A 119,146-nucleotide genomic window follows, 5' to 3' on the forward strand; every position below is an offset into this window, starting at 1 on the left:
ACTATAGAAAAAAAACACAGTAGTTAACTGGCAGCAATTGAAAAGTAACTTACTGTGCTTTTTCTAAAGTAAGTTACTTGTCAATTGCTGCCAGTTAATTACTGTGAATTTCACAATATGTTTTTTACAGTGCATACATACGCATATATATACATTTGACAGATGGTTTTATCCAAAAGCAATACAGTGCATTACATTATATACATTATATCAGTATCTGTGTTTACTGGGATTAAACCCACAACCTTGTGTGCTGCTAATGCAATGCTCTAACACTAAGCTACAGTAACACAGCCACGGCTCAATACTTTCTTTCAAGCTTTGCATGCTGTGTTTTATTATTATAGTACAATGAATCAGTCAACCAGAGTGCCTTCAAAAAATGATGCATGATGTTTTTTCCTTGTCTGAAAAGACAAAACCCAGAACAGTCGTTGCAGCAAAAAGAGTTTAGTCAAGCAGACGCAGAACTGCAGGAAAGCCAGAAGTTGAGATGAATGTGAAGTTTAGATGTCTATCGTAGCAATTTTGCACTTGTAAGGTCTTTTTTATTAACAATAGCTCATGCTGTTTTAACATCATTGTGTAAAGCAGCTTGTACAAATATTCACAGTCTTCAATCTTGGTGCACTGCCACTGACCCCATTTATTAAATGTGTCATTCGTGTTGATTTAGTGTTCAAAAAATAAAGGGGTGAACACACAATGTGTTAAATCAACACAAAGTGTGTCCAATAATAACACAGAGATGTTTCAAGTTAAGGACATTAAATGTAATACCACCTGAGACCTCAAGGGTCCCTGGATCCCCTGAAGACCCATGCTATACTACAGCTTTATATAACTAAATGTTATATTTACTCTATATAAATAAATCATGTTTTATTATTCAGGAACAGATATCGCTGCAATTATCTCTAACAGACAGATAAGGTTTAGATGTCAAAACAGCATCTGTGCAAAACAGACTGCACTGTAAAAAAATAAAAAATCCTTAAGAAACGATAAAAAATAGTGTAGGGCCACTGCACTGCAGACTGTAGTTCCAACCCTAATTAAACAGACCTGAAAAATCAAATTAAAGTCTTCAGTATTACTTGGAAATGAAATTCAGGTGTGTTTGATTTGGGTTGGAACTAAACTCTGCAGGACAGTGGCCCTCCATGACCCAGGGTTCCCCACTCCTGGTTTATAACATAACACTGAGTAATGTAATCGCAGCCGAAAGTGTAAAGTGATATATTAGAGTGTACTATTAAATCTAGAATATTATTCTGTTCATTAGAATTTAGAAATATAAGGATGTTCCTCACAGCAGTCAGTTACGTCACATGAGGTATCTGTCTTTGTTATCGGGGTATTTTTATGAGTACGAGTACAAGTACATGAGCTTGGTATCGGGCCCAATACCGATACTGGATCCCTAGTTATTTGCGATGTAATGTAAAATAGCACAAGAGCTTGTTAATAAAAGAGACCTTACAAGTGCAATAATGCTCTGATAGACACCTAAAACCATCTCGAATCTGTCTTTTAGTTTCAGTTCTTAACCATCAATTAATATTTTTCCATTCTGTGTTTGATATGTGTGTGTTTATGTTTCTTTGCAGAAACAGCATTTGTGTGTCTTACTGTTGATCCTGCTCTGATACTGATGATAGTGGGGGTCCTGATGTTCTTCATCACTTTCTGTGACTGCCTGGGATCTCTGAGAGAAAACATCTGCTTACTGCAGACGGTCAGTATTTCAGTAAACAGAATTTAGCAGAATCCCTGATGCTGTTTTAGTACATTTGGAATTGATTACAGGAATGTTGTTTATGTTATTTAATTCTTTATCAAAAGGAAATTTCTAATAGATGTTTAATTTGTTTGCTTGTTCTCCTGCAGTTCTGCATCTGCTTGACTAAACTCTTTCTGCTGCATTTAGTGGTTGGTGTTTTGGGTTTTGTCATTTCAGACAAGGTAAAAAACATCATGATTCCGTTTTGAACAGATTGTTTGATACATGTAATGTACTAATAATAAAACACAGCAAGTCTCTGTATACCATTAGCCACATTAAAAACTTTTTAACAGCTCGAAACATAGTATTGACTTGTGTTTCTGTAGATTTGTTGTATAGAGCATTGTGTTAGCAGCGCACAATGTCATGGATTTGATCCCAGGAAACACACATAATTTATATATTGTAATGCACTAAGTTCCTTATAAAAGGGACTGTCAAATGTATAAATAAATGTAAATGTACTTCACAAACATCAATTTTGTCATGGTAGTATAACATTTTATTGTACTATTAAATGAACGTGTTTTTGTTAAAGGTTTGTAGGGATAATTATATCATTTAAAGATACTGAACCTGACAATTTTAGATTAATTGCGCCCTCTACTGTCTGTTACATGTTAGTGCATTTAATAATGCACCAGACCTGACTCATGATAATTAGGTAAACATTGATTTTTCTCATCAAGCCACTTCTATCCGTTATTAATAGATGAGACACAAAGAAATATCAGAATTTTTAGAAATTTAGAAAAGATTCGTCCACTACAGGCACAAATTTTTGAACTCTTTTGAGGAGACTGAAGGGTTTCATTATAAGAGCCTGCAGGTTCCTGTTATTGCTCACACTAAATACTTGACACATTTTCTGGATGCATTCTAGTAAAGAGACTGAGAAATTATTAAGTAGACATTGGTCACACAATCTCAAGTTTCTTGAAGGGGAATGACGGAAGAGTAAACTGGTTAAATACTCAGGGGGGCAAGATTAATCTGTGCTTTATAAACAATTTTAAAATCAACTCTAAATAAGACGAGAAGCCAGCGTTAGCCTGATAAGATGGGAGTAATCGACTCATGTTTGCGTGTGAGAAGTTTAGCCGCTGAGTTTTGAACCAGTTGCAGTCGATGGATAGATGATTGGGAGACACAATAATAAAGTGTCAAAATATTGTTACATCTATGACTAAGATTTTGAAAAAATTCATTTAGATTGTTTTCCGTTTAGAGGCAGTTCGTTTCAAGTCGCGCTCAACTTTATTTTAAATCTAGTTGCGCTACAAGCGCACTCAAATATACGCGCGTCTGAAACAAAACTCGTTTCACAGACGATCACTTTGAAAAGCGAAAGAAAACAGTGCGTCCTGTGTTTCCATTTTTTTAATGCAAGAACTCTTCCAATAAGTGGTCTGGACTCGAAATACAATCAACTTCGGCATAAACAGCTGTGACAAATCGCACCCGCAAATTACTCGAGTGGGGCTGGATAAGTACTGGCAGCCTAGGGACAGCAACGTTCAACCCGGTGGCATGACAACACAGGTCCTCTTGGCCAAAAAAACAGACCGGCCAACTGGGAATTCTCCCATTTCTCCCTATGGCCAATCCGGGCCTGGATGTGACCATGATTTTCTCACAAATGTGATCATGCAATCCAATCAGCAGATAGTCCTTCTCCAGCAAACAGATTGAGTTTATTTGTTTAAATATGGCACAAAATTCACTCCATATTGCGTGCATCAAGTTTGCATGTAATATATGCAAGTTATTCACAATTGTACGTGTAAACATTACTAACTTAAGATGTATTGGTATAAATTTCACATTAGTATGCACAGATTAGGTATTTGGTTGAACATCCTGTATAGTATACATGTATATGCGAGTGTTTATATGCTTTTATATATGCATTCATAAGGTGAAGTATGATTTTCTAGCCACGTGGCCACTCAAAAAAAATAAACAGTTTGTGCTAATGCTCATAAAAAAAATGATTTTTAGTAAAACAGGACATCTGAACATTGCTACATATATAATAGCGTGATTCCCCCTGTAGGAGGTCTGATGAGCGCTGCTCTCATGTAATAGGCTTGTTTGACTTGATGCAATTAGAACACAAAAACATCAGTACATAAGTGCACGAAAACAGAAGAGGAAATTAAGATATTGATCTCTGTATTAGTAAGTCAGGTGTTGGCATAGAGACAGAGCGCCGCGCGTCATAACCTGAAAACCACGCCCACCGGGGGGGAAAACAATCCAACCGTCTCCATTGACTTTGTATTGCGAGAGGCTCAGGCTGCCTCCTTGTCATTTCTGGCTTATAACAAAAACAGAATAATGCCTAAAAACTGCTGTGTGACAGTATGTACAGCTTACAAGCCAAAGAACCCAGAAATAAGTTTTTATAAGCTGTCGAGCCGTAAAACCCAGCTTTTAAGGAGAATAAAGTGGATCGCCGACTACGTTTCCCCCTATTGGACGCAGGTCTACTAATAGTATTACTATGAAAAGTTGCCTGTTTCCATTTTTGTGTCTTTAAACGCTCGTTTTTGGGGTCGACAGCTTATAAAAACTTATTTACAGATTAAAATTAAAAACAGAATAATACATAAAAGCTGCTGTGTGACAAGGTGTACAGCTAAAAAGCCAAAAAACCCAGAAATAAGTTTTTTTTAAGCAGTCGACCTGCATAAAACGAGCGTTTAAAGAAACAAAAGTGGAAACAGGCAACTTTTCATAGTACTTCTATTAGTAGAACTGCGTCCACTAGGGGGAAACGTAGTCGGCGATCCACTTTATTCTCCTTAAAAGCTGGGTTTTACGGCTCGACAACTTATAAAAACTTATTTCTGGGTTCTTTGGCTTGTTAGCTGTACATATTGTCACACAGCAGCTTTTAGGCATTATTCTGTTTTTTGTTAGAAGCCAGAAATGACAAGGAGGCAGCCTCTCGCAATACAAAGTCAATGGAGACGGTTGGATTGTTTCCCCCCCGGTGGGCGTGGTTTTCAAATTTGCATATCGGCGCTCTGTCTCTATGGTTGATGTTCTAGTTAATTCTAAAAGATGGCTACAGAATCAGATCTTTTCACAACAGGCAGATCAACAGAAGACACTTGATAGAGCTTTCGGTCCCCTTTTGAGATAACATTGTATGGTCAGAAAATTATACCACAGCGTACCCTAGGTTTTTGTGAGATGCCACCACTGATGGGTAAACATAAGACTACAATAACCAAGAGAAATGGTCCAAAACAAGAAATATACAAAACACTTCCATATGTGGGGTGGGGTGGGGTGGGGTGGGGTGGGGTGGGCTGGGCAGGTCAGGGACACATAAAAAAAAAGTTACTCCACATTTGACAATTTGCTTTAAAGTATTTCCCAGTAAGTTTAGTTTCTAGTTAAGAGGAGAAAAAGGTAGATCAGTGTACTTGTAAACCAGAATGACTTGAATCATGATCTCAAACTTTGTGCGTCTCATGACATGAAAGGCACCAAATCTAGAAATTAGTTTTAGCATGTTTCTTAGTTACATTTTTCGATCCATCTCTGCAGTTTTATATTGGATTTAATTTGAATTTTTATCCTGAAGTGATGTTGTAGAAAACCCTAGTGAAAGCAAGTTTAAACAGACTAACAAGTATGATACATAGTCCAGACGCAAAATTGTTTTTGATTGTTTTAATGTAAAACATTGAAACCGATAGATTTTTCACGATCTCAGAGGTTTGGCACAAATGTAGCTCATTTCGGATGAACACTGCCCATCATTCCAGCAACGGTTTTCTGAGGGATAAGAAAAAAAAAAGTACAGTTACGGTTGTCGTTTGATATTAGATCAGTAATGAAAGTGCATTCAGACCCCTGATACTATGAATTGTCAGCTGTAAGGACTTTAAACATGTGCATGTTCCCAAATAATGTCCCATCAATTTAAATTAAGTGGATAAGTTAAATGTAGAAACATTTCAGCAATCAAAAAAAAAAAAAAGCTAAATTTCAAGTGTTGTTGCAAAAGGTTTAAAATTGAGGCAGGTGTGCTGGAGTTAAAATATGCAGGTGCCCTCTAGGAACAACGTTGGATACCCATTGTCTAAATACTTGGAGGAAAACTGACAAATGTCAAAACAATTTTAAATTTCTATTTTTACCTTTTCGTTATGGGTACATTAGTGATATAATAACGAATTCAAACAATTGTACAATCAGGATGCAACCTAACAAAATTGACAAATAAAAGGGATGACCATAGTGAATGCTCTGCACATAACATTGACAACTACACCAACCCAGTGCTTCCCAATCCTGGTCTCTGGGCACCCCCTCCCAGAAAGTTTTAGATGTCTCCTTATTTAAAACACTAGATTCAACGTATCAGCCTTATTCAAAAATGGTAAACACGTCTCCTTAAGAAGCTGAATTAAATAAGATGTTAACTAAGGAGACATCTAAAACTTTCTGGGAGGGGGTGCCCAGAAACCAGGATTGGGAAGCACTGGCCCATTTCATACTAAATTCTATAAAATATTAAGATGGTAAAATGATGAGATTCGTTCTTACTGCCAAAGTTTATCACGAGGCAGTTCTCAGGGTTACCCTGATAATTGTTAGGTTCTCCAGAGCACCAGCTGGTAAAGTCAAACTGAGATCCATCAGACCACAGCCATTGGCCATCCTAATGAGTGAGGAGAGACAGTAGAGTTTACAAATGCTGCATTGACACTCCAATATATTTTAGTATATCATTTATATTGTAACAATATAAGTTATGGGATCTATAAAAACAAAGGTTTCATTTTAAAGCATTAATTTCAGACTAGCCAGACAATTAGCATTTCAGAGCAAATTGACTTACAATTTCACCATCATGACCACCAACCCAAGCAGATGTGGTAGCAGACACAAGACTCAGGAGAAAGTTGTGTTCCACTGTATTGCGCATAGATGCAAGATTTGCATCAACAGATTGACAGTTTTTCTAAAGAGACAGAAAGAATTTAATTGAAAATCTATACAGTTCTCTTGGATCATGACAGGACATTGGGTATCATTGAACAATTTCTAAATAACAGTACCTCAGCGGTGGCCCAGTTAACTGACTGAGAGAAGAATTTGTAGCATTGCACACCAAAAGGGGTCCATCCATATGGGCAGTCTTCTTCAGCTACACAAGGAATAAAATTTGTAATAAATCACATTATCAGTTTTATTTTTTGATGTAGAAGTTTTTAAATGTTACTCAATACATAAAGTTAGTCCAAAGTTTTTTTTATTGCCATTTAAACTGGAATGTTGCGTGTAGGGTCTTGGTTACCTGGTGCACTCTCAACAGAAAATACCAAGAAAAGAAGCACAAGAGCTCTCATGACTGCCATGATGAATCTGAAAATGAATTAAGAGGAAAAGTGACACATCTGCACTCAAATAGACACTGTTGAAGGTAATGCTACAAAAACTCACCTTTTTGGCAAAATCCTCACTTTCAGATTTTAAGATTGTGTGATGTCAAAGAGGAGTCCTATGCGTGATCAAGAACAAAGCCAACACAACAACTGACAGATAAAAATTGCAAACACAATGGTATTTATACACATGCTAATCAAGGGAAACAAGAAACACCTGAAACAATTAGGGTGGGAAACAGGTGCGGTGTTTGGGTAGGCTATGGCAGAGTATGGCACTTGCCACCTTGGCATTTAAACAAAACAGAAGAAATTAGTGATGGCCAAATGAAGCGTTTCGAAGCATTATTGCTTTCCAATACAATTGTGTTGAAATGGTTCATTACTCGAAGTCTCAATCAAACAGAAAATGCACAGCAACATCTGCTGGTGAAGTAAATGTAATGCAACAAAGCTTACAACCATAAAATGTAAGTAGGCTAATGTTACCACCCCATTTATTTTTACAGTCTATGTTTCAAACCCTTTTATGTAGTAGTTGAATTTCACAGATACTAATGAATTACATGTGTTCACATTGATAATAAAACATTGATCATACAAATCAGCTGCTACTAGAAGTTAAACAGACAAAATTCTAAGCAGAAGCATTAAATTGCTGCATCATTTTTAAAGAAATATGCTTCATGGTTTAGGTACTTTAATAACTCCGTTTTGTTTGCTGTTTGACTTTAAATATAAACTTTTTTAACTTGACTATTTTGATATTCAAGGTGTCCAAAAGAGTCTGCACCGCTCAAGTTCTGAAAGTTCTGAACTGTTCTGAAATGACGTTGATACACAGAACAAAGCCAAGTTTATTTTTACAATACATTACAATAATTTCAAATTACCTGCATTATGTGCTGCACTGTCTTTGCATGCGGTTCAGCTAAGTACAGTAAACTGCTGTGTCTTGAAAGTTGTTCATCATATAGGGTAGGCTTCTTCGACTTCATGCATCGCTGCAAGAACTGACAATCAGATGATATCAAAGTACCGCGAGAACGATTAGAGAAATCATACAGAGGAGTCTGCATATCAAGTTCTCGCAGTACTTTGATGTCAACCGCCTGCCATTCTTGTGGCCCAGCATAAAGTCGAACTCACCTTATAACTTTGTCTATTGCTGTCAGTAGTGATTGATGGACTGGCGCACATGGATTTAGCATTGATGGAGGCCCACCTCCAAGCCCGAGGCCCTAGGCATTTGCCTACTCTGCCTATAGGTAGCGCTTGCCCGTACCGTGCCACACATCGAGAAAATTTACATTAGGCGTGGCTTTATTGATTGTATTGTGAAATAGTAAAGTCTTCTTTCTTACTGTTTTACACATTTGTTGATGATAAGGAGAACAAAACAACTGCTTATGATATTTATTTACTGTTGCTTATTTATTGTTTAATAAAAATGTGTATTATTTTTAAATAAAAGATATAGCAATAATTTTTTATTTGTTTATTTTCAAAAAGTAGAAAATAGCTGACAACAAGAAGTAACAAAAGTGTATAAACGTAAATCTTTGGTGTTTACGGTCATTCAGCTGATTCCAGTTACGCGTTCGTCTCCCGTTGCATCATGGGAAATATAAGTGAGCGAGTCTTGCCCATGCTCGAGTAAGATACATTACTGCAAAAGTAATATTTGTTTTGTGAATAAATTAAAAATCTTATTTATTTTTGGTTTATATTTGGTTAACTCATGTTGTCATGACAACACCTGGCTGTGGGTGGATTGTTACAGTATAACTTAAAGGGACATTCCACTTTTTTATGCTCATTTTCCAGTTCCCCTAGAGTTTAACATTTGATTCGTACCGTTATGGAATCTATTCAGCTGTATTCCGGGTCTGGCGCTACCATTTTAGCATAGCTTAGCGCTAAAAAAACAGTTTTAATATTTTTCCTATTTAAAACTTGACACTTTTGTAGTTACATCTTGTACTAAGACCAACAGAAAATTAAACTTTGCGATTTTGTACGCTGTAACTACCTTCACGGCATATTAGGGGCCATTCGCATGTAATGCAAGTGTCACACAGTGTTGTGGTTTAATATCGGCTCGGGTCCAGACAGGCTAGCTATTGCGGCATTAGTAAATTACCCAGACGAGTTATGTGAATGCTTTGTTCCGTACAAGCTAACTATTGCAGGATAAGTATATTTTCTAGACAAATTATGTGAATGCTTTGTTTTGAGTTTAGACTTAAAGTGATCGACTGCGTATTATTCTCAGACATCAGATGGCAAACCATTCCAGAGCTTAGGGGCCAAGTAGGAAAAGGATCTACCAACTTTAGATACTCTAGGTGATAATTAAAAAGACCAGAATTTTGCAGTGTTTGTGATGGATTGTATGCTGATAGTAATTCCTTAAGATATGAGGGTGCTAGGCCATTTAAGGCTTTATGGGTGATTAGTAATTTTTAAATGGATGCGATATTTAAAGGAACAGTATGTAAGAAATTTCTCAATCATAAAATGGTCCTTTTATGTCACTAGACATCAAGAAATCATTTTCAAATACTTATATATCACTGACCACAGTGGTCTGACCAGGATATTGTCATTTAAAAAGTGTTGCAGCCCTCAACTGATGTTTATGTTGTCATGTTGTGTATTGGCCACCAGTTGTGTGATTGCAGTTCCAGTTTTAGCCACAAGTTTTGTGATTGCAATACCAGTTTTGGCCATAATCCTACATACTGTTCCTTTAACTGGTAGCCAGTGTATAGATGCCAAAATTGGGCTTATGTGGTCATACTTTGAGTAAGCACTCTTGCAGAGACATTTTGAACTAGCCAAAGCTTGTTTACGTGATTTGCATGGCATCCCCAAGTAACAATAGTCTATAGGTCATAAAAGCGTGGATAAGCTTCTCTGCATCTGATGCAGACAGCATATGGCGTATTTGAGATATTTCTAAGATGGAAGAATGCCGTGCTATCTCCTATAGTTTTATACAGCATTTAATTTTAATCTTGAAGGGACTTTAGAAAAACCCTAGTGAAAATATGACAGCAAGTTTAAACTGAAACAAACCGGCTAACAAGTATGATCAGATATTAGTGCCATAACATTTACTTCAACATAGTCCAGACAATAAATTGTTTTTGATTGAAACAGATTTATTTAACACGATCTCAGAGGTTTGGCACAAATGTAGCTCATTTCGGATGAACACTGCCCATCATTCCAACAACTGTTATCTGTGGGATAAGAAAAAATTAAATCAGTACAGTTACAGCTGTAGTTCGATATCAGATCAGTAATGAAAGTGCACTCAGGAAGTATTCAGACCCCTGATACTGTATGCATTGTCAACTGTAAGGACTTTAAACAGGTGTCCGTGTTCCCAAATAATATCCCATCAATTTAAAATTAGCACAGGTGTAGAAACATTTCAGCAACTATCAAGAGAAACAGGAGGCAGAGCTAAATTTCAACTGTTGCAAAAGGTTTAAAAAAAAAAATAGAGGCGGGTACCCTATGGGAACAACGTTGGAGACCCACAGTCGAAACTTACAAATGGTAAGACATTACATTTCCGGTTTTTACCTTTTCGTTTTGAGGTTGATGATATAATGAATTCAAACCTTTGTACAATCAAAATTTTCAAATAAAGAAGGTATCAAAACCTTAAACTAGTCCATTTCATAGTAAATGCTATAAAATATTAAGACCGTAAAAAAGATGGGATTCATTCTTACTGGTAAAGTTTATCTGTAGGCAGTTCTCAGGGTTACCCTGATAATTGTTAGGTTCTCCAGAGCACCAGCTGGTAAAGTTAAACTGAGATGCATCAGACCACAGCCATTGGCCATCCTAATGAGTGAGGAGAGTCAGAAAGAGTTTACTAATAATGCATTGACACTCAAATATATCATTTATATTGGAACAAAAAAAAGTTATTGTATCTATGGAAACAAAAAAAAAACTTTTAAACCTTAAATTCAGACTAGCCAGGCAATATCAGCATTTCAGAGCAATTTGACTTACAATTTCACCATCATGGCCACCAACCCAAGCAGATGTGGTAGCAGGCACAATCAGATTCAGGAGAAAGTTGTGTTCATCTGTATTGTGCACAGATGCAAGATTTGCATCAACAGATTGACAGTTTTTCTAAAGAGACAGAAAGAACTTTATTGAAAATCTAATCAGTTTCTCTTGGATCATGACAGGACATTGAGTATCATTGAACAATTTCTGAATAACTGAAAAACAGTACCTCAGCGGTGGCCCAGTTAACGGACTGAGAGAAGAATTTGTAGCATTTCATACCAAAATGTGTCCATCCATATGGGCAGTTTTCTTCAACTATACACAGAATAAAATGAGTAATATAAAGTCACATTATCAGTTTTATGTTTCTGTGTAAAGGGTTTTTAATGTTGCTCAAGTTATCCTTTCACATAACTTTACTCTCGAAAGTTTACGATGGCAATATAATCTGAAATATTGGTTGTAGGGTCTTGGTTACAGTGGCGCCCCCAAGGGGCGCCCCCCCATAAAAGTCACTGGCCCCCCCAGTGGCCCCCCCCAAACAGAATGAGTTTTTTTTTTTAGATTTTTATATTTAAATAATAGTAGTAATATGTATTCATTAAAATGTACACTAAAAGCACTATGTAAAAAAATAATATGCATTTGTATAATGTGTTAAATAGAATACGATCATAACCCATCCACTCACCTTTACCTGCAAAGTATTGAACAACCCCAGCTACTGTTCTCCTTGTTGCTCCTGTTCAGCCATTGAATGCATTACAGAAGAAATTCACAAACTAGTAAGTAAAACTCAGTTAATTATAGGTTATATAAAGCATATTGTTCCAAGCTTAATCACTGTCAGGGTTTAAATTGGGCTGGGGCACCAGACGTCATGCCTATTCAAACTGACCCTCGGTTTTTGAGCCAACTGGATTTTTCATGCAACCTCAAAATCACAGAAGCATCCATTAATTTGTTACTTGTCTTTTAATCTGTTTAATATGCGCAATATAATCATTTCTGTGCTGCATCCTTGTCACTTTTCGGAGATTTTCGCCGTTTTGATCATGTTAAATTTCTTTGTTCTGGCGTCATCAGCGTCTGAGAGCGCTCACGAGCTTTGCTGTTTCCTTTGACTTTCTGAGGAATTAAAACGTCTAAGAAACACTCACATCATTTCCAAACCCCAGGACGGTAATGTGCAGTTAACCTCCTCTGTGTAGTTTAAAATGTGACCGTCTCGACGTTATACTAGTAGAGATTTCTAGATTCATCTTCTTGGTGCAACGGCAAAGTTCGCCAGAGTTCACGGGCACGGGGGCGCAGAATCACACGCTCACATACGAGGTAAGGTGGCATTTTATCTAAACATTTTTTTAAATCGTTATTAAACATTAAAACCAACCACGTGGCTATAGCTTATGTCATTTTCGTTGTTTATATACTTTATGGATTTAAAATTTCATTAATTTCATAGGATAATGCAGTTGTTTTGCAAAATGCATTGACACAATTAAAGTCATTAAACAAAACGTAAATAAAGAAAACATGCCGTTTCAGATGTAAATATGATGCCAATATTATTCCGATTGAATAGTATTTGATATAAAAGTTAGTCAACACATTTATTTTGGAGGTTTTTGCATGAAAGCATGGGGCGCTCAGATTGTTAGAAATGTAAGTGCCAAAAGACTGAAGAATCTGTCGCACTGTGCCCCCTTAAAAAAAAAAAGGGTGCATGACGCCCCTGCCCGGCACATAGCCTGAAGGTCTCGCTCTACTCTTGCCAGTGTACCTGCTGCGCTTGTGCACTCGCTGCCTGCGGTGCCGCGAAGGGAATAATGGGTTTCCATTCATTATGGGGCATACTCACCAAACGAAAGTTCAACGATTCGCGCGAGTAGATTACATACAAAGTCAATGCAAAGACGCAATCAGACAGACGCGTCCTTGCAAGGGGGGATGCGAATGACGCGAATTGGGCTGCGCAATTGCCGAAAACACGCGCTTTTCCCTTCAAACGCGTCTTTGTGAGAGAGAGCGAGAGAGCGCGAGCGAGAGCGCGAGGTAAGATTGGTGCCCACGTCGAGAAAACTTAAGACTAGAGACGTGTTAAGGACTAAAGTATGTCACTCATTTAATTAGAGTATGTTAACTAACACATTGTATAGTTTAATAAAATAATGTATTTTAAATACACAATTCAAACGGTTGTCTCTAGTAAATCATATACTAGTAATAAATAAGAATAACTACACTCCAAGTAGCATTAAAAGCAAAGGGAAAACTGTTGCCCATAAGATTCAGGCATAATACATTTTTTAATTGTGCCACCCTAAGATTTGTGCTGGCCCCTTTGTGCCCCCCCATGAAAACAATCCTGGGGGCGCCACTGCTTGGTTACCTGTACTCTCAACAGAAAAGACCAAGAAAAGAATTAGAGCTCTCATGACTGCCATGATGAATCTGAAAATGAATTAACAGAAAAGTGACACATCTGCACTCATATGTACACTGCTGAAGTTAATGTTACAAAAACTCACCTTTTAGTAAAAAGTTTTGCTTTCAGAATTTAAGAAACAAAACAAAGCAAAGCCAATACAATAACCGACAGAGAAAAATGACGAGCACAATGGTATTTATACACATGCTAATCAAAGGAAACAAGAAACACCTGAGACAATTAGGGTGGAGAAGAGGTGCTGCATTTGGGTAGGCTATGGCAAAGTATGGCACTTGCCACCCAGGCATTTAAACAAAACAGAAGAAATTAGTGATGGCCAAATGAAACGTCTCGAAGCATTATTGCTTTCCGATACAATCGTGTCAAATATAATATATTACTCGAAGTTTCATTCAAATAGAAAATGCACAGCACCATCTGCTGGTGAAGTAAATGTAATGAACTTGAAATGCAAGTAGGCTGAGCTTTGACACGATGTTCATGGTTTCTTTTTACAATCCATGTTTCAAACCCATTTATGTAGTAGGTGAATTTCACAGATACTGATGAATAACATGTGTTCACGTTGATAATAAAACATTGAGCATGAGATCTGTTTGATTTTTCAAGGTGTTGGGTAATGTTGCAGATGGCAACTGGGTAGAGTGGAGGAGAGTATTCATTAAATGCTGTGATTTTTATTCAAACATATAATTTTATAATAATTATAATGGCTAAACATTTGGTGACAGGAAAATATATTCTTTTTTGTACACTTTCACCAGCATCGGAGAATATTCCGTCGCATGGAACAGATGCTGGAGTACACAAAAACAGTTAAGAAAGCTTCTCCATGGTTTGACTTCACTTGTATGAAAAATAAAGCCGGCAAGTTTCAAACCTGTAAACGGTATCAAAGCAGTCGTGTGGTTCACTAATTAGTAGCCGAGAAAACATCATCGGGCTGGGAGAGGTCCACTGATGAACTGTTTCAAAAAGTTCATTAAAATCCCTATTAAGAAGCCCAGACTGCTCTTTCCGAATATCATTCTTTCCCACATGTATGATAATCCAACTGACAGACTTATGTTTCATTAGAATGTTCCACAGTTCCTTGTTAACATCAAAAACCGTTGCGTGCTTGGCTCGGCCGCTGCCTGTATGTTATTGAGCACAGGGCCGGTGCTATTTGGAGGCCCTAGGCAAAATTTCTGTTAATTTGGAGGCCCCTCACACCTCTCTTTTCAGAATAATGTGAGTGTCATAAAGTGTATTTCCTAGTCTAATCATTTAAGCAATACAGTTATCAAACATGTTTTTAGCCTATTGCTTTTCTTTTTTTATCAAGTTTATCAACCAATGGATTAAATTTGTGTTAAAATGTAATTAGAAATTATACAAAACTGTTTCACCGTTTTAGGGTTAACACAGGATGACAGTTTTGCTTTCTTAAAAGAGTCAAATTAAAAAAAGACAACACTACATTGCAAAAACCCTAACCCTAAAAACCTACAGATGAACACCTCCAAGACATTATTTCAGTAAATGAGCATCATTATCTTTTATTGTTTTGTTATTTTAGCTGGGTGTAGATGGTTTCAGCAGTGACAATATAAACACGCGGCTTTCGTGGTCATTACGTAGCTTCTGGTAAACTCTAAAAGATGGCTACAGAATCAGATCTCGTCACAAGAGACAGATTAACAGAAGACACTTAGAGCGTTCGGTCCCCTTTTGGGATAACATTGTATGGTCAGAAAATTATACCATAGCGTACCCTAGGTTTTTGTGAGATGCCACCACTGATGGGTAAACATAAGACTACAATAACCAAGAGAAATGGTCCAAAACAAGAAATATACAAAACACTTCCATATGTGGGGTGGACAGGTCAGGGAGACATAAATGACATTGTCAAATGTGGAGTAACATTTTTGTAATTTGCTTTGAAGTATTTCCCAGTAAGTTCAGTTTCTAGTTAAGATGAGAAAAGGGTAGATCAGTGTACTTGTAAACCAGAATGATTTGACTCTGGATCTCAAACTTTGTGCATCTCATGACATGAGAGAAAGGCACTAAATCTATCAATTAGTTTTACCATGTTTCTTAGTTACATTTTACGATCCATCTCTGCAGTTTTATATTGATTTCATTTGAATTTTTATCCTGAAGTGACTTTGTAGAAAACCCTAGTGAAAGCAAGTTTAAACAGACTAACAAGTATGATACATAGTCCAGACGCAAAATTGTTTTTGATTGTTTTAATGTAAAACATTGAAACCGATAGATTTTTCACGATCTCAGAGGTTTGGCACAAATGTAGCTCATTTCGGATGAACACTGCCCATCATTCCAGCAACGGTTTTCTGAGGGATAAGAAAAAAAAAAAAGTACAGTTACGGTTGTCGTTTGATATTAGAGCAGTAATGAAAGTGCATTCAGAAAGCATTCAGACCCCTGATACTATATGAATTGTTAGATGTAATGATTTTAAACAGGTGTGCATGTTCCCAAATAATATCCCATCAATTTAAATTAAGCACAAGTGGATAAGTTAAATTTAGAAACACTTCAGCAATCAACAAAAGAGAGGCAGAGCTAAATTTCAAGTGTTGTTGCAAAAGGTTTAAAATTGAGGCAGGTGTGCTGGAGTTCAAATATGCAGGTGCCCTCCAGGAACAACGTTGGATACCCATTGTCTAAATACTTGGAGGACAACTGACAAATGTTAAAACAATTTTCAATTTCTATTTTTACCTTTTCGTTATGGGTACATTAGTGATATAATAACGAATTCAAACAATTGTACAGTCAGGCTGCAACCTAACAAAATTGACAAATGAAAGGGATCTGACCATAGTGAATGCTCTGCACATAACAAGGACAACTACACCAACCCAGTGCTTCCCAATCCTGGTCTCTGGGCACCCCCTCCTAGAAAGTTTTAGATGTCTCCTTATTTAAAACACCCGATTCAACGTATCAGCCTTATTCAAAAATGGTAAACACGTCTCCTTAAGAAGCTGAATTAAATCAGATGTTAACGAAGGAGACATCGAAAACTTTCTGGGAGGGTGTGCCCAGAAACCAGGATTGGGAAGCACTGGCCCATTTCATACTAAATGCTATAAAATATTAAGATGGTAAAATGATGGGATTCGTTCTTACTGCCAAAGTTTATCACGAGGCAGTTCTCAGGGTTACCCTGATAATTGTTAGGTTCTCCAGAGCACCAGCTGGTAAAGTCAAACTGAGATCCATCAGACCACAGCCATTGTCCATCCTAATGAGTGAGGAGAGACAGTAGAGTTTACAAATGCTGCATTGACACTACAATATATTTTAGTATATCATTTATATTGTAACAATATAAGTTATGGGATCTATAAAAACAAAGGTTTCATTTTAAAGCATTAATTTCAGACTAGCCAGACAATTAGCATTTCAGAGCAAATTGACTTACAATTTCACCATCATGACCACCAACCCAAGCAGATGTGGTAGCAGACACAAGACTCAGGAGAAAGTTGTGTTCCACTGTATTGCGCATAGATGCAAGATTTGCATCAACAGATTGACAGTTTTTCTAAAGAGACAGAAAGAATTTAATTGAAAATCTATACAGTTCTCTTGGATCATGACAGGACATTGGGTATCATTGAACAATTTCTGAATAACAGTACCTCAGCGGTGGCCCAGTTAACTGACTGAGAGAAGAATTTGTAGCATTGCACACCAAAAGGTGTCCATCCATATGGGCAGTCTTCTTCAGCTACACAAAGAATAAAATTAGTAATAAATCACATTATCAGTTTTATTTTTCGGTGTAGAAGTTTTTAAATGTTACTCAATACATAAAGTTAGTCCAAAGTTTTTTTATTGCCATTTAATCTGGAATGTTGCGTGTAGGGTCTTGGTCACCTGGTGCACTCTCAACAGAAAAGACCAAGAAAAGCAGCACAAGAGCTCTCATGACTGCCATGATGAATCTGAAAATGAATTAACAGGAAAAGTGACACATCTGCACTCAAATAGACACTGTTGAAGGTAATGCTACAAAAACTCACCTTTTTGTCAAAATCCTCACTTTCAGATTTTAAGATTGTGTGATGTCAAAGAGGAGTCCTATGCGTGATCAAGAACAAAACCAACACAACAACTGACAGATAAAAATTGCAAACACAATGGTATTTATACACATGCTAATCAAGGTAAACAAGAAACACCTGAAACAATTAGGGTGGGAAACAGGTGCGGTGTTTGGGTAGGCTATGGCAGAGTATGGCACTTGCCACCTTGGCATTTAAACAAAACAGAAGAAATTTGTGATGGCCAAATGAAGCGTTTTAAAGCATTATTGCTTTCCAATACAATTGTGTTGAAATGGTTCATTACTCGAAGTTTCATTCAAACAGAAAATGCACAGCAACATCTGCTGGTGAAGTAAATGTAATGCAACAAAGCTTACAACCATAAAATGTAAGTAGGCTAATGTTACCACCCCATTTAGGCAGTCAGAGCTTTGACACGGTGTTCATGGTTTCTTTTTACAGTCTATGTTTCAAACCCTTTCATGTAGTAGTTGAATTTCACAGATACTAATGAATTACATGTGTTCACATTGATAATAAAACATTGAGCATACAAATCAGCTGCTACTAGAAGTTAAACAGACAAAATTCTAAGCAGAAGCATTAAATTCCTGCATCATTTTTAAAAAAATATGCTTCATGGTTTAGGTACTTTAATAACTCCGTTTTGTTTGCTGTTTGAATTTAAATATAAACTTTTTTAACTTGACTATTTTGATATTCAAGGTGTCCAAAAGAGTCTGCACCGCTCAAGTTTGAACTGTTCTGAAATGACGTTGATACACAGAACAAAGCCAAGTTTATTTTTACAGTACATTACAATCATTTCAAATTACCTGCATTATGTGCTGCACTGTCTTTGCATGCGGTTCAGCTAAGTACAGTAAACTGCTGTGTCTTGAAAGTTGTTCATCATATAGGGTAGGCTTCTTCGACTTCATGCATCGCTGCAAGAACTGACAATCGGATGATATCAAAGTACCGCGAGAGCGATTAGAGAAATCATACAGATGAGTCTGCATATCAAGTTCTCGCAGTACTTTGATGTCAACCGCCTGCCATTCTTGCGGCCCAGCATAAAGTCGAACTCACCTTATAACTTTGTCTATTGCTGTCAGTAGTGATTGATGGACTGGCGCACATGGATTTAGCATTTATGGAGGCCCACCTCCAAGCCCGAGGCCCTAGGCATTTGTCTACTCTGCCTATAGGTAGCGCTTGCCCGTACCGTGTCACACATCGAGAAAATGTACATTAGGCGTGGCTTTATTGATTGTACTGTGAAATGGTAAAGTCTTCTTTCTTACTGTTTTTCACAATTGTTATGTTTGTTGTATAAGTTGATGATAAGGAAAACAAAACAACTGCTTATGATATTTATTTATTTACTGTTGTTTATTTATTGTTTAATAAAAATGTGTATTATTTTTAAATAAAAGATATAGCAATAATTTTTTATTTGTTTATTTTCAAAAAGTAGAAAATAGCTGACAAGAAGAAGTAACAAAAGTGTATAAACGTAAATCTTTGGTGTTTATGGTCATTCAGCTGATTCCAGTTACGCGTTCGTCTCCCGTTGCATCATGGGAAATATAAGTGAGCGAGTCTTGCCCATGCTCGAGTAAGATACATTACTGCAAAAGTAATATTTGTTTTGTGAATAAATTAAAAATCTTATTTATTTTTGGTTTATATTTGGTTAACTCATGTTGTCATGACAACACCTGGCTGTGGGTGGATTGTTACAGTATAACTTAAAGGGACATTCCACTTTTTTATGCTCATTTTCCAGTTCCCCTAGAGTTTAACATTTGATTCGTACCGTTATGGAATCTATTCAGCTGATCTCCGGGTCTGGCGCTACCATTTTAGCATAGCTTAGAATAGCGCTAAAAAAAAAACAAAGTTTTAATATTTTTCCTATTTAAAACTTGACACTTTTGTAGTTACATCTTGTACTAAGACCAACAGAAAATTAAAAGTTGCGATTTGTACGCTGTAACTACCTTCACGGCATATTAGGGGCCATTCGCATGTAATGCAAGTGTCACACAGTGTTGTGGTTTAATATCGGCTCGGGTCCAGACAGGCTAGCTATTGCGGCATTAGTAAATTACCCAGACGAGTTATGTGAATGCTTTGTTCCGTACAAGCTAACTATTGCAGGATAAGTATATTTTCTAGACAAATTATGTGAATGCTTTGTTTTGAGTTTAGACTTAAAGTGATCGACTGCGTATTATTCTCAGACATCAGATGGCAAACCATTCCAGAGCTTAGGGGCCAAGTAGGAAAAGGATCTACCAACTTTAGATACTCTAGGTGATAATTAAAAAGACCAGAATTTTGCAGTGTTTGTGATGGATTGTATGCTGATAGTAATTCCTTAAGATATGAGGGTGCTAGGCCATTTAAGGCTTTATGGGTGATTAGTAATTTTTAAATGGATGCGATATTTAAAGGAACAGTATGTAAGAAATTTCTCAATCATAAAATGGTCCTTTTATGTCACTAGACATCAAGAAATCATTTTCAAATACTTATATCACTGACCACAGTGGTCTGACCAGGATATTGTCATTTAAAAAGTGTTGCAGCCCTCAACTGATGTTTATGTTGTCATGTTGTGTATTGGCCACCAGTTGTGTGATTGCAGTTCCAGTTTTAGCCACAAGTTTTGTGATTGCAATACCAGTTTTGGCCATAATCCTACATACTGTTCCTTTAACTGGTAGCCAGTGTATAGATGCCAAAATTGGGCTTATGTGGTCATACTTTGAGTAAGCACTCTTGCAGAGACATTTTGAACTAGCCAAAGCTTGTTTACGTGATTTGCATGGCATCCCCAAGTAACAATAGTCTATAGGTCATAAAAGCGTGGATAAGCTTCTCTGCATCTGATGCAGACAGCATATGGCGTATTTGAGATATTTCTAAGATGGAAGAATGCCGTGCAATCTCCTATAGTTTTATACGGCATTTAATTTTAATCTTGAAGTGACTTTAGAAAAACCCTAGTGAAAATATGACAGCAAGTTTAAACTGAAACAAACCGGCTAACAAGTATGATCAGATATTAGTGCCATAACATTTACTTCAACATAGTCCAGACAATAAATTTTTTTGATTGAAACAGATTTATTTAACACGATCTCAGAGGTTTGGCACAAATGTAGCTCATTTCGGATGAACACTGCCCATCATTCCAACAACTGTTATCTGTGGGATAAGAAAAAATTAAATCAGTACAGTTACAGCTGTAGTTCGATATCAGATCAGTAATGAAAGTGCACTCAGGAAGTATTCAGACCCCTGCTACTGTATGCATTGTCAACTGTAAGGACTTTAAACAGGTGTCCGTGTTCCCAAATAATATCCCATCAATTTAAAATTAGCACAGGTGGATACGAGGTGTAGAAACATTTCAGCAACTATCAAGAGAAACAGGAGGCAGAGCTAAATTTCAACTGTTGCAAAAGGTTTAAAAAAAAATAGAGGCGGGTACCCTATGGGAACAACGTTGGAGACCCACAGTCGAAACTTACAAATGTTAAGACATTACATTTCCGGTTTTTACCCTTTCGTTTTGAGGTTGATGATATAATGAATTCAAACCTTTGTACAATCAAAATTTTCAAATAAAAAGGTATCAAAACCTTAAACTAGTCCATTTCATAGTAAATGCTATAAAATATTAAGACCGTAAAAAAGATGGGATTCATTCTTACTGGTAAAGTTTATCTGTAGGCAGTTCTCAGGGTTACCCTGATAATTGTTAGGTTCTCCAGAGCACCAGCTGGTAAAGTTAAACTGAGATGCATCAGACCACAGCCATTGGCCATCCTAATGAGTGAGGAGAGACAGAAAGAGTTTACTAATAATGCATTGACACTCAAATATATCATTTATATTGTAACAAAAAAAAGTTATTGTATCTATGGAAACAAAAAAAAATTTTTTTTAAACCTTAAATTCAGACTAGCCAGGCAATATCAGCATTTCAGAGCAAAATGACTTACAATTTCACCATCATGGCCACCAACCCAAGCAGATGTGGTAGCAGGCACAATCAGATTCAGGAGAAAGTTGTGTTCATCTGTATTGTGCACAGATGCAAGATTCGCGTCAACAGATTGACAGTTTTTCTAAAGAGACAGAAAGAACTTTATTGAAAATCTAATCAGTTTCTCTTGGATCATGACAGGACATTGAGTATCATTGAACAATTTCTGAATAACTCAATAACAGTACCTCAGCGGTGGTCCAGTTAACTGACTGAGAGAAGAATTTGTAGCATTTCATACCAAAATGTGTCCATCCATATGGGCAGTTTTCTTCAACTACACACAGAATAAAATGAGTAATATAAAGTCACATTATCAGTTTTAGGTTTCTGTGTAAAGGGTTTTAAATGTTGCTCAAGTAATCCGTTCACATAACTTTACTCTCGAAAGTTTACGATGGCAATATAATCTGAAATATTGGTTGTAGGGTCTTGTTACAGTTGCGCCCCCAAGGGGGGGGGGTGGGGGCGGCGGGGCCGCCCCCCCCCCCCTCCCATAAAAGTCACTGCCCCCCCCAAACAGAATGAGTTTTTTTGAGATTTTTATATTTAAATAATAGTAGTAATATGTATTCATTAAAATGTACACTAAAAGCACTATGTAAAAAAATAATATGCATTTGTATAATGTGTTAAATAGAATACGATCATAACCCATCCACTCACCTTTACCCGCAAAGTCTCGAGAACGCCCAGCTACTCCTCTAAATGTCGATCCTGTTCAGCCATTGAATGCATTACAGAAGAAACTCAAACTAGTAAGTAAAACTCAGTTAATTATAGGTTATATAAAGCATATTGTTCCAAGCTTAATCACTGTCAGGGTTTAAATTGGGCTGGGGCACCAGAGACGTCATGCCCATTCAAACTGACCCTCGGTTTTTGAGCCAACTGGATTTTTCATGCAACCTCAAAATCATAGAAGCATCCATTAATTTGTTACTTGGCTTTTAATCTGTTTAATATGCGCAATATAATCATTTCTGTGCTGCATCCTTGTCACTTTTCGGAGATTTTCGCCGTTTTGATCATGTTAAATTTCTTTGTTCTGGCGTCATCGGCCTCTGAGAGCGCTCACGAGCTTTGCTGTTGCCTTTGGCTTTCTGATGAATTAAAACGTCTAAGAAACACTCACAACATTTCCAAACCCCAGGACGGTAATGTGCAGTTAACCTCCTCTGTGTAGTTTAAAATGTGACCGTCTCGACGTTATATTAGTAGAGATTTCTAGATTCATCTTCTTGGTGCAACGGCAAAGTTCGCCAGAGTTCACGGGCATGGGGGCGCAGAATCACACATGCTCACATACGAGGTAACATTTAATGCAAAAGTCCGTTCCTCTAATAATTTTATCTGAACATATTTTTTTAAATCGTTATTAAACATTAAAACCAATCACGTGGCTATAGCTTATGTCATTTTCGTTGTTTATATACTTTATGGATTTAAAATTACATTAATTTCATAGGATAATGCAGTTGTTTTGCAAAATGCATTGACACAATTAAAGTCATTAAACAAAACGTAAATAAACAAAACGTGCCGTTTCAGATGTAAATATGATGCCAATATTATTCCGATTGAATAGTATTTGATATAAAAGTTAGTCAACACATTTATTTTGGAGGTTTTTGCATGAAAGCATGGGGCGCTCAGATTGTTAGAAATGTAAGTGTCATGGAAAAGACTGAAGAATCTGTCGCACTGTGCCCCCTTAAAAAAAAAAATGGTGCATGACGCCCCTGCCCGGCACATAGCCTGAAGGTCTCGCTCTACTCTTGCCAGTGTACCTGCTGCGCTTGTGCACTCGCTGCCTGCGGTGCCGCGAAGGGAATAATGTGTTTCCATTCATTATGGGGCATACTCACCAAACGCAAGTTCAACGATTTGCGCGAGTAGATTACATACAAAGTCAATGCAAAGACGCAATCAGACAGACGCGTCCTTGCAAGGGGGGGATGCGAATGACGCGAATTGGGCTGCGCAATTGCCGAAAACACGCGCTTTTCCCTTCAAACGCGTCTTTGTGAGAGAGCGGTGGAAGATTGGTGCCCACGTCGAGAAAACTTAAGACTAGAGACGTGTTAAGGACTAAAGTATGTCACTCATTTAATTAGAGTATGTTAACTGGATAACACACCCTAAGATTTGTGCTGGCCCCTTTGTGCCCCCCCATGAAAACAATCCTGGGGGCGCCACTGCTTGGTTACCTGATGCACTCTCAACAGAAAAGACCAAGAAAAGAATTAGAGCTCTCATGACTGCCATGATGAATCTGAAAATGAATTAACAGAAAAGTGACACATCTGCACTCATATGTACACTGCTGCTGAAGTTAATGTTACAAAAACTCACCTTTTAGTAAAAAGTTTTGCTTTCAGAATTTAAGAAACAAAACAAAGCCAAGCCAATACAATAACCGACAGAGAAAAATGACGAGCACAATGGTATTTATACACATGCTAATCAAAGGAAACAAGAAACACCTGAGACAATTAGGGGGGAGAAGAGGTGCTGCATTTGGGTAGGCTATGGCAGAGTATGGCACTTGCCACCCTGGCATTTAAACAAAACAGAAGAAATTAGTGATGGCCAAATGAAACGTCTCGAAGCATTATTGCTTTCCGATACAATCGTGTCAAATATAGTATATTACTCGAAGTTTCATTCAAATAGAAAATGCACAGCACCATCTGCTGGTGAAGTAAATGTAATGAACTTGAAATGCAAGTAGGCTGAGCTTTGACACGATGTTCATGGTTTCTTTTTACAATCCATGTTTCAAACCCATTTATGTAGTAGGTGAATTTCACAGATACTGATGAATTACATGTGTTCACGTTGATAATAAAACATTGAGCATGAGATCTGTTTGATTTTTCAAGGTGATGTGTAATGTGGCAGAGGGCAACTGGGTAGAGTGGAGGAGAGTATTCATTAAATGCTGTGATTTTTATTCAAACATATAATTTTATAATAATTATAATGGCTATACATTTGGTGACAGGAAAATATATTCTTTTTTGTACACTTTCACCAGCATTGGAGAATATTCCGTCGCATGGAACAGATGCTGGAGTACACAAAAACAGTTTAGAAAGCTTCTCCATGGTTTGACTTCACTTGTATGAAAAATAAAGCCGGCAAGTTTCAAACCTGTAAACGGTATCAAAGCAGTCGTGTGGTTCACTAATTAGTAGCCGAGAAAACATCATCGGGCTGGGAGAGGTCCACTGATGAACTGTTTCAAAAAGTTCATTAAAATCCCTATTAAGAAGCCCAGACTGCTCTTTCCGAATATCATTCTTTCCCACATGTATGATAATCCAACTGACAGACTTATGTTTCATTAGAATGTTCCACAGTTCCTTGTTAACATCAAAAACCGTTGCGTGCTTGGCTCGGCCGCTGCCTGTATGTTATTGAGCACAGGGCCGGTGCTATTTGGAGGCCCTAGGCAAAATTTCTGTTAATTTGGAGGCCCCTCACACCTCTCTTTTCAGAATAATGTGAGTGTCATAAAGTGTATTTCCTAGTCTAATCATTTAAGCAATACAGTTATCAAACATATTTTTAGCCTATTGCTTTTCTTTTTTTATCAAGTTTATCAACCAATGGATTAAATTTATGTTAAAATGTAATTAGAAATTATACAAAACTGTTTCACCGTTTTAGGGTTAACACAGGATGACAGTTTTGCTTTCTTAAAAGAGTCAAATTAAAAAAAGACAACACTACATTGCAAAAACCCTAACCCTAAAAACCTACAGATGAACACCTCCAAGACATTATTTCAGTAAATGAGCATCATTATCTTTTATTGTTTTGTTATTTTAGCTGGGTATAGACGTGCCCTCGATGAAACCGTCTATAGACACACACATAGATTCCGGCAAATCATTGGCATTGTGAATGAACAAATCAAACGATCCCTGAAAAATCCCGGGTGCATTTTCTGTGTATTTTCCGTAATTCTGTGTGAAAAGGGCCGCGTGGTTTATTTACATGTTGCTGCTGATTGGACTGCAGTTCCGACACACCCATCAAAGAATAGTAAACGTATCTCAAACTCCGTTGCACAGCGGTGCACACCGTTTCCAGGAAACATGACGTTCAACCCGGAAACCGCAGCAAACCGTTTTGAACCAGGAATGTATTGCCTGTTGGACGGCCTAGTGATGGGAGAAACAAAGCTTTTCGGAGCTTCAAATCAATTGAACCAATTGCTTTGGAAATGCATTCAGTTTTTCAAAGCGTTCGAAACACCACACATGCTGGCGACACCACTGGTCAAAATAATGTAAAAGTACTTTTTACAAAATAATAGCAGGATTTTTCTACATTTTAGTTAGATTTTTAGTTTTATTTAGACAAAACAAATCATTAAAACTACTACCCTTTCAATGATGCACATTTTTGTCATAAAATCTGTCTAGAAACAAAAAGTAGACAAAATGATAGTGTTATTAGTTAGAAGGATGAATGTTTTATGAAATTGCATAAAAAACTGACCAAGTTCACTTAACCATATTTGACACTGGTCATTTATGACCAACTTCCCCTAGTGGTGAATTGAAACTTTTCGAAACAGTTATGACATAATGAAGCATCGTTTGCTAAAATCATGTGACTTGAAAGATTCGTAAAGGTTTCCAAGCCTCAAGAAGTACTTCGAAAGCGACCATCACTAGACCGGCCTGGTCCTGCTAGGTTTTTGAACCATATCCTATTTTCTTGTCAAACCAACACTCTGGCCTTTAAAAGCATTGCTTAAGACAGAAAATGTCAACATTGCATTTAAGCAGGTATTACTAACTTTTAGGTTAAGTCTATGTTGTTTTCTCTGATTTAAAATAATACATAACTGCCTCCCTGATTGAATAATAAGCTTTTAATGAGTCCATTGCCACCTTTGTGGTTCCCTTCTCCTTTAAAAAATTATCATCATCCTTGTGCCTAACAACAATAAACCCTCTTGCCCAAATGACCATCGTCCAGGACTTCAGTTGCCCTCACGTCAATAGTCATAAAGGTCTTGGGCCCCAATATCTCCGTAGTACTGTTCTGTTGTTTTGTTTTGTTTTATATTGTATTTAATTTGATGATTAATTTTTTGACTCCATAATTCACACAATTTGCTTTATAAATGCTTTTATTGATTGGAGACGTTTTCAGAAAGGTTCAGTAAGATACTTAGTTTTAAAAATAAGATCAGAAAAATGTATAGGCATGTAGTACAATAGTACTTTTAAAACAGATTGATTTTTCATGATCCCAGAGGTTTGCCACAAATGTAGCTCAGTTTGGTTGAACAGGGCGCATCATTCCAGGAATGGCTAGCTGTGCGATAAGATGAAAATAAAATCAGTACTGATCATTACCGGTGTAGTTTGAATTTAAAAAAATCATAAATCAGCAACGATCAAGAAGCATCTGCAAAATTTCAAGTGTTGTTGCAAAGGGTCTTAAAACTTAAATGTAACCATGATATTTAAGTTTTTCTTCTTAATAAATTTACAGACATTTCTTAAATTCTGTTTTCACTTTGTCATTATGGAATACTGAGTGTAGATTAATGACATAACAACACTGAAAAAGTAAAATATAGATTTTTTTAAAAAATAAATAGACTATTTAATACTAAATGCTATAAATAAATCTTAAGATTGAAAATAAAAACAATAAAGACATTCTTACTAGTATAGTTTATCTCCAGGCAGTGCTCTGTACCACCTTTATTGTTAGGTTCTCTAGGGCACCAGTGTGTAAAGTCAAATTGAGATCCATCAGACCACAGCCATTGTCCTTCCTAATGAGAGTCAGTAAAAAGAGTTTACTAATATATTCACACTCCATTATTGATATAATTCAGTCATTTGATAACTAAAAATAAGTTATTGTAGAAAAAAATCAGTTTTATATTAAACGCATTCATTTCGGACCATATCAGCATTTCAGAGCAAAATGATTTACCATTTCAGCATCATGACCACCAATCCAAGCACGTGTGTCAGCAGGCACAATCAGACTCAGGAGGAATTTGTTTTCCATTGTATTGCGCACAGATGCAAGATTTGCATCAATAGATTGACAGTTTTTCTAAGAAGAGAGATTCTTTTATTGACAATATAAAATCTAATCGGTTTAGTTTAGATCATGACTAGACACAGCGTATTCTTGAACAATGTCTACATTTCTGAATAACAATACCTCAGCTGTGGCCCAGTCAACCGAATGAAAGAAGAATTTGTAGCATTTCATACCAAAATGTGTCCATCCATCTGAACAGTTTTCTTCAGCTAGAATAAAATATTAGGAACATAAAGTTGTATATTACATTATCAGTTTTATGTTTATGCTTTAAATGTTGTGTCTGTTCTCCTTTTACATAGTGTTACACTCCTTCAAAGTTTAATGGAAAACACAATTCTATATGGGAATCTGTAATATTGGTTGCAGGGTTTGGTAAATCTTGTAAACGCCTTGGTTACCTGCTGCATTCCTAAAAGAAAAGACCAAGAAAAGAAGCACAAGAGCTCTCATGACTGCCATGATGAATCTGAAAATGAATTAACAGGAAAAGTGACACATCTGCACTCGTACACTGCTGAAGTTAATGTTATAAAAACTTACCAAACCTTTGCTTTTAGGACTTCAGTGTAGATTATGTGATGGTAAATGAGGAGTCCTTTCTTTTATACTTTACTTTAGTGGGAGGGATTTAATATCACACGGTGTTTGAAGATAAGAGAGGTAAATCTGACGTGAACATTCAGGAATTGTATTGCAGTCTGATTGATATACAGACAGACAGATCTTTTGCCCAAAATGTGTGTTTTTGCATGGCATTTTTTTTTTCAAAATTACATTTATAATTTTTTATGTGTTGATAACCAGCCAACATACCTTTGTATAATCATGTGAATGATTAACTAAACATTACAACTAAATACCGAAAAAGTGTGTTACTGAAAACACATTTCCCAACTGTTCCTAACTAATTAAAAAGTTTTTAAATGGCAAAAATAAATCATTATCATTTCACAGAATAAACTTAAGTAAATCCAAAAATAGTCTATTGTCCGAATAAAACAAATGTATCTGTAATTTAAAGTTGAAGCAGTTTTAACTTCTTTAAAATGACTTGCATAACTATTTGTCACAAAAAAAAAACATCAAACTAGATTAAAAATGCAAAGTGCTCACATGTGAACTAAACATTGTGTTCAAGAGATATTGTTTGACAATTAAAGGGATTTTCCCAATTGTACTACACTCTAAAAACAAACGGTGCTATATAGCACCCAAAGTGGTTCTTTGCTCGTAATCATAGAAGAACCATTTTTAGTGCCATATAGCACCGGTGAAGCACCTGTAAAGCACCTGTGTAGAACCATATAGGGGCCATATAGCACCACATATGGTTCTACATAGCACTATATGGTTCTACACGGGTGCTTCACTGGTGCTTCACCGGTGCTATATGGCACTAAAAATGGTTCTTCTATGGTTACGAGCAAAGTACCACTTTGGGTGCTATATAGCACCGTTTGTTTTTAGAGTGAATTTGTCACAGAGATGCAAGAACCTACAACATTTGTAAAATGAAATAAGAGTTTTTGTATATGAATTATACCCTTTTGTGAGCCAGTGCTGGCATGTAACCTACTGTATGCTGTACTTTACTGTAACGACCCCCTAGCCTTTAGCTTGTCACAGTTATTACTGTGCAAAAATGTATGTTAACAAATACCTTCTAACCATTATAGGTTTTGAAGACGCGTGGGAACCCTGGAAGAGTACACAGGTGTTCTTAATATCAACAACTTATCAAAGCATACGTGACTTATTAAGGTAAAACCTACATTCATTTTACTAGCAAATAGACCACAGGTTCACATATTCATTTAATCACTTCTTTTCACCCTACAGTCACAAATTTAAAGACTTAAGAAATTGTTTGCATTTCAGAAAGTTTTTTAAAACATTGACTTGTCGAGCGTTTGTCTTTAATATGTGCTAATAATATACAGTGTGAGATCAGCTATAGGTCATGTCTAGGAAAAGCCTTGATTAAACATAAATAAAACTATTAAAGGTAGGTTTCAAAGAAATAACATATTGCCAGATATGTATAAACTATGGTGTTTTTTCCAGTAAGGTTATAGCTAGCCTACATTAGCTTGATAAATAGTCACATTATGTGATAAAGAGTGTTTTTATTGTTTACCATTCAAAAACTATTTAAAAATTGTTAAAAATAAAAAACTAAATTTGTTTGGGGATATATGCTTTCAGCTAAGTTTGTGTCTAATTGTTATCTACACCAAAGAAACAAAAACTATTGTACCTGCATTTATAGCACACTAGACTAAACTACTGGTATTACCCAACGAGCTACATCGTGCCCCAGCTAAATTAATTACTAAAACTAAAGTAAAACAAAATAGTTTACTAACAAAATCTTAATGAAACTAACTAAAACTAATGTGAAATGAATAGCACATTTGAAAATAATACTAAAATAAAAACCAATTCAAAACTAAATAGTGTAAATGAAATTTACTGCTATTAAACTTGCCATAGATTTTTGCATACGCATTGCATACTATCAAATACAAACACTGGTTAAAAAATAGCCAATACAACAAAAAGGAATAACAACAAATCTAGCATGAAGAGTGCATACATAGTCTGTTGTTTACATCAGATTTCGCATGAACGTCTTATCGCCTACAATCTGAGGACTGTTTGCGTCGTAACACACTGTATATAAGATTACACTTTAGGTTCCAATAAACAAGCGTTTAAATTTTGTTCTTAAAAGTAGGCGGTAGTATAATCCATAATATCCAAATAGGGCTGTTATTTCCGTGAGACATGATAACAGCATAGAGGGTATCAGCGAAGTGACTGCTCTGTGCTCTCTAGCTAGTGATAATTAAACTTTATTTAATTTTTGCTCCATGTCCTCTTAGGGTCTCCATAACATTTTAAGGCAACACTTACTTTTTAAGTTGAACAAACAAATATTTTTTTACAATGAAAAAATCTAGACAACGGAAAAAAAAGAAATTCTTGCTGAAGGTAAAACCAAGACCTCAATTTTTTTACACAGAAGGATTCTGTATCATTTTGAATAAGAAAATGAACACCATTTTTATTTTATTTTTAAAATAAAATGTTGTTGTCTCCCTTAATTCTATTTACTCAATAGTGTTGTGCAATTCAAAGGAAAAGCAATGTTGGGGCAGGGGGGCATCAGACTTTGCTTAGGGCCCCCAAAATGCTAAACACGCCTCATCTAAAACTTTGTCGAGTTCTTCTTTGATTCTTTTCTTCTTTTATGCATCTAAAGTGCAGTTGATACAACTTGGTAAAAAAAGTGTTACCAATTGAAGTGACTTTTTTTAGATCAAACTTTTACAATGTATTGTATATTAAAATAAAATTCATATTCACTTATGTTAGTGTATTTTGCCTTGTTTGTAAGATAATTTTGTCAAATAAACACCTTAACTGAGTTTAGAGTACTCCAAATATTATAAAAAAAAATATTTATATATACTGATCATATATTTATATTTCACTAATATTATACAAATATAACCACGAACCACAATTTTGATGGCTATAATTGCAATGTACAATGTAAAGTAAATTAGTCAATATTATAAACAGTACTTTCTCTTATTTACACCGCTATTTAGAATCGAAATGTCACCTACTTTAATGTTTAAAGAAACAAGAATAACTTAATACTTATATATCCTCAAAAATGTATTCTTTCATATTTGTTTTGCATGCTAGATGAAAGAGGAAAAAAATCTAATCAAAAAGCAGGTTAAAATATCAGATCAGACATCAGGACAGCAATGAGGGAAGCATAAATGTATGTTTTTACTGTAGGCTGGCATTGGTTGTTTTGCCCCAGTATGCGGGGGATGGGAGAGCACAGAAGTTTTTGTTATCCCGCACCCCTCCTCCCTCTACCAGAGACAGGACAAAACCGATTCTTGTGTGAGTCAAGACGTCTATAACACGACTGAATTTCAGGTCAGTTGCGTCTGATGCGCAGATGAGTTTTGACAACATTTCTCTCACTTCGCTTCGGCTTTAAACTGGCGGGACGGGGGCGCGCTTGAGGGGAAGGAGCGCGCAGTCCCGGGATCATGTTACAATCCCAGACTTTTCAAGGGAAGTTTTTTTCTCTCCACCAGAAAAGTGGGGGATGGTTAACGATGGTGGATTTCTTCAAACTTTTCATGAGTAGAAAAACGCAACGGTAAATAGTTTCATAAAAACTGATACAAACGTAGCCTGTGCGCGTTTTATGGACAATGATGAGCTTTTTAGTAACACGCGGGCAAGAAAGAAAACATAAGAAACTTTGGAACAGGCATTTCTTTTAACGAAAAAAAAAATGTCCGATCAGGAATCTAGGGAATCTTCGCACTTAGGCAACTTTGCATGTATTTGAAAGCGTTGTGCGCGTAACGCGCGGCTGGAGAAAGTTTATTTAAAACCGTTTGATGAAACATTGTTACATTGTCGCGTCTCCAAGATGTCCTCCAAACGCCTGTGCTCCATTGTTGGAGGCTTTTGGATGCTTTGGACCTCAATGGCCGCCCAGGCCGTCATCTTACACCCAAACGAAACGATATTCAACGACTTTTGTAAGAAAACGACAACTTGCGAAGTGCTGAAATACAATACGTGCCTGGGTTCTCCTTTGCCTTATACTCACACTTCTCTGATTCTGGCTGAAGACTCAGAAACTCAGGAGGAAGCCTTTGAGAAATTGGCCATGTGGTCTGGTGAGTTTGTAATATAAATTAAAAACGTAATTCAAAGTTAAATTGTGTTGACACTTTGCAGGTCCCCGTTTGGAAGGTAATGTTATTATTTTAGTTTTAAACAGTTTCAAATGTTTGTTTGGTTACTGTTTTCCATTGCATAATAATGCATATTTAATATATGCAAATATAACTTTCATCCATGATGTGACCTTTACATCTGTTATAATGGAAGTCACCCTGCTCTTAATTTTCACAAGTACCTCATAATGGCCAATCCATCCTTTTCCTCTAACATTCACACCTAATCTACAAGTGTTTACTGTAATCTTCCTAAAAGGCCATTTCCATGAACAATTTCCCATGCATATAAAAATGCTCAGTGGGCTATGCAGTATTGCACATTTATACATATATGTTATAACATTATAAGTAACGAAAGTCACCTTTGCTACATATTATTCTGCCAATTTATCATGGCATTATCATAAGGAGCCAACCAATATACGTTACATTTTTATGCATTAGGCAGATATACCGTTATACCGTAATTAACTGCTGCTATCTCCAAATCTCTTGTGCCCAGGGCTGAGAAATGCTCCTCGCTGCTGGGCTGTGATTCAGCCATTGCTGTGTGCCGTTTACATGCCGAAGTGTGAAAACGGAAAGGTGGAATTGCCCAGCCAACACCTGTGCCAGGCTACACGCACTCCTTGCAGCATCGTTGAGCAGGAACGAGGCTGGCCTAACTTTCTCAAGTGTGAAAACAACGACAAATTTCCTAAAGGTTGCCAGGTATGGAGTAATAACCATCAGAAAATCATTTTTTTTAAATGCACTTTAAAGTATAGAATTTGTGTGACTTTTTCACTTTCAGAATGAGGTTCAGAAGATCAAGTTCAATACGTCAGGACAGTGTGAGGCTCCTTTGGTTAAAACTGAAATCCAAGCCAGCTGGTACAAGGATGTGGAGGGTTGTGGGATTCAGTGTAACAATCCCCTGTTTACAGAGGATGAGCACTCGGACATGCACAGCTACATCGCCATGTTTGGCTCCATCACTCTTCTGTGCACTTTCTTTACTCTGGTAGGTGAAGATAAGACAAGGTAGGGAGGGTTTTAGTGGTCCTCGGGCTCGTGGACCACCATCAGATGTGATTATCTGATGCATTTTTAATTTATTTTTTATTAAAAAAGCACTTTCACAATCTGGCAAGCTTTAATCTGATTGGCCGACCATACACAATTTTTGGGAGTAAGAGCATGCATGGTTTTGTTTTGGTTTGCGTAGAGAAAAAAAAAATTGTTTATTTGCTACTAGGTGGACAAAATGTGAATAGAAATTGATATTATTCCTAATGAGCATCAAAGTTTTGTTTCAGTCATTGGCTTAACATTGATTTCAATCTTTGACGTGTTTTTATTAAGTGAATATTAAATATATCAAGGTTATATTTTCACAAAATTTTCTTAAGATGATTTTATGTAGAAAACATTAAATCACAAAAAGTGACTTTAGTTGGCATGTTCTCAAATTATTTGTGATTCTCAGAAATCAAAAGTGACTGAAAGGTAAAAGGGATTTTTCTTTTCCAAATCTAGATTTTTTTCTCTCATGAGCATTTCTTTACCAGAGTATAATACTACTGTATATGCATAAGTTAACAGATTAACTAAGGATGTAAAGACAGACCGGTTAAGATAATCACATTCCCTAGCTCAGCAATGTGTGTGCAGTATTTTTTACACAGAAGTTGTGCAAGTTTGTGCTGCAGTTATTCATTTCGCATCTCATTCCTACTCCCAATTTCCCACAGGCCACGTTTCTTGCCGACTGGAAGAATTCCAACCGTTACCCTGCTGTCATCCTCTTTTACGTCAATGCTTGTTTTTTTATCGGAAGCATTGGATGGCTCGCTCAGTTCATGGACGGAGCTCGCAAAGAGATTGTGTGCAAAAGTGACGACACCATGCGGCTTGGAGAGCCATCGTAAGTATGAGGCCAATGGAAAATTCACCTTTAAGAAGAACAGATTACAGTTAATTTTTAATATCACAAATAAGCATAAATGAAAAAAACAGATTTATAATTGTTTTTACTTTTTCCATGTCTTTTTTCCAGGTCCACCGAGACGTTATCATGTGTGATTATATTCGTCATCGTGTATTATTCTCTCATGTCCGGGGTCATCTGGTTTGTTATGCTCACCTACGCCTGGCACACATCTTTCAAAGCCCTTGGCACCACCCACCAGCCCTTATCTGGAAGAACTTCCTATTTCCACCTTGTCACTTGGTCTATTCCTTTCATACTGACTGTAGCCATTCTGGCCATTGCAGAGGTGAGGTGGCTTAAAGCAATTTTACCATGTCGTTTAACTTTGTGAAAGTGCCGTTTCTCATCTCTCTGCATATTGTACTGTTTTGTAGGTGGACGGAGATTCGGTTAGTGGTATTTGCTTTGTCGGCTATAAGAACTATAGATACCGCGCTGGGTTCGTTCTGGCTCCCATTGGTGTGGTACTCGTTGTTGGTGGCTATTTCTTAATACGGGGTAAGAGAGATAAGAGAGATTGTAAACGGTATGAAGAAAGTTACATAAGCATATTTGTCAGTGTGGATTGATCATGTCACTTTGTTTTCCAGGGGTTATGACGTTGTTCTCTATTAAGAGTAACCATCCAGGGCTACTGAGTGAAAAAGCTGCTAGTAAAATCAATGAGACTATGCTGAGACTTGGTAAGCTTTGATACTTCTTTTCATGAAATATAAACAGTGTATTTATTGATTTGTTTATTTAAACCAAATATAATATAAACATTATATAGAATACATTATTAAAACCTATACACATCTAGTTTAAAAAGAAAAAATTTTTGTCTGGTGAATTATATTATAGCTGTAAAATGAAAATGTATCAAACATACTTTAAAGGCGGGGTGCATGATTTTTGAAAAACACTTTGGAAAAGAGATTCGGGTCGAGTACCAAAACACACTTGTAGCCAATCAGCATTAAGGGACATGTCTACTAACCTTCATCGTTTCCTGGGTTGCGTATGTGGGTCTATCAAAAGAAGGTCCATATTCAATTGGGGTAGGGGCATGTTTGTGATTTCAAATGTCAACAATGGCGCTCAGAGATCATGCATCCCATCTTTAATTTCTTTAGTAATTACTTTTTATAGGTTGAACATACAGGACAAAATTTGCTTCGGATAGATATTATCCCTAGTTTGCACTGTAGGGCTGCACAACATTGAAAGAAATGCGATAACTTATAATGCGATACATGTGATACAATAATGATTTAAATTAAAAATAATTCAAATAATAATAAAATATATTTTAAAAACTGAAAGGGGGGCAACGATTAATCACAATTAATCGCATACAAAATAAGAGCATTTTTGCATTTTATATATATATATATATATATATATATATATATATATATATATATATATATATATATATATATATACAAGCTTATATATTATGCAAAAACTCACTCACACACACTATTTTGTATGCGATTAATTGTGATTAATCGTTGCCCAACACTTAAAGCATCACTCTCTCTGTCTCTCCAGTCTCTCTGCTACCTGCATCGACCTAAAAATCTGACTTTGCATAACTTTTTGATGTATTAAAATCATTTAGTTATGGTATGTGTATTGCAATATTCCCATTTTTCAGTCTTTTCATTGTACCTTGCTGCCCTATTGTGTAGGATTATCGAATGCAAAGAATACTTGTGGCAATTATTTGATCTTTATTTGATTTGAAGAGATTGTTCACCCAAAAATAAAAAATCTGTTATCATTACCCTCAAGAAGATTTTTTTTTCAATTTTTACAAAGCAGATTGGGGCACCATTGACTTACACAGTAGGAAATAATAATACTATGAAAGTCAATGGTGCCCCAGATATGTCTATCTTCATTTGTGTTCAGCAGAACAAATAAATATATACAGTTTGTAACAACTTGTGATTGAGTAAATGATGATTTTTTAAATTTTGTGGTTAACTATCCCTTTAAGATTCGTGAAATTTTCATTTTAAGATCTGTATGTATGGTTATATGTAATGGTCTCTCTCTGTTTTCAGGTATATTTGGATTCTTGGCCTTTGGTTTTGTTTTAATCACGTTCGGCTGCCATTTCTATGACTTCTTCAACCAGGCTGAGTGGGAAAAAAGCTTCAGGGAATATGTACTGTGAGTCTCATCTTATGCAACTTATCCACAACTAAAAGATATGTCAACAATTGTCATTTGGAGTAGTAAAATTAACAGTTTCTGATGTCTAACCTAAATAGTTTTTTGGTTGTCGTTTTCGATACAGATGTGAAGCAAACGTCACCATAGCTCATCAGACGAACAAGCCCATCCCAGAGTGTGCCATCAAGAACAGGCCAAGCTTGCTGGTAGAGAAGATCAACCTCTTCTCAATGTTCGGCACAGGCATCGCCATGAGCACGTGGGTTTGGACGAAAGCCACCATCCTTATCTGGAAACGTACCTGGTGCAGGTAGGTAACCAAAATGTATTTGATTTAATTGTAATATAGATTGAATTAAGCGTAATACAATTTTTTCTTTCAATCTAAGAATCATTGGACGTAGTGATGATGAGCCCAAACGCATCAAGAAGAGCAAAATGATCGCCAAAGCGTTCTCAAAGCGAAAAGAACTGCAGAAGGATCCAGAAAAAGAGCTGTCCTTCAGCATGCACACCGTCTCTCATGAGGGACCTGTGGGTAAGCAGTGCACCTCCTCCTACACGGCCACTCAATGGATGTAAGAGTTCCCATGGTTGTGGTAAACTTGGAAATACCAGAGTTTAACATTTGCAGCTATGGAAAATTTATGGAATTGGGATAGTTGGAAATCATGGAAGTGTCATATAAAGGAATGCTTGACTGAAAAATATTTAATTGGCTTGGATGAGGTGTAGAAGGATCAATGAAACTGGACACAGAATAAATACATTTATTTTTAGTGTTTAATCTCTGTTTTCAGACATAAATAACATTTGACTTTTTAACCTTTTTGAACAGCTGGTATCAACTTTGACCTCAATGAGCCGTCAATAGAAATGTCTTCTGCATGGGCCCAACATGTGACAAAGATAGTGGCTAGAAGAGGTGCAATCTTACCACAGGACATCTCGGTGACGCCCACCGGTACACCTGGTTAGTATCTACAGAAATTTAGATTTGTTATTAAATAAAAAATTAATTTGTGCATGTTTTTGTCATTTTCTGTGCTTGTTTTACAGTGTAAATAAATTCAAGTATAACCTAACCAAAATGAATGTAAAAAAGTCCTTTCAAAAATAAATTATTAAATTATTTTGATGAGTTAATCAAAAACATTCAACTTACCGATCACATCACTTTAAAAAAATATATTTTTAGAATTTATTAAACATAATCAAATTATACTGTGCTCTTATTGGAAAGCATAATCATATTACCCAAAATATTGAATAAACAGAGTTTTATGAATGGATGGCATTCCGATTCCCTGGAATTCTGCTGCTGCAAATTCCATGTTGGACAGACATTTGTATGCTTTAATATAACATATTTCTCCATACAGTTCCGCCTCCCGAGGAGAGAAACAAACTGTGGCTGGTCGAAGCAGAAATTTCTCCCGAAATGATTAAAAGAAAGAAGAAAAAGAAAAAGCGTAGAAAGGAGGAACGACCAGTGGGTCCTGCAGAGGACGAAAGGAACCCTACCTACCACAGACGAGAATTTGGTAACAGCGCTGTACCGCGTCTTCCAAAGTTGCCAGGTCACCGCAGCCTGGTGGCAAACCTGTGGGAGCAACAGCAGCGACGACAGCACGAAGAACAAGATGTGCTTCCAGGGGCCTTCCCAGAATACCGACCTTCCTGTCCTATTCCCTACCAGGAGAGATACGGTGGACTAGGATACCATTCCTCCAACCTATGCAACAAACCCTCCAGCCTTCCTATTGCCAATCCCTTGACACTTAGAAATAGCATGCAAGATGACTCGGATCGCTTCCAGCAATCATCATGGCAACCTAAGGGTTTTTTCCGCCACACTGGGCCGGAGACTTCTGTGATGAATATTGGCAGGACTGCTGTCGTGCCACGTGGAGAGGGCAGGCGGACCGTTCCAATACACTCAAGAACCAATCTTATGGAGGCTGAGCTAATGGATGCAGATTCAGATTTTTAAATGCTTCGAGATGTTAGTACTCATAAAGGTGCTGGATGCTAGGATTTACATGCCAAACAATAACGTACGTGGAGCAGATTGGGGTATAGCCTAAATTTTCGAAAGGATATACTATTAAACGCAGACAATAGACTACAATCAACTATGATTTGGATTTAACAGTGGGCTTTTGTACAATTTCATGTGTGCAAATTCACAGTTTTGTTTGCTATCTGGGCTTTTATGGCAGGTGTGCCATGGGGCTTCAATGCAAGAATGCCTCGCAATTTATTGATCTTGGGTTAAAGAGGAATAATTTCTGCTCCTAAACATATAGTCCCACCCCAAACTCACGCCATTGGTTGAGCCAGTGTTGCTGTTTTTTTTTTTTCTGTTAAGGACGCTTGGTTTTACGAAAAACAGGAGCTTTCTTATCATTCGTTTTGCTCAATGAAGACGGACTACAGTAGGAGCCAACAGAAAAGAAGCAGTCCACATGCTTAAAGGCGGGGTGCATGACTTTTGAAAAACACTTTGGAGTCGGGCCGACTACCAAAACACACTTGTAGCCAATCAGCAGTGAGGGGCATGTCTACTAACTGACATCATTGCCTGGGTTGCGTATGTGTGGGGCGGGTCTATCAAAGAAGGTCCAGATTCTATTAGGATGGGGCGTGTTTGTTTAGGTGATTTCAAATGCAAACATTGGCTTTCAGAGATCATGCACCCCGCCTTTAAAGCCAGAGAATGGTCAATTTTTAAGTATGACACAATTTTCATCATCAGAAGAGTGGACGCGTACTGTGCGTACACCACCAGATTTTTTTAACCCTGCGTACATTGCATTGGTCGCACATCATGCGTGTACAGGGGAATGCATTATGTAGTCCAGGAGATTCATTGTATTTTGTCTGCGTACACATCCGAGTCAAATAAACGATGCTTTGAAAGGCTGTTTGTTTGACCGTTCGTGTACGTTCATGACTTTGCGTACGCGTAATAAACAGACTATACTCCGAGGTTTACTGTACCTGTTTTAAAAGCTGCCACAGCTTTCCAGACCGAAAGAAAGGGAACTGACAAATGTGGTACTTTGTTAGGGGAAAAGAGTTTATTAAAAGTTATTATTTGTTATATTGCCTGGTGCAATCACGAACAAGTCCACCTCTTTCATTCAAAGAGTAAGAGAAAACACAGGGCATTGTTTTTAGTCAAAATATGATATGAGTTGATTGTATGGTAGCTAAAAATGCCAGCGGTTACTTGAGATTACATTTACATTTATTACTGTACAGCGCTCTTAAAATACTATTTTTGTACTTTGTTTTTCCACAATTTTTTATATTATGTCACATTGTAAATACTTATTTTAGTAACTCACTCCCTTTGGAGTGATTTCAGAAAAGTTTTGGAAAAGTTACGTATTTGGAATGGAATGGAACCCTTACAATGGTTAATATAGTTAATACCCCCAAAAACACACAATGCAAGTTGGTTATTAAGTTAATTGAACCGACTATTTTAAGTGTTTGACTCGTATGAAGTTGAAATAACTTATAAACCAGTTGTAATTATTTAACTTAATTTGTTAAGTTGAAGTAAAACAAAAGCTTATGTTGATATGAGTTTATTTTTTTACAGTGTAGTTACTACAAAATGATCATGGTTCTGCTAAAAAAAAAAAACTGGTAAAAACATAGTTTTGTCAATGGTAAATAATACCCCCCCACCAAAAAAAGACATTTAATAAAAAAAAAATATTTTACTTTGTGTGCAGTTGGTTTGAGGTGAAGTTCATTGACACTTTTATTATTTTTATTTTAAAAACTTTGCTTTGATCTGTGTTAGTATCAATGGCAGTATTAACAAAACTGCAGCTGTGCCGCATTTTATCGACAAACTGAAGCTTTCCTTCAAGAATGTATTTAATGAAAATGTTTGTGCTATTTGCGATAATTCATCCAATCACTGTTGCTTTTGTTTACTTATAATAGTGAGTTTGCTTTATCAAGAGCTACAAGTACAAACACAAGTCATTTTACATTACATTACATTACATACTCTCTTGTGTCAGTATTTTTGCGTGTTTGTGTAGATCTTCCTCTGTGGGTCTCATTTCAATGTATATATTGTAGTTCGGACACACAATGAAATAATATTTTTATGCACCATGTACCCTTGAAGCTTTGCCACCTAAAATGAGTTTTATCATGTTTTCAATTTCATGTCACCATGAGAATATTTTTTTTTTGTGTATAAAAACACAGTTCATCTCCACACCACATAAGGCGATGTTTATTTTAAAACGGTATTAAGATCTAAGGTATAGAGACAAGTCTTAACGTTTGATCAATATAGCTGTCAGTGTTTTTAAAAAAGTGGTCATATTTTGTAAGTAGTTTATACAAATAAACACAAAAATTATTGTATTGTGTCTGCGTTGCTGTTTATTCTCAAGACAAAAATAAATGATGTAATTATGAGATACTGCTAGGATTCTATCGTTTCTAAAAGAACAATGGAAAACATAACAGATTTTCTAATGGATTTAATGATTAAATTGGGAATTGTATTGGTTATAATGGAAATTGTATATACCATAACGGTTTCAGTGGGTTTTCACTGGTAATCTTTGGTTTGGCAGATGGGAACCAATATAACACCATTAAATCTACAGGAATAAGAACCAAAAGACACTACATAAGGATTTTGCAGGCTAATGGTTTTATTGGTAAACAGCTGATGGTTCCTAGTGGTATTTTAACCCCTTAACTGGCGATGTCCAGTGAGCAAGACAACCGAGTGTACTTCAATATTTTGCATGTAAATTTTAATCTATCACAACAAACTATATATCATTGGAAAGGTCTAAAAATTTAGTTTTTTATTTCAAAACCAATAATGCAGGGACAGTAATTTATTAATTTGTGACTTTTAATTTGTAATTTGAGGATGCAGCAAACCGTTGACACCTAGTGGCCGTTGTTGGTAAAAAACACAAAAAGTGTAACACAAACCTCATTTTTTTTGTGTGATTATTTTATGTATAAAATATAAACTTTATTGCATTATTTGTATTTATTACAATAAATGTAAATTGCTATAAAAAAAATTTATTTAATATTTTTACATCCAGACACTAGGCTTCTAGACCAAAAAAAATAAGTGATATTAATTTGAAGATGTGCATCACCTTTTCACCTTCTCCCCCCAACTCAAAAAGGGCTGCACCAGTTGAGGGGTTAAAAGAAAACCAAACCATTAGAATTTGTATTTTTTTGTCACCAGGAAACTGACAAACAGATTCAATGTATGATTAAAAAAGTATATATGCTTGAAATATTATAAAGGCTATTTATTATTTATTTATATGCATATATCTATTATTTGACTGCGGAGGATGTAAAAGCTAAAATCAAAGCACGTAATTAGCCAGTTGTTAGTGACAGTGCGCGTTCCCGCAAGTGTCGGCGGCGCGCACGGGCAGTGGAGATGAACTCATGGTAGCGCAGCGCGCGGCTGCAGTACAGATGATGGCTCACCCCAAACACACAATGTCCGCGGATGTGGAGAGTCGTCGGAGAAGATCCACTGAGGGCTCAGGTTAAAATTATATTTACACCAGTAAAACTCATTTAACCTTTACTTACATTTGCTTTGATGGGGGCTGCGTTGATTTTATTTTTGTTTGCTTGTTTTTGGATTGTTTCGATGGGCGCCATCCTAAACTATTTTAAATGCATGCTAAACGTAATATCAATCAATCATTTTATTGGTAGTTGACAATGTGATTTTAGCAAAGGCCTAGAGTCTAAGTAGAAACTGTGATGAGTTTAAATTGTACCTGAACTTAGGAGATGTCGCACACCTGTGAAGAGAGATTGATTTATTTCACCTGTTCTTCTAGTTAGTTCCCTTACCAACAAGGTAAGTAGGGCTGCACGATATGTCGAAACCCAGTGGAAATATTACAATATTCAATTGTTTTAATACGTCAAAAGGTTATGAGGTAGCACACAAATGAGTGTTTGTGTGTGCTGACGCGTGAAAGATGATGCGTTTGTTATATAATTTTCAGTTTTAAACATATTACTAAGTTCAAATTGATTTTTACAAACGTAAAGGACTGTCCTATCGCATATCGTTTATCGCATCATTTAGCAAGTTATCACGTATCGCATTTTCTTCAATATCGTGAAGTCCTACAACACAACCATTATTCCTAAAGTAAGCACAAAAGACATAGGTTAACTTAATTCTTGTTTATTTAAACGCACTTTAATCTGTTTATTTAATCTGTCACCAATTTATGAAAAAAATATCCAGTTTAATTAAGCTATTTGACATTTACTTGAAAAGTTTTAGGGCATTTATTGACATTAAAATAAAATTTTTGGTTATTTTTGGAGATTATGTGATAGTTTTGGTTTCATTGTGGGTATAAGTTCAACTTTTAATTTATTTCAATATATTTATTTTTTATTGTACTCATGGCTTAATGAGTAAACTGGGCTTTTTGTGTTAAAATAATATGCAACATCTGCTTATTATTATTATTATTATTATTATTATTATTATTATTATTATTATTACTAGTGCTGGGCAAAGATTAATTGCGATTAATCACATTCAAAATAAAAGTGCATTTTTGCATAATATATTCATGTGTACTGTGTGCAAATATTATGTATATAATACATATATACACATCAGAAATGTTTTATTTATATATCAATTTTTTAAATATAGAAAATATACAAATAAATAAATAAATATGTTTTTAAAATACATACATGAATGTGTGTTTATTTATATATACATAAAAATGACACGTACTCCTATATTATGCTAAAAATTACTTTTATTTTGTATGTGATTAATCGTGATTCTTTGCCCAGTACATCATACTGTGTTTTATTTTTCTTATTACTATGGGTCTTTGTAAAATCTTATGGCATGATATGCATTCAGAATGTGATCAGACACAGTGTTTTCATGTGACGTGATCAGGAGTCTTGTGTTAGTTCTGCACTGGTTGGTTGGGTCTTGACCACAATCCTTAAATGACCATGCGAAACTTCTAAATCTAATGATATGAGTGTTTTGTATGTTTAGAGCCCATTTGGGACTATGACCCTAGGGGCCGCCGCTGTAGCTCCCAATGCGACCGACTGTGTGTGGCTGGTGCTTATCTTGAGATCCCGGATACCCCATCTCCCTGTACCTCACAGTATTTAGGACATTACACTCCAAAATGCCTTTCTGCCCACAGTAAGAATTTATCCTAGTCTATCCACTTTTGATGAGAACTTGCATGAGAAATGTTAAACCACATTTAACGCTATTAAAACCAATGTTGGGTTTGTCTACCTAATATTAAACCATCAAACATTTTTTTTTGTAGTGTATAGAAAGTTTTTTTATCTTTTCAGGGCATTCGCGGTGCCCTGATGACGTCTGGCAGGAAGCGAGCATCAGGACCACCATCCGAGCGGAAAACGAGGTGGAGGCGCACAAACTCGCCAACAACTACAAGGTGTGTCAATGTGACTGCTGATAAAATATTCCTCTCTGCATTAGCAGCCAGGGTTGCTCAAATAAGTTATTTGGTTGTTTGTATGGCAGTTTGGTTTCAGAAAATGGAAGAGTCATGTGACTGAGCGGCCCATCGAGGATCGATCAGATGTGGTTAAGGAACTTTATTCTGAGCTCAACTACATCAAACATCACACAGGTTAGGAAGAATCAATCGGAAAGTAAGATACAGTCTGCACAGAAAACATTAGGTATACGCATTATGTTTAAATACAATAAAGAGTTATACAGGGTTCCCACAGATCATGGAATTTTAAAAGGTCTATTAAAGACATTGAGGGGTGGTTATCCGGACAGGGATTATCTTAACACAGGACTAGGCCTTAGTTTAATTAGTAAATATAACTAGTTTTAACGAACATGCCTTACTAAAAACATTAGTTGTGTGCGGTCTGTTTGTTAGAAGGAGGCCCAGCAAGCAATAGCCGCCATTTCACTGTCAAGGTTAACTGTAGAACGGATATAAGTAATTTCTAGCCAAAATAAAATTGAATTTGGTTACATGTCGTTTTTGCCAAAATAACTTGCGGGATGATATTCCATCATGTAAGCAAAGTCAACAGTAATTACAAGTTGTTTGCTTTCATTTATTTTAATTTATTTTAGGGCTATAGTTAGACATCTATTCAATTTTTATTGACAGCCCAAATTTGGCCCTGTTAGACATCTTTTTAAACCAAAATTTCTGTATGTGTAAGTATGTGTCTTTCTGTTTTGCTTATAGGTTCACTGGTCACTTTTGGGAATGTAGTGTATGTGTTGCTATTTGGCTGGTGGCTCTCTTTATTTTATTTATTGGTCAGTCTAGTGATGTTTTGCTCCATTGCCGGGATCCCATATGGTATGTTCGATATATTTAAGGATTTATTGTTATAGTTTCATTATTACCCCATTTCAAGTTTGATGAATCTCATGCTGTGTAATAGGAAAACTATGCCTGCAGTTGTCAGGTTACTTCTTATGGCCGTTTGGAAAGGCATTGAGAAAGGTATGTTTTTTGAAGCACGTTTCATTTGAATCCCACAAGCCTAAATTCATTTCCAAATCGGTTATCTTCATGCCATAATTGATTTCGACTATACCATGAATCCATTTACAGAGAAGCTTATGTGAAATGTGACTTCATGGGTTATGAATCTTTCCTCCTGTTCTTTAGAGCATCAATATCTTGAGGAAATGTTGTATGAAATTCCCGCACTGCGAGGCCATTCCGGAGGAGGTGGATGAGGTTAAGGAGTCCTTGCGGGAGAAGGAGACTACGCCTTTGCTGCCCTCCGCTCCTGCCATCACCACAGAAATCCCTGTGACTGCTCTTCCTCCCACAAAGCGGATACGTTATTGGGTGAGGCCGCCAGTTTGAAAGAATTTTTACTAGATGCTTTTAGCAATTTTTGCTAATATTTTTATATTTTGCTTAAAGGCTTGTTGAAAAATCATATTTATGTGTGAACTGAATCTTTAAAGGTCCCATATTATGGTTTGGACACAAATGTGTGTGAACATAATCACCATACATAAAAAAGTGTACCCATTTTTCCATTTTTATCCTCCTTGAACCAGAGCAATCTCATTAGACAAGCCATTTAGATTCTCTTGTTAATGTGACATCACACTGATAAAGCCCCTAAGTTTATGTGTCGTATTCTTAGTGTCGGTTAAGCACTTATGTTTGGCTGGTGCTGGGATACCCGCTGCTGGTTGTGGTTCATTCCCTGGCCATCTTCATCTCCTGGATGATAGTTTTCACCATCCCTGTGGCAAAGATGAATGTCAGGACAGTGAGCACCATCTTGCTTATGCCACCCGAAGAGGTCATAGTTCACACAGTGAAAAAGGTGAGCACTGCACGTTTTGTACGTTTACGTTATCTGACACTGAGATTGGTTTATAGATCACTTTGCCATAAAACTGATGATTTGAAATTGGGTGTTTTTAAAAAGGGATACATACGAATTGTACAAGCTGAATGTCATTATAAATTAAACTGATGTGTGTGTTTCTCAATTGTTTGGATTGTCTTAACATCTCTCAAATTTATCTTTGGGTTATAATACAGAAACCATGACCTTAAAGGAATATTCAATTTTCTTAAAAGAAAAATCCAGATAATTTACTCACCACCATGTCATCCAAAATGTTGATGTCTTTCTTTGTTCAGTCCAGAAGAAATTATGTTTTTTGAGGAAAACATTGCAGGATTTTTCTCATTTTAATGGACTTTAATAGAGCCCAACATTTAATACTTAACTCAACACTTAACAGTTTTTTCAACGGAGTTTAAAAGGACTATAAACGATCCCAAACGAGGCATAAGGGTCTTATTTAGAAATACGATTGTCATTTTTGACAAGAAAAATAAAAAATATGTACTTTTAAACCACAACTTTTCGTGTAGGTCCGGTCCAGCGCGACCTAACGTAAATGCGTAGTGACGTAGGGAGGTCACGTGTTACATATATAAAACGCACATTTGCGGACCATTGTAAACAATAAACTGACACAAAGACATTAATTAGTATCAGTTGACATACAACAACGTAGGAACGGTCCTCTTTCAAGACGCTTGTAAACACTGGGGCGGAGTTTCGCGTTCGTCCTCTGTGACCTCTTGACGTGATGACGTATTGCGTGGGGTCAGCTGGCGCATCACGACCAGATCTACATGATGAGAAGTTGTGGTTTAAAAGTGTATATTTGTTATTTTTATTGTCAAAAATGACAATCGTTTCGCTAGATAAGACCCTTATGCCTCGTTTGGGATCATTTATAGTTCTTTGAAACTCCGTTGAAAAAAACTTTAAGTGTTGAGTTAAGTATTAAATGTTGGGGTCTATTAAAGTCCCTTTTCCTCAGAAAACATAATTTCTTCTCGACTGAACAAAGAAAGACATCAACATTTTGGATGACATGGTGGTGAGTAAATTATCTGGATTTTTATTTTAAGAAAATGGAGTAATCCTTTAAGCTTATTTGGTTTATAACTCTATTCTCAGACCATTTAGGTACAGATATGTATACATTTGGTACTTTTAAGGTGACCACTTTTGTATCTTTTTTTCTGAGAGAGTAGGTTTGACATTATATGCAAAGATTTTTGGGTTAATTTAATGTTTGATCTTCTCTTCTTTTTTTTTTAGCCACAAGGCTGTGAGACCAGAGTTTTGCTCTGTTGTTATAACGCTTTCAACTGGTATTACTACAAATACACTGTGGATGGAATCAATGTGTTTGCTGTCAGTATCCTTTATAACAGGCCCAATTTTTTACTAGTTGCCGATATACATTTCCAATATGAGAAATGGTTTGTAAATCTGTAAGCTTTATTCTAGAGTCAGATGTCTCAGGCTGGATATATAAGATAAAGGTACAGTATGTGATTTTAGTGGCATCTAGCGGAGGTTGCAACCAGCCTCCCTTTTGAATCGCAATGAGAAGCTACGGTAGCTGCCACAGAACTGAGACCACTTAGGGACAAAACGAGCTCTGTAGTTTTCCGTTTAGGGCTACTGTAGAAACATGGCGACGCAAAATGCCCACTTCCATGTAAGGGGACCCATGGTGTATTTAGATAAAAACAGCTCATTCTGAGGTAATAAAAACAATTCGGTTCATTATCTAAGGTCTTTATACACCACTGATAATATAGTTATGTATATTATATTGCATTTCTGTCAAGAGATTCTTCTTAATGTTACACAGTGCACCTTTAACCTAACAATTGTGTTTGTCCACTTTTTACCCAACCATGGTTTAAACCCAATCATTTATTTTCGAGATTAGCTGTATGTGTCTGTTAAACTCTTTAAAACCCTTCATTCAGACCTGCTGCCGTTGGTCGTCATCACTATGGTGATTGGCTATGTGGACAGAGAGAATATTTTTGTGAGCTCTGAAGTGAAGTTTGCCACATCCGTGAGCTCCATTATACCATTGTCTTACTACATCGGAATGGGGATAGCAAGGTAACGATAATAATCCATATTTTAAGCAATAATAGCTTGTTTGGGAAGTAATGTCGTTTTAGATGCACATTTAGCTTGCATCACCTATGGATACTTGAATATTATGTACTTCAAAGAAAAATGCATTATATTGTTTGGTTTGAAGATTTGTGGACAAAATGTTAAATGCTCTCCCAATTGTAGGTTGATTCGGATAAAAGCGTCTGCTAAATAAATAATTCTTGTCATTTAAATTGTTTTCAGACTCATGTTTGGGTTCAGTAATTGTACTTTAATGGCAATGAAAAGGTTGATAGTTGGTCATTAAAGGGAACATATCAAGAAAATCTGACTTTTTCCATGTTAATTGGGCCCCCAATACTTCTATCAATCTAGAAAATGTTAGTAACTTGGTTTTGGTAAACCATTCTCTGCAAGCAAGTGAAAAAAAATAGGTAATTGAAATTTGGCTCCCCTTGTGATGTCAGAAGGGGATCTTATTATAATAATACCACCCCTAAATCTGCACTATCCAACCACAACACTGCTATTTAGTGCAGAGATCAGCTTATTTGCTTTTAAAAGGACACCCAAAACAGCAAATTTTTGCTCACACCTACAAAGTGACAATTTTAACATGCTATAATAAATTATCTATATGGTATTTTGAGCTAAAACTTCACATACGTACTCTGAGGACAGCAAATATTTATTTGACAACTTGAGTCTTGTGAAACGTCCCCTTTAAAATGCCTTATTTTCACAATGTCATTTCAGACAAATTTGTCTTTCACTGCAAAACCCTCTAAGAGCATGCAAGCTTTTTTTTGGACAAGACATACTAAACAGTTGCAAAACCCCAAAATGCAACTAAAAACATTGCATATGATCAATTCAGAATTCAAAAGATAAAAATGAAGAAACTGATCCACACACTAGGGGGTGCTAGATTTTATGTAGTTATTTACATTGATCGTGATAATTTTGTACCTTTGTATCACAATATAAAAAATTTTAATACTACCGTGTCGTCTTTAGTATTTCAGCACAGAGTAACTTCGCCGTGGGAGCGGTTGTAAACGCCACGTTCGGCTCGATCACAGAGATGGCTTTTTACATAACGGCTTTGCTGCAGGGCCAGCGTGCAGGCAGCAAATGTTACGCTGAGATTGTGAAATCTGCTCTCACCGGCACCTTGCTGGGCTGCATCCTCTTCATACCTGTGAGCGCAACCGTGTGTGTGTGTGTGTGTGTGTGTGTGTGTTACACGTGACATGTCTGTTAAAAGTCCCAAACATGATAAAATGAACCTAACCTCAGTTATATTCTCTCTTTATTTATTTTGCCTGTGATCGGTGAGTGCTTTTTAGGGGATCTGTATGATCATCGGTGGGTGTAAGCACAGAGAACAGAGATTTAACAGCAGGTCGGCCGGCGTCAGCTCAGCTCTGCTCTTCATTTCTGTGGGAGGTAAGAAGGTTTGATATTCACCCATAATTCTGTCATCATTTACTCAAAAACTAAAGTTTTTCCTTCCTATGTCCGATTACAGGCGTTTTTGCCCCCACGCTGTTTTCAAAGGCTTATGGAAACTTTATATGTGAAGGCTGCAGCAACTCTCCTAACAACACCAATAAGCCTTTCATATGCAACAATTGCCATTATGATCTGGTATGTTGAAACGAGATATTTTTAAGTATTTATGGATTGATTCAAATCACAATAATTGAATTGTGCACGTCCACACTGTCAAAATATGGCCAAAATATGTACCCCAGCTGTCACTGGGACCTGTACCCTTTCAAAACACATGCACTTTGCAACTAAAGATTTCAAATTGATACTTCAAAGATGCATATAGGTATCTCAAATGTATACATATCTGTACCTAATGATGCATATTAGGATCTTTTAAAAAGGTACAGCCCCAGTGACCATTTTTCTAACAGTGTACAATTTGATTTTCCACAGAGTGAAAACAATCGACCTCTTTTCTTGAGCCATATCGAGTGAGTAATAAAAAAAACAAACGTGAAAATGTTTAAAAGCAAACTTTTTTAAGCAAATAAAGTGCTGTGTGTTTTTTAGGCCTTTAGTTTACACCGTGTCTGTCCTGTTACCTGCGGCATATCTCATCGGTCTGATCTTCACCTTGAAAACTCATTCGCACATTTATGACATCCACATCAGCGATGACCATTGTCATGGTGTGTGTTTGCGAGAGTTTCATTTTTAGACATTATGCATGTATTGTTAAACACATAAAAGATGCAGATTCGATGCTTTGGATTTTCTGTTTGTGTGTCAGTAATAAGCGATCACGGTGCGGTGGTCCATTGGTCTAGAATGAGAGCTCTGGTCGTCCTCATACTGGCTACAGTGATGATGTCAGCTTGTGCCGATCTCACCACTGAGAACATCAAACCCATCATTTCAAACTCCAGTGTCTCGCAGGTACTAAATCGTATATATTCGCACATTGCATGTACTATCCTGAACATTATATCACCTTCGTATACACTCTTCATATACAACCGTTTACTTCATTTTGTCTTGTCCAAAGAATTAGATTTTTTTTAAGTGGAGGTTTTTGCCAAAAAAGCATGCATGCACTAAAGCCGCCTTTCCACTGCACACGACATACGGAAACGACAGTCGGAGTTCTCCCCCTAGTGGCAGTCGTAATGAAGTTTCAGTTTAATCGTATATGGGAAGAGAAGCTCATTCCAGTGCAAAAGGCTTAATTCTTATGTTTACCATGGTGGAATAAATAAATGAACGCAAATAAATAAAAACAATAAACAGCTATGCATATATGACAAAGATTGCCAATATTTTTTGGAGAGAACATATAAAGACAAGATTAAAATAATAACGTACACAAATTAAATTAATAATGTATCACTTATCAGTAATCAAGTGTTTTTTTTAAGGAATCAAGTGTTTATAATAAAGTTAAACCAAAAGGATGAATCATTTTCACCTCACACACAGTTTGTGATTGGAATACAATGAAATACATAACTTCTGGTCGGCATATCGCATGCGGTTTAGTCGCACAAGTTTAAATTTTTTTACCGATCCAACGCTCAAAACGGATCCGATATTTGCGCATCCGCAGATGGTCGGCACCTCACGCAACCCCTTTGCGACTCCACATAGGAAATTAATGACTTCCGGTTTATCGGCCGTCGTTTGTCATGTGCTGTGGAAAGGCGGCTTAAGAGGGTTTTGCAGCAAAAGACAGTCAAATTTATTAAAGGTGCAATTTGTAAGATATTTGCAGTGAAATGTCCAAAAACCACTAGGCCAGTGTTATATATTTTGTCCAGCTGATTACTATCAATATCTGTAATGTTTTCAACTACTTGTAAATCATGAGAAAATTTCCATTCAAAACATTGACACGGGGCAGTGCAGTCTCCTGTCAATGACGTTAATATCCATGTGACCCTTTGTCACCGCCTTTACTGACGTAAACGACATGACAACAGTGGTCGAGCTCGAACAAATAAAATGGCGGCCAAGGAATCAGCTGGAGCACAAATTTAGTGAAAATAAACGTATATTTTCACTTTTTAAGCATTTTAATTGCATTTCTAGCGAGAAATTAGTATTGTAGTTTTCAAATATGTGATTAGTTATCACAAAGGCGCTCTCTGTTTATATTTCAAACACGCTGCCTTTGAAGTGCGTCGGAAAGCCTTTCTCTGAGCGGCCTTCAGGCCTCCGAGGCCGAAGTCATTTCCTCATGAGGCAGCGAGGCAACAAGTCCTCACTGCCTTGACTTTTCGGACGCAGTGAGCCAGTGTTGTGGACAAATGCGGAACTATGCGATAGCGCCTGTCGGGCTACGCGCTTGCTTATGAACTTATGGATATCTCTGTACCGTCTGCCGCTGGTTGTGTCAGCTCCTGTAAGCGTACGGGCCAATCAAACGACCCAAGAAGAGTTTGGAACAAAACGAGGGAGGATCAATTTGTTGCATTATCTGGATGGAGAGAGCTTCACCACAACATTTAACTAGACCGAGATTCTGATCCTGCTTGTGTTTTACGCGATGGGTGAGTTGTTTTGATTCGTAACCCTTCAAAAAACGTATGCTATTATATTGATCACAACATTAGTGTGTAGATTGTAATCAGCGCGTCTTCCCGCGGACGATATGCACATCAAAAGGTATTGTACAGCAATATAAATGGTCATTTTAAGACACTTCACAATAAGATTTGTACTGTCAATACATTATGTCAAAAATCATTGTAGATTGTAAGTTGAAAACTTAATTCTGTGCTGTGTTTACCATCGAATTTGGACTAATACTGTAATATCAATATGACTAACAATTTCGTTTTGAACATCACATATAAACTTACATAATGAAATAAACGATGTCATCAAACGCAACATTTATAAGACTTGATTACCTTACGTGATTTCTTGTTCGCGTCTGATTGATGGCCATCAGTGGTTGAGTTAAAGACTACAAATCCCATAATTCCACGCTGCTTCAGAGCGTCAGTAAACAACATCATTGTTATTGTTTGATCTGGCGCCATCTAGCGGCGAAAATTATACAAACTGCATCTTTAAGTACCAGAGAAATGACTAAAGTGAAAATAACTCATTTTAATTACTGACTAATAACCTTTTCATCGCCATTAATGTGAAATTACTGAACCTAAATACGAGCCTGATTAAAAAAATGCTTATTTACAGGGAAACATGTCAGATACTTCATATCTAAACCTAAGCTGGGTTGATGTTATGCAACCATAGGTTGAACCCAGCAACATTTTTAAGATGTATTTACACCTATACATCTCTCATGAGACATTATTTTAGATTTATTTAGATTTCACCTAAAATCTAAGATGTGCGTTATCTTTTTGCAGTATTTTATTGGAGTTACCGTCCTAGCCATGGTTCCTGAGCTTCCTGAGATTGTCAATGGGATCCAGTTTGCTCTTCAGAACAACATCAGTCTCAGGTTAAAAACTATTTAATGTTAAAACTGCATTAAAGGGCACCTATGGTCCGATTCACGATTTTACATTTCCTTTGGTGTGTAAGTGTGTGTTAGTACATGTTAAAGAATAATTTCGGTATTTTACACTTTGAGTCTCATTTCTGGTTTGTTTTGGATGAACTACAGTGATGGACACTGAAATTTTGACAATGGGTCGTGTCTTGACTTTTTGACTTGTTTAGAAACTCTTGGCTGCTTCAGAATGGAAATTAATGACCATGCACAAACATGTCACTTAACGTTCATTTTCAAAACTGTGCTACTCACCGAGTGGTTTGTGGTGTTCGTTGATGATTAAAAACAAGTTGTGTAGCGAAATACAGTTTCTGTCATGTTTTATTTGGCATTTAGTAAAATTCCATCGACTTCTCTTGGAAGACTCATTGCTCGCTGATATATCACTCTGCCGCCGGGAAACAGAAAAGGGTCTTTTTACATGTGGTTGTAGTTTTTTCGCTCGGTTTCTCTCAGAAGAAATTTTTCCCATATTTGATGGCTCAGTGACCAGCTTTTGGTTTGAAGTTGAGCTCGATTGTGACTGTCTATACGCTAGACACCGAGCTTACTTGTATGGCAAAGTGTTTGTCGCCATCAAGTGGTCAGGAGTGTGCTAACGCTTCAGACTCCTATATAGAGCGGAAGTATATACGCGGTTGTGAGGTATCTGAAAAAATAGTTCCACTATAGCAAATAACACGGATTAAAATCATACATTGCACCAATATATTTGTTTTTAATCAACAAACACCACGAACCACTCGGTGAGTAGTACAGTTTTGAAAATGAACGTTAAGTGTTGTTTTAATGACATGTTTGTGCATGGTCATTGACTTCCATTCTGAAGCAGTCAAGAGACGCTTCTAAACGAGTCAAAAACTCAAGACACGACCCATTGTCAAAATGTCTGTGTCCATCACTGTAGTTCATCCAAAACAAACCAGAAATGAGACTCAAAGTGTTAAAGACCGGAATTTTCCTTTAACGATATGCAAAAAGTACAAACCCCAAGGTAAACGATGACGTGAGTTATCGTCTCCAATGTAAATCTCTTTTCTTGGACTACAACAAACACATGGATTGTAGGCAACAGTTCACTTCCTGGGATTGGTGATTTAGACAAGACCGACATTATCATAATTCCTCCCGCTTCGGACTCAGCCTGTAAGTTAACTCCTGTTAGAATTGCATTGTGACTGAATCTTTCAAACATGGTAACAAGCGTTACATTTCTGGCTGACATTGGATGTATTCAGGCCAATCACAATGTACAGATTAGCTGGCCAATCAAAAACACAGAGCTTTTCAAATCCGTGCATTTTAGGAAGAGAGTGAAATCTGGAGTTACAAAAATGTACTTTATGCTGAAAATAATGTGTTTTTGAACCATAAACCACGCAAACACATTGTATTACACCACATACACAAAATAACGTTGTTTTAGCAATGAAATAGGTGCTCTTTAACATACATCACTGTTTCTAATGTGCAATCTCTGTCTATAATGTTGTTGTTGTTTTTTGTTATCTAGTCTGGAAGTGGGAAGTTGTATTGCGGTTCAAGTGTGCATGCTGCAAATACCATTATTGATCTTGTTCAATGCTTTTTTTGTAAGTAAAACTTAATATTTGAACATCAAATGCTTATGCATGGTTCAGATTATGCCTGATATCATTGTTTCTTTCCTCAAGGATGTTGGATTTGTCCTCATATTCAGTGATTTACACCTGTGGGCGAGCATCTTCAGCGTTATCTTGGTCAACTACATATTTATGGATGGAAAGTGTGACTACTTCCAGGGTAGGTCTTATTAGTACTGTTTTTAAAGTATAGTGATAAAAGAAACCAGGACATTATGGGTGAGTAAATCCTAATGAATTTGCATGTTGTTGCTCCTTGTACACAACAATACTTGCGTATTATTGAAGAGCTCAGATGCAAAGCCACTAAATACCACCCCCATCAAAAATGAGAACGATTATACGTTCATCAAATACTTTAGCTTCAAATCTGTTTAATCCCGGCCTCAGGCCATTCAGAAAATCAGTTTGCTGGCAGAATCCTTTAAATACCACAATGATTTTTTTACGCAGTGCCCAGATAAAAAAAATCCCTGGTTTACGGAATAAATTAATATTCCGTAAACAGTTAATAGTTTGTCTTTTTCTTTGCATGTACTTAGAGGGTTTTGCAGAAAAAGAGTCAAATTTGTTAAATACCAGTGAAATGACTAAAGTGACATTTGTGAAAACAAGGCATTTCAATATCTGACTAATAACCTTTTCATTTGCTATTAAAGTGAAATTATTGAACCTAAACATAAGAGCCTGATGCGCATCTACAAGAAAACATGTCAGACGCACTTAGAGGGTTTTGCATCTATAATAGTATACTTTTGCTTTGAAAACCTTTGTGTCATCCTGTCTAAAATGTTTTTTATGTCCTTGTACAGGCACGGCTCTGGTGGTTGTTTACCTCATTCTCCTGGCCTTGTACTTTTTTGCACCTGCTCCCCTCGGCTGCTGAGAAATGAGTTTTTCCTATTTTATTGTTGTTGTTATGTCTCTAATTCGTACTTGTGTACATGTTTGTCTTACAACATTGTTTTTCCAGCACATTAAATGCTCTTATATGTAATCCTGATTACATTGGAGCTAGAAGTAATTTCACTATATGTATAAAACATTTTTTACTGACATACAAAAAAAAAAAAAATGGATGTATACTAATAAAACTTTTGTATCCCTTTCATAATTCTTTCTTGATGTTGAGAAACACCAGAACACATCCACCAGTTTGAACACTTTTATTAATCTTTCAACAAAACAAACACAACGAGTAATAGGTACCTGGTGAGTACCTTGCATGTCCAGGGAGACCCCTTGTCCAAAAACACAATGAAATATAGCGTCTCAATGCAGACGGTATAGAAATGATTCAGTTGTCATGGTCTGCACATTGCCTGTATGACAAGCACCTTTTGACTCATGCAAACAAGAATCCAGTCATGCATAAAATGGCAGAAAGTAGATGGGCAGGCACATGTATGTGACCTTGCTCTAAGCCAGGCTTATTTCTGAAACAAAAGCTGCATCTAGCTGTATCAGGGTGTTGTATAGCAATTATGAATCCTTAAGCTTTTTGATTACTACATCAATGCCTAATAATGAAGTGACAAATAGGTAATGCATCAATTCTGATTTCAAAATGATGTATCTGGCATTTAAACCAGCGCTGTTATGAATACTTGGATGTAACAGGTCAGCGTAGTACAAAGATGCTTGGCTACATTATTGCTAATCGATAGGAAGGTTACCTTTCCCGTAATCTGTACAGATATACACAAAGCCCAAATGATTTGCAATATTATTAGCGTTGTGCCGACTCTTTTCTATAAATTGTAGATTTATCAAGTGCTAAGAAAGCTCTACATAAGTGCGCACCTTTTTGTGGTTTCTGTAAATTCGGCTCATCTATCATTTAAATTAAAATAATAAAGTGCGATTAGCAAGGCTTCGTGTCAATATTAAATTTAGCACATTATCAGATCTTGCTCGTAAAGGCACTAGATCAATTAAAACGAGTGTCTGCCGTTGATGATGATCCAAATGTAGATTTGGATAAGGGATGAAGAGTTTAAAGAAAATAAGTAAATTTTATTATTTCAGTAAAAGCATTAAAAGGAAATTAAAGAGCACCTTTGTTCACAGTGATGCAGGGATTGGTTTACAAAATTCGGGTGACAAAAATATGGAAACAGCTCTGCTTTGATATTGTAAAACATTACTTGGTACATCCGTGGTTGTTCCTCATATGCAGACGTTTCTGCAAATCTAATAAAAAGGAATCGTGTCCAACTAAAAAAAAAAAAACTTGACATTAGCATACAAGACTGCAACGACAAACTCTGCTATCAAAAGCTAAAACATTCAAGTCTTCAACACTGATTTGCACCATAAATAAGTAAAACCTAAAACTCAATCCCAGGCATCAACAGTTCTGCATAACCAATCAGTAGTGAACAGAGTAATTGAAGCGAATGAACTTCAATTACATCACTGCTAATTTAAATATTCGTGCTGTGGCGATTCATAAAACTTAAATAATTCTTTGACAGAAAATTAGAGAATTAAGATAAATCAGTAAAAACAACTCGTCGTGCCCCCCATACAGCTACTGAAGGCCAATAAATAACAATATTACAATCTCAAGACAAAAAAAAATAGGTCACTGACCCATAGTGTTTGAGAAATCGTTTTCTCTACTGAATATTTATGTTTTGTTTTTCAAATAATTAAAAGGTGCATATGCAAAAAACAAAAAAACTCAAAAGGCATCCTATAGTTTTTGGTTTTAAGGCGGGCTGTGTTAGGACACCTGTAGAAAAGCAATGGGGTCCCTCTGAATCATTTGTGTTCTTCGCGTTGTCCTGCCCGTGATCGGCTTCAAAATAAAAAAAATGGTTCACAAACTACACGCATACAATCAGTCTCTCATCTTCATTTCAAACGTTCAATGAGTTCCTGGGTAAGGCCCAAATTTAGCAGCTGTATTGGAGTAAGTTGGGCCAGGTGTGGAAAGGCTTTAAGCAGACGATCCCAGCACAGCTCCAGCAGGCTGGGCACCACCAGCCAGATCTTAAACAAAGAACCAGTCCGCTTGTTCTCGTGGATGTTAACAACGCCACCGTGAATGTACATGCAGCCGGCCTGAAATAAAAGATGGTTTTAATATTGAGCGAATGAAATACAAATTGGTGCTGGAGGGTGAACTGACCGGAGTAACAGCAGCACAGTGAAAATACGCCGGTTCGGGCATCACCGCAGGTAGTTTATTCCACTGAAACGTCTGCAGGTTGATCTTCCACAGGTCGTCAAGTATTACTTCACCATTATAACCGCCACATATAAATACATCTGCCACAAAGAAACAATGAGGGTGGGTACAAAACTTTAATATCTATGTGAGCAACATTAATAACCACTTACCATTTTTAATCTGCACACAACTATGACATCGCCGGGGGGCGGGGTATCCTGAAGGACAAAATTGTTGTATTGTTTAATAATGAAAGTGGCATGTTGAATGTCAAAACGTTTTAAATGAGAATTGCGTTACCTATTCTTTCTTGAGGTTTCGTTGCGATTTCCTCCCAGGAATTTGTTTCGAGGTTATATGCGTGTATCTGATACAGCAAATGAAACGGAGCGATTACAATAAAACTAGAAGAAAGTTGTTCCCCTTAACTACATTAAAAACGGCCTCAACTACAAACACATGTATGCCATAATAAATTAACACTAGGATTGGCTATATTATTGTAAAGTTATAAACAGTACAAATGTATAAGTTTCAATAAATATGGAGGCTGCCATTTTGTTTACATCAAGATACATGACGTCAAACATTTGTAATCGAAACCAGTTTCTATTAAAGGGATAGTTTGGCCAAAAATGATATTAAACCCATGATTTACTCACCCCCAAGCTGTCCGAGTTGCATATGTCCATCGTTTTTCAGACAAACACATTTTCGGATATTTTATAAAATGTTTTAGATCTTTCAGTTGATTAAATGTAATGTTACTGGGTCCACAACCCTTCAAGTCCAAAAAAGTGCGTCAATCCTTCACAAATTAAATCCAAACGGCTCCAGGATGATAAATAAAGGTCTTCTGAGGGTAATCCGCGCGGTGTTGTTGTAGAAATATCCATATTTAAAACTTTATTAACGAAAATAAATACCTTCCGGTAGCGTCGCCATCTTAGACTCCTCTGTATTCAGTAGAGAGTATTAGCGTAGTGTACGCACTTTTCTTAGTGACGTATGACAAATTCTGAGGGCGGGGGCACAGCAGCAGCAGAGTAACCTCCGTAGGCTGCGTAAGCTCTCATCCTAAGATCCTAAGATGGCGGCGCTACCGGAAGGTATTTATTTTGGTTAATAAAGTTTTAAATGGATATTTCTACAACAACACCGCGCGGATTACCCTCAGAAGACCTTTATTTATCATCCTGGAGCCGTTTGGATTTAATTTGTGAAGGATGGACGCACTTTTTTTGGACTTGAAGGTCGTGGACTATGGGTGGACCCCGTAACATTACATTTAATCAACTGAAAGATCTAAAACATTTTATAAAATATCCGAAAATGTGTTTGTCTGAAAAACGATGGACATATGCAACTCGGACAGCTTGGGGGTGAGTAAATCATGGGTTTAATATCATTTTTGGCCGAACTATCCCTTTAACCCTAAACTAGGGTAAACAAATCTTCAATCAGTCGATTGTAAAAAAACGTAAAATGTTAAATAATGCCATTAAAAATACAAGAACATCAATGTCTTCTGTTCTGCCCTTTTAATATGAATTGGAGAGTAAAATACATGATGAACAAAACAGAAAACATACAAATGAAAAAGTTGACCAAAATAATGACGGGCATTAAGAAAGTGGGAGTGGGGAGTAAAATATTCTCACATCACAAATCTATAGATACTATAGTATTTAGTTAATATAGTAAAACATTATTCGACAACCATTACACGTCGACCCAGAATGCATTATGCCAAAAAACATAAATGGCGGCCTCCACAGTTAAAAATTTATATATTACATGTTGTCTAATAAAAATATATTTAATTCGTTTCTGTCAGTAGATTTTAGTAAAAGAAAGCAAATATCAAAGCATACAAGTCTTCATAATCGAGGTTAACCTTAAAGAGGGGCATGTATATTTAAGTAAACGCTGCCTAAACTGGTCACGTGTGGAGCCTTGTACCTTGTCTAATGGGTAGGAAGTCCAGGAGGTTCCACCACCAAGAATATATATCCTCTGTCCATCATGAGCTATCTCATGTCTATATCTATTGGAAACATATCAGCATGCATTTTAACACACCAGCCAGTAGGTGGCAGATTGCAGCAGCAACATAATGTGTGACTCGTGCTGGCAAAATAAGTTGGAATGCGCACAGTTTAATTTTGAGCCACAGGCTACAGAAAGTATAAATATCAATGTTTTCGAAATACAGGTTTACTGGTTTTTATACAAATAAGTACATTAAGCCTTCATCTAGCAATCCCAATGCTCCAAATAGTCATTAAACATCTAAAATGATCTTTATTTAGACTTCTGATAGGTTTACAGTCCTTAATGCTAATACAAAAATGCATGTCCATCCACATGCACATGACATTTTGGTTTTGGTTTTAAAACATGCAGGAATTAGAAAATAAAGTGCACGACTTGATTTTGTTAAAATTATTATTGAGAGTGAAAAAACTCAAAAACGATCTTCCTTGCGCTGACTGACAGATACGAAGCGTGGACCCCTATATACACAAAATTAGAGTTTTAAAAAATCTGTTTTTACAAGAATTTATGCAGATATAATCAGTTATTTCTAAAGTGAATGTTTAATTATTGGGGAAAAATATCTGATGTGTAACATTATATTAGATCCTTTTATTACAGTAGATCCTAAAGCTGTCTGTCTCAATGTCAATCAAACAATAAAGAAAGAAAAAAATAAGTTGAACATATATTTTTCCTATAGATATTGTTTTTGACTTTGTGCCAAATATATATGTTTTAAAGCTCACGTAACACACGCTGTTTCTGCATTTCTGATGTTAATCTGGAGTACCTATAGAGTAGAATGACATCCTTTATATCTCCGAAGAGTCTTTAGTTTAATCAGATTTATAAAAGAAAGATTAGCTTTACAGAATCTTTCCGATAACGTAGGAAAAAATGAAGAAGGAGGAGTTATATCGCGGGAGGAGCGAGTACGAGTCATGCAACACTATACAACACTGTTAACTTATGATTCACTACATGTTTGTGTCATTTATATAATATGCACGCACCTATTTCCAACCTAAGACAGAAGTCTTACTTACAGCGTGCAACTCGTGACCCGGTTGGGAAAATCCAGTGCATCAAACACACAAGCAAAACTCCGCTGCTACCCCGGATAATAAACTATATCCATTGTTTTCAGAAGGCTGGCTTTCTTCTCCTTACATCCAAAAACACACTTCATCTTTTGTGCCATTGTTGAGTTTTGAAATTAAACAAAGCGGTGTCGCGTGATAAGATGTTTGCAAGTTCTAGCGTCTCCCGCTGATTGACGGGTGGGCGCGGTTTTCTGGGGGAAGTGCCCATATAAAGAAGTGATACGTATAAAAACCACTGAAACATCAGCTGGACCTGTACTCGAAAAAAACTTTCCGAAACTTGTACGAACCCTGGCGAAGTGCATTCGGCGAGGAAATATTCTGTAACACGCCCAACTGCTTTTTTGACACTTTGCCTACATTTAGCATGAGAAAACAACTCTATAACTGTGTTAATAAGTCAGAATGCTTGAAATATCATTGAACCCCCCTTTAAGGTATGGAAACAGTGATTTTTTAACTTCTCTCAAAATTAACTTTGCTGACTTTATCAACTTCAAACAGTTGTAGCTCTGCCATTTTTTGTCAGATTCCAACAAATCAAACATTGTTTTAAAGTTTTTTTTTAATATAGAATGTTAAAATATAAATAACTAATTTTTGAAATTTTGCTCATTCCGACTTATTTTGCCATCACATTTCACAAATATAATTCATATAAAAATAAATCTTGTTGAAACACACTCTTAAATTTTTAATATAAACCAATGGTGTTTATGTAGGCTGTTTATATCATTTATCCTTTATGGTAAGCACTGAACCACAAAGCGGTCACTCACCGTTCCTCAGGTAGATCATCTGGAGGATTGTTAGGTTTTAGGTGAATCCACTCGCGTGTCGTCAAATCCAGTCTGTGGAGATCTGTGCTGTAAATGTAGCCCGTTGTACCTCCAAACACGTACAAAAAGCCGTTGATTATGGCCATCGCCTGAAGATCACAAATGTATGTTATAAAATATGTTCACATCAAATTTTTTACATAATCAAGCTGTCAATGCGTTCTACCTGTCCATATATTCGATTAGGTTTCTTTCCCCTGCAGTTGAGAAGGGACCATCGTTTGTATTTAACGTTGCATACGTGAACGTCGTTTCCGTTGTTTTCACCGAACGGTATTCCGGTCCCACCGAACACAAGCAGGTTGTTTCCATGCAAAACAGCTGTGTGACGTACACAGAAGATAGTTAGGATAGTTTAAATAACATTGCTTCCTGGAAACAGATGTGTGGCTTTAAAACAAACGGTTTAGTAAGGCGATACTTGCACATGTGATTCCCATTCACATTCCCATTTCTCCAACATAAGTCTTTGGTTTAATGTCATTTATTTGTTCTTGCTCAAAACTGTAACTGGTCATAAACATTTTATGTTTAACCAACGGCTACAGAAATCTGGATTTTGGGCTAATGAGAGGCGTTTTGCATTCATGTTAGGATGGCAAACTCAATAAATTATTCAATCACATCTGGTAAGGACAAAATGTACATAAAATGCCATTCATTTATATAGTGTAAACAATTTCAAATAACCTGACATGGATGCCAGTTCGGTGGGCATGAAACCCTCTGTGCGGATTTGTTGCCACGTCCCAGTGGCAAAGTGGAACCTCCACAGCTCTCTGAAGAGTGGATAATCTTCATTTTCTGAACCTCCCGATTCATCGTAGTCAGGGTTGTATCCTCCAAACACATAAAGGTTGGTGTTGTCTGCTACACAGCGATGGCCGCTTCGGGCCGGAGGGGCTCTGTGACCTACGGAGACAGACGGCAGTCTGTTGATGATGAGACAATAATGATACACAACCGGAGACCTCAGTTAGGAGTTAGAAGGGATGATCCTTATTGCGTTAGCTTGTCTTTTGAAAGGAAGGCAAGTTCAGGGAAAGTTAGATCCAAATCGCTGCTGAAACAATTTGGAAAGTCAGCACAATAATTAGCATTAATGCACCTGGCTATTAAGGCACTTTTGAGTTAGTTTTCCATCACTCACCTGTAAAATCAAATAGAAACCATATCATTAGCTCACGTTGAAGACAGGAAATATTACATTTTTTATATATATTTCAAGACAACACCCATCTTGAGGTCAGTTTATTAAATGAATAAATCTATTATTACAGCACGTGCAAACTAGCAGCCTCGCCCTTGCAAATAACCTGGCACTGGATTTGCCTTAAAACCCGGATGCTACACCTGAGTGGGAACATTGCAGGAATGATCTAACAAAGAGGGGAGACATCAAAACTGACACACAAATAAATAAAATAAAAGCAACCAGGTTCACACATTCTTCACCCACAACCGGATGAAAACTTTGGTCCTTTTTGAGCACCTAAGCCATCCTGCCCCAGCTTTGCCACATTGAAAGCTTAGCAGAAAGAGCCCAGGAGAAAGAGCGGTGTTTTTTTGCACCACATTGAAGAAAAAGAGTTTTGGAGACGGGAAAATAGCAGCAAGGAGGGTGTGCAATGTCAAAATTGTCCCCACAGAGTTGAGGTTCTAAATTTGTGGGTTCTTTTTGGTTTTTAAGGTTCAGTTAAAGCCTATTACCCACCTTCTCTTAAAAACCTGTAAGGGATCCGTAGACTGGGGCAGGGTTGGCCCAGGATTCTTCGAGCTTGTAGCCAGCAAACTCTCTTCTTAGAGCCTGTTACCACAATTACCGCAGTCAGACAAACAAAATAACAACAACAAAAGGACAATGGCAAAATTAAAAGGAATACACAAACACGGGACAAACACCATGACTGTCACTGAAGGATGCAAAGGGTCAACAAAGAGGTTTCGCAAATAATGAAGCCTAAGGTGAGGTGGCACAAAGCTCCTGAATCTCCGTGACTCCATATGCACTGCAGCACATCTTTTCATCAAAGATTAAATCACAATTTTCAAGGAACAGCCACAGAAAACATGTTTCTTTTTAAAGACCCATTTAATTCCCATAACAGCCATAATCTGCCCCAGATCTACTTGCTTTTGGAAATACCACTCAGTCATGGCAATGTCATTTAAAGGTGCACTGTGTAACTTTTAGAAGGATCTCTTGACCGAAAGGCCATATAATATACATACATAACTATATTATCAGTGGTGTATAAAGACCTTACATAATGAACGGTATTGTTTTTATTACCTTACAATGAGAAGTTTCTATCTACATACACTGCGGGTCACCTTACATGGAAGTCGCCATTTTGCACAGATATGGTACTACAGTAGCCCTAAAAAGACAAACTGCTCTCGACTACGTTGCCTCTGGCCTGTAGCGGCTATCGTAGCTTTTCTTTGCGTCTCGAGGGGTGAGCTGTGGACTAGAGGGTGACACGGGAGTGGATTTTCAAACGTCTCCCATCCCACTCCCACAAAAAAATCTTGTCCTGTCCCAATCCCACGAAAAAACATCCAATCCCGTTCCGATCCCAGAAGAATGACTCCTATTTCCTCCCACTCCCGTGTTGTTGTTTACCGGAATCTGTCAGTTACAGTACAAAAATACAGTAAAGATAATCCGCGGCATTCCTGAAAAAATGTCAGCCTCTACTGTGGACTGAGTCGTTGGTTGCAATTCACAATCTCACCGATAGATGCCGATAAAAATCTACACAGTGGACCTTCAATGAAAACAATTGTTCATGTAAAAAAGGCCCTGACAGAGTAAGAAACTCAATGCAGACTGAAGAATAAAGTAAAGACAAGAAAGCAGAGTTGCAAGGTACAATTTTAAGCTGCTTTTGTTATTCATCACAACACAAAAGCAAAAGGTGTTTGATTACAAACATGATTTTAAAACTGGGCTCTTAAAATAAAACCACCACTGCCTAAGACAAAATAAAGATTGTTATTTTGTTACACACACCAAATAAACTAAATAAGTATTAGTCTTTGTGCAAACATTAAAGGTGCAGTGTGTAACGTTTAGAAGCATCTAATGACAGAAATGCAATATAATATACATAACTATATTATCAGTGGTATATAAAGTCCTTACATAATGAACTGTTATGTGTTTATTACCTTAGAATGAGCCGTTTTTATCTCCATACACAGCGGGTCCCCTTACATGGAAGACGCCATTTTGTGCTGCCATGTTTCTACAGTAGCCCTAAACGGACAAACTACTGTGGCACGCGTTTTGTCACTACTGTATTTTGTCTTAGACAACAACATGTTTGTCCTGTGGTTACTACTGTAGCTTCTCTATGCAGTTCGGTGAACGGTGGACTAAACAGTTGGATGCAATTCACAATCTCACAGCTAGATGCTGCTGAAATCTACACACTGCACCTTTAAAGTTCAGTTGCTTTGAAGAACAAAATCATAACTCGTATCTCAGATGATGCCTCATTTAGATCTATAATTACATACTGTGCAAAAGTAATGTACTAAAGTGTACATCCTTCCAAATAACTCCTTACTTAATAGTCAAAAAGAAAAATATAAACATTAAGTCCTTTAAAACACAAATTTGGCGTCTGCTAAAGGCATGCAAACAAACTAAAAGCCATGTCAGCAGATATCACTGGTTGATAAAACACGGTTGCATGAGCCAGATTCATATTTTAAATTATGCAAAACATCATCTGAGAGCTCTGTTAAAGTTGTATACAATGAATGTAATACATTTGTTTGTTTTTCTATAACTGTTAAAATATGAAGTTGTTAGCTAACGCTGTGGCATTCAGAGCCGACGTTAAGTTTACATGAGAAATGCATTGCATGACCCTTTTTTTAAGGAGAAAATGTACTTTAAAATATCAGAAAATGAGTCGCCTGTGTGTGTGCACTGCACAAACATCCTGTTATTAACCAATCTTCTGTGTGTAATCTCCTTTAAAATACAACAGTCACACAAAACAGGCTGTTGGGGATTTCCTATCAATGTGATGTCACATTGATTACACCCCACCCAAGACAGCTTACAGACTCCGCCTTATGAGTGCTTAGTTCAACCTTCTGCCAGAGACACATGTCCTGATGTAATTCAAAGCACATGTGTAAGCGCACTACCCAATACTTTGCATACAGGGAGGGGAACAAAGCTTTCTTGGCATTTAAAGAGACACACACAAAAACAGCACATTTTTCATTGCAGCCACAAATGGCCATGTTTAACTCTTTCCCCGCCAGCGTTTTTTAAAAAAAGTTGCGAGTTATCTCATCAATGGCGGCAAAAGAGTTAACAACGTATAATGAAAGCTCTGTGATGTATTTTAAGCTAAACCTTTACAGATACATTCTGGGGATACCGGAGACTATTTTTACATTGCTAAAAACACCTACGTTAGCTCCCTTTAAAACATTTCTAGCCCATGTCTTAATTCTATACCGTTTATTAAGAATATTATTTTAGATCAATAGTAAATGTGAATCTTTTAAACGTATAAACAGCGTTCAATCCAACTCTATACACAAACAAGAAGGAGGAAACAGCTGCAAGCTAAAATGTGGGTGGTGTGAATATCATTAGTGTGACATATCAGGCAACTTTCCTTGGAAAAATAGTTATGATGGGCTGGGCGATATTCATCTTGGTCATTTTGGAATGAATGGCGATATACTTAATATCTGTATTTTCGGCAAAGTGGAATAAAGGCTTACACGCATTTCAAACTCTCAAGTGACAGGTTCCAATTCACCTTTATTAAAACCACTTATGTTGAAAATAAAATTCAACGACATTTCATTCATCCCTGTTTGAAAATATACAGCTGCACAATATGCAAGACTGTACGTCTGACCTCGGTTTACATTTCTGACAAAGCTTTTGTTACAAAGGAGGGTCGTCAGACCATACCGAAATAAACCAAATTGTCTCATCCTGTATCCTACATCCAGAAAAAATAGCGATACATTACCAAATTTCAATATACCTCCCAGCCCTACTATGTAGACAGAGGAATGCTGCATGTGTGTAAAAGAGCAAGGCTTCCAACACAACATGCAGTTGACTTTCAGTACAAGTGCAGGGCTTCTTATCCTTTTTTTAGGTGCTAATCTATAAAACTTTAATATTTCAAATCAATAGGCAAGTAAAATATACACTTACGAAGAACTACAGACTGCAATTCTCTTATGCATTTTACTGGTGGCATGCATCTCAAATAATTTAGACACAAGCCTATCATAAATCAGCTCAATATTACAACCCCTGGCAAAAAGTATGGAATCATCCCTCTCAGATGATGTTCATTCAAATGTTTAATTGTGTAGAAAAAAAAACAAGTACATATATGCCACAAAATAATTTTCACTCAACAATCCAAACTTCTAACTGTACAAAACACTTTAAAAAAACACAAAGAAAGATAACTATAGTCAATTACAACTGTTTTTACAGATCAAACAGAGGAAAAAAATATGGAATCACACAAATCTGAGGAAAATTATATGGAATCAGCATGCACTTTGCATTTCTAAAACAAACACCTGTATCTGATTACAACTGCTAATTAGTCTGCAGTTAAAAAAAGAGTGCTTGCACACATTAGTGATGTGTTGAACCAAGCTGATTGACATAACTCATGGCTCCAACACAAGAGATGTCAGTTGAAACAAAGGAGAGGATTATCAAACTTCTGAAAGAAGGTAAATCTTCACGGAATGTTGCAAAAGATGTTGGTTGTTCCCAGTCAGCTGTGTCTAAAATCTGGACCAAGTACAAATCAAATGGAAAGGTTGTAAAAGGGAAGCGTACTGGTAGACCAAGAAAGACATCAAAGCGCCAAGACAGAAAACTTAAAGCAATATGCTGTGAAAACAGAAAATGCACAACAAAACAAATGAGGAACAAATGGGCAGAAAGTGGAGTCAATGTCTGTGACCGGACTGTAAGAAATCGCCTAAAAGAAATGGGATTTACATACAGAAAAGCCAAACGAAAACCATCATTAACATCTAAACAGAAAAAAACAAGGTTTCAGTGGGCTAAAGAAAGACAATCTTGGACTGTGGATGACTGGATGAGAGTTATATTCAGTGATGAATCAAGAATCTGCATTGGGCAGGGTGATGATGCTGGAACTTTTGTTTGGTGTCGTTCCAATGAAATTTATAAAGACAACTGCCTGAAGAAAACATGCAAATTTCCACAATCATTAATGATATGGGGTTGTATGTCAGGTAAAGGAATGGGAGAGATGACAGTCATTACATCTCCTATAAATGCACAAGTTTATGTTGAGATTTTGGACACTTTTCTTATTCCATCAATTGAAAGGATGTTTGGTGATGGTAGCATCATTTTTCAGGATGATAATGCATCGTGCCATAGGGCAAAATCTGTGAAAACATTCCTACAGGAAAGACATATAATGTCAATGGCATGGCCTGCAAATAGTCCAGACCTCAATCCAATTGAAAATCTGTGGTGGAAATTAAAGAAAATGGTCCACGAAAAGGCTCCAACCTGCAAAGCTGATCTGGCAACTGCAATAAGACAAAGCTGGAGACAGATAGATGAAGTATACTGTTTGTCATTAGTTAAATCCATGCCTCAGAGAATTCAAGCTGTTATAAAAGCCAGAGGTGGTGCAACAAAGTACTAGTAGTGTTTTTATTTGGTGATTCCATATAATTTTCCTCAGATTTGTGTGATTCCATATTTTTTTCCTCTGTTTGATCTGTAAAAACAGTTGTAATTGACTATAATTATCTTTCTTTGTTTTTTTTTTAAGTGTTTTATACAGCCAGAAGTTTGGATTGTTGAGTAAAAATTGTTTTGTGGCATATATGTACTTGGTTTTTTTTCTACACAATTAAACATTTGAATGAACATCATCTGAGAGGGATGATTCCATACTTTTTGCCAGGGGTTGTACTTCTAACCATATGCAATTCATTGGTATTATAATATTTGATTTTTGTGCAACAACCACAATTACCAACAAGACCAATAACCAAAATAAAAAAAACAAATAAATAAAAGCAGAAATAAACAGATTGAAAAAAAATATTTCATTTATAGTCATTTAAGTTTGACAGCTGTTGTTTTACATGCCATTTTAGTTGTCAAGTTCAGATAAGCTAGCAGTTTCAGTGCCTAAAAAGAAAACCCCCATCACTAACATCACCTGGCAACAATAACACACACTTGCATGTTGTATATAACATACATAAATATTTAATATACCTTAACTTCAAAAGTTTGTTAACAAAACAAGCGCTTAGCAACTTAGCAAAACGGCTAACGCTAGATGCTAACAGCGCGAGAGACGCAAATGACAAACTGACCGTACAAAATATCAACACAAAAATACGTAAGTCTGGACGAGCATTTTAAAGAAGTGTTGTTATTTTTGTTTTTAATCTGAGATCTTAGTCGAGTCTCCACTGACCTGCAGCTCTTAGCGGGGGCCTTCCAGTTAGCCGCTCAAACTGGTTGAGTATGTCCAGACTGTGCGCTTCTTCTGCGGCAGACATCTCTCTAAAACTCACGCGCTGCGTCCACTATACACACTCAGAATCAGCGGGACTTCCTTCAACCGACAGAAGCGTAAAACTGAGCATAACTCAGCCCATTATCGTCGGAAACAGACGTTTAAATTTAATAAATTGATCTGACCGGGAAGGCTTTGTAATTAATGTGAAGGCAGAAACATCGATGAAAACCTCCAAGATGGCCACAAAAAAAACACAAGCTATGAAAATAATAAGACATAATTAGACGTATACTTCAAAATAAAAGTCTTCATACTCTAAAGCAAACTAATAATGTAGCCTATAAAACCTAAAATAATAATTATTAAAATGTTGTAATTGACTGATTCATTTGTATGAAACACTTCAAATGTTCCATAACAATCATATGAAACATATAAATTGTGATCTATAGGTCCATTGTATAAAAAAATATTTAAAAAGACCATTAATTTACTCGTGTGCCTTTTCTCAAATAGGTCTATTTGTTTTGTCCAGGCATATATATCTAAGAAAGCAGTTGTTAAAAGTAAAATATTTTTCTGATGCACAGTACAAAGTCAGTTTTTTATTGACAGAGCAGGCTACATAATCCATTATTTGAGAGATTTTCATGATAATAATGATTGGTGTAGGTTCTGCTCCCGGTCTAGCCCACCATACTATTACAAAAAGGCTTTCGCCTAATAGGTTTACATAAATGCTTACATAAATATCCTTAATACAAGTCTCCTTGAAGACTTAAAAGGCTATAGCTGTGTCCCAATTCAGGGGCTGCGACCTTCTAAGAACGTATTTTAAGACCGATTGCGTCACAGCAGCGCGACTTCAGGCTGGTAAGGCCGTCCCAATTCGAAGGATGCTTAGAACGAAGCCTCAAAATGCGTCCTCATTTCTCCGCGCTGTTAAGGATAGAACGAATGGATCCTTAACAGCCGAGGATATCCCAAGATTCATTGCGCGGCTGCAACGGCAGCTGGATATTCTAAAATAAACAATTAAAACCTTCATTAAATAAAAGTGTGTATTTATCAAAAAAAGTTTGTCACTGTTTTAGTATTATAAGTTATGTTTTGTGTTAATATTATTATTTTTATGATGCATATATTTCTAAGGTTGATTAATTTAATTTAATATACTGTTGAATAGTTTAATCTACATCAACGTGTCATATTTTCTAAACTAAATTAATATTTTTCTGATTTCATATTTATTTTAATAAGTCAGAAACGTTTCCGCTATGTCCTGCTGACAGGCGCAGCAGGTGACGCCAATTATGGGTCGTCCGAAGGTTAGACCGTCTCATTTCAGTTCTCTTCGCGGATTTCTGAGGCTGCCACCTTGAAAGACCGAGTGCTCATATTTAAGGTCGCATGCTTAGAAGGTCGCAGCCCCTGAATTGGGACACAGCTTATCTGTTAGTGCACCTATGTGCTATCACACTGAAACATTCTGACAAACCATTCATAACTCCCATGTTTATAAACTGCATGAGAGGGTACATTTTCTGGTTGAGATCTATTTGCCTACATTAATGTGATATTAATGTTAAAAACTGTTGTTTAATCGGTTAAATTTAAAGGTCATTTGCACAAAAATTTGTACAAATTATTTTACATGGTAAGTTACCTGCTGGAAAAGCAATACATAATGGTTTTCATCAGCTGTTCACCATTAAAGGGGACATTTCACAAGATGTAAAATAAATCTTTGGTGTCCCCATAGTGCGTATGTGAAGTTCTAGCTCAAAATACCATATAGATAATTTATTATTGCATGTTAAAATTGCCAATTTGAAGATGTGAGCGAAAATGTGCCATTTGGGGTCCTTTTAAATGCAAATAAGCTGATCTCTTCACTAAATGGGTAGGCTGTTATCCCCTTCTGACATCACAAGGCGAGCCAAATTACCTATTTTCTCACATGCCTAAAAAGAATGGTTTACCAAAACTAAGTTGCTGGATTTCTCTTTTTTACATTTTCTAGGTTAACAAAAGCAATAGGGCTATAACATGAAATAGCACTTAAACATAAAAAAGTCAGAATTTCAAGATATGTCCCCTTTAAAAACCAAAAATAAAATTTAGTAAGATTAAATGGTTTCCTTTCACCAGATAACATCCCAGCGACAGAAGCCATCACATTAGAAAGAGATCATATTATGCAATACCATATAGCCATTAAAATACCTTTTTTGTTTCTGTTTTTTTTTCAGCGGGGTACTTTATGTCATAGTCAATACAATAAAACTGTCAAAATGTATAAATAAATATAAATATATATATATATATATATATTAAAACAACTTTTAGCAATTTGTAATGTGGCAGTTTTTGTAAGGGAGGGGCGGAACTGTGTAAAAATGTTGATCATTCATATCTTCCAGCGGGAGGTTTTAGCGACACACACCGAACATGGCGGCGCTCGGCAGCCGTGCAAATCGGCCAGAAAATGGTGAAAAACAAAACAAATCTCCTCTCGTTTCACCTTTAAAAGTACGAGAACTTCTCAACGAAGGGGTCGCCTCGGAAGATAGCGTGTTACAGTGGTAAGAGCTTTTTCATAGTAAATCAGAAGTTGTGAAGAAGTCAACATTGGTAAAGCAAGGTAGGGGCGGTGAACAATCCAGCTTGCGGAGTTGGCTAGAACCTACTAAACGATCTGCAAATGTTCGTGCATTATTTGAAACTGCTTATATGTTCAGATTACTATTATTTGTTAGGTAAAATATTTATTAAAACACTATTGATTTGCATACATCTCACATTACCACATCTACATCATAAGATGCAGGTTTTGATGGTTTCCCTTCTGCATAATTGTGTGACATGTTTCTCACTTGGCTATGCACACCAAACAGGAGAACACTTGTAAAGCTATTTCCTAAAAATTGAATTAGCCTTTTTGCTCGGAACATTGTCAGCCTTGCCCTTGATTAATATTCACATTCCTTTCCATATTTCAGTTCACAGCAGGATCCAAACACATTGTCTCCAAATGGCCTTGGCAAAGCTCCTTGTGAGGCAGCGAACAAAGAAGCATTTTTCTTCAGAGTAGAGTCATACTCAATATCCTTTCAGAGGCCCTTGCTTCAAAAATACCCAAAGCTGGACTTCTCTCTTTTTAATTTGAGTGCCTGGTGAAGATTAATAGAAAAACATCTGCCTCCAGTTTGACAGACAAGGCCTAGACTAAAACACATGTTTGAGCTTTGCAGCTAACTTGCACTGACAGATCTCAAAATATACTATTGATTTTTCTCAAGATACACACCAGTAACGTATTTTAGGCATGTTTATAAAAGATGCGTAAACAAATTTTAGATCTTAATTAAACTACCCATCCAGCATTTCAACATTGAATTAACGTCAAGGACAAGGTTGAATCAACATTAAATTACCTTTTGATTTTGCAAATTGAATCAACATTAATATCGCAACATTGTTTCAACGTTTCACTATCAACATGGGTGAAATAAGGTCTTTGCGTCAACGGCAAATGAACGTTGAAATATGCATTGATTTTGATAATTGAATCAACATCGATATCGCGTTTAGCATTATCCACTGTTTCAACGTTATATTAATGTTGAAAAAACAACTGACATTATTTCAACCAAATTTTTACGTTGAAAGTCGGTCATGTGCCTGCTGGGTAAAGCCTAGTCCTGGTTTTAGCTAAGCTTTGTGTGTGAAACCAGGCCCTGGATTGCAGAATAAGTGCAAACGGTCATGGGTTCGATCCCCATTGAACACGCATATTGATAAAATGTGTACTTTGTAATGCACTTTGGATTAAAGCATCTGACAACAGTATGAATGAATGAAAACTCCCATAAATAGATTACTGCATTGTTAATGCATAGTCAACATTTTTTGGTATCGATTCTTATACATTTACATATTTAAATCCTTAACAAGAGCACTGTCTGAAATGGGCTGGAAAGCCTCGCATCCTCTCGCCGCTCAGATGTGCACGATACGGCTGGATCAATGTAGACTGTGACATGTTGAAGTGTTCAAGTTGCCAGGCTTTCCTCTGTGCAACCATCCAGCCAACACTGGACTTCCAGAAATGTGAGTTTTATACAGTCTTGCGCAGCGTGTTTGGTTTGGATCTGCTACTATTCCCAGCTGTCTCTTTGTAATGATTTCAGACGAAGGACGGATTTCGGAGTTGTTAGAGCAACTTCAAACGCAACATGAGAAATTCTGTTCTTGGCCGGATTTTCCATGTCCAGGTATTGTGTGAGGTTCACCAGCACTTTCTGACTGCCTTCCATGTCCATGTGTCTTCTTAATCTGACATAGTCTTTTGTTTTTTGTAGATCGTTTCTGGATGGTTCCTATTAATGAACCTACAGTTCTTCTTAGTGCCTTCATAGAGCGTTTCAAGAGTGCTTGTCCTCTGGAACAACAGCTGCCTGCTATGAAGCCAGAGCAGCTCAAAGCTATGGTATGATGTTTTTCCTTATTCCCCCTAATGTTCAAGAATCATTCATTTTATATACTTGACTACTTCTGTAACAAATATTTGAATATTCGATAATAATCAGTAATATTCGATAATGAAACTAAGGTTCATCAAATGTCATTATCGATAAATGTGGGCTGTGACGTTGCTTGCCCACCTCTTTACTGCAACAGCGCACGCTGCTGGGTTATAAAGTCTGACGCACTGCTCCAAACATAGTTAAAAGTCTTAAAACTTGTATTAGACAAATATTTTTTTTTTTAACAAACGTTGCCCTATTTACCTCTGCCATTGTCCTGTCAATTATCTTGTATCATGTAACTCCCATTCCTCTGCGCGGCTGGTGCTGTTGTGATGGGGCAGACGACTCTGGGCCGGATCCGTGTCTGCGAGGGAAGTGATGTCACAGGCCACACTAAGCAATAATAAACTTAGTTTAACACTATATTATGAATCCAATTTTATTGTGTTTCAATTACCATGATTTTATGTGCATTTTGAAGTTTTGCATAAGAAACGAGTGATGGAAATGTCAAAATGTGGAAAGAAGTTTTTACGCTTGCTTGAGGTGGTTTTTGACTTGTGTGAAAAGGAATAAATGCAAATAATGGAAGATGGAAACGCATTTGCCGAAGAAATTCTTACTTCGCGAACATTAAACCCACATCTAGCTTTTTTCGCTGATGTTGTTTTTACCATATATGGAGCTCAACGTTGTGGTAATGAGACTAAACCTTGCCCTTTTTACCTCCGCCATCGCCTTGTCAATTATCTCTGTCTCGCATCATCATGTAACTCCCATGCTTCTGTGCAGCTTGTGCTGTTGCAATGGAACAGATGACTCTGGGCCGGATCCGCACCAGAGCTGCTGACTGCAGATCCGGTGCAGAGTCGTCTGCTGTCTGCAGGGCAAGTGATGTCACAGACCAAACTAATCTATAATGAACTTTGTTAAAAACTATTTCAATTATCCAATATCATCATGTTTCCATCACCATGATTTTATGTGCATTTCGATGGAGTGATGAAAATGCCAGATTTCGAATAAAAATCCCTTAATTAGCAAAACTCGCTTGAGTTTTGACTTTTACAACAAAGAGTTAATGTGAATAATGGGAGATGGAAATGCATTTGCCGAATAAATTCTGACGTAGCGAATATTAATCCCATGGACTGACCATCTAGCTTTTTTCGCTGTTGTTGTCTTTACCATATATGTCGTCTTAATACCCTTGCTGTTAGTGCCTGCATCAAAAAGACTATATTTCTTCTTCTGTGCACAGCATTTAGTTTGGCAATTACAAGCTGCACTGCTAGTAAATTTATAACTTGCCAAATCGTAACTAAATGCAGTCCTCTCTCCATTTTCTAAGCAACTTAATGGAAATGCACCTAATTTGCATTTATTTGTTTTTTTCTTTTTGCAAATGTTAAAAAGATTCACTTCACATTTGAATGGAAATCCAGCTTATTATAAGCTTATCGCTTTTGAGTTAGTTTGGTGGCTCAATCTGAATGTTTTTCTTAATCAGACCTTGACTGAAGATGTTATAAGTGTCCTTCTGCAGCTGATTGAAGATGAGCAGGTGAAGCAGGGAGGTTCTCCATCTAAAGTTGCTTCAGATCCTCTTTCTGTACAAGTGGCAGCATGCATTGTAGCCCTTTGTGGTTGGACAGCCAGGTAAACATCCAACCGATGACCTTTAACCATGATAGTTTGTAATGTATTGGTTTTGTTAGCAAAACTTTGCAGAACAATGAGCGATCCGGTGTGGCAAGCATCAAATATCTTTATCTCTTTGCCGTTCTGTTTTGTTCTTTAGCCCAGCACTTCACGCTATGAATCTGCCCATCCTTACCTGTTCATATTGCATGAGAAAGGTAGGGCTGTGGAACTTCTTTCAGATGGATAGCGTTTTGGGAGAGGGTGAAAACCCTCCGCAGTCCCCCACATCTTCGCTGACTTCATCTCACAGTGCAGCTGGTGAGAAGGGGACACCCACCTCTCCGTCGCAATCTCCCACGCCATGTCGCATGAAGCTGCGAAGTCAGGACTCTCTGCGGTTTGAACAGGTTAGTTTTGGTTAATTTTCATTTAATGCGGCTAATTATGATTGATAATTACATTTAATAAACTTGTAGGTTGCAATTTTAAAACCAAAAACCTTATTAAATGTGTTACTGTAAGCCATTTATATGTGTCTATTGATTGTTTTGGACTGTCTTTTTGAATATAGGGAGAGAACACCTCATCACCCCTGTTTGCCCGCACCAGAACCAGGGAGTCGCCTGTCCCTCAAGATGAGTTACCCAGCCCTCTACCCAGGGGCAAAAGGCCAATGACCCGAAGCAGGGGTCAAGGAGAGAATCCCACAGCTGATGTGCCTTCTAGCCCACAGCGAAAATCGAAACGTCCTCGCCTCTCCTCTTCTAGTGGCCCAGTAAGGACAAAATGTGTTAATTAATTCTTAAGTAGTACTAAAACAATTTTTGTGAATTGCCCTTGGAATAAACCATGATTACATCAAGATTAAAGGCTTTTTCAAGATTAGAGACCAAATGATGAGACCATTAGGTTTTCTGTAGTCAACAATGATAATCGAATGTTTACATATTGAATCTTATTGTGAAATGATTATTAATCTGTGCACATTGTTCCAAGGTCTTTTTTTTACATTTTATCACAATGTAACTTGATCTGATTCTGAAGATACTTCCCTTTTGACATATGTCATCAAATAAGCCTTACTTTTTGATCCCTTTAAGCCATATAGAGAGACTGTGTCATCAATTTATGATGACTAAAATTAAAGACTGATTTTTTTATACATCAATTTTCATTTATATACTTCTGCATCGTTGTCCGTGTCAACATGCAGACGCTAATAAGCAGTGTCAGGGCAAAGCTAATAAAGAAGCAGCTTGTTGTCTACATTGTTGGAGAAGCATCAGCAGTGATGGCGTCAAATAGACAGCAACTTTTGTTAATGAATATCGCCTCTGAACTTGTTTCATCTATGTTTTTACAGTCACAATTGGAAAACCGTTTGATGAAACACGATGCTATACACTCACCAAAAGGGTTATTAGGAACACCTGTTCAATTTCTCATTAATGCAATTATCTAATCAACCAATAACATGGCAGTTGCTTCAATGCGTTTATGGGTCCTGGTCAAGACAATCTCCTGAACTCCAAACTGAATGTCAGAATGGGAAAGAAAGGTGATTTAAGCTATTTTGAGCATGGCATGGTTGTTAGTGCCAGACGGACCAATCTGAGTATTTCACAATCTGCCCAGTTACTGGGATTTTCACGCACAACCATTTCTAGGGTTTACAAAGAATGGTGTGAAAAGGGAAAAACATCCAGTATGCGGCAGTCCTGTGGGCGAAAATTGCCTTGTTGATGCTAGAGGTCAGAGGAGAATGGGCCGACTGATTCAAGTTGATAGAAGAGCAACGTTGACTGAAATAACCACTCGTTACAACCGAGGTATGCAGCAAAGCATTTGTGAAGCTACAACACGCACAACCTTGAGGCGGATAGGCTACAACAGCAGAAGACCCCACCGGGTACCACTCATTTCCACTACAAATAAGAAAAAGAGGCTACAATTTGCACAAGCTCACCAAAATTGGACAGTTGAAGACCGGAAAAGTGTTACCTGGTCTAATGAGTCTCGATTTCTGTTGAGACATTCAGAAGGTAGAGTCAGAATTTGGTGTAAACAGAATGAGAACATGGATCCATCATGCCTTGTTACCACTGTGCAGGCTGGTGGTGTAATGGTGTGGGGGATGTTTTCTTGGCACACTTTAAGCCCTTTAGTGCCAATTGGGCATCGTTTAAATGCCACGGCCTACTTGAGCATTGTTTCTGACCATGTCCATCCCTTTATGACCACCATGTATCCATCCTCTGATGGCTACTTCCAGCAGGGTAATGCACCATGTCACAAAGCTCGAATCATTTCAAACTGGTTTCTTAAACATGACAATGAGTTCACTGTACTAAAATGGCCCCCACAGTCACCAGATCTCAACCCAATAGAGCATCTTTGGGATGTGGTGGAACGGGGGGTTCGTCCCCTGGATGTGCATCCCACAAATCTCCATTTGAGGGACAGGTTATAAAAAACCAATCGCAGTGCTTGCTGTCCATGTAAAATGTAAATGTTTTTATATTTTTGGGAAGTTGCATGTTAGGCTACAAGTGTAGGGTACACGTCTATGCTTAAGCTACAGCGTACACTCAACCTTGAAAAAAAAAAAAAAAATTACGAATAAATTGGGCTTTAATCACACTCTTTTTTTTTTTTTTCGTTTTTTTTTTGGTTTGAATTTTGTTTCACTACAATAAAGTCAAATATGGATGTAAAATAGTCACTTTTTTGTGCAGGAATTTAAGATAAGAGATTTTATTGTTGTTTTATTGCAGGAAGGGCCCTTGCACAGGAATGTTTTTGACCCAATAGCACAACACAGAGATTGGTGTCCTTGGGTGTGTGTTGAACAAGAGCAGGAAAATCTAGATGGCTCTTCTTTGGTTGGATCCGAGGCAGAACTCCCTCAACCTGGGTGGAAAGCTGCACTGAATCTCTTCTTATCCATGAAAAGGAGCATCAGCCCAATAGGAACCATTCCATCTCAGGTGAACCAAATTCAGCATTATAAAACTTTGTCTTTTAATATTTTGTGCTGTCCACATGAGTAAGAAGTCTTAGACTACAAATTATGTATCTCTATCCAAGCAAATTCTGGCTAAACAAACAATTTTTAGTTTTTGGTGCTAACCTCTTTTTTCATTTCCAGGGCCCACATGACAAATCGAAAAAAGTGTTCTCCATATTCCGACAATGGCAAGTATCCTACCCACCCCAGTAGGTTTTGGTTTGGAAACAGAACTGGGAAGCTCTAGTCATGTTGTTCTAGTGGTACACTGTCTTTCAGGATGACGGTAGTTGCAGAATGTTTCTCGATCTGGTCGAGCCTTGTTTACAGAATTTGGTTTGGTTGTGAAAGAGACTGAAAATCAACACGGATCAAGCGACCTATGTTGACAGAACTTGTTTTGGAGTATAAAAGACTAAAGAGTTCTTCTGAGAAGTTGTAACCTTATCACACTGTTTTGACTTTGGGCCTGGCCATGTGGTGATATCAGTATGCTCTATAGTCTGCGGTCATCAAAAGACCAGGGACTGACACTCTTTATGTCACATGGATTGCCAAATAGTCCTCGCCTTTTTTTCTTGGCATGTTTTATAGACCTGTCCTAAATTTAGGCAAGCTTAAGTTAACTCCTAGATTTACACTGGAAGACATGCTAGTTGTATCATTGCTGGACATTTTTCAGATTGTTGTTTAGCTAAAGAAAATCCACAGATTGCTGATATTTCTGTTTGTGTTTTTTTTAATATGTGTAGAATAATGACTGTCATAAATGTGAATGGGCTCTGAACAACATTTTATTCTTCTCTCTTTGTTTTTCACACTCTTAAATGCAAATGGTCGATAATATAGATATGTCATAATTTTAAAAGCAATGTAAAGAGTTTGGTTTGAGTGTCCTCCCTTTTTTGCCACCTGTATAATGCATGTACATTTGAGTTCATCTCTATTACAAAATGTAATAAACATACTCCCTTTGGTGGTTTTCACAAAGTCATCTTGCCATGCTTGTTTTAAAGGTACTCATTTGTTTTTTAAATCTTTGATGTAACGCAAGCATGCCTAAATGCATTTTTATTCAATTTAATAAAAGGATAGAAGAAATTTCTTTTTTAGACACATTTTGTACCTACAAATGGTCAATAAACTAGAAACGTGGTTACTTTTAAAATGTGCATTAACGCACAACAACGTTCATGACAGACAGAAAAGTACTGTAATAACTAAAAGGGCTGCGCTTCAACAATTTAAAAGACTACAGATTTGAGCAGTCCGCTGCATATGACGTAACTCAAAAGACCGCATAGGAGGAGGGGGACACCTTTCGGCGCGTTTTCATGACGTCACACGCGGAGGGATAGATAGCTGTGAGGGAGCACTGTGTGCAGGCAGAGGAGGACTACCAGTACAATACGTTGCGGACAGAAAGTGGAGGGCGAAAAATAACTCAAGAACCGACAGATCGCCGTACGCCAATGTTCAAAAATATACAGTTTCGATAGAGGCCGAAGGTTCGAGAATCAGACGCAGAAGATTTGAGCTTTGGTCATCTGAAAAAGGAGAATATAAAGATGTCGTCTCCAAGTCCGGGCAAAAGACGAATGGACACAGACGTGGTGAAACTGTATCCTTTAAAATATAAACAACACCAGTACTGTAAGCCGTAGCTCACAAACAACTTAGGTGTTGATGACAATCGTATAAAACCGTATTTCATACTGTCTTTAAACTGTCCTGTGTGTTCGCGTGCTGTGAAAAACAGTTGTCAAAGCCATTAAAATCGTTTATTGGATGGTGATCAGCTTTGACAACAAAAGTGTTTTGATGGTTGTCAGTGCGGCCAGCAACAAAGCCAAGAATTTCAGGCGTTCATTTATCAAATAACACAACTCTAGCTAAAATCAGACTTTTCTCGATCGGATTTGTACGTTGTCTGTGTTCAAAGGCAGAAATGTTGAAGGATTATTTATAGCTGATATATTGCACTGTGTCCTCTTGAGTGTTTTTCTCGTCGCTTTTGCTCTGTCAGAGACACATTAACACTTGACATCCGCTGGATTTAAATGGACATTTCTACAGATGGCATTCAAATGTCTCTATTTACATAACATCTGAGAAAATCTGACATGTTTTCGATTCAAGTGCTACTGTTAAAGCATTTGGCCTGCTAGCGAGTTAGCACATAACAGCCAGTTATTTATTTATTTTTTTCATTGTTTTTGTTCCCGAGTATTGATCAAAATAGACACACGTATGTCCGTGTGTGTCGTTTTCACGGATAGATCGATACAAAACGAAATAATTATGATCTGCATGTACAGATTGTTGATTAAAACAGACACAGTAAAGACGACGCTCATAATCCAGCAAAGCACTTGAAATAATAATAACAGCTCAGAAATGACACAAACTTAACATTTCGTGTCATTTCACAATCCTTAAATGTATTATATTGACGTCTGTGCTAATGTTTTTCTGTCTGCATCGAGTATCCATCTTGTTTTTCTGGCTTTTGTTAAGGGCGAATGTTCTCGTTTGGGGGTTAAACGCCTTGACAGGAAATTTATTTTCTCTCTTATGATTTTAAAGCTTTTGACACGAGGACAGGGGAAGTTAAGTTGTTGATACAGTTGCCGGGGTGTGGATGTTTGACTCAGTGTCACCACAGTCCACAATTCCTTTAGTTTACATGTCACGATTGACAGACAACAAAAGTTTTTGTCGAGTTGTTTTTCGTCCACTTTCGTGGCAAAAACGGCATGACTATTATGTGTGCAACCATGCCTTTATTCGTTGTGTGGTTTGGCTGTGCTGTCAGTGTTTTTGTTGGGCTATTTTTGTCTAACTCCTGTTTTTTCCTTTTTTTAAACTGAGAGCTCGAGTTTTTCACGTTTGGTTGATCATTCATGAAGTGCAGTGGTTGTGTTTGACAAAAGAGAGCATAGATTTGTTTGCTATTAAGATTTGTAAAGTTTCGTATTTTCGCAACTTTCTCAGTATATTTATATTTCATGCCGATTATTTATAATTTTTGCATGATTATGTCCCTATAAAATGTATTGTTAAACTTGTGAAACTTAAAATAATGAAAGGCTCTGGGGATGTTATGTTTTTGTCTTCAGCAGTAGGAACTAGCCTTTTGATTGGCCGGTCTGTTACTACCCGGAAACTGCAAGTGGGCGGGACTTAACTGTTGAATGACAGTTTTCCTTGTTGAAGATCGGGACTTGGGGTGGAGGGGTGTAGGTTAAAGGTGAAAAGTTTGTTTTACTAAAACAGCTGATAATTTTTCAAGCAGGTGCAATGAGTTTGCCTATAAGGTTCCTTTCATAGCAATTAAAGGAAGTTAGGTGGAGTAATGCGCAGACATGTACACACAGATAAATACTGTAATGATGTCATTATGGCTTCCTGTTATATTTTGGATGCCCACAAACCTTTCACTGGGAAAACATGACCACAGTAATTGTCCAGATACCAACATTAAAATATTTTTCTGTACCAGATGTTTTTATTGTACAGCATTTGTTGGGGGATGTGTTTGTAATTTTTTCAGTTTTTTTATTTTTATTAAAGTAGGAAATGAGTCATTTGTATGTGCAGTTCTCTAATAAGTGTTGACAAGGGGTGGTTTCAAAACATTGCTCTGTTTGTCTGAGCATCTTGATCATCAAACTGATGACATAAGTTTTGGGCAGGACTGCCTGATGCAGATGAGAGGTGTGTTTAAGAAACCTTATTTTAGAAAACGGCCTTATTTTGCCATTTTATTCAGTGACGCGCACGCAAGTGGCGCAGAATTGACAGTTTGCCTTTAAGTAATTTTAATCATGCAAAGATTTGCAAAGGGTGTCTGCGACAGGAACGAGTTCACTAATTTTCTGTTATTATTGCAAAACGCATGCAAAGAAGCCCACCCTCCCCCAAAATGCACAGGAACATCCATGAGAAAGCTCAACTTGAATACCCCTACCTCCCTAAGTGGAGACCGACAGGCACATGACAACTGGGAACAGGTTTCCAGAGTTCCTCCTGTTGCCTTGGGCAAGTGTTTTCCAGGCCTGCTGAATGTTTTAACCATCATTGTGATGCACGCGCATTGGTTTGGTTTTAAATTCGTGAGTCACTGCTGTATTCACCCTTTGACTTCTATGTGTAACCAAAACCTGAAATTCATACCACCTTATAAAGGACTCGAAAGGCAGTAGGACCAGTTAGGCAGTGTTGCGCTGATCGGACACTGCGATTCACGCTCTCTAATTTGCTACAGGCATCAGAGGGTTGCTTATCTGGAGCATGCTCGACTGGGAGTTCACAAAACGAATGTCAGAATGACCTCGTAGTGCCGAGCTCCCTTAAGCACTTCCTAAACTTGAGAGAAAAAGATGATGACCCGTCTTTGACATTGCCAGATAGCTCTCATACGTGTTGAAACAGGTCAGAGCTGGCTGTTAGCATGCAGTAGCATAATGTCAATATGTTGTGTAACATCTGTTGCACTTCACATTTCGTCTGTTCGTTGTGGGATGTGGGTCTTCTGAATTAATTTATCCGAAACCCAAATGCCTCCTGATTTAATCAGGGGAGACTGAGCTCCTGCTGGATCTTATCTTGTGTTTCTGTTCTCTTACTTTGCCAAGCCGTGTTTTGATCTAATTAGCTTGACCGAATGGAACAGAAGTGCTAATTTCATACTGATTTCATTGGCTTTGATGAACATTTGCGAGTGTAATGATTTCTCTTCGGGAAATCTTTAGCAATCAGTCAGGTGTACAATTTCACTGAGCTCCCTAAAGTTTAACTTATCTTGTTTGCCCTGTGTTTCACAATTTTCATTTTGACCTTCACAGATTTGAATGGGGTCCATTAGGGTGTGTTCACAATTGGCAAATTGAAAATGATTAAAATTAACTCTGGCTCAATTCGATTTGGTTTAAGTAAGTGTGGCACGGACCGAAACCACTGAAGGTGGGTCCCGGCTAGGGATGGGACGATTACCGGTTTCACAATTAACTATGATAAAGTGTCCTGGTGGTTTATAATTTAATTATCATTACAACCGTGTTTGATTATTGTGATTTTGAAAACTCGCCGTAAGTCCTGTCCAGCCAGAATCAGTTTAATGCAGGCGCGCACATGCAACATAGTTATTTGGACAAGAAGACATTTATGGGATAATGTATTGTTTTCATTCATGGTAAACTTATTAGACAGATTTATTTATTTATTTACCAATAATTTCAGGGACATGAAATATTAAATTGTGATTTTCAAAAATAAAACATTTTGATAACTGTGATAACTTTGGTCATTATCATCATAATTTGACATTTTCATACTGCCCCACCACTAGTCTCGTCCCACTTCCAAACTTATTCTGGTGCGATTTGACTAAAACGTAAGCACAACACAGACCAAAGACATCTAAATGAAGAGGAAGTGATAAGATGCAACCCCCAAAAATCACACAATTTGTTAGCATGGAAAAACTGTTTATTATATCTTCCTTTTTACATATAACGAAGGAATTCCTGGTGCTGTTTCGACTCGTTTAAACATTTTATAAGCTCTTTGAACGTGTTTAGCTTGGCACACAGCATAGTTTGGGATAGTCAAAATTCAAAATCGCAGAATACATGTCAGAAAAGCTGACCAATCAGGTTTTAGCCTTTAGTCCGGAGTATAGTTTGTTTATTTATGTAAATGTGTACATGCGTGCACGGTTGAACGCACAGCTGCGCAAAACATAGTTTATTTGGCTCTTACGGGTTGTGCAACACCAATACGCCTGGAGGACACCGATTGCCAGCCGTTTTTTTTTTCAGCTGAGCGCCAGCTTTCTTCAGCCGAGCGCTTTGGTAGCTGTAATACTCGAGCTGTGAGCCGGTTGGTTGCTGTGATACTTATCCCGCCCCTCCTCCACTGTGTTTGGACGGCCGTGTGAGAACTGACTTTGACGAGCGGAGCTTTTCACCCAAAGTTGAATTTCTTTCAACGCACAGCGCCAAGCGCAGAAAAACCGCAGAGCACCGTTTTTTAGCGCGAAAAAACGCTAGCTGCTGGCTTATTTGAAAAACGCTGAGTTTCCATTGAAATCGATTGAAAACATGTGCCGGCCGTGGGCCGTGGGCCGTGTGCCCACGGCCTTGTGTGCAATTACTAAATTGCACACAAGGCTTAGATGGAGGATCACTGTCTGCACTCCCATTGGTGGAGGCAGAATTTGTCACTGATAATTTGCATAAAATTAAATTGAGGCTATGTGAAGCATTCTTGTGGCTCAGTTGGTAGAGCATTGCTTTTGCAAAACAATGGTCATGAGTTTGATCGCAGGGAGCACAAATACTGATATAAAATATAAAGATTAAATGCACACTTGCTTTAAATTGAACCATGTGGCGAATAAATAAATATAATTGTACTTACACCTTTTTTTCTATATTGAGGTAATTCGATGGCTTGGGAAGGGTTAGAGCTTTACCTGTGTAAATATTGTCCTAACAAGTCCTATAAAACAAAGAGTGCCTGCTGTCTTTTGGAAATGTTGATCACTGTTAGCACTTTTTTGAAAATGAAACATGTTTAAAACACTTCTATGCTGTACAGGCCATTGGGATTGCTGTCAGCTCTTGCATATCTTTTGTATATGCAAACAGTCATACCATCAAGTATTCCCACTTTGTTTTCTTGATTTAACTTGACTGCTAAGAAACAGTAAGGGATTATGAACTAAAAGTAAGTCTCTTTCAGGAATGCTTTGTGTTTTTCACTTGTTGTGCTGCCTAGGCTTAAGACAAGTAAACTTCATAAGCAATTCTGTATTAAAAAATAGATAGATTCAGGGTTATCTTCTCTTCGATAACCAGGCAGCACTGTTTGTAAACAGCATTTGTTGATGAATCCAAACCTGACTGTATGAATCTCCCTTGAAGGCTGTTACTGGTTGAATAGCAATGCCGTGAAGCAAGCCACCATCACAGGCTTCTTCACACCTCACCGTGAGGAACGCTGCTTTTTGTTGGCACGGCCTTCATCATAATACCAGCTGTTGTCAGCCTCAAGGTTTGTCAAAACACTTCATGGATGTAGGGAAGGCTTGCAGGGAAGGGGGAGGGACTTAAAGCTTGGATGTTACGGAACAGCAGGGATTCCTAGTGTAACGGCGTCCATTGTTTGCCTACGGTAATCGACGGAGCAGTGCCGAAGTTTTCCAGGGTTTTTGCTAATACCTAAACGGGAAACAGGGACATTGCAAGCACCCCTTAGTTTTTTTGGAGTTCATCAGATTCCCAGGGTGCTGAGGCAATAGTGTGCAAGACCAATCCTAAGCTTTATCCGGCGGGATCGAGCCCCTTTGTGTGTGAGCCGACATCCGGCCTGCCCCAGCCTGCTTTCATATGACCATGCTGGAGTCTCATTTTTACTTGCCCCTTTGCATTTTTTTTTTAATAGTTTTAGTTTAAAGCATTATTACACAACTATAAGCAACTATATTGAAGTAATACATTCATTCATGCACCTTTACTAGAAAACATTGACATGTACAGTACATAATGTTTTGGAGGGTCTTATACAGTAGTGTTGTTGATTGTAAAGCATTGTTGCTGTGACTTTACCAGACAGGGAGGGTAAATAAATAGTGGGGCCGTGGATGCGTCTGCCCCCTGACAGTGGGAGATTTGAGGCCTTCTGTAATCCCACAATAACACCGCAGTTTCCTGCACGCATGGCCAACCTCGGGTTGAAAAACAGATGCACTTCAAGTTCCTCTCTTTGTCTGATGAAGTGGGCCTGCAACGTGCATGTGCCCCCCCTTTTGAGAATAGATGGGGCGCTTTAGCAACGGTCCAAAAGATGCAATGATCAGATTATCTTTGATATAAAAATCTTTTCATCAGATAGTCCAATATATGAATAACAGTGCGTTATGTTAAGCAACTCTTGTTTTTGAAGTATTGCAATGGTGCAAGTCGCGTAATCAGCTGAGGCACAGGCGTTTTATCATACCCCTGCAAGACGTTTCAGGTGATGATATGCATGCTTGAGTCATGATGTGTTGCGAGATGATGGACCCACCCCTTTGTAAACCCTTAGAAACCTGCCAGAAAACTAAGATTAGGCTTTTTTGATCTTTTATTGTAACATGTAGATGTCAGCAACGTCCATGTTATTCAGTGAAAATGCCACCCATTAAGTGAACACGGGACTGAATCATCTCAGTGTGTGTGTGTGTGTGTATATATATATGTGTGTGTGTGTGTGTATATATATACCTAAAACTTTAACTACGCTTCAATATTTTGAGTTATACTAAGTCGTTCAGTTATATTACAATGTAAACATTTGCTGTATTTTCGTTAGGGGTGCACCGATAAATGCCGATATACACTAATAAAAGGATTACTATTCTGAATCGCACTGCTGATATTATTCACAGCTATTTCATGTACTACGGCTTTTGTTCAGTAAGTCCTTATCAATCTGAAATCGCTGTTAGTTTGAGTCGTTTATAACATGCATTTGAAAAAGCAACCCTCGTCAGACATAATCATTATACATATTCTTTATTATCATGAAAATACCTGAAAAGGTTTAAAGAACAGCAATATAAATATATCCTTAAGCCATTTCCTGGACCTTGCGTGTCATAGCTGCGTGTGTATGGTTCTTTGTCTGCAGTGCATATTGAGTTTCTGCAGGAGAGCGCCCTCTGGCTTTTTTGGTTGTCACCCTAATTCATTGAGAAGCATAGCAAGCATCATCGGCTGATATATCTGTGCACCCCCCTAGTTTTCGTTGTGTGAAGTATCTTGGTTATTTTACGATGTGAACATTTGCGCAGATTTCAGCGTATAAAGTTTTTCCGTTATATGGCAATATGAACATTTATGGTATTTCGGCATATGAAGTAATTCCCAAAGGTCCTTGAAATCCTTTGAAAGTTTGTGAATCTGGGGGAAAAAATTAGATATAGGTCATTGAAAGTGCTTGAATCTATTTTATGCAAGAAGTTTTCTGGGAAAAAAAATCCATATTATTCCCTGTGTAGTGTAGGATAATATCATAAAAATTCTAGACTTTTTAAGCACACGTGCTAAACTGTTAGCTTTAAATGCTTATATCTTCTATATCCGAATGTTGATTCATACCAAAATGCTTTTTTGCATAGTTGTGTTCGACACGTGAAAACGTTTCGGGTTACGTGTGTAACTGTTGTTCCTTGAGAAGGGAACGAGACGCTGCGTCTCCCCTGCCATACTTTCTGCATCCCTGTAACGCCGTCTTTGGCAATATTTCAGATAGCGATAAACTTCCTGGCTCCCGCGTCACCCTGTCTTTGTCATTAAGCCTCACCATTGGTTGAATTTGATATGCACATTCAGTTGCACTTACCCCTGGAGGGGTCCCCAAAGTGTCACCGCAATGACGCAGCACGAGTTCCCTCGAAACAGAACTTTAACAATGTATCTTAAAAGGTAACATGATGTAACCTTGCTCTGTGTCCCCACATTTAGTCCTTGAATTTGAGGGTATTGCACCTGGAAAGTCCTTTAAAGGTCCTTGAAGTTAACTAAGGTGTGGGAACCCTGTTTTTAAGCAGTTTATAAACATGATATTGGTATTAAACTCAACAGAAGACCCGAGAGGCCGATACTCTCAATGAAATCTCATTTTAGCACTCTGTTGATGTTTGTCTATGGAAATGAGAGTCGATTCGACTTGGCCACAACGTGTGATTGAGATTCTGTCTAGAGATGCCATTTGGCTGGTTTGTGTTTACAGGACCTGGCCATAAGTGATCAAGACCTTTCAATAAAGATTCTTTATTGCCTTTTGATTCCCCTACTAATGGCTTCATCAATTTGTCGTTGTCCTAAACGGTAACATTTTACAATGAGGTTGTATCTGCAGTTAATGCATTAAGAACTTACAAACTATTGTTCTGTTATTAACTAGCATCAACAAAGTTCATTGTAAGCTAATGTTTTTACCAATGTTACAAATACAACCTGATAGTTTACAATGCATGCACTTTTGCTTTAAATTTTTGATTTGACCAATTTTAAGAGATTTTTGGTCTTTGTGGGCATGTCAATGAATCGTTCACCTTATGCAAACAAGTGACGTAGGGACTTTTCACATTTAGGCAGAGTTTGTGGCATTGCACAGGTTGCTTTTTCAAATAGGAGAGCATTGCTGTTTAGATTTCATTGCCTTTGAACTGAGGTTTCAGACTGGCATTGATATGTCTTTCTTTTCGTGTCCCTTTTGCTCCATCTGTATTCTCATCTGTGCGCAGGCTTCTGGGATAAGTTTTTATCCTAACACACTGCTTCAGATTACAGCATTCCGCTTGGAATCGGAAACCCGATGTCGGAGGTTAGCCGCTCGTGTAAATCAAAACAGATTTGGATTTTGTGCCTACAGTAGATCGGGATACTTAACTTTTCACCCTGGCCAAACGTGCTCCTCCTTTTTGACTGTGCTGTATGTGACTCGATATGCTAAATGGATTTATGCCATTCTCTAGTATTTCTTTAATTTAGAAATCTAAAAATGTTTTGTTTGTGGTGTGTGGTCCGCTTTGTCCGCTTGCTTTGAATAGGAAAATAGCTTTTAGGAAAATACACAATATCCGTAACTTCCAATGGTAAAGAAATCATCTGCTAGCTTCAGATTAAATGTTTTTCAGGTCTTTTAGTTTCGGTAACAGTATTGCAGCAGACATGCACATCTGAAACTATTTCTTAACTGCAGACAATGTAAACCATGTCAGGCTTCATGATGTAATTTCCTGTCCTCGAGATTACAACGGGATTTATACTTTTCTTCTTCGATTTAAGTAACGTAGATCTAAAAGTTAAACAATAAATGAGTTAACATAGGAAAAAATGAACTTTTTTATATGATCAAAGTTTAGAGATTGTCAAATGCTTGTTTGTAGTCACAGGCTCACCTAGCCAAAATCCGTTGCATGGTTTGTAGCGAAATTGCCGTGAGTGTAGTTCACTTGAATATGTTCAGGATCAGAGACCATCCTGTTGACAAAAACCACTCACTGCATTGTGTGCTCCAACTTTGCCAACAGATACCATTATATTGTGCTGTAACTACATTTCCAGTTCAATCTTCAAAGCTGCTTGTGAACTCCATGGGTTTTTATGGGACTGTGTGAAATGGCTTCGGGCATAACAGACTCTATTTAAGGTCAGGGTCCATTCTGGCCATGTGTGCCAGAGGTCAGGTGGGCTTTGACCCAGCTGAACACACAATCATAATGGTCAACATTTCCACCAGCTCAAGGTAACATAAATAGCATCTCTACAGAGCTCATGTATCCGTCTTCAATCATCTTCCTGTGTATTTTAATATTCAGGCTTGGACTGACAGTGTGCAGTGTCCCCCCAAATAGAAGCAGCTAAAAATACAACACGTATATTTAGGCTATGTGCTTTAAAAAGCTTAAAATAACCCTGACTAGAATTTACATTTACTTTCTTTTTCTCGGCATGCTTTTAGTTTTGTGTTTGTCCTCTAATAACCATCATGTTAATGATGGGACCCTGTAGTCATAATATCCTGCCGTGGTTTCAGGGTGGCTGCGTGGCAGGGTGAAAGATGGTGCGGACTAAATATCTAATCTTTCAGGTAAACGCTCTCGGCCCTTGAGGCTTTGAATTGTGCCTTACTGAAGGTGATTGGTGGAGTTATATGCCCCTCCACCCTCCCTCTTTCAGGCTCTTATACACATACACAGACACACATAACCGGCTTCTGCTTGCTTTAAGATCAACAGATGCACACTTATGTGCCCGTACGTCCCATAACCCTGTGATATGGATGTTAGCAACGACATGCAAATGTGATCGTGTTTATTCAACAAACCACAAAGATGGTTACAGATGGCTAACTAACAATTATGTAATATACAAACAGAGAAAATATATTTGGAGTGGATCATAATAGTAGTAGATCAGGCCCACATACCTAGCTTGCATGTTTTATGTAAAGAATAAGCACCAATATGTGTATGTATATAATTTAAAAAAATAATGCATAAAAGTTCATAAGGAAGAGCTCAGATGCAAAAGCCGCTAAACGCCACCTTTGCCAAAAATGAGATGATGATATTGACCGAATGCTCTTGGCTTTACGTTTTTCAAATACTTTCGCTTCAAATCTGCTTAATCCTGAATCTGTTAAACGCTATGACTTTTTTTAAGCAAAGTCGTCAAAGTACACGAAAGAAGAATTGAATGATCGATGGCAGCATATGTCAAGGTTTACCAAACATATTAGGGTATTAAATTATAATATTTTAGACTTTTAGAAGTTATTTTTGTACTTAGAGGGTTTTGCAGCGAAAGAAAGTCGAATTTGTTAAATACCAATGAATTGACTAAAGTGACATTTGTGAAGATCTGCCTTTTCAATAAGTGACTAATAATATTTTTATTGCTATTAAATTGTAATGACTGAACTTAAACACAAGAATCTGATAAAAAGATAACATGTCACACGCACTTATGCTACACCAAACGCAAAGCATAATGTCTCTCTCTATATTACACATGGGATTTAACTATGTGTCATGCAAATATTTTGTCTGAGTTGAATATTTTCAACTTGGACGAGACGTGTTTGATGCGAAAAGCCCGTGTTTTTGCTTTATCTTGTGCGTCTTCGCGCCTGTCCGCTGCGACTTTGCGCCTGTCCGCTGCGACTTTGCGCCTGTCCGCTGCGACTTTGCGCCTGTCCGCTGCGACTTTGCGCCTGTCCGCTGCGACTTTGCGCCTGTCCGCTTCGACTTTGCGCCTGTCCGCTGCGACTTTGCGCCTGTCCGCTGCGACTTTGCGCCTGTCCGCTGCGACTTTGCGCCTGTCCGCTGCGACTTTGCGCCTGTCCGCTGCGTCTTTGCGCCTGTCCGCTGCGTCTTTGCGCCTGTCCGCTGTGTCTTTGCGCCTGTCCGCTGCGTCTTCGCGCCTGTCCGCTGCGTCTTCGCGCCTGTCCGCTGCGTCTTCGCGCCTGTCCGCTGCGTCTTCGCGCCTGTCCGCTGCGACTTCGTTTATATCTACTCTGGCAAAGCGTTGAATTCGAGTTTGGTGTGCACGCCCCATTTAAGGGTTTTACATTTGAGCTCTTCAATTAAAACCATGAGCTTAGTCCGAGCCTGCAGGTCAAATGATACTCGGTTTATTAGGGTTTAAAATAAGCCATGGTAAGATTTATGTATTGCTAGAAGCTTTTATCCAGAGCGAATTGCAGTGCATTCAATCAATGATGTATTGTTTTATCAGTATGTGCATTCCTGGGTATTGAACTCAAGACCTTTGCGCTTATAAAGCAATGCTCTACCAATGTAGCTACAGGACTGTGCAAGATAATAAAAATCACGGATAAGAGCAATAAAGAGCAAAGAAGAGAGAATTGACATTTTTATGTGAGGTTTTGTGTAATGGGGTCGTTGTCCCGACCGGTTTGCTCTGTTAATGCTATTGCTGTGATACAGTGACATCAGTCTGTGTGGATTTAGACAAGACATCTGTTTGGTTACACCTCTGTTTAAAAATGAGTCAACTCACCATAGATCAATGTCATTTTTTTAAACAATAGACCAGTTCACAGTTTTTTGTAATAACCAGAAGTGTTATTCAGTGCATAACTATTAATAAGCTGTTAATGCAGTGACGTAACTAGTGAGTGTTTTAAAACGGTAGCTTATTTAATAACAGCTTATGAACAGTTGACAAACGTCTGTGTTTTTTTAGCTCTTTATTTAAGCTTGCTAACGCCAGACAGGTTAAACTTTAGTTTAACAAAGAGGCCATGTGATCCAGGTGGGCTGCACATAGGACAGAGCAGATTTACACAGCGAGTCATTGAGTCAAGCAGCTGGGGAAGGGTGTGGGGTTACACTAGCATAGGAAGTTGTTGTAGGGGTACTGGCATAGACATAGATGGCTTCCTTTAAAACCCGATGCAAATTATGACCTATATTCTGTAGGTGGTTAAATGAAATCTTAAAGGTGTCTGTTCTCTTTTTTCCATCAATGAAGTGCTGTACTTCCTTTCTGTGTGTAGTGCAGACGAAAAATCTGCCACACTTCCTGTCTTTCATCTGTCCAACTTGAAAAAAATAGTGCGGCTGCAGAATTTCTCACTGCTTTTTTGTAAAAAACAAAAAAATGGCTATGTTCACAATGCTGATAAATCCTATTTGTTTTATAGATCAAATTTTTAGGATTGATTGTTCACACAATTTCACTGCAAAAAGGTCGAGATGCATCTCCATAGACTTACATTGTAAAAATCAAAAAATTAGCGGCATACGTCTTGCATTGAGGACATCAGTCTGTGTAGTTATGATCGTTAGGAGGTGCTGCGGTATCAAGGCCCTACCCATTTTTCCGCTTGACTACCCGTTTTTAATAGCACCTAATAACTTAAACCAAACTTATGCAAAAAACGGACACTTAAAAGTACATTGACATAAGAAATAACTTTGCCTAACATTCATTTTATTTAATTAGATTTTTAGGCTCATGTCCCATTCATTTACATAGAGAGAGTGTCGTTTATGATTAATGTGGCTTTCACAGATGACGCAGTGTGCGCTGCGCTATGAAACCCATTCATTCAATGGCTTGTGCCGCGAAAGGGTGGTTTTTTTGTTGCGTCGAGCAAAGCGCGATCGCCATAGTCAAAGTTCAAAATAGTTTAACTTTTGCGCGGCCAATAGAAACGGGGGCATCCAAACAAGCGCCAAAATCAAAATCGACGAAAGCTTTTTCTTGGAATTCCCAGAGCTTTATAATACAAGTTTACGCTCCTACAGAGACATCGGAAGGAAAGCCGTGTCATGGAAACACGACATTGTCATCTGGCTAGCAGTAGATCAATTTTGACTGTGACAGACCCGGCTACCTTGGTGTAAAATAAATGAAGCAGTGGGCCAAATTGAATGCGAGGCCAACAGGGCTTCTTTCTGTCTGACTGGTGCGTGCAGGGATGCAGACTGCACACATGTCAGTGCCGTTTACATTTGGGTCCAAATTGCCACTGGTTTGGGTTGAACTCTGGTCTAATTTTGTCTCTGGTCATGTCTTTCTTTAAAAAAAAACTGATTTATGCACGTCGGGTTCGAGTAAAACGTGATTCAGGTTGGATACATTTCTTTGGACCCGAGAAGACCTCTTAGGCCTGGTTCACACCGTCGTGCAGTTTATGAAATCAGATCTCTGTTTGAAGATGAAGCTATTTTGTAAATTTCCTATCGTAAATGAATAAAAAATATATTTATCATTAGTAACGTGTTTCAAAGGACTTATTTTTAACAATGACTATTCTGCAACCACTAAGTATGCCTTAACAACCAGTTTAAAAATCCTTAGTAGCAGGAATTATAGAAAAACTAGTGAATATGGAGAAAGAAAACCAGACTAAAATAGTCCATGGTGACCATGGTCAATGTTGCGCTCTGTTACACTTAATATAAGGTTTGAATAAAACATATATATCCCGTTTTAGCTATTTGGTTTGTGGAAAGACCTGAGCGTGATCGTGCTGTTTTGTAAATGTATACTATGAGCTCCAGACTCTAGTAGGCTTAAGACGCAGTAAGTGAACTTGAGGTTTGCTCCAAATGAGAACCGCTCTGGACAAAATGTCAGCCCCTGGCATCAACAAGAATATTTAAGATCACTACGCTCTTATACAAACACGTCAGGCCTGCGGGAGACCATTGATGTGTTATTTTTAATCATCTATAAGTAATGTGGAGCCAACAAGGAGACTTTTTTCTCACAGTTGGCAGTGGGTAAATATTTTGCTTGCACCCAAACGCCAGCCATTCACATTAGTGTCTGGAGAACATGATCCTCTTGCGTGTTTGTCCTTAATGATGAATGGACGTATTTGAGTGTTCGGCACTAGATAAACAACAATCTCATTGGTAAATCAAAAGGGGAACAGGAATTTGTTCCTGTAAGGAGGGAGAAACCTGGCTATGGTGTTTGTGTCTTTCTTGCCAGGCGCAGACAAATTAAATTCTTGTTATACCGTTTGAGTCACGATATGATTTACCACAGCCGACAGGTTTAGCGATGTTAATGAAAATACTGACAAAACAAATTACCCATGTCTGCCTGCATACCCGTTTTATAATTTTGATCTGATTTGGATGGACGTGCGTTCTCGGCTCACACCAAAGGCCGACTGTGAAAATGCGATAATTATGACTTTATATTCAGCTTTAAAACACCAATTAAAGGAAAACACCACAGTTTTTCAATATTTTACTATGTTCTTACCCCAACTTAGACGAATTAATACATACCTGTCTTTTTTCAATGCGTACACTTAATCTTTGTACAGTGCCTTGTGAATGTGTTAGCATTTAGCCTAGCCCCATTCATTCCTTAGGATCCAAACAGGGATGAATTTAGAAGCCACCAACACTTCCATGTTTTCCCTATTTAATGACTGTTACATGAGTAGTTACACGAGTAAGTATGGTGGCACAAAATAAAACTTTTGTTTTGAGCCATAGGAATGAATGGGCCAGGCTAAATGCTAACACATTCACGAAGCACTGTACAAAGATTAAAAGTGCAAGCATTTGAAAAAGACGGATGTATACATTTATCTAAGTTGAGGTAAGAACATAGTAAAATATTGAAAAAGCGGTGGTGTTTTGCATAAATGTGACCCGGGACCACAAAACCAGTCGGGTATATTTGTAGAAATAGCCAGCAATACATTGTATGGGTCAGCATGATCTTTTATGGCAAAAAAAAATTAAGATATTAAGTAAAGATCAAGTTCCATGAAGATATTTTGTAAATTTCCTATCGTAAATGAATAAAAAAGATATTTATCATTAGTAACGTGTTGCAAAGGACTTATTTTTAACAACTTTAAAGGCAAATTTCTCCGTATTTTTATATTTTTGCACCCTCATATAACAGTCCAAATATTGTCCTTTCTATCCTAACAAACCATACATCAAAAGCTTTTTATTCATAAATCTCAATTAAAACAAAGACCCTTATGACTGGTTTTGTGGTCCAGGGTCTCAAATGTACGAATCAGAAGCAAGTATTCACAAACTGGTGCCTCGTTTGTATTTAGTGATTTTACAGCGTCACTTCAAACTTTGAATCTCATTGTTAATGCAAATGAATTGATGATTCAGCAATGCTGCATCCAAATTGGTCTGTTAAAGTCGCAGCAAAAACCAAGTGGATAGTTAATGCGTATAATTTTTATTTTCAACCCAAAGCACAAAGCAGAACAATACAGCGTAGCTATTAGATCATCCACCCGGACACATGCTTGCCTGAACCTGTTTTTTTTCACAGAGGTTTATAAACATTTATAATGTTGTCTGTGTAAGATGACATTGTGTAACCAACTGTAACAGCCGGTCGGTATTCACACAGATGTCTCAAGTGTTTGTTGCTGAAGCATACGCGAGCGTCAATCTGCTCCCATGTGTTCCTAAAAGTAGTTAAATGCCAGACAATTTTAAATCTTTAAGTACTCGATCAGCTCCTTTACCATGGGATTAGATTATACATGGTGTGCAAACAGGAAAATCACCCCAAGAGTCTCCTTTAGATTATAACTTCATCTGTACAAATAAATGCAGGGGGAAGTGAAGAGATTGGCGAGTGTTGGGACACAGTTTTGTGATAAGGGAATAGGCATGGGCCGGTATAAGATTCTGGCGGTATGATAACCTTTAGCAAAAATACCACGGTTTCACGGTGTTACGGTTTTGCCATTGCAACACTAAAATGTGTTATTTTTTAAATCCCAGGTAAAAATAAAGCCTTTAAATTATAATATGCTTTCAAAAAATATATAATATTTTTGTAATGTATATTAAATGTAAACATCAAATCAATCACATGACTTAATGATTTAATGAATTTTGTATAAACACAGCTCATACCTTGGAGACGGTATCACAGAATATTTCAGTGGTTTTGAAACCTTGACTGTTTAAAACCTCGGTATACCTTGAAGCCGGTAATCGGCCCATGCCTATAAGGGAAGAATACATTTTAATAGCTTTGTCAGCCACAGGTTGACAAGTTTAACCCTTATTTAGGAATGTTTCAGTCTGTTAAAAGTCATGCGCTTTTAGATGTGCTTTCTGCAGTATTGTCAAAGCAAACGCTGCATTTTTATTGCCTGCATGTTTTGGAAAATGATGCACCACTGCTGTGATAAAATTATACTGCACAGGACCGTTCTGCTTTAAATGTATTCTAGGAAAAGTTTACTGACGAATTGAAGCTTTTACTCAACTTTTCATTGTAAATGTATTAGGCGTGCACCGATGTGTTATGTTATTTGGCCGATAACTATTCTTAATCGCACAGCCGATAATATTTACAGCTATTTCACGTACTACGGCTTTTGATCCATAAGTCTTTATGTTGTTTATAACATGCATTTTTTTTTTAAAGCAACACTCGTCAAACATTTAATCATTATACATATTCTTTATTATCATGAAAATACCTGAAAAGTTTTGAAGAACAGCGATATAAATATATCATTTAGCCATTTCCTGGAGCTGCGTGGCAAAATGTTAAAGTACTGTAGCTCTTGTCTGAAATGTATGAATCAATAGGAGATGTTTCTTAAAAAAATCATCTTAAAATAATCATAAGAGTTGTGTGGACCACTTGTATGTTTCATTTTTGTTTTTTTATATAGCTTGATGTTGTATGAGTTGGGCTAGGGCTGAGTATTGGCAAGGGTCTTACGATATTATACATATCATGCTAAATATTTCCCTACAAAAGAAAGAAATCAGGTTTTAGAATGGCATAAGAAATACTTAAATGGCCAATATTATGCCCATTTTTACAAGATGTAATTTAAGTCTCAGGTGAACCTAGAATGTGTCTCAGCACAAAATCCCACAGATAATTTATCATTGCATAAATGCCCATATTTGGGCAGGAGTAAAAATTATTTTTATGTGTGTACCTTTAAATGCAAATGAGCTACTGCTTGAGGTTAAAAAGAGATCTGATTCCTGTGAATACAGTTTGGGACAATAATATCTTTAGCCCCATTAGGGATGACAAACACATTTAGGAAAGCTTCTGGGTAAAACTAACCAGTCAGTTTGTGGCCGTGGGTGGGGCTTTGTTTGTGTGACATCACATTAACAAGAGAATTAAAAAAGCATATCTAATGAGACTGCTGCTTTGGTTTAAAGTGGATTATAAAAGATGTGTGTGGATTTATTTCATTGTATGATTGTTGTGTTCACACACTGCCAACACACTTTTATGTCTTGTAAAAGTGGATTTTGCATAATATGGGCCCTTTAATGTGTACCGATCATATGGACAAGTAATAGCTTTCTATTTTAAATCTGTGTCACCGATGCCTCAGAGGAGAAATGTGACACATTCTTCTGCGGCAAAATTGATAGAGGACTACTGAATTATTTTGCTTGTATCAAGAGATTTTGAATGAACGATACAAAAGATGGCTTGCAGATCAATATGACAAAGGTGGAGGACAAACGTGACGAATGTATTTTTTTTCCTGTACTGAAAGTGTGAATCACTTACTCCCTTCCTGTGTGGTTATTGTGATGAAGGGAAACAGCAGGCTGTACCATTAAACTATCTCGAATGATTTAGGAATGGAGAAAAACCTTGCAGACTTTAGTTTTGTATATTATATGCAAAAAGCAGTCAATGCAGTGATTCTCCATTGGAGATCTTGCTGGAGCTTCACACATCAACACACATGCTCATTCCCTTTTCTTTTATCTCAAAAGCATCCTGTACGGGCTGCCAGACGGTAGCATTCCTGGACAGAATCTGATTTCACATGATAAAGAAATGAAAAGCTATTCATCAGTCTGATCTTTAGTCCATCTTTTCTATCGAAAAGCAACCAATATCCATGTTACATTTTTTGGAGGTGGTGCAGGCACCCTTTAGACCAGCATTTAAATGGTTAAACTCACAGGACACATTTGCGATAACGCATATAAACAAGTGTGCCTTGCCATTCCAGACATCATGAGTGTGCTGTTTGAGTCACATCGAACCTACACGACGTCTGACACACGAGACACACGCTGATAGCATCATCAGATTTAAAAAAAAACATGATAGTGACCGAGTCTGCTTGATAGTGCTGTGTTTTGGATTAGGAGAGATCAAGCAGAGATGACCGACTCTTTCAGTAGCCTCAGGTCTCACCATGGTCTCTGTGGTTGAGCGTGTATTGTCTTGCTCAGCGAGGGTCTGACTGCTGCTCTTTGTGCTGGCAATATGAGAAGTGACAAGCTGACAGCCATAGCTAATGACACCAGCGTCGTATTGAGTTGCCCATTGCCTCATGTGTTTACATTACAGACAGACTGCGTTTTCGCAATCTGATCTGTTGAACTTCACCTAATGATAATTATTGATGATCGAAGGATAAAGTGAGAATCTTGGACGCAGACTTTGGAAATACCTTGATCGATCTGTTGGGGCAGACTTTTCTTTGTATAGTTGGGAAGTTCATTTTTGTGTCTCTTCTCTGCTGTTTTCACTTTTGCTGCCCTTCATAGTTTGAGGTTAATTGTCTTACTAGTTTGTCATCCAATCAAATTTAGCCCTTATTAATATTTCGAAGCTTGAATGTTGATCCCTCTTCCAATGATGTATTGTAAATAAATGTACAGTATTGCCTGCTTTTGCCTCGTGTTATTGGTTTGATTGTTATCAGAATTTGGATTTGCCTTAACAGTTTGCTTTTAGCATCGAGAGTAAACATGAAGTCACAATCTTGAGTGGACTCAATGAATTTGTAGTCAAGTTTTATGGACCACAAGGAAGTAAGTCTGCATTTATTTGTTTATTTAAACTCATACATATTACCCAGTTATCTTATCCGTTAGCAGGTCTTATGAATGATGACAGTAGTAATAATAACAATAATAAAAATAATAGTTATTATAGCTATCATTATTTATTATTAGGCATGCACCGGAAAAAAAATATAATATTAAATATGGGTTTATCTTAAATTAATACATTTTACACAATTATCTCACCCATTAGCAGGTCATATTTTTATTATTATTAATAATAATAATAGTAGTAATAGTAGTTGTTGTTATTAAAATTGTCATTCATTATTATTAGGGATGCACCGAAATGTTACTTTTTTGTCGTTTTTAGTTATTGATTTGTAGTTGATGGTTAGTAGTCCAACTCAGATTTATTGAATTAATAAAACTAAAGTTTCTAATATTAATACAATTCTAAAAACTTTTTTGAAATATATTTTTTAACATTTTCAAAGTTTTCGGACCAGTGCATCCAGAATTTTCGGTATATCTCAAACCCATAAATTTTGCCCAGTTATCTCACCCATTAGCAGGTATTATTATTATTATTATTATTATTATTAATAGTAATAAAATGTATTATTATTATTATTATTATTATTATTAATAATAATAATAATAATAGTAATAACATTTATTATTATTAATAGTAATAAAATGTATTATTATTATCTTTCATTATTATTAGGGATGCACCGACATTTTTTTTTGGGGGGGGGGGGGGGGTGTTTGTAGTTATTGATTTGTAGTTGATGGTTTGTAGTCCAACTCAGATTCATTAAAGTGTCTAATATTAATACAATTATAAAAACTTTTTTGAAAAAATATTTTTTTAAATTTTCAACGTTTTCGAAACATCCAGAATTTTCTGTATATTTCAAACCCATACATTTTGCCCAGTTATCTCACCCATTAGCAGGTCTTATGTTTATTATTATTATTATTATTATTATTATCTTTAATTATTATTAGGGATGCACCAACATTTTAATTCTTTTTATGTTTGTAGTTATTGATTTGTAGTTATTGGTTTGTAGTTCAACTCAGATTCATTGAATTAATTAAGTCTAATATTAATACAAATATGCAAAAACTTTAAAAGTTTGTTAATTTCGGTGCATCACTAATTTATTATTATTATTATTATTATTATTATTACTTTATTATTCTTATTGATGCATGAGGTGAGGTTAATTGTGTGTTAGTGACCTCAATTACAAAAATATAATTAATTAAAATTATATTAGCATTTTTGTGTTGTGACATAATAATTTTTTGCTTTAATATTATTATTATTAATATGAATTATTAATTATTATTAGTGATTAATTAATAATAATTCATTGATGGGGATGCAGGAGATTACTTGTGTGTTTTATTGACCTCAATTTAACTAAATTAATTTAAATTATATAAGCATTATTATTATATAATTATGTGTTGTGACATCATTTTCATGAATTAGCCACGTTTTTATTGCCATGTTTTCTCCATTGTTTTATCTTTTAAGTATGGAGTGACATGATTTCATAGGATTAGATTTACCCAGTCAAAGCCTCTTTACAAAACTATCACATGAATCATCAATGACACTATTATCATTTGAAAAAGACTCCCCAACCAACCGAAACTCCTCCAAATGCGGCATCATTGTTCACTAATAAAACAACTCAGTCAGTTGAGTGTTTTTTGTTGTTATTTGAACTATTTGGAGTCTTTGCAGTGGCTTCTGCAGCTAAGAGCTACTAAGCCGCACAGGTCAGATTGCAGAGGGCTATTCTTGGAGAGAACGCCGATCTCCTACGAGTCCAAATCACACTACAGCAACAGCAGATTTTCCCTGTACACATGTGTACACACCCACACGCGTGTGTTCATTTATTTATGCGCTTCACAATTATCAAATTAGATATTATTGTTGTGCCCACACGCAGTCATTTTTGAATACAAAGACTCACTTAGAGATGTACGTAGGCATTATTGCTGGTCTTTTCAAAACTAAGACATAAGCACATTGTATTGTGTCAGGTCTTAATAGCCACTCTTTTTGTCTTTGTTTTTTTTTGTATCAGCACCGTACGAAGGGGGTGTATGGAAGGTGCGAGTAGATCTTCCTGACAAATACCCCTTCAAATCTCCATCTATAGGTACTGTAATACGTTAAATGGAGCTCAAAAGCCCACTTTCAGTTTGCCAAATTGGTGTTATGCAATGAAATACTTAATTCTATGATCTTCAATTCTATCTGCAGGATTTATGAATAAGATTTTTCATCCGAACATCGATGAAGCGTAAGTCTTATTTTTATGTTTTATTTAAACATCCTATTACTCTGCGTGCATTATTAAGCTTTCTTATTGAGATTTAATATTAATTTGTTCTGTATCTCTAATGCCAGTGCTTTGGTTTTATTGTCCAGGTCAGGGACCGTGTGTTTAGATGTGATCAACCAGACATGGACCGCTCTTTATGGTACGTATAGGTCATCGTTCTCGCTGTGCATGTCATCCTTCATATACAGTATGTTGTGTATGTACAGGTTAGTGAATAAAGTAAACGCTCAGGGAAAGCTTGCATTGAGAAGTTGAATAATATCTACAGCCCCTTAGCAGTGCACCGTAATCCTCTTACCCTTTGTGTGAATGAGCCTAATACCCGCAAGGTCAGAAAACAGCATTGGTTCACCTGATAACCACCACGATAAATAATCATCCATGCGTTATGTCTTTGTACATATCACTCTTGATTTCTCTTGATTTTTTTTCTCCTTAATAATAAAACAATTACATTTTTAGATTGACTCAATAGTGTAGTTGTGCTGTTATTGTACCATAAATATAAACTTTAAACTTTGGATGTAAATAGGCTCTGAAATACCAAGCAATACATTTCACAGTTTGACATGTCGTCGTGCCACAGTCCCGGTCATCCCGCGAGGGTTTATTTTGTGTTACCGACCGACCAGCTGACACTGCATTATCCCCTGCTTTATTTAGATGTACCCAGCTGCCTTGCGCCATTGTCCAGTTTGTGTATTCGTATGAAAGACTGACAGCTAGGACATACAGACCTGCCTTTAAGAAAAATACATGACCGCAGCTCTTACATTAAAAGATAGATTAGACCATAATCATGTGACTCGCCACAAACTCGCATTTTGGGCCACGTTTAGAGCTGATAAATTTAGTGATATCATGCATTAAAAGCTCTGTTTGCTCTTTCCTTGCAGATCTCACCAATATCTTCGAGTCGTTTTTGCCACAATTGCTGGCTTACCCGAACCCCATCGACCCTCTGAACGGGGACGCGGCGGCCATGTACCTGCACCGGCCGGAGGACTACAAACAGAAAATCAAAGGTGATACGAAGAGCATCCTGTAGTTATAAACATTTTCTTTGATTATTGTGTATTTGGCTTTTGGGTTTATATCACACTACAATCACTTAAAGTAAAAAACGCCATATTCGTATAACGTATAAGACGACAAATTCTTTAATAAAAAAAAAAGTCATGCACATATTTTCATGATGCATCTTTATACAAAAGTGATATATATTTGTACAGTATTTGCTTTTAATGCCCCATCAGGTTGGAATAAACCATTAAAATTTGAGGTGTATGGTACAAAAAAGCAAACCACACCGTATTGGGGGTTTATACAAATGCAAAAAATGCATAGAAAAACAAAAAGCTCATAGGCAATAAAACATACTATTATGTTTTATTTTGTAATCATTGGCTTTATCAACTTTGCACATGTAATTTTTGCCAAGATTCCTTAAATTTCCTTAAAACATACCAATGCAACATTTTTATGCATCTTTAATAAAATATTCGAATAAACAGCAAAGATGTGAGTTAATGTGACACAAATTGTCTCAATCTTACCATTGACCTAGACATTGACAGCATGCACTATGTGCACTGTTTTGCACCATATTCAAATTTAATTTGTGAATGCAATCCTACGTTTGCCTACAGTAAATGTGTGGTGTACAACCACACTGCTTTGGCTACCCATTATGCACCTGAGCATGATCTTTCATTTCCAGTGTGACAGATGAGCTTTGATTTTCAACGTCTTTATTAGATTCATTATTCAGACTGCCAAATTGAGAACAATATTGTCTCAATTATATGTTAAAATGCAACGTAATTTCTAAGATCAAGTCTGTGGGTGCATCCTGATTCAAAAGGCTGCGTCCTCTGAAGGCCAATGATGTTGCGACCAAGGCTGTATCAAAGCCTCCAGATGTAGCCTCCAAATGCGTCTTTCATTTTCCGTGAAATGAAGGTTCCATCTGATACATTGACACTCCCAAGTTTCAATGTGCGCGCCTGTGACGTCTGTGGAATTTTAAAATAAATGCTCATAACAGTAGTTAAATAAAAGTGTATATTTTGCAAGTTAAAGGTCCTTGTCACTTTCACTTTTATAAATGATGTTTTAAAGTAAATTGATATTCCTAGTGTAACACTGTGCATGTTGCATTTTACTTTTGTACATTTTTAAGGATGGTAAATTTGATATACTGTTGGGTAGTTTAATCTGCATCAATGCGTCATATTCTCTTAAAAAAAAATGGTTAAAATTGTTACAAGTCTAACGCTGCGTACACTCCAAACACGAAACATTGCGTTCCTCACTCTAGATTATTTGCGGGATTGTACTTTGTGTCATGTGAATTTTTCCTTTAAATATTTTCAACTTGCGCGAAGATGCGTTTAATGCGAATAGCGCATGTTTTTTTTGCGGCATGTCATTCGCATCGCTTCGTGCGATTTCACATCTATTTGCGTCTTTGCATTGACAATATATGTAATCTACTTGGGCAAATTGTTGAATTTACGCCCCATAAATCGTCTTTGCTGCAATGTCCTGCTGACACGCGCAAAGATGCATTTAAGGCGAATAGCACGTGTTTTTTTGCAACATGTCATTCGCATCGCTTCGTGCGATTTCACGTCTATTCGCATCTTTGCATTGACTTGGGATGTAATCTACTCGCACAAATCGTTGAATATACGCCCCATAAACTGTCTCTGCTGCAATGTCCTGCTGACACGCGCAAAGATGCGTTTAAGGCGAATAGCACGTGTTTTTTTGCAACATGTCATTCGCATCGCTTCGTGCGATTTCACGTCTATTCGCATCTTTGCATTGACTTGGGATGTAATCTACTCGCACAAATCGTTGAATATACGCCCCATAAACTGTCTCTGCTGCAATGTCCTGCTGACACACGCAAAGATGGATTTAAGGCGAATAGAGCATGTTTTTTTGCGGCATGTCATTCGCATGCATTCGTTCGAGTTCACATCTATTCATGTCTTTGCATTTACTTGGGATGTAATCTACTTGGGCAAATTGTTGATTTTACGCCCCATAAATCGTCGCAAAGATGCGTTTAAGGCAGATAGCGAGGTTTTTTTGCAGCATGTTAATCGCATTTTATCGTGCGATTTCACGTCTATTCACGTCTTTGCTTGACTTTCTATGTAATCTACTTGACCCCATAAAACGTCTCTGCTGCAGTGTCCTGCGGACACGTGCAAAGATGCGTTTAAGGCGAATAGCACATGTTTTTTTGCAACATGTCAATCGCATCGCTTCGTGCGATTTCACATCTATTTGCGTCTTTGCATTGACAGTATATGTAATCTACTTGGGCAAATTGTTGAATTTACGCCCCATAAAACGTCTCTGCTGCAGTGTCCTGCGGACACGTGCAAAGATGCGTTTAAGGCGAATAGCACATGTTTTTTTGTAACATGTCAATCGTATCGCTTCGTGTGATTTCACTTCTATTCGCATCTTTGCATTGACTTGGGATGTAATCTACTCGCGCAAATCGTTGAATTTACGCCCCATAAAACATCTCTGCTGCAATGTCCCGCTGACACGCAGGGTACACGGGAACAGCAGGTGACGCAACTACCTCTGTAGACTAGACAGTCTCATTTCAATTCGCTTTGTGGACTTCAGAGGCTGCATCCTTTAAAGACCCAAGAACTCACCTTCAAAGTTTGTGTCCTTCGAAGGATCCAGCCTTCGAATCGGGACGTACCTTATGTCTACTGCAAAATATTCCTTATTTACAAACAAAGCCTAGGTGATAGTAAACTAATTTTGTGCACACTATAAAGGTATCATTGTTCTTGTCTGACTATATGCGCCCTTTTTTCCCAGAATACATCCAGAAATATGCAACAGAGGAGGCCCTGAAGGAGCAGGAGGAGGGAGCAGGCGACTCCTCATCAGAAAGCTCCATGTCTGATTTTTCAGAGGACGAAGCTCAGGACATGGAGTTGTAGTTAGGGGCGAGCTTTTCTCCCCTTTACCACAGAGACTATATGATTTCCTAACCATGCGAAGCAGACTATAAAGATTCATATTTAAACAAGGTGATTTTTTTTATCGTTATTATTATTACTAAACCAGGATTTTTATGGATATCTAGCGTTGACGATGAATACGGCACCCTCTCTAGGTGTTCTGTCTCTACTTTCTGGTGGTTGTTTTTTTTCTCGACCTTTCTTTCGCTCTCTCACTCGCTCTCTCCGTCACCCCACCAAAAGAAAGGCTTGTAGTGTATCCCCACGTCGATAGCCACATAGCCGGAATGCATGTCATCGCCCCCCGATCCACCTTTTCCTGGCTGACCGGATTATAACAGAGGCTGTATCTTTAGCGGGGGTGCCCAAACTTTTTCTCCTTTGTGATGTCACTAATGTATCGGAGACGCCTGCTGGTTCTGTCCGTGACGCTGTGATGTGTAACCCCCTCGGCTTAGGCGACGGTCTTCGGGTGGAGTTGTTGCTGTGGGATTGGACGCATTTTGCCAGATACGCCTTTGTTTCTTCGTTTGTACCTTCCCAGTCCAAGTCACTTGTTTTTTGTTTGTTTTTGTTTGTTTTGCAGCTGTCTGTGTGTGTTTTTTTTTTTAAATGACGATAAAAATGTTAGCCGAAGGAAAATGACATTCATTTTGTTGATTCTAGTTCATTTCTCTTCATTGATATTTTATGTGGGGTCTCACCTTGGGAAACATCTGATGTTTTGTCATGCTGTACAGTACGATGATAATCTGGATTTTACGAAACGCACCTTTCGCTCACTCATGGATGGATGTTACACTGTAAGAAAAGATTTGTTGGTTTAACTAAAATGCGTTACCTGATAGCCTTAATTTTTATGTTTTGTCAACTAATATTTTTAAGTTGAATTAATACAATTTTAAGGCAACCGGGGAAACTTATGTTTTTAGGTTAAACCAACTTTTTATTATTTACAGTGAATGGCAGGGTAGATGGCGCTGTAAATGTTTTTGCGGACGAAAAAGAGGCTGTGAGCGTTACATGTACAATTTTTTTTGGTTTTAACTTTGATTGATTATTTTTGAAACACATATTGTTAATGCTTTTAATAGCAATGACAAAAAACTATTACTGTGGTTCAACTTAAAAAAGAACCTAGGCCCTAAGGTGACATTGGAGTAAAAAAATCGAAAGTTTAGTTTCATGTGCTCACGTAAAAAGTTTCGCGTGCTCATGTGTAACTTTCATGTGGTCACGTTAAACCTTAATGTGCTGAATTTTTCTAAAAGTTTAGTTTCATGTGCTCACGTAAAAAGTTTCGCGTGCTCATGTGTAACTTTCATGTGGTCACGTTAAACCTTAATGTGCTGAATTTTTCTAAAAGTTTAGTTTTGCGTGCGCACGTGAAACTATGGCGTGCACACGTGAAACTCTGGCGTGTGCACGTGAAACTTTCATGTGGTCACGCAAAACCTTAACGTGCTGAATTTTTCTAAAAGGTTAGTTTTGCGTGGGCACGTGAAACTATGGAGTGCGCACGTGAAACTATGGCGTGCGCCTGTGAAACTTTCGCGTGCACACGTGCGTGCGCGAAACTTAACGCGATAGTTTCACGTGCGTGTGCGAAACTAAACTTTTCCCCTTAGGGGCTCCGTAAAAAAGTAAGTTACCTGGTTGTCTTAAATTTTTTTGTTATTTTAACTTAAAAAAAGAACAATTGTGTCCAACTATTGAAACTTTCAAGTGCTCACACGAAACCTTCATGTGCAGATTTCTTTTTTAAAGTTTAGTTTCGTGTGCACGCGCGATTGTTTCAGGTGCGCATGCGAAACTAAACTTTATAACATTTTTCTCCATGTCCCCTTAGGGGCTCCATAAAAAAGTAAGTTACCTGGTTTCCTTAAAATTTTGAGTTATTTTAACTTACAAAAAGAACAATTGTGTCCAACTAATATTTTTGAGTTAACTAATATTTTTAAGTTGAATTGACTCAAATTTTTAAGGCACTTTTTTAAGTTTAACCAACAAATCATTTTTTACAGTGTGGGGTAATACAAGCATGAAAATTTAACATGACGTGAGCAACCTGTCCCTCGCAGCTGAGTTTTCATTTGGGATAAATGATATGCCGTCTACCCTGACTAATGGGATCAATCCCACAATCCCACTCCAGTGTGACTACTGAGGAAAACCTCACAACTCCCTTTAAAATCTCTCGAGTGTCTTTTAAAGACAGCTGACATGCAGAGATTTGGCATCAACATTAAGCTCTTACTGTGGAAGCCCTACGACACAAACCATGGCTGGATTTGAAGACTCTTTGTCATCCGACCTTCCGCAATGATCTCAAAATGTCCAGGAAGTGAAACAAAGAAGAGTCTTTATTTTTAAGAAAGTACAGTCTGTTCCTCTGTCCATCTTTCATTTTGTAATAACAACGAGTGTTTGTCTTTTTACGTTTACCGTCTCGCACCCTTTTTGACTCATTGTGGTTTGATGCGGAAGTGGAGTAGTGGTGTAGAAAAGTTGCTAACATTTGTACAAATCATCTTTCCTATTGCTTGTGCATAACTATGATAGCTGTCGTTAGACCTCACGTAGATCTAGTTAGTTTACTGGGTGGTGAAGTTGAAATTAATGTTTAGGTTTTATGTAACCTGCTTGATGATTAGGTTTGGTAAGATCTGATCTGCCTCCATCAATTACGACTTACAAAAAGAGTTTTTTGGGTTTTAGTTAACATTTACTAATACGGAGGGGAGGCGGTGTGGAAACGGCAGATAATTTCTGTATAAAAAACACCTGCAGATGTCATCACTTTGCAGATTTTTATATTTTCAGTATTGCAGATTCATTCATTGTCCGGATACAAAAAAATAAGCTTACAAAGATGACAGACCTCGGTGGAATAGCATAAAGGGTGGGTTTTCGCAATTCGGATTGTGTGGTTTTTTTCTAAGCTGCCAATATTTATCTTCTGGAGTGAGTTTTTCATTCTTCTGTTTTTCTTTTTTATGAAATCAATGTCGAATGGGCGAAAGCCTGTGTCAAGAATTGGCCGAATAGTGCAATGAAGAAAGTTTCAAATATTTCCCATATTTTTTTTTTTACAAGGACACCAAATTTCTCACCTGTATGCAGTATTGTGTTTAAGTGAGAGGAGGCGTGAGATGTGGACTGACAGATATTTTTTTTATTTTTTAAATATAGATGGCTTTGTTTCACATGCAACACTGCCTTTTTACCCTCGTCTCTCAGATGCATAAAAATGCATCTCTGCTGTCCAAACCCTGCCTCTCTTTATTTCATTTCTACTTCATTATTGCTCCCTGGATTTAAAGGTTTAATACGAGAGGACATTTAGTTTGAATAATTGTTTGTTTGTTTTTAATGTAAGACTCAAATTGATTTGAAGAATCTCGAATAAACATGTATAAGTGTGCTTCCATACGTTTAATTTCATAATGATATTGAGTTTATTATACTAATTCCTGGATTCCTTTTTTCCCATGTCAATAAAACCGAGGCACCCATCTGAAGCAGGTAATGCTATGTTGATGTCTGCGGGCGCTCTATTTTTTAAAGTTAAAATTAATAAATAATTACAATGTGACCTTTGTGTCCACAGTGCTTATATACGCACACAAACATCTACATGCAACTCGTTCTTAATGTCAAGGTCCGTTTGTTTAAAAGAAGGATGAGAGAGAAGAGTTTTGTCTTCCGGCTTCTTGGCCAATGGCATCGCGTCTCCTCTTGCGTTTGTGTTGACCCGTCGGTGTTGACCAGCTCTCCAGTGCACTTTTGCATGCGTCTGGTGTAGAGATCAGTCTAGTTAAGTCCTGGCTGTGTCCACTCATTTAGTTTTATACCTGTACTTCAAGAGGGTGCTTGGACATGGGGCTCGTGTGGGCACACAGCATGGATTTTTTTAGTATCTGTATCTAGTACCTAGTGTGTGATACGCTGATAAAAAAATACAACTTTTTTATCCCAGGTATTATGGTAATTTTCCCCTTTTATTTCCTTATCCATTAATCTCTTTATTTTTGCCATTTCGTTTTTCTTTTGCATTGTGACGTGGGCATGCCTGTCACAAATGACAAATGCTCTTTATCTATAGGATTATAATCTCTTAAATAGCTGTGTACAGTAAACTGTAATAACTTCTTTTTTAATAAAATATTAAATGTGTACAAACTGTGTTGCATCTTTTTTTGTTACATAAACATAATTGTGAATATTGACATAATTGTGTTGTATTTGTTAACCTCCTAAGGCACGAGCTTTGGTTTGGCTTTGCATTTTAGATTTCTTCCAGATATTTGGGGTTAGGAAGAATCAATAAATATAATAACCAAATATTTTTCTTTGAACATGAAGCAGTGTAAGTGTCCACGTTTGTGTACAACAGGTTCCAGATACACAAAATTAACTATTATGGGGCAAACATCAAAAAAAGTTTTGTCAACATATGTAACATACCAAAGTACGAAAGGTTTTGTTGAATCATGATTTGTAAGTTAAAACGTCCATTTTACGAACAAATCTGTGCGTATGCATGCTTGGTGAATGAGACCCAATGTCTTAGGAGGTTTATGCATTAGATAATAATGAACAATACTTATACAGCATTTACTAATATTATTCAAATAAAAAGTTGTAACGGTTAAAGGAAAACACCACTGTTTTTCAATATTGTACCATGCTCTTAACTCAACTTAGATAAATTAATGCATACCTATATTTTTCAATGCGTGCACTTGTAATCTTTGTACAGCATGTCGTGAATGTGTTAGCATTTAGCCTAGCCCCATTCATTCCTATGGCTCCAAACAAAAGTTTTATTTTGTGCTACCAAACTTACTCGTGTAACTACTCATGTAACAGTCTTTAAATAGGGAAAACATGGAAGTGTTTGGTGGATTCTAAATTCATTCTTGTTTGGAGCCATAGGATTGAATGGGGCTAAGCTAAATGCTAACACATTCACAAGATGCTGTACAAAGATTAAAAGTGCGCGCAATGGGAAAAAAAAGTATTAATTTATCTAAATTGAGGTAAGAACAAAGTAAAAATTTTAAAAACGGTGGTGTTTTCCTTTAACATTAGTTTATGCATAAATAACTGTATTGACATTAACTAACTTTAATAAATGATGATTATATATTGATCATTTTTAGTTCATGTTAGCTAAGGCCCTTTACTTATGTTAACAAATACAACCATGTGTTATATTTAAGTATTGTGTTTGGGAATGAAAAGGTCATGGGTTTGATCCCAGGAAACACACACAGGAAAAATATATAGGTTGGATGCACTGTCAAAAAAAAGGTACAAAGTTGTTCCTTTTTCTGTCGCTGGGGTGGTACCCTAAAAGGTACCTTTTTTGTACCTTTATGGGTATAAAACACATTGAAATGTTGTACCTTATGGGGTACAATACTCTAAGGACCTTTTGTGTACCTTAAGGAAAAATTTTGTACCAGTTAAATTTTAGGGGTACAAAACAGTTAACTGTACCTTTAAAGCAGTAATTCTTGCGGACCACTAGTGGTCCGCCAAAAGATGACCTAAACTAGGCAATTGTTTATACAATAGTCACTTATTTAGTTTTAATGCACTTGCGAAACTGTGATATCAGTTCTTGCCTTTCTGTTTTATAACGTAAAAATGGATCGGTTGGCTAAACAAAAAAGGAGTCAAAATAAAAGATCAAGCGTCAACTGAAAACAACTAAAATCCACAGATCTATTAGTTTTGTAATGTACTAGTTTTTGTTTCATGTGTAAAATCCCTGTAATTTCAGTGATTTTGGACATTTAAGGGGAACATTTTTTTTTCAGTATTTTATTGTTACCATAGTTACAACCATAGACTTCATATACCCACCACCTCAGTTTTAAACTAATGGCTCTTTGGAATGACATGAAGTGGGACCTAGGCTGTTAAAGTACACTGTAAAAAAATTCCGTAGAAATTGCAGCTGGGTTGCCGGTAATTTACCGTAGATTTACATTTATGTTATTTATTGGCAAGGGTTTGTTCAAAGTTAAATGAACATTAAACATTTACAAGTCTTTGTCTTTACAGAGTAAAACTAAAAAAAAAGCATCAAGCAAAACATTCTGGGAAACAAAATCTAAAGCAAAAAACAGAAAAAGGTTGATGATGATTTCTGGTTCCCAGAATGCTTTGCATGAGGCTGTAATTTTATAGTTTTATTCTGTAAAGATAAAGACTTGTTAATATTTAAAATTTATTTAACTTTGAACAAACTCTTGCCAGTAAATAACATAAATGTAAATCTACGGTAAATTACCGGCAACCCAGCTGCAATAACATTGTAATTTCTACGGAATTTTTTTACAGTGTAAGTTTAATTGCAGTTTTTTTCACATGTGCAGTTTGTTGTTCATATTACTGGTAAGCTGCAACTCATTTCACATTTACTTTTTCAAATGAAATAAAATTCATAAAATTTCTGAACATAGCATTGCATTTGTTTAAAAAATTAGTTTTTGACTTGAAACAGTTGCATATTAAACTTAAACTTAGCTTATCCTTCCTTGTTTGTTGTTTTTTCGGGGAGTGTTAGAGTGGGATTCTGTTAGGTGGTCCTCAGAAAAAAATTGGAAGATAAAGTGGTCCTTGGGCTGAAAAAGTTTGAGAAACACTGCTTTAAAGGTACAAAATAGATCCTTAAGGAACAGTAATGTACCCCAAAAGGTACAACATTGTATTATGTTTATATAAATGTAAAGGTACAAAACGGTACCTTGGGGTACCACCCCAACGACAATTCTGACAGTGTGCTCTCTACTTACTTTTGTATAAAATCATCTGCCAAATGCATAAATGTAAATGTAACACACTGAATCATGTGATGTAGTTACTCTGTGCTACCACTAGATGGCGCACACGTTATATTATTGACATAGAAAAGTAAAAATGTAACATTAACCCCTTAACATTCATTCAATACACCAAATAGCCATGATTACTACACTTTTACTGTAATAAAACCATGGTTCATTTTTGTAAGGGTGATAATGAGAAAATGTAGAATGGTTCCTGTAAGACAGAAGTAAAGTGTTTGGGACAGTGGGTGCAGACAGGTGTTCATGCTTGTGTAGCATTGTGTAAAAAGAAACATTATTTTTATTTCATTTTTGGGGAAATATGTATTTTTCTTTTATTTACTTGTCATTTTGTTGAAATGTTACATTTGTGTTATAAGATAAGATGTTAAAACGTTATGTGGAAAACAGTGGTTGTTTAATTTTATATTAATGTAAGTCCTTACCTTGCATGTATGTCTGTAACCAATGAGGGTCCAGGTCAAGGTCAAGGGGGAGGAGCTAGAGAGGAAAGAGGAGGAAGAAGGTCAAAAAACGTGGTGGAGAGGTATTGCAACAGAGACGTAAGGCGATGTTAAAAGTTTAAATATGCACGTGTAGATTAGGGGGTTTTCAGCGCGAAAGTCACATACTAATTTATCACGTAACGAGGAAAGAAGACAGGACTTTCAATCCGATGTCTGTGTCGTATTTCCCACGGAGAGGCTCGAGTGGATAACTCGGTCCGGGTGTCGCGAATTCATTCTGCATCGTCAACTAAAACAGTGGACAATCAGGGCAGAGCGATAACTTTGACTTTCTATCTGTTGTCGGAGAAACGAAGGACTTTGTGACGGGACTGAATAGCGTTATGAGCTAACAGGTGATGCCTTCGGCCAGGAGGTAAGGGACACGTCACCGGCTTCATGAGTCAGCTTTTTTCGGTACTCGCAAGTTCAAGTCAATACAACCAGACACCGCTAATAACACCTTCAAATCACCAGCTGTATCATCGCACCGGATCTTTGCTTCATGTGTATTCATCCGATGAGTTTGCTAAGATAATACAACTAACATCAAAGGAGGTACAGTTTCTGTTTGCCTTATAATATTGAACCAAACTGATCTTCATTTATGGGCCCCAACGAATACAAGCTTGCAACGAGTGTAGAGACTTTTGTTTTTTGGTAAGTTGAGAAGAGTAAAATCAAGGAGTTGTTATTACTGTTTCTGTATTTGTGAATATAGCACAGTCTTTTCTTTTATTTGTTATTTTTCATTTTCTCCTTTCATATTGGGTTGTTATTCAATACATTCTTCTATTGAAAGATTTTGTCTCTGAGTGATTGTTAAACATTCTAAACATTTGACTGCTTTGTAGCATACTTTGCAACTTTTGTTAATAATACAGAAAGTTTAAAGGGGCATAACTTATCACACTGCAAGTATACACCGTTCAGTGGTTTATATTCTATAGTTAATTCATTCTTTTCAGTTATTTTTTTTTTTTGTTATAAGGGAAACCTTAGGGGATTATTAGTAAGAGATAAACATTTAGTGTAAACGAGCTCAGGGCGCCATTTCCATACAAAGAGGGGAAAAGCGCTACACTTGATATATAATATGCTGTATCCTTGTGTTATTACAACAAGAGCAGAAGGACAAAACTCTGACATGCATCTATCACATATGTACAAACACACACACTCATGCACTCACAGGAGTCAGGAGTGAAGTTACATAACGCATTCAGTTTTCACACTCTTAATACCCCCAGGTCCAGTGGACATGAACACCACATATGTAATAAAAATGTGTAGGGGGTCATTAAAAATGAGCCATTGTAACTGAGGCTGATAAAACAATTCATTGCACAACACGAGGGTTAAACTAACTAATTTAGTGCTAATTAATGATCATCAAATGTATTACATTTATAAAACGACCATATTATGTAAATACTGGCCCACTGACCAACAGGGGTCCCTCAAACAACACCAAGCAGAGTAACTGTAGTCAACCGTACTTCCATTATTCGCCTGCAGGGGGCGACATTCCCTCTTTTTACATTGGAAGAAATAGTTTGGTAACATAAGGCAATTTAATCTTTCCTACCAAGATGTTCCTGTCATGCATCAATCTGTCCCCTCTTGTTATTTCATGTTTTAGGAAAGAGAGAGGGAATTAAAGTATGTGCTTCTCTCTTTCTTTTTGATTAAAAATGTTTTTATTTATAATCTAACTTGAGCTCTGACTGAAGTTCCTGCTGTTAGATTGCTTATAATGGTAATACTGTTGCTTCTTCAGACCACATTTCATCCCCCCGTAGTCATTCTGTACTATATTCTGTTCTTTTTTTCTATTATATTCTGTTATATTTTTATTTTCTATTGTATTCTATTCCATTCTATTATTTTCTGTTTTCTATTCTATTCTAAGTTTTCTATTCTATTCTATTTTTCTTTCTATTCTGTTCTTTTTTCTGTTCTATGATATTTTTGTCTATTCTATTATATTCTATTATTATTATTATTTTCCTTTTTTCTTTTCTCTTTTGTATTCTATTCTATTCTATTTTTTCTTTTTTCTATTCTATTCTATTCTATTCTACTCTGTTCTGTTCTGTTCTGTTCTGTTCTGTTATGTTCTGTTCTGTTCTGTTCTGTTCTGTTCTGTTCTGTTCTGTTCTGTTATGTTATGTTATGTTATGTTATGTTATGTTATGTTATGTTATGTTATGTTATGTTATGTTATGTTATGTTATGTTATGTTATGTTATGTTATGTTATGTTATGTTATGTTATATTCTTTTTTCTTTTCTATTCTATTCTATTTTTTTCTCTTCTATTCTTTTCTTTTTTCTGTTCTATGATATTTTTGTCTATTATATTATATTGTATTATATTATATTATATTATTATATATTCATTTTTTATATTCTATTCTATTCTATTTTTTCTCTTCTAATCTTTTCTTTTTTTTCTATTCTATTCTATTCTATTCTATTCTATTCTATTATATTATATTATTATATATTAATTTTTTATATTCTATTCTATTTTTTCTCTTCTAATCTTTTCTTTTTTTTCTTTTCTATTCTATTCTATTCTATTCTATTCTATTCTATTCTATTCTATTATATTATATTATATTATATTATATTATATTATATTATATTATATTATAGTCTTGTTTTCTTTTCTATTCTATTTTTTCTTTTCTATTCTTTTCTTTTTTCTTTTATATTCTATTCTATTTTTTCTTTTTTCTATTCTATTCTATTCTACTCTATTCTATTCTGTTCTGTTCTGTTCTGTTCTGTTCTGTTCTGTTCTGTTCTGTTATGTTATGTTATGTTATGTTATGTTATGTTATGTTATGTTATGTTATGTTATGTTATGTTATGTTATGTTATGTTATGTTATGTTATGTTATGTTATGTTATGTTCTTTTTTCTTTTCTATTCTATTCTATTTTTTTATCTTCTATTCTTTTCTTTTTTCTGTTCTATGATATTTTTGTCTATTATATTATATTGTATTATTTTATATTATATTATTATATATTCATTTTTTATATTCTATTCTATTCTATTTTTTCTCTTCTAATCTTTTCTTTTTTTCTTTTCTATTCTATTCTATTCTATTCTATTCTATTCTATTCTATTCTATTATATTATATTATATTATATTATAGTCTTGTTTTCTTTTCTATTCTATTTTTTCTTTTCTATTCTTTTCTTTTTTTCTTTTATATTCTATTATATTTTTTCTATTCTATTCTTTTTTCTATCCTATTTTATCCTATCTATTCTATTCTATTATATTATATTATATTATATTATATTATATTATATTATATTATATTATATTCCTTTTCTGTCATTCTGTACTCTTTTCTATTCTATTCTATTCTATTCTATTTTTTTCTGTTCTACGATATTTTGTCTATTTTATTCTTTTTTTCCCATTCCATTCTATTTTTTTTCTTTTCTCTTCTATTCTTTTTTCTTTTTCTTTTATTTTCTATTCTTTTCTTTTATAATCTATTATATTTTTCTATTCTATTCTTTTATATTTTTCTATTATATTATTTTTCTTTTTTCTATCTTATCCTACCTATTCTATTCTATTCTATTCTATTCTATTCTATTCTATTCTATTCTATTCCTTTTTCTTTCATTCTGTACTCTATTCTATTCTATTATTTTCTTTCTTTTCTTTCTTTCTTTTTTCTTTCTTTATTTTCGATTCGATTCGATTTTTTATATTCTGTTAAATTTTCTTTTATTTTCTATTTTATTCAATTATATCCAATTCTATTCGATTCTATTCTGTTTTTCTATTCTATTCTATTCTTTTTTCTATCTTATCCTACCTATTCTATTCTATTCTATTCTATTCTATTCTATTCTATTCTATTCTATTCTATTCTATTCCTTTTTCTGTCATTCTGTACTCTTTTCTATTCTATTCTATTCTATTCTATTCTATTCTATTCTATTCTATTCTATTCTATTCGCACATATATTTTAATGTTGTATGTGCATTTCGGACTGGAACAATTGGTGGTAATCTGGTGCAAATCTTTCCATACATCATCAGGTAAAAGGAGTAAATCGCTTGGGTGGAGATATGACGATGTTTATGCCGGTTCTTTCCAAAGGTCTGACCTCCACTGCTGGAGAAACATGAGCTGCTCAATGAAATATTTAGAAGGCTTTATCTGCAGTGCGATGGTCAAAAAGGACTACAGGTCCATATGATGTAATGCCCAGCCCTAGGAGACTGCTTTGATTGGCCAGAATCAGAGCTTTATTGTCACGTGACTAGTCCCTGTGGTTCACTGAACTCGCTGGAGAAAGCCGATACCACTAGCTCGCTTTTATATTTGCTAATTCTTCATCACCTAAAACAATTCTGAATAACAATTTTAGGCAATGTAGGATTTGTTATTACAGCCATGTGATAGATTGGCATACAAAGAGTACTTGAAAGTGGTTAAGAAATAAGGGTAAATAGTTTATATTTATTATGACTGCAGCTTTGCAAATTTGTGCAAAGCTGCACAAAGTTTATTTTAGTCGCTCCTTGCACTTTTGAACTTTCACACAGTAAATGATAAGATGGCTAAAATACACACACAAATTCACAAATTCAAGTGAGAAATAAAATAAACTACAGAGTTATCGACTGTCTTTTATACTTGTGAGAGCCCATCTCCTGTTGAAATGCCACCCTGATGCTGATATGTGAGACGATGGGTCTTGAACAGATGAGCGTCTCTCATGTCGAGGACTCGGTTACTAAACCAGCTCGACTCTGTTATTAATGGATGACCGTCTGATTAGAAAGGCCTCAGACAAAAGCAGAACTGGCAGATGCTCTGACTCACCGTCTCCATAGTGACTGATGATGCCAACTAAGTCAAATGCTGCTGATATAAAGGTGATGACACGCATGGGGACATATGTTTTGCCTGTTCAACAAACTGTGTTATAATCCCACATGAACAAATAGTATAATGTATACCATAGGATCATTAAGTAATGTATACTCTGTATTATTAACTATAGTGAATTGAAACTGTATTGCATACTTTAATATTTATTATGGTAAGGTTGAAAACACTATGGTATCTAGGAATTCTACTACAGTTTGCTATAGTAAATCCTATAGCATGAACTAAAGTAATTATATAGTATTCATGTGATGTTTGTACAGAACATTCTGTAAAATAGGATTGATAAAATTCAAATGAAAGTGAAATCAATGACTTAAATCATATGCTCCTAGTCACATATTTAGAAGAAAAGGCTTGGTTTCACCAGATTGTTAAATATTTAGTTATTGAATTATAATGATGTCATAGGTTTTTATACCAGCTTGACTCAAATTGAGTCTCAATAGCAGTTTTCCCATCAGAATAATAAAAAAATAGACTTTCGGTAGTCAGCAAAGACCATTTTATGGGCACGTGCTGCTACAATCATTAAAATAATTGTTCTGATAAAGAACTTTTAACATTGACAGAATCTTTGTTGCAGAAATAGTGGGAAAATGTGTTGCAGATTATACAAAGGCAGAAAGAAATGGTTATTAAATAAACCTTTGAGGAAGCAAAAATGCATACAGCCGCTATTATTAAATTATAACATCTATATATTCTGAAAATAGGTCTTCTGTGAATAATCTTTATAGCCCCGTAATTTAAA

The 119,146-nt window shown here is 36.8% G+C and overlaps 9 protein-coding genes across 12 annotated transcripts; 4 read left to right on the forward strand and 5 right to left on the reverse strand.

Moving 5' to 3' along the window:
* Positions 1–5,462: 5,462 nt before the first annotated feature.
* LOC135774910 (C-type lectin lectoxin-Lio3-like) lies at positions 5,463–11,955 on the reverse strand. Its single transcript, XM_073813695.1, has 10 exons — positions 11,930–11,955; positions 11,465–11,553; positions 11,233–11,358; positions 10,944–11,058; positions 10,373–10,442; positions 7,107–7,174; positions 6,868–6,956; positions 6,648–6,770; positions 6,353–6,467; positions 5,463–5,578 (listed from the first exon to the last, which is right to left on the reverse strand). Exons 2-10 carry the CDS (start codon positions 11,513–11,515, stop codon positions 5,505–5,507), a joined length of 831 nt encoding a protein of 276 aa, XP_073669796.1. The 5' UTR covers positions 11,516–11,553; positions 11,930–11,955; the 3' UTR covers positions 5,463–5,504.
* Positions 11,956–15,915: 3,960 nt separating this feature from the next.
* Positions 15,916–17,651, reverse strand: LOC135779056 (ladderlectin-like). The gene is made up of 5 exons (XM_065289700.2): positions 17,591–17,651; positions 17,353–17,441; positions 17,133–17,255; positions 16,838–16,952; positions 15,916–16,035 (listed from the first exon to the last, which is right to left on the reverse strand). The coding sequence occupies exons 1-5, from the start codon at positions 17,649–17,651 to the stop codon at positions 15,962–15,964; spliced, it is 462 nt and encodes a 153-aa protein (XP_065145772.1). The 3' UTR covers positions 15,916–15,961.
* Positions 17,652–20,870: 3,219 nt separating this feature from the next.
* LOC135779053 (galactose-specific lectin nattectin-like) lies at positions 20,871–25,233 on the reverse strand. 2 transcript variants are annotated; one of them, XM_065289695.2, is made up of 7 exons: positions 24,179–25,233; positions 24,034–24,098; positions 22,490–22,540; positions 22,012–22,100; positions 21,780–21,905; positions 21,489–21,603; positions 20,871–20,979 (listed from the first exon to the last, which is right to left on the reverse strand). In XM_065289695.2, the coding sequence occupies exons 2-7, from the start codon at positions 24,089–24,091 to the stop codon at positions 20,903–20,905; spliced, it is 516 nt and encodes a 171-aa protein (XP_065145767.1). In that variant the 5' UTR covers positions 24,092–24,098; positions 24,179–25,233; the 3' UTR covers positions 20,871–20,902. The 2 variants fall into 2 exon arrangements, with proteins under 2 accessions (XP_065145767.1, XP_065145768.1); XM_065289696.2 differs by lacking the exon at positions 22,490–22,540 and having other exon boundaries at positions 24,179–25,230.
* A 1,724-nt stretch (positions 25,234–26,957) lies between these two features.
* LOC135774911 (galactose-specific lectin nattectin-like) lies at positions 26,958–28,514 on the reverse strand. 2 transcript variants are annotated; one of them, XM_073814636.1, is made up of 6 exons: positions 28,462–28,514; positions 28,315–28,382; positions 28,034–28,122; positions 27,797–27,922; positions 27,521–27,632; positions 26,958–27,163 (listed from the first exon to the last, which is right to left on the reverse strand). In XM_073814636.1, exons 2-6 carry the CDS (start codon positions 28,373–28,375, stop codon positions 27,090–27,092), a joined length of 462 nt encoding a protein of 153 aa, XP_073670737.1. In that variant the 5' UTR covers positions 28,376–28,382; positions 28,462–28,514; the 3' UTR covers positions 26,958–27,089. The 2 variants fall into 2 exon arrangements, with proteins under 2 accessions (XP_073670737.1, XP_065140968.2); XM_065284896.2 differs by having other exon boundaries at positions 28,457–28,494.
* Positions 28,515–31,835: 3,321 nt separating this feature from the next.
* On the forward strand, positions 31,836–41,239 carry smo (smoothened, frizzled class receptor). The gene is made up of 12 exons (XM_065289694.2): positions 31,836–32,640; positions 33,206–33,414; positions 33,497–33,706; positions 34,437–34,609; positions 34,742–34,961; positions 35,050–35,173; positions 35,266–35,358; positions 36,730–36,838; positions 36,966–37,151; positions 37,231–37,379; positions 37,680–37,814; positions 38,224–41,239. The coding sequence occupies exons 1-12, from the start codon at positions 32,388–32,390 to the stop codon at positions 38,832–38,834; spliced, it is 2,472 nt and encodes an 823-aa protein (XP_065145766.1). The 5' UTR covers positions 31,836–32,387; the 3' UTR covers positions 38,835–41,239.
* Positions 41,240–42,295: 1,056 nt separating this feature from the next.
* cax1 (cation/H+ exchanger protein 1) lies at positions 42,296–56,120 on the forward strand. Its single transcript, XM_065289691.2, has 20 exons — positions 42,296–42,416; positions 43,929–44,084; positions 44,246–44,349; positions 44,439–44,547; positions 45,133–45,249; positions 45,335–45,396; positions 45,565–45,750; positions 46,058–46,243; positions 47,546–47,645; positions 48,229–48,370; positions 49,388–49,571; positions 49,720–49,819; positions 49,902–50,020; positions 50,321–50,358; positions 50,438–50,556; positions 50,658–50,803; positions 53,245–53,339; positions 54,907–54,985; positions 55,067–55,175; positions 55,828–56,120. Exons 1-20 carry the CDS (start codon positions 42,314–42,316, stop codon positions 55,899–55,901), a joined length of 2,328 nt encoding a protein of 775 aa, XP_065145763.1. The 5' UTR covers positions 42,296–42,313; the 3' UTR covers positions 55,902–56,120.
* Positions 56,121–56,166: 46 nt separating this feature from the next.
* klhdc10 (kelch domain containing 10) lies at positions 56,167–69,958 on the reverse strand. Of its 2 annotated transcripts, XM_065289692.1 has the most exons (10): positions 69,669–69,958; positions 63,890–63,982; positions 62,866–63,087; positions 62,342–62,496; positions 62,116–62,264; positions 60,156–60,240; positions 58,494–58,560; positions 58,364–58,411; positions 58,152–58,291; positions 56,167–58,084 (listed from the first exon to the last, which is right to left on the reverse strand). In XM_065289692.1, exons 1-10 carry the CDS (start codon positions 69,751–69,753, stop codon positions 57,875–57,877), a joined length of 1,254 nt encoding a protein of 417 aa, XP_065145764.1. In that variant the 5' UTR covers positions 69,754–69,958; the 3' UTR covers positions 56,167–57,874. The 2 variants fall into 2 exon arrangements, with proteins under 2 accessions (XP_065145764.1, XP_065145765.1); XM_065289693.1 differs by lacking the exon at positions 63,890–63,982.
* A 2,190-nt stretch (positions 69,959–72,148) lies between these two features.
* Positions 72,149–79,872, forward strand: zc3hc1 (zinc finger, C3HC-type containing 1). Its single transcript, XM_065289690.1, has 10 exons — positions 72,149–72,298; positions 72,716–72,818; positions 73,676–73,826; positions 73,907–73,990; positions 74,078–74,205; positions 75,756–75,904; positions 76,047–76,296; positions 76,461–76,664; positions 78,664–78,876; positions 79,038–79,872. The coding sequence occupies exons 1-10, from the start codon at positions 72,165–72,167 to the stop codon at positions 79,107–79,109; spliced, it is 1,488 nt and encodes a 495-aa protein (XP_065145762.1). The 5' UTR covers positions 72,149–72,164; the 3' UTR covers positions 79,110–79,872.
* Positions 79,873–80,239: 367 nt separating this feature from the next.
* On the forward strand, positions 80,240–109,780 carry ube2h (ubiquitin-conjugating enzyme E2H (UBC8 homolog, yeast)). Its single transcript, XM_065284889.2, has 7 exons — positions 80,240–80,517; positions 99,683–99,759; positions 101,847–101,921; positions 102,026–102,065; positions 102,194–102,246; positions 103,004–103,132; positions 105,966–109,780. The coding sequence occupies exons 1-7, from the start codon at positions 80,465–80,467 to the stop codon at positions 106,088–106,090; spliced, it is 552 nt and encodes a 183-aa protein (XP_065140961.1). The 5' UTR covers positions 80,240–80,464; the 3' UTR covers positions 106,091–109,780.
* The last annotated feature ends 9,366 nt before the right edge of the window (positions 109,781–119,146 follow it).

Source organism: Paramisgurnus dabryanus, chromosome 1 (genome assembly GCF_030506205.2).
Source record: "Paramisgurnus dabryanus chromosome 1, PD_genome_1.1, whole genome shotgun sequence".
In the NCBI taxonomy this organism is placed as follows: Eukaryota; Metazoa; Chordata; class Actinopteri; order Cypriniformes; family Cobitidae; genus Paramisgurnus; species Paramisgurnus dabryanus.

Coding starts and splice junctions, on each gene's coding strand:
- LOC135774910 (XM_073813695.1), bottom strand. CDS start 11,515: ATGAAATGCTACAAATTCTTCTCTCAGTCCGTTAACTGGGCCACCGCT. Junction 11,359..11,464: donor TTAACTGGGCCACCGCTGAG/GTACTGTTTTTC, acceptor CTGTCTCTTTAG/AAAAACTGTCAATCTGTTGA. Junction 6,957..7,106: donor TTCTGTTGAGAGTGCACCAG/GTAACCAAGACC, acceptor TTCCTTGTGTAG/CTGAAGAAGACTGCCCATAT.
- LOC135779056 (XM_065289700.2), bottom strand. CDS start 17,651: ATGGCAGTCATGAGAGCTCTTGTGCTGCTTTTCTTGGTCTTTTCTGTT. Junction 17,442..17,590: donor TTCTGTTGAGAGTGCACCAG/GTGACCAAGACC, acceptor TTCTTTGTGTAG/CTGAAGAAGACTGCCCATAT. Junction 16,953..17,132: donor GTGGTCATGATGGTGAAATT/GTAAGTCAATTT, acceptor CTCACTCATTAG/GATGGACAATGGCTGTGGTC.
- LOC135779053 (XM_065289695.2), bottom strand. CDS start 24,091: ATGGCAGTCATGAGAGCTCTAATTCTTTTCTTGGTCTTTTCTGTTGAG. Junction 22,101..22,489: donor TCGAGACTTTGCGGGTAAAG/GTGAGTGGATGG, acceptor TTCTGTGTGTAG/TTGAAGAAAACTGCCCATAT. Junction 21,906..22,011: donor TTAACTGGACCACCGCTGAG/GTACTGTTATTG, acceptor CTGTCTCTTTAG/AAAAACTGTCAATCTGTTGA.
- LOC135774911 (XM_073814636.1), bottom strand. CDS start 28,375: ATGGCAGTCATGAGAGCTCTTGTGCTTCTTTTCTTGGTCTTTTCTTTT. Junction 27,923..28,033: donor TTGACTGGGCCACAGCTGAG/GTATTGTTATTC, acceptor CTCTCTTCTTAG/AAAAACTGTCAATCTATTGA. Junction 27,164..27,520: donor CCTGGAGATAAACTATACTA/GTAAGAATGTCT, acceptor CTTATCGCACAG/CTAGCCATTCCTGGAATGAT.
- smo (XM_065289694.2), top strand. CDS start 32,388: ATGTCCTCCAAACGCCTGTGCTCCATTGTTGGAGGCTTTTGGATGCTT. Junction 35,174..35,265: donor TGGCTATTTCTTAATACGGG/GTAAGAGAGATA, acceptor TTTGTTTTCCAG/GGGTTATGACGTTGTTCTCT. Junction 36,839..36,965: donor AGCTTCAGGGAATATGTACT/GTGAGTCTCATC, acceptor TTTTCGATACAG/ATGTGAAGCAAACGTCACCA.
- cax1 (XM_065289691.2), top strand. CDS start 42,314: ATGGTAGCGCAGCGCGCGGCTGCAGTACAGATGATGGCTCACCCCAAA. Junction 46,244..47,545: donor TAGTTCACACAGTGAAAAAG/GTGAGCACTGCA, acceptor TTTTTTTTTTAG/CCACAAGGCTGTGAGACCAG. Junction 54,986..55,066: donor TCTTGTTCAATGCTTTTTTT/GTAAGTAAAACT, acceptor TCTTTCCTCAAG/GATGTTGGATTTGTCCTCAT.
- klhdc10 (XM_065289692.1), bottom strand. CDS start 69,753: ATGTCTGCCGCAGAAGAAGCGCACAGTCTGGACATACTCAACCAGTTT. Junction 62,265..62,341: donor CTAATCGAATATATGGACAG/GTAGAACGCATT, acceptor TGTGATCTTCAG/GCGATGGCCATAATCAACGG. Junction 58,561..60,155: donor CTTCCTACCCATTAGACAAG/GTACAAGGCTCC, acceptor TTGCTGTATCAG/ATACACGCATATAACCTCGA.
- zc3hc1 (XM_065289690.1), top strand. CDS start 72,165: ATGGCGGCGCTCGGCAGCCGTGCAAATCGGCCAGAAAATGGTGAAAAA. Junction 74,206..75,755: donor CAGAGCAGCTCAAAGCTATG/GTATGATGTTTT, acceptor TTTCTTAATCAG/ACCTTGACTGAAGATGTTAT. Junction 76,665..78,663: donor TCTCCTCTTCTAGTGGCCCA/GTAAGGACAAAA, acceptor GTTTTATTGCAG/GAAGGGCCCTTGCACAGGAA.
- ube2h (XM_065284889.2), top strand. CDS start 80,465: ATGTCGTCTCCAAGTCCGGGCAAAAGACGAATGGACACAGACGTGGTG. Junction 102,066..102,193: donor CATCCGAACATCGATGAAGC/GTAAGTCTTATT, acceptor TTTATTGTCCAG/GTCAGGGACCGTGTGTTTAG. Junction 103,133..105,965: donor CTACAAACAGAAAATCAAAG/GTGATACGAAGA, acceptor CTTTTTTCCCAG/AATACATCCAGAAATATGCA.